Source organism: Camelus dromedarius, chromosome Y (genome assembly GCF_036321535.1).
Source record: "Camelus dromedarius isolate mCamDro1 chromosome Y, mCamDro1.pat, whole genome shotgun sequence".
Taxonomy (NCBI): domain Eukaryota; kingdom Metazoa; phylum Chordata; class Mammalia; order Artiodactyla; family Camelidae; genus Camelus; species Camelus dromedarius.
This window is the reverse complement of record NC_087473.1, coordinates 7,443,556-7,587,734: the sequence shown is the minus strand read 5'-3', so window position 1 is coordinate 7,587,734 and position 144,179 is coordinate 7,443,556.

Here is a 144,179-nt window from a genome sequence, read left to right as displayed (position 1 = left end):
CACCTCACCATTCCAGAACAAGTGTGAGTGTGTGGGGAAGCTAAGTAGCCACCCACAACGCAGTTATGTGATATCACAAGTGTTTCTTGTTAGGGGAATTCCGCTAATTACTTCCCCTGTCCATTGGGAGGCACTCGCTGCTACTTGGTTTCTAGGAAATCTCCATCTTTTCCTGGCAGCCCACCCTGGGAAACAGGTGAAGACACGTTAAAGGATTCTTCTATATCATAGGTCCTGCTGACAGAAGAGAGTAAACCCCACACAGCATTCAGAAACATAGATGATTGTTTAGGGGAGGTGGTGTGTCGCACTTACACAATTACATGGCGTCACAGTTGTTCCTTTTTGGGGAATGTTCGCTGATTACATCCCGAGTCCATTGGGAGACACTCTCTTCTACTTGGGTTTCCACACAAGACCAGCATTTCCCTGGCATCCCGCTAAAGATACACCGTGGGAGGAAAAGCAATGGGCTCTTACATTATCCGAGTCCGTGCTTAAAGAAGAAGGAACCTGCATACACTAAGCATTCTGGAACACACCTGAGGGTGTGTTGGATGTGGGCAGCCGCCATCTATGCAGTAACCCTGTGGCCCAAGTGTTCCTGTTAGAGGGAAATGCGCTAAATCTCTCCAACGTTCATGGGAACGAACTCGCTGCTACTTCCCTCTCCAGCCCAAAACCCTCTTTTCCTTTGCAGCCTGCCCTAACAGCTCAGGAATCACACGTGAATAAATTCTAGTGATCAAATCACTGCTGACAGTAGACAAAATCTCCCAACACACAGCAATCTGCAACTGACATCAGTGTGTCTATTATGTGGGGAGCCATATGCCTGGCAGCATATTTGGTCACAAGTGTTCTATTTTAGGGGTAATTCCACTAAAACCTCCACTGGCCATGTGAAGGCACTCGCTGTTCCCTGGATTTAAGGCACAACCGCCGCTTTTCACTGGTAGACGGTCTGAGGTAACACTCAGGGAAAACACATGAGGGGCCAATTCGAGATCTGAAACCCTACTGATAGAAGATGAAACCTCATCAGACAGCATTCTACAATACGTCTGAGTGTGTGGGTGATGTGGGGAGCCGCCCACCATGGAGCTAACTGATGTCACAGGTGTTCCATATTTCAGAGAATTCTGCTAATTACCTCAAATGTACATATGGTGGAACTCGCTGCAGCTTGGATTTCCAGCAGATCCCGCACAATTCCCTGCGACACCATGCTTGGGAACACACAAGGAAGATACGTGAAAGGCTTCTAGGGGATCCCAGGCCCTTCTGATAGAAGAAGGAACTTCCCCAAACTCAGAAATCTGGAACAACCCTGAGAGGATGCGGAGGTGCGGAGTCGCCTCCACGCAGCTACGTGGGGTCACTCGTCTTTCCTTTTTGGAGGAATTCGGCTAAATAGTTCCCCAGTACTGGAGAGGCACTTGCTGCTAATTGGGTTTCCAGGGCAACCCCTGCATTTCCCAGGCAGTCCACCTTAGGAAACACTCAGGGAACACAAGGGAAGTGATTCTAGGAGATTCCAGTTGTGCTAACAGAAGATTGTACCTACCCAAATTCAGCATTGCAAATCACAGCTGAGTTTGGCGGTTATTTGGGTAGCCGCCATCCACGAATCTACATAGGGACACTGCTGTTCCCTTGTACAGGGACTACCGCTAAATCCCTCCCCTGTTCATGGGAAGGCATTCGCTGATACTTGTATTTCCAGAACAACTCCCACATTTCCTTGCAACCTTCACTAGACACACTCAGTGAACACACGCGAATAGCTTCAAGTATTTCCCAGTCTATGCTGGAAGAAGACCTAATCTCCCTTAACTTAGCATTCCGGAATACGCTTGAGTGTTTAGGTTATGACGTGAGCCGCCCTTCATGCAGCTGCCTGCAGTCCTATGTGTTCCCTGTTAAGGGAAATTCTGCTAAATACCTCCACACTCCATGGGGAGTCACTCTATTCTACTTGGCTTTCCAGCCAAATCACAATCATTCCTTGCAGCCTGTCTTTAGAATCTCGGGGAATAAAACTGAAGGACTTTTGGGGTATCTCAAACCCTGCAGACATAAGACGTTACCAAACCACACTCAGCATTTTGCAAACTCGGCTGACAGTGTGGTGTGGTTGGGAAGACACAGAACAGGCATCTAATTGCGGTCACAGGCTTTCCTTATTTGGGGTAAGTCCTCTAAGTATTTCCACAATCTATGGGCAGACACTCGCTGCTAGTTGGCTTTCCAGCACAACCCCTGCATTTACCTTGACGTCCTCCCAAGAATACAATCTTGGAAGTCTTGCAAAAAGCTTCTAGGATATACCAGGAGCTGCAGAAATAAGACGGCATCTCCAAAAACACAGCATTCTGGGAAACATTTGAGTGAATGGAGGAGGTTTGATGTCAAGCACTCAGCTACCTGGGGTCAAAGTTGCTTCCTGGTAGAGGGAAGTCCTTTAACTTCCTCCCCAGTCTATGTGGTGGCACCCGCTACTTTTTGCAGTTCTATTCGAAGAACTGTCTTTCTTTTGCATCCCTCCAAAGTAAACACTGAGTGCAGGCATGTGAAGTGCTTTTAGGAGACTCCATTCCCTGCTTTCAGAAGACTGCACTTCCCCGAACTAGCATTCCTGATCACGGCTGAATATTGCGCAATATTGGGAAAAGAACTATACGCAGCATTCTGGTTTCACAGGTGTTTCATGTATTCTGGAATTCCGCTTAATACATCCCAGTGCATGGGTAGCACTCGCTGCTACTTATATTTCCAGCAAAAACCCCGCCTTTCCATTGCAGTCCGACAATGACACACTCAGGGATGGCGTGGAAATTGCTACAAATATATCCTGGTCTCTGCTGACAAAAGACGGTACGTCCACAACTCAGAATTCCAGAAAAAGAATGAGTGTGTGTGTGAGGAGTGGAGCCACCCACCACGAAGCTATGTGACAGCACAGGTGTTTCCTGTTAAGGGAATTTCGTCTAATAAATTCCCCTGTCCTTTGGGAGGCACTCGCTTCTACTTGGTTTTTAGGAAATCTCCACCTTTTCATGGCAGCCCACCCTGGGAAACAGGTGAAGACACGTTAAAGGATTCTTCTAGATCATACGTTCTGCTGACAGAAGACAGAAAACCCCACACAGCATTCAGAAACTTGGATGCTTTTTTATGGTAAGTGGTGTGCCGCACTTACACATTTACCTGGCGTCAAATTTGTTCCCATTTTGGGGAAGGTACCCTGATTACATCCCGTGTCCATGCTGAGACACTCTCTGCAACTTGGATTTCCACACAAGACCAGCATTTCCCTGGCATCCCGGTAAAGTTATACCCTGGGAGGAAAAGCAAAGGGCTCTTAGAATATCCGAGGCCCTGCTGACAGAAGAAGGAACCTACATACACTAAGAATTCCTGAACACAGCTGAGGGTGTGGTGGATGTGTGCAGCCACCGTCTACGCAGTTAAACTTTGGCCCAATTGTTCCTGATATAGGGAAATTCGCTAAATCCCTCCAACGTTCATGGAAACGCACTCGATGCTACTTCCCTCTCCAGCCCAAAACCCTCTTTTCCTTGGCAGCCTGCCCTAACAGCTCAGGAATCACACGTGAAGAAATTCTAGCGATCCCAGTCACTGCTGACAAAAGACCGAACCTCCCAACACACAGCAATCTGCAACCGACCTGAGTGTGTCTATTATGTCGGGAGCCATATGCCGGGCAGCAGACTTTGGTCACAAGTGTTCTATTTTAGGGGTAATTCCACTAAAACCTCCACTGCCCATGGGAAGGCACTCACTGTTCCCTGGATTTAAGGCACAACCGCCGCTTTTCACTGGTAGACGGTCTGAGGAAACACTCAGGGAAAACAAATGAAGGGCCATTTCGAGATCTGAAACCCTACTGATAGAAGATGAAACCTCCTCAGACAGCATTCCACAACACGTCTGAGTGTGTGGGTGATGTGGGGAGCCACCCACCATGGAGCTAACTGATGTCACAGGTGTTTCATATTTCAGAGAATTCTGCTAATTACCTCAAATGTACATATGGTGGAACTCGCTGCAGCTTGGATTTCCAGCAGATCCCGCACGTTTCCTTGCGACACCATGCTTGGTAACTCTCAAGGAAGACACGTGAAATGCTTCTAGGGAATCCCAGTCCCTTCTGATAGAAGAACTAACTTCCCCAAACTCAGAAATCTGGAACAACCCTGAGAGGATGGGGATTGGTTGAGCTGCCTCCACGCAGCTACGTGGGGTCACAGGTCTTTCCTTTTAGGGGGAATTCCGCTAATTACCTCCCCTGTCCATGGGGAGGCACTCGCTGCTACTTGGCTTTACAGCACAACTGCACCTTTCCCTGGGAGTCCGCCCTGTGAATCACTCAGGGAAGACATGAGAAGGGCTTCTCTGTGATCCCAGGCACTGCTGAGAGAAGACGGAATCCCCCACACTCAGCATTCTGAAACAGGGCTTTTTGTTTGGGGGAGTTGGGGAGCTGCCCTCACGCAGCTACATGGCATCACAGGTGTTCCCTCTTTGGCATAAGTCTGCTAATTTCCTCTCCAGTCCTTTGGGAATCACGAGCTGCTACTTAGATTTCCAGCAAACACCCATATTTCCCTGGCAGCCCATCGAAGGAAACACTCAAGTAACACACGGGAAGTGCTTCAAGGATATCCCAGGCCCTGCTGAAAGAAGACGGAACCTCCCCAACTCAACATTCCTGAACATGGTTGAGTGTGTTTGGGAGGTGGGGAGCCGCCCTCAATGCACCTACATCAGGTCACATGTGTTCCCTGTTATGGGTACTTCCGCTAATAACCTTCCTTTCCATAGGAATGTACTCCCTTCTACTTTGCTTTCTAGCACAAGCCCCGCCTTTCCCTGGATGCCTAGCCTTAGATAGAATCATGGAATACACCCAAAGTTGTACTAGGAGATCCCAGTCTCTGCTGATTGAAGATGGAACCTCCCGAGACTAGCATTCCAGAACACGGCTGAGATTGTGGGGATGTGTGGAGCCGATCTCAATGCAAATACTTAGTGTCAGAAATTTTCACTGTTAGGGGGAAGTCTGATAACTACCCAGTCCATTGAGTGGCACTCGATGCTAATTGGATTTCCAGGACATCTGACATTCCTTTGCAGCCCATTTTAGAAAGAACTCATGGAAGACATGGGAAGGGCATCTAGGAGATCCCAGGTGCTGCTGAAAACACATGGAACCTCCCCACACTCAGCAATCCGTAACAAGGCTGAGTGTGAGGGGGAGGTTTGCAGCCACCCTCCACGCAGCTACCTGGGCTCACAGGTGTTCCCTCTTAGGGGGAAGTATTTAATTTCTTCCCCTGTCCATGGGGAGGCACTCACTGCTATTTTGTTTTCCAGGCCCACCCCCTTTTTCCCAGGCATCCGGCCCTAGGAAACACTCAGGAAACTCACGGGAAAGGCTTTAGGAGATCCCAGGTGCTGCTGACAGAAGACGGAACCTCCCCAAACTCAGCATAGTAAAACACGGCAGAGTGTGTGGGGGAGGATGGGTGCCACCCTCCACAAATCCAACTGGGGTCAAAGGTGTTTCCTGGTATGGGAAGTCTGCTAATTACCTCCCATGTCCATGGGGAGGCACTCAGTTCTTTTTGTATTTCCAGCATAACCCCGCATTTACTTGGCATCCTCCACTATGAAACAATCGGGGAACACATGAAAGGGCTTCTAGGAGTTCCCAGGCTCTGGTGACAGAAGAAGGAACCTCCCCACACTCAGCATACTGGAACAAGCCTCACTGTGTGGGTGAGGTGAGGAGCCACACTCCATGCAGCTACCTGGGGTCACATTTGTACCTCTTTAGGGGGAAGTCCGCTAATTACCTCCCTTGTCCATGGGAAGCACTCACTGCTACTTGGTTTTTCAGCACGAAGCACAAATTTACCTGGGAGTCGCCCATGGAAACAATCTGGGAAGACACGCAAAAGGCTTCTAGCAGATCCAAAGCACTACTGATGGAAGAAGGAATATCCCCAAACTCAGCATTCTGGATCACAATGGAGAATGTTGGGTAGGTGGGGAGCCACCTCTATGCATTTATCTGGGGTCACATGTGTTCTATTTGGGGGGAAGTCCACTAATTACCTCTCATGTCCATGGGGAGGCACTCGCTGCTACTTGGCTTTCCAGCCCAACCCCCACCTTTCCCTGGTAGCCCGCCTTAGGAAACAATGAGGGAAGTCACGTGATGGGCTTCTAGGAGATCCCAGGTGCTGCTGACAGAAGACAGAACTCCCCACATTCAGCACTGCACAAGATGGCTTATTGTGTGGGTGAGGTGTGGAACAGCCCTCACACACCTACCTGTCGTCACAGGTGTTCCCTTTTTGGGGGAAGTCCGCTAATTACCTCCCCAGTCCATGGGGAATCACACACTGCAGCTTTGCGATCCACACCAACTCCTGCATTTCTCTGGCAGCCCGTCAAAGGAAACACTCAACGAAGACAAATGAATGGCTTCTACGTGTTCCCAGGCTCTGATGACAGAAGACGGAACCTCCATACTCTCAGCAATTATGAATACACCTGAGGGTGTGGGGGATGTGGGGATCCATGCTCCACGCAGCTACATGGGGTCACAGATTTTTCCCTCTTAGGGGAAATTCGGCTAATTAACTCCCCTGTCCAAGGGGAGGTACTCGATGCTACTTGATTTTCCAGCACAAGACACGCATTTCCCTGTCAGAAAGCCCTAAGAAAAACTCAGTGAAGTCCCTAGAAGTGCTTCAATATGAACCCAGGCATTGCTAAGAGATTACAAAACCTCCAGAAAATCAGCATTCGGGTACCTGGCTGAGTGTGTTGTGGAAGGGGAGCTGACCAGCATGAAACTAACAGTGGCCACAGATTTTCCATTTCAGGGGAAAGTCTGATAAATACCACCACGGTCCATGGGGAGACACTTGCTGCTAATTCACTTTCCAGTCATATCCCCACCTTTCCATGGCAGCCTGCCATAAGAAATACTAAGGGAAATCACCCAAAGGGCTTCTAGGAAATCCCAGGCTCTGCGGAATGAAGAGGGAACCTCCGACACTCAGCATTCTGGAACACGGTTGAGTGTGAGGGGTATGTGGGAAGCTGCCCTCCACAAAACTAACTGGTGTCACAGGTGATTCCTGTTAGTTGTTATCCAGAAAATACCTCCCCTGTCCATTGGGAGGCACTCGCTGCTACTTGGTTTCCAGCAAAACCCCATTTCCCTGGAAGCCCGTGCTAGGGAACACTCAAGGAAGATACACTAAGGGCGTCTAGGAGATCCCAGGCGCCACTGACAGAAGATGGAACCTTCCCAAATTCAGCATTCCAAAACACGGCTGAGTGTGTTGGGGAGGTGTGTTGCCAAAATCGACGCAACGGCATGGGATCACAGGTGTTCCTTCTTAAGGGGACTTCCACAAATTAACTTCATTGTCCATAGGGAGGCACTCACTGCTACTTGGATTTCCAGCTCAACCCCCCAATTTGCCTGTCAGCCCGTTTTAGAAAGCACTAGGTAAATTCACTGGAAGGGCATCTAGGAAATCCCAGGTGCTGAGAAAGAAGATGGAACCTTTCTACACTCAGCATTCCGGTACATGGCTGAGTGTGTGGGTGAGGTTGGGAGCAGCCCTCCTCTCAGTTACCTGGGGTACGTGGTTTACTGTTATGGGAAGTCTGCTAATTATCTCCCATTTCCATGGGGAGGCACTCGCTGCTTCTTAGATTTCCAGTGCAACCCAGGGCTTTACCTGACAGCCCACCCTATGAAACACTCAGAGAACACATGAAAGGGCTTCTAGGAGATCCTAGGCTCTGCTGAGAGAAGATGTAACCTCCCAATACTCAGCATTCTGGAACACAGGCTGAGTGTGTGGGGGAGTTGGGGGGCAAAACTCAATGCAGCTATCTGTGGTCACAGGTGTTTCCTGTTACGGGAAACTCAGCTAATTACCTCTCCTGTACATCTGGAGGCACCAACTGCTACTTGCCTTTCTAGCAAACCCCCATCTTTACCTGACAGCCCGCCCTAGTAAGCAGTCATAGAAGACGTGTGAAGGGCTTCTTGGAGTTCCAAGGCGCTGCTGACAGAAGGCAGGACTCCCCACACTCAGTATCCCGAAACACTGCTTAGAGTGTGGGGGAGTTGGGGAGCCGCCTTCAGGTAGCTAACTTGCATCACAGGTGTTCCCCTTTTTTTGGGGAACTCTGCTAATAACCTCCCCGTCCATGGAGAATCACTAGCTGCTACTTGCATTTCTAGAAAACCCCGAATATCCCCAGCAGCCCGCAATAGGAAAAGATCATGGTAGATGCATGAAGGCTTCTAGGAAATCCAAGGTGCTGCTGACAGAAGACAGTACCTCCATACACTCAGCATTCCGGAACACACCTGCAACAGTGGGGGATGTGGGGTGCCGCCTTCCACGCAGCTTCCTGTTGCCACAGGTGTTCCCAGTTAGGGGAAATCCGGTTACCCCCCCGCTCCATGGGGGGGAAATTGCTGCAGGTTCGATTTCCAGCCCAACCCCCGTCTTTCCCTGGCAGCCCGCCCTAGGAAACACACAGGGATCACACTCAAAGGGCTTCTAGGAGATCCCAGGCACTGCTGACAGATTATGAAACCTCCAAACACTCAGCATTCAGGAACACGGCTGAGAGTCTGGGGGAAGTGGGGAGCCAACCTCCTGCAAATACCTGGTGTCACAGATATTCCCTGTTAGGGGGAAATTGGCTAATTACATCCTGTGTCAAACGGGAGGTACTCGATGCGTATTGGATGCCCAGAACAAGCCCCGCATTTACCTGGCAGGCTGCCCTATGAAAATCTCAGTGAAAACCCTATAAGTGTTTCAAGGTTATCCCAGGAGTTGCTGACAGATTACAAATCCTCCACACACTCAGCATCCGGGAGCACAGCTGAGTGTGTTAGGGAATTTGGGAGCCGATCTTCATGCAAATAACACTGGTTGCAGATATCATCGTTTACAGGGAAGTCCGCTAAATACCACCACATTCCATGGGAAGGCACTCGCTGATACTTGGCTTTCCAGTCCAACCCCCACATTTCCCTACCAGCTCGCCCTAGGAAACACTCAGGGAACACACGGGAAGGGCTTCTAGGTGATCCCAGGTTCTGCTGACAAATGACGGTACCTCCCCACACTCAGCATTCCGAAACACAGCTAAGTGTGTTGGGTATGTGAGGGGCCTCCCTCCACTAGTGCTACCTGGGGTCACAGGTGATCCCTGTTAGGGGGAAGTCCGCTAATTACCTCCCCTTTCCATGGGGAGTCACTCGATGCTACTTCATTTTCCAGCATAAGCCCAGATATTCCCTCACATCCTGCCACAAGAAATACTAAGGTAAATCACCCGAAGGGCTTCTAGGAGATCCCAGGTCTGCTTATTGAAGAGAGACCCTAGGAAACTCAGCATTTCAGAACACAGTTGAGTATGTGGGGAATGTGGGGAGCCACCTCCATGAAGCTACCTGGGGCCACAGGTGTTTCCTGATAGGTGTAATCTGCTAAGAACCTTCCCTGTCCACTGGGAGGCAGTTGCTTCTACTTGGCTTTCTAGAAAAACCCCTACATTTCCCTGGCAGCCCATGCTAGGAAACATTCAGGGAAGTTACTCTAAGGGCTTCTAGGAGATCCCAGTCACTACTGAGAGCAGATGGAACCTTCCGAGTTGCAGAATTCCAGAACAAGGCTGAGAGTATCGGGGAGGTGGGGAGCCAAACTCGATGCAAATTAATGGGGTCACGGATTTTCCCTGTTAGGGGGAATTTCATTAATTACCTCCACTGCCCATGGGGAAGCACTCGATTCTATTTGGCTTTCGACAAAATCCCCCACATTTACATGGCAGCCCATATTACAAAGCTCTACAGGAAATCACGGGAATGGCATCTAGGAGATCCCAGGCACTGCTGACAGAAGACGGAACCACCCCACACTCAGAATTCCAGAACACGGCTGAGTGTGTGGGGGAGATTGGGAGCTGCACTCCACTCAGCTACATGGGGTCAAAGTTGTTTCCTGCTATGAGAAATTCAGCTAATTACCTCACCTGTACATTGGGAGGCACTAGCTGCTACTTGGTTTTCAAGCTATATCCCTGCGTTTCACTGGCAGCCCGCCCTATGAAACACACATGGATCACACTTGAAAGGCTTCTAGCAGATCCCAGGCACTGCTGACAGATTACAAAACCTCCAAACACTCAGCATTCAGGAAAACGGCTGAGAGTCTGGGGGAGGTGGGGAGCCGACCTCCTGCAACTGCCTGGTGTCACAGATATTCCCTGTTAGGGGGAAGTCGGCTAATTACCTCCCGTGTCCAATGGGAGGTACTCGATACATATTGGATGTCCAGCACAAGCCCTGCATTTACCTGGCAGGCTGCCCTACGAAAATCTCAGTGAAAACCCTACAAGTGCTTCAAGGTTATCCCAGGAGCTGCTGACAGATTACGAATCCTCCACACACTTAGCATTTGGGAACAGGGCTGAGAGTCTTGGGGCTCTGGGGAGCCGACCTCCTGCAACAACATGGTGTCATTGATTTTCCCTGTTAGGGGGAAGTCCGCTAAGTACCACCACAGATCATGGGAATGCAGTCAATTCTACTTGGCTTTCCAGCCCAAAATCAGCATTTCCCTTCCAGCCCACCCTAGGAAACACTCAGGGAACTCACGGAAAGAGCTTCTAGGGGATCCCAGGCTCTGCTGACAAATAACGGAACTTCCCCACACTCAGCATTCCGAAACACGGCTAAGTGTGTTGGGTATGTGAGGGGCCGCCCTCCACTCGTGCTACCAGGGGTCACTGGTGATCCCTGTTAGGGGGAAGTCCTTTAAATACCTCCCCTGTCCATGAGGAGGCACTCAATGTTTCTTCACTTTCCAGCACAAGCCTTGACATTCTGCGGCATTCTGCCATAAGAAACACTAAGGGAAATCCCCTGAAGGGCTTCTAGGAGATCCCAGGCGCTGCTAATTGAAGAGGGAGCCTCCAACACTCAGCATTCCAGAACAAAGTTGAGTGTGTGTGGGATGTGAGAAGCCGCCTCCACAAAGCTATGTGGGGTCACAGGTATTTCCTGATAGGTGTAATCCGCTAAATACCTCCCCTGTCCATTGGAAGGCACTCATTTTTACTTGGCTTTCCAGCAAAACCCCCACATTTCCCTGGCAGCCCACGCTAGGAAACACTCAGGGAATTTATGCTAAGGGTTTCTAGGAGATACCAGGCGCTACTGAGAGCAGATGGAACCTTCCCAATTGCAGAATTCCAGAATAAGGCTGAGTGTGTCTGGGAGGTGGGGAGCAAAACTCGATGCAACTACATGGGGTCACAGATTTTCCATTAGGTGGAATTCCGCTAATTACCTCCACTGTCCATGGGAAGGCACTCAATTCTACTTCATGTTCCACACAAAACACCACATTTACCTGTCAGCAGATTTTAGAAAGCACTACTGGAAATCATGGAAATTGCGGCTAGGAGATCCCAGGCACTGCTGACTGAAGACGGAACCTCCCACACTTAGCATTCCTGAATACGGCTGAGTGTGTGGTGGAGGTTGGGTGCCACCCTCCACTCAACTACCTGGGGTCAAAAGTGTTTCCTGCTATGGGAAATTCAGCTAATTACCTCCCGTGTACATGGGGAGGCAGTCACTGCTTCTTGAATTTCCAGCCAAATCCCCGCCTTTCACTGGCAGCCAGCCCTAGGAAACACAGAGTGATCACCCTCGAAGGGCTTCTAGGAGATCCCAGGTGCTGCTGACGGAAGACAGAACCTCCCTACACTCAGCATTCTGGAACATGGCTGAGAGTCTTGGGGAGTTGGGGAGCCGACCTCCTGCAACTACATGGTGTCACAGATTATCCCTGTTAGGGGGAAGTCTGCTAAATACCACCACAGTCCATGGGGAGGCACTCATTGCTACTTGGCTTTCCAGACCAACCCCAGCCTTTCCCTTGCATCCCGTCCTAGGAAACACTCAGGGAACACATGGGAAGTGCTTCTAGGAGATCCCAGGTTCAGCTAAGAAATGACAGAACCTCCCCACACTCAGCTTTCTGAAACACAGATAAGTGTGTTGGGTATGTGTGGGGCCATCATACACTTAGGCTACCTGGGGTCACAGGTGATCCCTGTTAGGGGGAAGTCCGCTAATTACCTCTCCTGTCCATGGGGAGTCACTTGATGCTACTTCACTTTCCAGCAAAAGCCCCAATATTCCGTGGAATCCTGCCATAAGATACACTAAGGGAAATCACCCGAAGGGCTTCTAGAAGATCCCAAGCACTGCTGATTGAAAAGAGAACCTAGGACACTCAGCATTCCAGAGCACAGTTGAGTGTGTAGGGGCTGTGGGGAGCCACCTCCATGAAGCTACCTGGGGTCACATGTATTTAATGATAGGTGTAATCCGCTAAATACCTCCCCTGTCCATTGGGAGGCAGTCGCTTCTACTTGGCTTTCCAGAAAAAAACCCACATTTCCCTGGCAGCCCATGCTAGGAAACACTCAGGGAAATTATGCTAAAGGCTTCTAGGAGATCCCAGTCACTTCTGAGAGCAGATGGAACCTTCCCAATTGCAGAATTCCAGAATAAGGCTGAGTGTGTCGGGGAGGTGGGGAGCCAAATTCGATGCAAATAAATGGGGTCACAGATTTTCCCTTTTAGGGGGAATTCCGCTAATTACCTGCACAGTCCATGAGGAGGCACTCGATTCTACTTGGCTTTCCACAAAAACCCCCGCATTTACCTGGCAGCCCATCTTACAAAGCACTACTGGAAATCACGGGAATGGCGTTTATATGATCTCAGGCACTGCTGAGAGAAGACGGAACCTCCATACACTCAGCAATCCGGAACATGCCTGAGGTTCTGGGGGATGTGGGGAGCTGCCCTCCATGCAGATACATTGGGTCACAGGTGTTCCCTCTTAGGGGAAATTTCGCTAAATATCTCCCCTGTCCAAGGGGTGGTACTCGATGATACTTGGTTGAGCAGCACAAGCCCCGCATTTCCCTGGCAGCATCCATGCCGAAACCTCAGTGAAGTCCTTAGAAGTGCTTCAAGGTGATCCTAGGCGCTGCTGACAGAATATGAAACCTCCACACACTCAGCATTAGGGAACACGGCTGAGTGGGTTGGGGAAGTGGGGAGCCAAAATCCACGCAAATAACATTGGTCACAGATATTCCCTGTTAGGGGGAAGTCCACTAAATACCACCACGGTCTATGGGGAGGCACTCACTGCTACTTGGCATTCCATACAAACCCCTGAATTTACCTGACAGCCCATCATAGAAAGCAGTACAGGAAATCACGGGAATGGTTGCTAGGAGATCCCAGGCACTGCTGATAGAAGACGGAACCTCCCAACAGTCAGAAATCCAGAACATGGCTAAGTGTGTGGAGGAGGTTAGGAGCTGCACTCCCCTCAGCTTCATTGGGTCAAAGGGGTTTCCCGCTATGGGAAATTCAACTAATTACCTCACCTGTACATGGGGAGGCACTCCCTGCTACTTGGATTTCCAGCCAAATTCCCACGTATCACTGGCAGCCCGCCCTAGGAAACACAAAGGAATCACACTCGAAGGGCTTCTAGGAGATCCCAGGTGCTGCAGAGAGATTACGAATCCTTCAAACCCTCAGCATTGAGGAACACGTCTGAGAGACGGGGAGGTGGGGAGCCTACCTCCTGTAACTACCTGGAGTCACAGATATTGCCTGTTAGGGGGAAGTCCACTAATTACCTCCCGTGTCCAAGGGGAGGTACTCAATGCTTCTTGGATGTCCAGCACAATCCCCGCATTTACCTGGAAGACTGCCCTACGAAAATCTCAGTGAAAAACCTACAAGTGCTTCAATGTGATCCCTGGAGGTGCTTACAGATTACGAATCTTCCACACACTCAGCATCCGGGAACACGGCTGAGTGTGTTGGGGAATTTGGGAGCCGACTTTCACCCAAATATAACTGGTCACAGATTTTCCCTGTTATGGGTAAGTCCGCTACATACCACCACATTCCATGGGGAGGCACTCGCTGCTACTTGGCTTTCCAGGCCAACCCCCGCATTTCTCTTCCAGTCCGCCCAGGGAAACACTCAGGGAACACACGGGAATGGCTTCTAGGAGATCCCAGTCTCTGCTGACAAATGACTGAACCTCCCCACACTCAGCGTTCCTAAACACGGATAAGTGTGTTTGGTATTTGAGGGGCCGCCCTCAACTCGTGCTACCTGGGGTCACAGGTTATCCCTCTTAGTGGGAATTCCTCTAATTACCTCTCCTGTCCATGGGGAGGCACTAGAGACTTCTTCAAATTCCAGCTAATGCCCCTTCTTACCCTGGCATCCTGCCATAGGAGACACTAAGGGAATTCACCCAAAGGGCTTCTAGGACATTCCAGTCGCTGCTGATTGAAGAGGGAACCTGCAACACTTAGCATTCCAGAAGACAGTTGAGTGTGTGGGGGATGTGGGGAACCGCCTTCATGAAGCTGCTTATTGTCACAAGTGTTCCCTGTTTGGGTGAATTCCGCTTATTAACTCCCCAGCCCATGGGGAATCATGTGCCTCTACGTTGCTTTCCACAACATCCCCCCATTTCTCTACCAGCCTTTCGAAGGAAACACTCCTGGAATACAAATGAATGGCTTCTAGGTGCTCCCAGGCGCTGCTGACAGAAGATGGAACCTACATACACTCAGCATTCTGGAACACGGTTGAGTGTGTGGGGGAAGTTGGGAGCCACCTTCCACTCAGCTACCTGGGATCAAAGGTGTTTCCTGTCATGGTTAATCTGCTTATTACATCCCATGTCCATGAGGAGGCAATCACTGCTTCTTGGATTTCCAGCACAATCCTCACCTTTTCCTGGCAGCCCACCCTAGGAAACACACAGAAGGGAAGTGAACAGCTTGTAAGAGATCCCAGGCCCTACTGACAGAAGACAGAACCTCACCAGACTGAGCATTCATGAACAAGACAGAGTGTGTTGGGGAGGTGCGGAACTGCCCTCCACACGGCTACCTGGGGACATAGGTGATCCCTGGTAGAGGGAATTCCGCTAATTACCTCCCTGTCTAAGTGGAGGCACTCTCTGCTGCTTGGCTTTCCAGCCCAACCCCCATCTTTCCCTGGCATCCTGCCCTAGGAAACACACAAGGAAAATACGAGAATTGCTTCTAGGAGAACCCAGGCACATATTATAGAAGACAACCTCCCAACACTCAGCATTCCAGAACACGACTGAGTGTGTAGGGGAGGTTGGGAGCTCCCTTCCATGCAGCTATCTGGGTTCACAGTTGTTCCACGGCAGGGGGTATTCCGCTAATTGCCTCCCATGTCCATGGGGAGGCACTCAGTGCTCCTTGGCTTTCCAGCCTTTCCTCAGACTTTCCCTGGCAGCTTGCCATAGGAAACACTCAGGGAACTCATGCAAAGTGCTTCTAGGAGTTCCCACACACTGCTGACAGAAGACAGAAGCACCCCACTCACAGCATTCCGGAACATGGCTGAGTGTGTGGGTGAGGTTGGAAGCCATATTCCACACTGTTAACTGGGATCACAGGTGTTCCCTGGTATGGGGAATTCCACTAATTCACTCCCTGTCTGTGGGGAGGCACTATGTACTACTTGGCTTACCAGACAATCCCCCACCTTTCCCTTTCACCCCGCAGTAGGAATACTCAGGGAAGGCACGTGAAGGGATTCTAAGTAATCCCAGGTGCTGCTGACAAAAGACAGAAATTCCCCACACTCAGCATTCTGGAACATGGCTGAGTGTGTTTGGGAGGTAGGGAACACCAATCCAAGCAGCTACCTGGAGTCACAGGTGTTCCCTGGTAGGGGGAATTCCGCTAAATACCTCCCATGTCCATGGGAGGCACTCATTGCTACTTGTTTTCCAGCACATCCTGTGCCTTTCCCTGGCAACCCACACTAGGAAACACTCAGGGAACACACACTAAAGTCTTCTAGTAAATCCCAGGCGCTGCTGTCAGAAGACAGAACCTCTCCAATCTCAGCATTCCTGAACAAGGCTGAGTTTGTGGTGGATGTGTGGAGACGTGTTCCACACAGCAACCTGGAGTCACAGGTTTACCTGGAAGGGGGAAGTCCGCTAATAACCTCCCCTGTTCTTGGGGAGGCAGTCACCGCTACTTGGATTTTTAGCCCAGCCTCTGCATTTCCCTGTAAACGCTCCCTAGGCCACAGAGAGGGAAGGCATGTGAAGGCTTCTAGCAAATCCGAGTCGCTGCTCAAAGAAGACTGAAACACCCCACACTCAGCATTCCAGAACACAGCTGAGCATTTGGGGGAGGGGGTGAGATGCACTCCACTCAGATACCTGGTGTCACAGGTGTTCCCTGGTAGGGGGAAGTCCACTAATATCCTCCCTTGTCCATGGGAGGCACTCGCTGCTTCTTGATTTTCCAGCCCAACCCCAGCATTTCCCTGGCAGCCAGGGCTATGAAACACTCAGTGGATGCAAGTGAATGGCTTCTAGGAGATCCCAGGAGCTGCTGACAGAAGTTGAAACCTCACAATACTCAGCATTCCAGAACATGTCTGAGTATTTGGGGGAGGTATGGACGGACCTCCACGAAAATACCTGGGGTCAAATATTTTCCCTGGTAGGGGGAAGTCCGCTAATTACCTCCCCTGTCCATGGGGAGGCACTCGCTGCTCCTTGGCTTACCAGCGCAATCCCCACCTTTTCCTGGTAGCCTGCCCTAAGAAAGAAGCATGGAAGGGAACCAAACGGCCTATAGGAGATCCCAGGCGGAGCTGACAGAAGACGGAACCTCTACAGACTGAGCATTCGGGAACAAGACTGAGTGTGTTGGGAGGTGTGGAACCACCCTCCACGCAGCTAACTGGGGACACAGGTGTTCCCTGGTAGAGAGAATTCCACTTATTTCCTCCCTGTCTATGTGGAGGCACTCACTGCTACTTGGATTTCTAGCCCAACTCCCGTCTTTCCCTGGCAGTCCGCCCTAGGTAACACTCACGGAGGGTACGCGAATTGCCTCTAGGAGAATCCAGGCGCTGATGACAGAAGACAACCTCTGCACACTCAGCATTCCAGAACACGGCTCAGTGTGTGGGGAAGGTGGTGATCCTACTTCCACGCAGCCTTGTTCACAGTGTTCCCTGGTAGTGCGAAGTCTGCTAATTAACTCCCCTGTCCATGGGGAGACACTCGCTGTGACTTGGCTTTCCAGCACAACAGCCGTTTTCTCCAAGCACGCAGCCCTAGGAAAAACTGAGAGCATTCACGTGAAGTTCTTCTATGTGATCCGAGGCACTGCTGACAGATGACGGAGCCTCCCCACTCTCAGCATTCCAGGACTAGGCTTAGTGTGTGGGGGTGGGGGCGAGCCGCCTTCCACGCAGCTACCTGGGCTCACAGGTTTTCCGTGGTAGGGGGAAATCCGCTAAATACCTCCATTTCCATGGGTGGCATGCACTGCTTCTTGGACTTCCAGCCCAAACCCCACCGTTTCCTGGCAGACAACCCTAGGAAACACTCAGGGAAGGCACGTGAAGGAATTCTAGGAGACTCCAGTTTCTGCTGTCAGAAGACGAACCCTCCCCATACTTAACATTCCAGAAAAGTTCTGAGTGTGTTTGGGTGGAGGGGAGCCGCCCTCAACATACATATATTGGGTCAAAGGTGTTCCCTGGTTGGGGAATTCCACTAATTAACTCCTCTGTCCATGGGGAGGCAGACGCTGGTACTTGGTTTCCAGCCCAACAGCTGCATTTCCCAGGCACCCCGCCCTAAGAATCACTTTGTATGCACCCGAAGGGCTTCTAGGAGACACCAGGCGCTGTTGACAGAAGACAGAACATCCCAACACTCAGCATTGCTGAGCATGGCTGAGTGTGTTAGGGAGGTGGCTAGCTGCCCTCCAAGCAGCTACCTGGGGTCACAAGTTTTCCTGTTAGGGGGAAGTCCTCTAAACACCTCCCCTGTCCAAGAGGAGGCACTCGCTGCTAATTGTCTTTCCAGCCCAAACCCAGCCTTACCCTGTCAGACCGCCATAGTAATCACTCAAGGAATGCACACGAACGGCTTCTAGGAGATCCCAGGTGCTGCTGATATAAGAAGGAAACTTCCCACCCTCAGAATTCCAGAAAGGGTCTGAGTTTGTGTGGGCATTGGGGAGCCGCAGTCAACGAAGTTACCTGGGGTCAAAAGTGCCCTGGTAGGGGGAAGTCTGCTAATTACCTCCCCTATCCATGGGGCAGCACTCCCTGCTACTTGGTTTTCAGCCCAACCCCCACATATCCCTAGCAGCCCGCCATAGGAAACAATAAGGGAAGACATGCTGAGGGTTCTAGGAGATCAGAGAAGCTGCTGAAAGAATACGGAACCCCCCACACTCAGCATTCCTGAACAAGGCTGAGTGTGTGAGGGAGGTGTGGAGCTGCACACCACGCAGTTACTTGGGGTCACAGTTATTCTCTGGTAGCGGTAATTCTGCTAATTACCTCCCCACTCCATGGGGAGGCACTCGATGCTAATTGTATTTCCAGCCCACCCCCAGCCTTTTCCTGGCAGCATACCCAGGGAAAAACTTAGGGAAGGCATCCAAAAGGCTTTTCAGAGATCCCATGTGCTGCTAACAGAAGACGGAACGTCCCCACTCTCAGCATTCCAGAAAAAGGCTGAGTGTGTGAGGGGGTTGTTCAGTCACCCTCCACGCAGGTACCTGGTGTCACAGGTGTTCCCTGGTAGCGGTAAGTCCGCAAATTACTGCTCCAGTCCATAGGGATGAACTCACTGGTACTTGGTTTTCCAGCCTAACCCAAGCCTTTCTTTGGCAGCCCGCCCTAGGAAAAACTCAAGAAAGGCACTTGAATGGCTTATAGGAGATCCCAGTCGCTCCTGTCAGAAGACAGAACCTACCCACACTCAGCATTCCGGAACACGCCTGAGTGTAAGGGGGATTTGGGGAGCCGACCTCCATGCAGCTATCTGGGGACACAGGTGTTTCCTGGTTGGGGGAAATCATGTAATTACCTCCCTGTCCTAGGGGAGGAACTCACTGCTACTTGGTTTTCCAGCCCAACCCCCAATTTCCCTGCAAGCAGTAGAAAATACTCAGGAAGGCACTTGAAGGGCTTCTAGGAGATCCCAGCTGCTGATGACAGAAGATGAAACCTCCCCACACTAAGCATTCCGGAACACAGCTGACTTTGTTGGGGAGGTGGGGAGCCAAACTCCACGCAGCTACCTGGGGTCACCGGTGTAACCTGGTAGGAGGAGTTCCGCTAATTACCTCCCCTGTCAATGGGGAGGCACTGGATGCTAATTGTCTTTCCAGTCCACCACCCGGCATTCCTTGACAGCACGCTCTGGGAAAATCTCAGTGAAGGCACTTGAAAGGCTTCTCAGAGATCCCAGGCACTGCTGACAGAAGACGGAACCTCCCCACACTCAGCATTCTGGTAAATGGCTGAGTGTGGGGGAGGTGAGGAGCCGACCTCCACGCAGCTAACTGGGGTCACAGGTGTTTCCTTTTAGGGGGAATTGTGCTAATTATATTCCCTGTCCATGGGAAGTCACTCACTTCTACTTAGCTTTCCGGCACAACCCCTGGCTTTCCCTTGCAGCCCTCCCAAGGAAACACTCAGGGAAGGCAAGAGAAGATCTTCTAGCTTATCCTAGGCTCTACTGAAAGAAGACGGAACCTCCCTACACTCAGCATTCCAGAATAAGTCTGAGTGTGTGGGGGAGGTGTGGAGCCGACCTCCACGCAGATACCTGGGGTCACAGGTGTTCCCTGGTAGGGGAAGTCTGCTTATTACCTCACCTGTCCTTGGGAAATCACAGGCTGCTACTTGGTTTTCCAGCCCTACCTCCAATTTTCCCTTGCAGCCCGCCATAGTAAACACTCAAGGAAGAGACTCAAAGGACTTCTAGGAAATCCATGGTGCTGCTGACCGATGACGGAACCTCCCCACACTCAGCATTCCGGAACACATCTGAGTTTGTGTTGAAGTTGGGGAGCCGCTCTCCACGCAGATATCTGGGGCCACAGATGTTCCCTGGTAGGGGGAATTCCATCAAATACCTCCCCTAAGATGGGGAGGCACTTGTTGCTACTTGGCTTTCCAGCCCAACCCCCACCTTTTCCTGGAAGCCCACCATAGGAAACACTCAGGGAAGGCACATGAAGGAATTTTATGAGATACCAGGTGCTGCTGATTGAAGACAGTACCTGCCCACACTCAGCATTCTGGAACAAGCCTGAGTGTGTTGTGGGGTTGTGCAGTCACACACCACGTAGCGATCTGGGGTCACAATGTTCCCTTGTATGGGGAAGTCCGCTAATTATACCCTGTCCATGGGGAGGCACTCGCTGCTACTTGGTTTTCCAGGCCAACCCACAACTTTCCCTGGCAGCCCTCACTAATAAACTCTCAGGGAAAACACGCATAGGGTTTCTAGGAGATCCCTGGCTCTGTGGACAGAAGACAAAACCTCAGCACACTCAGAATCCTGGAACATGGCAGAGTGTGTGGCAGATTTGGGGTAAAGACTTCCACATAGCTTCCTGGGGTCACAGGTGTTCCCTGTTAGGGGGAATTCCGCTAATACCTCCCCTGTCAATGGGGAATCAGTCATTGCTACTTGGCTTTCCAGACAATCACACAATTTTCCCTGGCAGCCCACCGTAGGAAACACTCAGGGAAGGCAGGAGAAGGGCTTCTAGGAGATCCAAGTCTCTGGTGACAGAATACAGATCATACCCACACTCAGCATTCCGCAACAAGCCTGATTGTGTGGGGGACATGGGGAGCCACCCTTGACACAGCTACATGGGGACACAGGTGTTCCCTGTTAGGGGGAATTCCACTAAATACATCCCAGTCCATGTGGAGGCACTCACTGGTACTTGGCTTTCCAGCCCAACCCCACATTTCCCTGGCAGCCTGGGCTAGGAAACACGCAGAGAAGACACACAAAAGAATTCTACGAGATCCCAGGCCCTGCTGAAACAAGATGGAACCTCTCAACACTCTGCATTCTGGAACATGGCTGAGTGTGTTTGGGAGGTGGGAAGCCACCCTCCATGCAGCTTTTGGGGATCACAGGTTTCCCTGGTATGGGGAAGTCCACTAAATACCTCCCTATTCCATGGGGAGGCACTCAATTCTATTTGGGATTCCAGCCAAACCCCCCAATTTCCCTGCAAGCCCGCCCTAGGAATCACTCATGGAAGTCACACAAACAGCTTGCAGGAGATCCCAAGGGCTGCTGATATAAGATGGAACCTTCCCACGCTCAGCATTCCAGAAAAGGTCTGAGTGTATGTGGGTGGTGGGGACCTGCACTCAACGTAGCTACCTGGGGTCAAAGGTGTTCCCTAGTAGGGGGAATCCCTGTAATTAACTCCCCTGTCCATGGGGAGGCACACGCTGCTACTTGGCTTTCCATTCCAACACCCAACTTTCTCTGGTTGCCCAACATAGGGAACACTCATGGAAAGAACGCAAAGGGCTGCAAGGAAATCCCAGGCTCTGCTGATAGAAGACGGAAATTCCCACACCCAGCATTCAGGAACAAGGCTGAGTGTGTGGGGGAGTTGCGGAGCTGCCCAACACACAGCTACCTGGGGTCACAGGTGTTCCCTGGTAGGGAGAATTCCGCTAATTACCTCCCATGTCCATGGGGAGACAGTCAATGCTAATTGTCTTTCCAGCCCACCCCCCACCATTTCCTGGCAGCGGGTCCAGGAAAATCTCAGGGAAGGCACCCAAAAGGCTTTTCAGAGATCCCAGGCACTTCTGAAAGAAGACGGAAGCTCCCTACACTCAGCATTCCAGAATAAGACTGAGTGTGTGGGGGAGGTTTGGAGCCACCCTCCACGCAACTACTTGGGGTAACAGCTGTTCCCTGGTAGGGGAAGTCAACTTAGTATCTCCTCTGTCCATGGGGAGTCACTCACTTCTACTTGGTTCTCCAGCCCTACACCCACTTTTCCTTTTCAGGCCGCCCTTGGAAACACTCAAGGAATAGATGTGAAGGACTTCTAGGCAATCCCAGGCACTGCTGACTAAAGACGGAACCTCCCCACACTGAGCATTCCAGAACAGATATGAGTTTGTGTTGGAGGTGGGGTGCCACACTCCCCACATCTATCTGGGGTCACAGGTGTTCCCTGGTAGGGCAAAATCCACTAATTATGTCCACTAATATGTGGAGGCACTCATTGTTACTTGGCTTTCCAGTGCAACCTCTGCTTATCCCTGCCAGCCCACCATAGGAAACACTCAGGGAATGCACATGAAGGGAATATAGGAGATCCCAGGTGCTGCTTATAGAAGACGGTACCTCCCAACACTCAGCATTCCAGAACATGGGTGAGTGTGTTGGGGAGGTTTGTAGCCTACCTTCATGCAGATACCAGGGGTCACATGTTTCCCTGGTAGAGGGAAGTCCTCTAAATACTTCCCTGTCTATGTGGATGCCCTCGCTGCTACTTGGCTATCCAGCCCAACACCAATCTTCCCCTGGCAGCCTACCCAAGGAAACACTCACGAAAGGCATGAGAATATCCTCTAGGAGATCCCAGGCCATGCTGACAGAAGGCATAACATCCCTATACTCAGCATTCTGGAACATGGCTGAGTGTGTTGAGGAGGTTGGTAGCAGCCCTCAACGCAGCTGCCAAGGGTCTCAGGTGTCCCTGATAAGGGGAAGTCCTCAAATACCTTTCATTTACATGGGGATGCACTCGCTTCTACATGGTTTCCAATCCAACCACCCATTTCCCTGCCAGCGCGCCCTAGGAATCAAGCAAAGAAGGCACGCGAAGGGCTTCTAGGAGATCCGAGAAGCTGCTGCTGAAAGAAGATGGAACATCCCCACTCTTAGCATTCCAGAACATTTCTGAGTGTGTGGGGAGGTGACCAGCCACCCTCCAAGCAGCTACCTGGAGTCACAGGTGTTCCCTGGTAGGGGGAAGTCCTCTAAATACCTCCCCTGTCCATGTGGAGTCACTTACTTCTACTTAGATTTCCAGCCAAACCCCCGCCTCTCCCAGGCAGCCCGCCCTAGGAAACAATTTAAGGAAGGCACACGAATGTCTTCTAGGATATCCCAGGTGCTGCTGACAGAAGACAGAACCTCCCCACACTGAGCATTCTGTAGTAGATCTGAGTTTGTGTTGGAGGTGGGGAGCCGCTCTCCATGCAGCTACCTGGGGACACAGGTGTTCACTAGTAGAAGGAAGTCCGCTAATTACCTCCCTATCTATGTGGAGGCACTCACTGCTACTTGGCTTTCCAGCCTAACCCACATCTTTCACTGCCAGCCTGCCATAGTATACACTAAGAGAAGGCACGCAAAGGGCTTCTAGGAGATCTGAGTAGCTGCTGAAAGAAGACGGAACATCCCCACTCTCAGCATTCAGGAACACTGCTGAGAGGGTGAGGGTGGTGGTGAGACACCCTCCACGCAGGTACGTGGAGTCACAGTTGTTCCCTGGTAGGGGGAAGTCCGCTAGTCACCTCCCCTGTCCGTGGGGAGGAACTCGCTTCTACTTAGATTTCCAGATCAACCCCCTCCTCTCCCTGGCAGCCAGCCCTAGGAAACACTCAGGGAAATCACATGAACATCTTTTAGGATATCCCAGCCACTGCTGACAGAAGAGGGGACCTCCCTACACTCAGCATTCTGGAACACGCCTGAGTGTGTGGTGAACTTTTGGTGCCGCCATCGATGCAACTACCTGGGACACAGTTGTTCCCTTTTTGGGGGAAGTCCAGTAATTTCCTTCCAGTACATGGGTAGGCACTTGCTGCTACTTGTACCTCCAGTGCAACCCCCACATTTCTCTGGCAGCACGCCCTAGGAAACACTCAGGTAGGCTCGTGATGTGCTTCTAGGAGATCCAAGGATCTGGTGACAGATTACGCAACCTCCCCCCACTCAGCAATCCCAAACTCATTTGTGTGGGGGGAGGGAGGTGGGGAGCAGCACTCTACGCAGCTACCTGGGGTTGAAGGTGTTCCCTAGTAGTGGGAAGTCCGCTAATTACTGCACCTGTCCATGGGGAGTCACTATATGCTACTGGCTTTCCAGTCCAACACCAGCCTTTACCTGACAGGGCGCCCTGGGAAATACTCAGGGAAGGCACGCGAAAGCCTCCTGGATATCCCAGGCACTGCTGACAGAAAACGGGACCTCCCCACGCTCAGCATTCTGGAAAAGGTCTGAGTGTGTGTGGGCGGTGGGGAGCCGCATTCAACATAGCTACCTGGGGTCAAAAGTGTTCCCTGGTAGGGGGAATTCCGCTAATTAACTACCCTGTCCATGGCGAGGCACACGCTGCTACTTGGTTTTCCAGCCCAACCCCTGCCTTTCCCTGGCAGCACGACCTAGGAAACACTGAGGGAAGATAAGTGAAGGGCTGCAAGATGATTCCAGGCTCTGCTGACAGAAGACGAGATCTCCCCACAATCAGCATTTGGGAATAAGTCTGAGTGTGTGGGGAGCTGCGGAACCTCCCTCCACCCAGCTATATGGGGTCACAGTTATTCCCTGGTAGGAGAAATTACGCTAATTACCTCCACTGTCCATTGGGAGGCACTCACTGCTACTTGATTTTGCAGCCCAAATCCTGCCATTCCCTGGCAGCTGCCATAGGAAACACTCAGGAAAGGCACGCGAAATTCTTTTAGGCAATCTCAGGAGCTGCTTTCAGAAGAAGGAACCTCAGCACTCTCAGCATACCGACCAAGGCTGTGTGTGTGTGGGAGGTGTGTATCCGCCCTGCAGGTCCTACATGTTTTCACAAGTGTTACCTGATACGGAGAAGTTCGCTAATTACCTCCCCTGTCCATGGGGAGGCACTCACTGCTGCTTGGCTTTTCAGCCCAACCGCCAAATTTCCCAAGCAGCCCGCTATAGGAAACACAAAGGGAAGGCACGTGAAGTGCTTGTAGGAGATCCGAGTAGCTGCTGAAAAAAGACGGAACCTCCCTACCCTCAGAATTCTGGAACACTGCTGAGTGTGTGGGGGAGGTGGCAATCCGCCCTCCACGCAACTACCTGGGGTCCCAGGTGTTCCCTGGTAGGGGGAAGCCCGCTAATTACCTCCCCTGTCCATGGGGAGGCATTCGCTTCTACTTAGATTTCCAACCCAACCTCCGCCTCTCCCTGGCAGCCTGCCCTAAGAAACACTCAGGGAAGGCACGTGAACTTCTTCTAAGATATCCCAGGCACTGCAGACAAAAGACAGAACCTCCCTTTCCTCAGCATACTGGAAAACGGCTGAGTGTGTGGCGGAGGTGTGGAGCCGCCCACCACGCAGCTGTTTGGTGTCACAAGTGTTCCCTCATAGGGGGAAGTCCATTAATTACCTCCCCTGTTCATGGGGAGGCACTCGTTTTTACTTAGATTTCCAGCCCAACCCCTGCATCTCCCTGGCAGCCTGCCAAAGGAAACACTCAGGAAATGCAAGGGAAGGTCTTCTAGGTTACCCCAGGCGCTGCTGACAGAAGATGGAACCTCCCAACACTCAGCATTCCATAAGAAATCTGAGTGTGTGGGGTAGGTGGGGAGCCATTCTCCACGCAGCTACCTGGGGTCACAGGTGCTCCCTGTTAGGGGGGATTCTGCTAATGACCTCTCCTTTCCATGTGGATGCACTGGCTGCTACTTGGTTTCCAGCCCACCCCCTGCCTTTCCCAGGGAGACAGCACTAGGAAAAACTCAGTCAAGACACGCAAAGGGCTTCAAGGTGATCCCAGGTGCTGCTGACTGAAGACGGAACCTCCCCACTATCAGCATTCTGGAACACGAATGAGTGTGTGGGGAGGTTGGGAGACACAATCCATGCAGCTAACTGGGGTCACAGTTGTTCCCTGGTAGTGGGAATTCCGCTAATTCTGTCCCCTGTATATGGGGAGGCACTCTTTGCTACTTAGTTCTCCAGCAAAATCCTCACAATTCCCTGGCAGCACACCCTAGGAAACACTCATGAAACACACGCAAATGGCTTCTAGGAGATCCCAGGTGAAGCTGAAAGAAGACAGGACCTCCTCTCTCTCAGCCTTCCAGGACAAGGCTGAGTGGTGTGGGAGCTGGGGAGCCACACTCCACGCAGCTACCTGGGGTCACATCTGTTCCATGGCAGGAGGAAGTCAGCTAAATACCTCCCTTGTCCATGGTGAGACACTCACAGCTTCTTGGCTCTCCAGCCAAACCCCTGCTTTCCCCTTGAATCCCGCCCTTGGAAACACTCAGGAAATGCACGCAAAGTGCTTCTATGACATCCCTGGCTCTGCTGAAAGAAAACAGTACTGCCCCACACTCAGCATTCTGGAACACGGCTGAGTGTGTGTGAGAGGTAGGGTCACCATCCGTGCATCTAACTGGTGTCACTGGTGTTCTGTAGAAGGGGGAACTACACTAAATACATCCACTGTCCATGAATAGGCACTCGCTGCTACTTGGATTTCCAGTCCAACCCCCGCCTTTCCCTGGCAGCCCACCATAGAAAACACTCAGTGATGGCACACAAAAGGCTTCTAGGCGATCCCACGCTCTGCAGAGAGAAGACAGAACCTCCCCACACTCAGCATTCTGGAATAAAGCTGAGTGTATGGGGGAGGTGGGCTGCAACACTCCATGCAGCTACCTGGGGTCACAGGTGTTCCCTGGTAAGGGGAAGTGTGATAAATACCTCCCTTTTCCATTGGAAGTCACTAATTGCTACTTGGCTTTCCAGCCCTACTCACACATTTCCCTGGCCGCCTGCCCTAGAAACACTGAGGGAATACATGTGAAACGCTTCTAGGAAATCTCAGAGCCTGCTGACAGAAGACGGAACCTCCCCACACTCAGCATTCCAGAACACGGCTGAGTGTGTGGGGAAGGTGTGGAGCCACCCTCCACTCAGACACCTGGGGCCACAGGTGTTCCCTAGTAGGTGGAATTTTGCTAATTTCCTCCCCAGTCCATGGGGAAGCACTCACTTTTACTTGGCCTTCCAGTAAAACCCCTCATTTCACAGCAGACTTCCCTAGGAAACATTCATGGAATGCACACGAAGGGCTTGTAGGAGATCCCAGGCGCTGGTGAAAGAAGAAGGAACCTTCCCACGCTCAGCACTCAGGAACATGTCTGAGACTTTTGGGGAGGTGGGGAGCCACACTCCAAGCAGTTAACTGGGGTCACAGGTGTTCCCTGCAGGGGTTATTCCGCTAATTCCCTACAATGTCGATGGGGAGGCACTCACTGCTGCTTGGCTTTCCAGCTAAATCCCCACATTTCCCGGTCAGACTGCCAAAGGAAACTTTCAGGTAACACACGCAAATTGCTTCTAGGAGATCCCAGGTGCTGCTGAGAGGAAACGGATCCTCCCCACACTCAGCATTCTGGAACACAGCTGAGTGTTGTGGGAGGTGACAAGCCACCGTCCACGCAGCTACCTGATGTCACCACTGTTCCCTGGTAGAGAGAATTCCTCTAAATACCTCCCCTGCCCAGGGGGATGCACTCACTGCTACTAGGCTCCCAGCCTAACCACAGCCTTTTCCTAGAAGCCTGCTCTAGACAACACTCTGTGAAGGCATGCAAAGAGCTTCTAGTAGATCTCAGGCACTGCTGACAAGAAGAAAGAACCTCCCCATATTCAGCATACTGGAACATGGCTGAGTGTGTGGGGGAGCTGTGGAGCCACCTTCCACGCAGACATTTGGGGTCACAGGTGTTCCCTGTAGGTGGAATTTCGCTAAATACCTCCCCAGTCCATGGGGTGGCACTCGCTGATACTTGGCTTTCCAGCCCAAACCCCACATTTCACAGGCAGTCTGCCCTAGGAAACACTCATATAACACACGCAAAGGGCTTCTAGGAGAACCCAGGCGTTGCTGAAAGAAAATGGAACATCCCCATATTCAGCATTCTGGAACATGGCTGAGTGTTGGGGGAGGTGATGAGCCACCCTCCAAGCAGCTACCTGATGTCATAGGTGTTCCCTGGTAGGGGGAAGTCCGCTAATTACTTCCCATGCCCATGGGGAGGCACTTGCTTCTTCTTCCTTTACAGCCCATCCCCTGTGTTTCCCTGTCAGACCGCCCAAGGAAACACTCAGGGAACACATGGAAATTATTCTAAGAGTTCCCAGGTGCTGCTGACAGAAGACAGAAACTCCCCACATTCAGCAATCTGGAAAAAGGCTGATGGTGTGTGAGAGTTGGGGAGCCGCCCTCCACGCAGCTAAATGGGGTCACAGGTTTTCCCTTGTAGGTGGAAGTACGCTAATAACCTCCACTGTCCATGAAGAGGCACTCGCTTCTACTTGGCTTTCCAGCCGAACCCCGCATTTCCCTGGTAGACCGCCCTAAGAAACACTCAGTGAAGTCACGCGAAGGGCTTCTAGGTGATCCCAGGCGCTGCTGACAAAAGACGGAACCTCCCCACAGTCAGCATTCCAGAACATGGCTGAGTGCATTTGGGAGATGGGGAGCCGCACTCCACACTGCCTCCTGGGGTCACAGTTTTTCCCTAGTGTGAGGAAGTCCGCTAATTACCTCCCCTGTCCATGGGGAGGCACTCCCTGATCCTTTGCTTTCCAGCACAACCCCCGCTTTTCCCTGGCAGCCCACCCAATGGAACACTCAGGGAACACACGGGAAATTCTTCTGCGAGTTCCCAGGCGCTGCTGACAGAAGACAGAATCTCCCCAAACTCAGCATTCTGGAAAATGCCTGAGGGTGACTGAGAGTTGAGGAGCCACCCTTCATGCAGCTACCTGGTGTCACAGGTATTCCATGTTAGAGGGAAGGACCCTAATCATCTGCACTGTCTATGAAGAGGCACTCTCTATTACTTCATTTTCCATCCCAACCCCCACCTTCCCTGGCAGACCACCCTTGGAAACAAGCAGGGAAGGCACCCAAATAGCTTCTAGGAGATCCAAGGCACTGCTGACATAAGATGGAACCTCCCCACACTCAGAAATCTGACACAAGTCTGAGTGTGTGGGGGTTTTGGGGAGCCAAACCCTCGACACAGCTACCTGTGGTCACAGGTGTTCACAAGTAAGGTGAATTCTGCTAATTACCTCCTCTTTCCATGGTGTGTCTCTTGCTGCTACTGGGCTTTCCTGCACAAAGCCCAACTTTCCCTGGCAGTCTGCAATCGGAAACACTCCAGGAAGACACCCAAAATGCTCCTAGGAGATCAAAAGCACTGCTGACAGAAGATGGAACCTCCCAACACTCAGCATTCTGGAAGACAGCTGAGTGTGTGGGGGAGGTGGTGAGCTACCCTCCACGCAGATAAATCGGGTCACAAGTGTTCCCTGGTAGGAGGAAGTCCGCTAAATAACTCCCTTCTCCATGGGGAAGTTCTCTTTTCTACTTGGATTTCCGGCCCAAACTCTGACTTTCCCTGGAGACTGCCTTAGGAAACACACAAGGAAGACACATGAAGGGCATCTCGGAGATCCCAGGTGCTGCTTACAGAACATGGAACCTCCCCACACACAGCATTCTGGATCAAGGCTGAGTGTATGGTGGAGTTGGGAAGCCAAACTCCACACAGATAACTGGGGTCACCGCTGTTCCCTGCTAGGTGTATTTCTGCTAATTATCTCCCTTGTCCATGGGGAGGCACTTGCTGCTACTTGGATTTCCAAGCTAACCCCCACCTTTCCCCGGCAGCCCGCCCAAGGAAACACTCATGTAACACATGGAAAATGCTTCAATGAGATACCAGGCGATGCTGAAAAAGATAGAACCTTCCCACACTCAGCATTCTGGAAAATAGCTGAATGTGTGTGAGTGGGGAGCCGACTACCACGCAGTTACCTGAGGTCACAGGTGTTCCCTGGCAGGAGGAAGTCCGCTAATTACCTCCCAAATCCATGGAGAGATGCTCTCTGTTACTTTGGTTTCCAGGCCAACCACCGTATTTTCCTTGCAGCCAGCCCTAGGAACACTCAGGGAAGGCAAACGAAGGGCTTCTAGGAGATCTCAGGCACTGCTGAAAGACGGAACCTCCCCACACTCAGCATTCAAGCACAAGGATGAGTGTGTTTGGGAGGCGGGGAGGAGACACCCACTAGCTACCTGGGTTCACAACTGTTCCCTGGTAGGGGGAATTCTGCTAGTTACCTCCCCTGTCCATTGGGAGGCACTTGCTTCTACTGGGCTCCCAGCTCAATCGTAGCCGTTTCCTTGCAGCCTGCCATAGGAAACAATCAGTGAAGGCATTCGAATGGCTTCTAAGAGATCCCAGGCACTGCTGAGAAGACGGACCTCCCCACATTCAGCATTCTGGAACAAGCCTGAGTGTAGTGGGAGGTGGGGAGCCCCACTCCACGCAGCTACCTGGGGTGAGAGGTGTTCCCTTGTAGGGGGAATTCTGCTAACTACCTCCCCTTTCCATGGGTAGGCACTCAATGCTACTTTAACTTCCAGCACAACCCCAAACTTTCCATGGCAGCCCGCACTTGGAGGCACTTAGGGAAGGCATGCAAAGGGCTGGTAGGAGATCCCAAGTGTGGCTGACAGAAGACGGATCCTCCCTACTCTCAGCATTCCTGGAGAAGCCTGAGTGTGTGGGGGAGTGAGCGAGCTGACCTCTACACAGCTACCTAATGTCACAGGTATTCCCAATTAGTGGGAATTCCTCCAGTTACCTCCCCTGTCCAAGGGGAGGCACTCACTGCTACTTGGATTTCCAGCAAAATTCCCACCTTCCCCTGGCAGCCCGCCCTAGGAAACACTCATGGAAAACACGCGAAGGGCTCTTAAGACATCTCAGGAACTGCTGACAAAACACGGAACGTCCGCACACTCAGCATTCCATAACAATAATGAGTAAGTGGGGATGGTGGGGTGACGACTTACACGCAGCTACCAGGGGTCACAGGTGTTCCATGGTTGAGGTAGTTTCTGTAATTACCTCCCCAGTCCATGGGGATGCACTCGCTGCTACTTGGTTCCCCAGCCAAACCACCGCATTTTTCCTGGCAGCCCGCCCTAGGAAACACTAAGGGAATGCAAGCGAATGGTTTCTGGGAGATCCCAGGCACTGCTTACAGAAGAAGGAACCTCCCCACACTCAGCATTCTGGAACAAGGATGAGTGCGTGGGATAGTAGAGGAGCCGAACCCCATGCAGCTACTTGTGTCACAGGTTTTCCCTGGTTGGGGGAATTCCGCTAATTGACTCCCTTCTCCATGAGGAGGCACTCACTGCTACTTGGATTTCCAGCCCAACCCCCAAATTTCCCTGGCAACACTCCCTATTAAATACTCAAGGAAGGCACGCAAAGTACCTCTAGGAGATCCCAGGTGCGGCTGACAGAAGTCGGAACCACCCTACACTCAGCATTCAGAGACAAGTCTGTGTGTTTGGGGGAGGAAGCGATCCACACTCCACACAGCACCTAATGCCACAGGTGTTACCTTGAAGGGGAATTCCGCTAATTACCTCCCCTGTTCATGGGGAGGCACTTGCTGCTACATGGATTTCCAGCACAAGACCCAACTTTCCCTGCCAGCATTCACTAGGAAACACCCGGGAAGGCACGCGAAGGGCTTCTAGGAGATCCCAGGTGCTGCTTACAGAAGATGGAACCTCCCCCAGCAATCCTGAACACGGCTGAGTGTAGGGGGTGTAGGGAGCCAAACTCCATGCTGCTACATGTGGTCACAGGTGTTCCCTTGTAGGGGGAAGTAAGCTAAAAACCTCCACTGTCCATGAAGAGGCACTCGATTCTTCTTCACTTTCCCGCCCAACCCCCGCCTTTCCCTGGCACACCGCCCTATGAAACACTCAGGGAAGTCACCCAAATGGCTTCAAGGAGATCCCAGGTGCGGCTGAGAGAAGACGGAACCTCCCCACACTCAGCATTCCAGAACAAGGCTGAGTGTGTGCGGGAGTTGGGGAGGAGAACACCACACAGCTACCTGGTGTAAACGATGTTCCCTGGTAGGGGGAATTCTGATAATTAATTCCCGTGTCCATGTGAGGCATCGCTGCTACTAGGCTCCCAGACCAACCACCACCTTTTTCTTACAGCCTGCCCTAGGAAACTCTCAGTGAAGGCATGCGAAGGGCATCTACAAAATCCCAGGTGCTGCTGAACAGAAGACAGAACCTCCCCAAGCTCAGCATTCTGGAACATGGCTCAGTGTGTGGGTTCTGTGGTGAGGGATTTTCCATGCAGCTACCTGGGGTCCGATGTGTTTCCTGGTAGGGGGAGTTCAGATAATTACCTCCCCTGTCCATGAGGAGGCAGTCACTTCTTCATGGCTTTCCAGCAAAACCCCCAAAATTTCCTGGCAGCACGCCCTAAGAAACAGGGAAGGCACATGTAGGGCTTCTAGGAGATCCCAGGCTCTGGTGACAGAAGACGGAACCTACCCACACTCAACATTCCAGAACATGGCTGAGTGTGAAGGGGAGTTGTGGTGCCACACTCCACTATGCTACCTGGGGTCACAGTTGTTCCCTAGTACTGGGAAATCCGATAAATACATCTGCTGTCCATGGGGAGTCACTCGCTGGTACTTGGCTTTCCAGCTCAACCCCCGACTTTCCTTGACAGCCCACAAAATGAAACCCTCAGGGAACACATGGGAAATGCTTCTTTGAGATCCCAGGAGCTGCTAACAGAAGACGGATCCTCCTCAAACTCAGCATTCCAGAAAACGGCTGAGTGTGTGTGAGATTTGGGGAGTTGCCCTCTACGAAGCTACTTGGAGTCACAGGTGTTCCCTGGTAGGGTGAAGTACGCTAATTACATCCACTGTCCATGAAAAAGCACTCGTTGCTTCTTCGCTTTCCATCCCAACCCCCATTTTCCCTGGCAGACCAAAATTGGATACACTCAGGGAAGTCACACAAAGGGCTTATAGGCAATCCCAAGTGCTGCTGACCTAAGACGGAACCTCCCCACACTCAGAATTCCGACAATAGCCTGAGTGTGTAGGGGAGTTGGGGAGCCAAACTCCACGCAGCTCCCTGAGGTCACTGGTGTTCCCGAGTAGGGGGAAGTCCACTAATTACCTCCCCTGTCCATGGTGAGGCTCTTGCTGCTACATGACTTTCCTGCAAAAGCCTCATCAGTCCCTGGTAGTCTGCCAATGGAAACACTCATGGAAGACACCCGAAGGGCTTTTGGAGATCCCAGACGCTGCTGACAGAAGACAGAACCTCCCCACACTAAGCATTCCAAAACAAGGATAACTGTGTGGAGGAGGTCGGGAGCTGCCTTACACTCAGCTCTTTAGGGTAATAGGTGTTCCCTGGTAGGGGGAACTCCTCTTATTACCTCACATTTCCATTGGGAAGAACTCGCTGCAACTTGGCTCCCTAGCCCAACCATCACATTTTCCTCTCAGCCCGCCCTGTGAAACACTCAGGGAAGACAAAAAAAGGCTTCTAGGAGATCCCAGGCCCTGTTCACAGAAGACGAAACCTCCCCACAGTAAGCATTCCAAAACAAATCTAAGTGTGTGTGTGAGTTCGGGAGCCGCTTTCAACGCAGATGCTTAGGGTAAAAGGTGTTACCTAGTACGGGAACTCCTCTAATTATCTCCCCTTTCCATGGGGAGGAACTCACTGCTACTTGTCTCCCCAGCAAAACCCCCATCTTTCCCTGGCAGCCCGCCCTAGGAAACATTTAGGGAAAACATGTGAATGGCTTCTACGGCATCTCAGGTGCTGATAACAGAAGACAGAACCTCCAGACACTCAACATTCCAGAAAAAGTCTGAGTGTGTGTGAGAGTTGGGTTGCTGATTACTACGCAGGTAACTGAGGTCACAGGTGTTCCCTGGCAGGACGAAGTCCGCTAAATACCTTCCCACTCCATGGGGAGACACTCGTTGTTACTTTGGTTTCCCGCCCAACCACTGCATTTTCCTAGAAGTCCATCCTAGGAAAAATCATGGAATGCACGTGAAGGGCTTCTAGGAGATACCAGCCGATATGGAAAGAAGATGGAACCTCCCCACACTCAGCTTTCCATCAAAGGCTGAGTGGGTGTGGGAGGCGGGAAGGAGAAACCCATGCAGCTACATGAGTTCACCACTGTTACCTTGGTAGGCATAATTATTCTAATTAACTCCCCGTCCATGGGGAGGCACTCGCTGCTACTTGGCTCCCCAGACGACCCACCAACTTTTTCCTGATAACCCGCCCTAAGAAGCACTGAGGAAACACGTCAAAGGCTTCTAGTAGATCCCAGGCACTGCTGACAGAAAAATGAAACTCCCCACACTCAGCATACCTGAACATGGTTGACTGCGGGAGATGGGGAGGCGAACCCCACCCAGATAACTGGGGTCACCGCTGTTCCCTCGTAGGGGTAATTCCTCTAATTACCTCCCCTGTCCATGGGGAGGCACTTGCTGCTACTAGGCTCCCAGCACAACCACCACATTTTCCTTGCAGCCTGCCATTGGAAACACTCAGTGAAGGCACATGAAGGGATTCTAGGTGATCACAGGTGCTGCTTACAGAAGATGGAACCTCCCGAAACTCAGCATTCCAGAACCAAGTTGAGTGTGTGGGGGATGTGGCGAGCTGAACCCCACGCAGCTACCTAGGGTCACAGATGTTCCCTGCTACAGGGAATTCTGATAATTACATCCTCAATCCATGGTGAGGCACTCGCTGCTATGTGGATTTTCAGCATAAGCCCCACCTTTCCATGGCAACATGCCCTAAGAAACAACCGGGAAGTCACTCAAAGGGCTTATAGGCGATCCCTGGTTCTGCTGACAGAAGACAGAACCTCCCCACACTCATCATTCCAGACAATGGCTGAGTGTGTGCTGGAGGTGTGGAGCCGCCCTCGACACTGCTAACTGGGGTCACAGTTGTTCCGTCGTATGGGGATGTACGATAATTACATCCCCTGTCCATGGGGAGTCACTCGCTGGTACTTGGCTTTCAAGCACAACCCCAGACTTTCCTTGACACCCCGCCAAATGAAAACCTCAGGGAACACACGAGAAATCCTTCTGTAAGATCCCAGGAGTTGCTGACAGAAGACGGATCCTCCCTAAACTCAGCATATCGGAAAATGGCTGAGTGTGTGTGAGATTTGGGGAGCCGCCCTCTATGTAGATACTTTGGTTCACAGGTATTCCATGGTAGGGGGAAGTACTCTAATTACATCCACTGTCCATGAAGAGGCCCTCTCTGCTACTTCACTTTCCATCCCAACCCCCACCTTCCCTGTCAGACAGCCATTGGAAATACTCAGGTAAATCACGCGAAGGGCTTTTAGGCAATCCCAGGCGCTGAGGACCTAAGACGGATCCTCCTCACACACACAATTCTGACACAATCCTGAGTTTGTGGGGGAGTTGGGAAGCCGCAATCCTTGCATCTGCTTGGGGTCACTGGTGTTCCCGAGTAGGGGAAAGTCCACTAATTACCTCCCTTGTCCATGGTGAGGATCTCGCTACTACATGATTTTCCTGCAATAGCCCCAACATTCCCTGCTTTTCTGCCCAAGGAAACACTCATGGAAGACACCCGAAGGGCTTCTTGGTGATCCCAGGCGCTGCTGATAGAAGACGGAACCTCCACATATTCAGCATTCCAAAACAGGGCTAAGTGTGTGGAGGAGGTCTGGAGCAGCCTTACATGTGGCTGTTTAGTGTAACAGGTGTTCCCTGGTAGGGGGAACTCCTCTAATTACCTCCCCTTTTGAATGGGGAGGTAATCGCTGCTACTTGGCTCCCCAGGAAAACCTCCATCTTTCCCTGGCAGCCTGCCCTAGGAAACATTCAGGGAAAACATGCAAAGGACTTCTGAGGCATCTCAGGTGCTGCTGGCGGAAGAAGGAACCTCCCCACAATAGGCATTCAAAAACAAGACTAAGTGTTGGGGGTGGTCGAGAGATGCCTTACACACAGCTGTTTCGGGTAACAGGTGTTCCCTGGTAGGGGGAACTCCTCTAATTACCTCCCCTTTCCATTGGTAGGAACTCACTGCTACTTGGCTCCCCAGCCCAAGCACTGAATTTTCCTCACATCCCGCCCTATGAAACACTCAGGGAAGACAACCAAATGGCTTCTAGGAGATCCCAGGTGCTACTGACAGAAGACAGAACCTCCAAACACTAAGCATTCCAAAACAAAGCTAAGCGTATGTGGGAGTTCGGGAGCCGACTTCCACGTGGCTGCTTATTATAACAGGTGTTCCCTGGTAGGGGGAACTCCTTTAATTACCTCCCCTTTCTATGGTGAAGAATTCCCTGCTACTTGGATCCCCAGCAAAACCGCCGTATTTCCCTGGCAGCCCACCCTTTGAAACATTCAGGGAAAGCAGGCAAAGGGCTTCTAATATATCTCAGGTGCTGCAGACAGAATTCGGAACGTCTCCACTCTCAACATTCCCGCTGATTTTGTGGGGGAGATGTTGTGCGGCCCTACACACTGCTACCAAGTGTCACAGGTGTTCCATGATAGGGGAAATTTCTCTAATTACCTCCCCTTTCCATGGGGATGCACTTGCTGGTAATTGGCACCCCAGCCGAGCCACCACTTTTTACCTGGCAGCCCGCCCAGTGAAAAACTGAGGGAAGACAGGTGAAAGGATTCTAGGAGATCAAAGGTGCTTTTGACAGAAAACGGAACCTCCCCACACTCATCATTCCAGAACATGGCTGAGTGTGTGGGGGAGGAAGGGAGCCACACTCCACGCTGCTAACTTGGTCATAGGTGTTCCATAGTACGGGGAATTCCGATAACTACATCCCCTGTCCATGGGAAGGCAATCACTGGTACTTGGCTTTCCAGCCCAAACCCCGCCTTTCCCTGGAAGCCCGCCCAAGAAAACACTCATGGAACACATGTGAAATGCTTCAATGAGAACACAGACCCTGCTGACAGAAGATGGATTCTCCAGACTCTCAGTATTCCGGAAAAATGCTGAGTGTGTGTGACAGTTGGGATGCTGAATTCAATGCAGGTACTTGAGGTCACAGGTGTTCCCTGGTAGGAGGAAGTCCTCTAATTACCTTCCCTTACCATCGGGAGACATTCGTTGTTACTTTGGCTTCCCACCCAAACACTGCATTTTCCTTCCAGCTTACCCTAGGAACAATCAGGTAATGCACGTGAAGGGATTCTAGGAGATCTCAGGTGATGCTGAAAGAAGATGGAACCTCCCCACACTCAGCTTTCCATCAAAGGCAGAGTGTGTGCAGCGGGCGGGGGGAGAACCCACGCATCTACCAGGGTTCACAGCTGTTCCCTAGGTTGGCGTAATTTCTCTAATTACCTCCTCTGTCCATGGGGAGGCACTCTATTCTACTTGGCTCCCCAGCCGACCCACCACATTTTTCTTGACAACCTGCCCAAGTAAACACTGAGGAAAGTCACACGAAAGGCTTCTAGGAGATCCCAGGTGCTGCTGACAGAAGACTGAACCTCCCCACACTCAGCATTCCTAAACAGGGATGACTTTCTGCGGGAGATGGAGAGGCTACCCCCATGCAGATACCTGGGGTCAAAACTGTTCCCTAGTAGGGGTAATTCTGCTAATTTCCTCCCCTGACCATCGGGAGGCACTCGCTGTTACTAGGCTCCCAGCACAACCACCGCCTTTTCCTTGCAGCCTGCCATTGGAAACACTCAGTGAAGGCACACGAAGTGATTCTAGGAGATCACAGGCCCTGTTTACCGAAGATGGAACCTCCTGAAACTCAGCATTCCAGAACCAAGCTGAGTGTGTTGGGGATGGGGAGAGCTGAACTCCATGCAGCTACCTAGGGTCACAGGTGTTCCCTGCTATGGGAAATTCCGCTAATTACCTCCCCAAACCCTGGGGAGGCACTCGCTGCTATATGGATTTCCAGCATAAGCACCAACTTTCCCTGGCAGCATGCCCTAAGAAACAACCGGGAAGGAACACGAAGGGCTTCCAGGCAATCCCATGTCCTGCTGACAGAGAACGGAACCTCCCCACTTTCAGCATTCCAGAAAATGGCTGAGTGTGTGGGGGAGGTGTGGAGCTGCACTCGACACTGCTACCTGGGGTCACAGTTGTTCCCTAGAACAGGGAAGTATGATAATTACATCCCCTGTCCATGGGGAGTCACTCAGTGATACTTGGCTTTCCAGCCCAACCCCCGCCTTTCCTTGGCAGCCCGCCAAATGAAAGCCTCAGGGAACACACGAGAATTGCTTCTGCGAGATCCCAGGGGCTGCTGACAGTAGAAGGATCCTCCCCAAACTCAGCATTCCGGAAAATGGCTGAGTGTGTGTGAGAGATGGGTAGCCGCACTCTATGTAGCTAATTTGGGTCACAGGTGTTCCATTGTAGGGGGAAGTACGCTAATTACATCCAATGTACATGAAGAGGCCCTCTCTGCTACTTCACTTTCCATCCCAACCCCCGCCTTCCCTGGCAGACCACCATTGGAAATATTCAGGTAACTCACGCAAAGGGCTTTTAGGCAATACCAGGCTCTGCTGACCTAAGATGAAACCTCCCCACTCACAGAATTCCGACACTAGCCTGAGTGAGTTGGGGAGTTGGGGTGCCACACTCCAGGCATCTTCCTGGGGACACTGGTGTTCCCGATTCGGGGAATTCCACTAATTACCTCCCTTGTCCATGGTGAGGCTCTCGCTTATACTTGATTCTCCTGCAAAAGACCCAAATTTCCCTGAGAGTCTGCCCTAGGAAACGCTCAGGGAAGACACACAAAGGGCTTCTAGGATATCCCAGGGGCTGTGGACAGGAGACGGTACCTCCCCACACTAAGCATTCCAAAACTAAGCTAAGTGTGTGTGTGAATTCAGGAGCCACTTTCCACGTGGCTGCTTAGGGTAACAGTTGTTCCTTTGTAGGGGGAACTCCTCTAATTATCTCCCATTTTCATGAGGAGGACTCGCTGCTACTTGTTTCCCCAGCAAACACCCGCCTTTCCCTGGCAGCCTGCCCTAGGAAACATTCAGGGAAAGCACGCGAAGGGCTTCTATGTCATCTCAGGCACTGCTGACAGAAGACGGAACGTCCCCACTCTCAGCATTCCTGCTGATTTTGTGGAGGAGGTGTGGTGCCGCCCTACATGCTACCAGTGGTCACAGGTGTTCCATGTTAGGGGAAGTTTCTCTAATTAACTCCCCTGTCCTTGGGGATGCACTCGCTGGTACTTGTCTCCCCAGCTGAACCACTGCATTTTTCCTGACAGCCCGCCCTAGGAAACACTGAGGGAAGACATGCAAAAGGCTTCAAGTAGATCCCAGGCACTGCTGACCACACTCAGCATTCCTGAACACGGCTGACTGTGGGAGATGGTGAGGTGACCCCCACGCAGCTACCTGGGGTCACGGCTGTTCCCTGGTAGGGGCAATTCCGCTAATTACCTTCCCTGACCATGGGGAGGCACTGGCTGATACTAGGCTCCCAGCCCAAACACCACCTTTTCCTTGTAGCCTGCCCTTGGAAACACTCAGTGAAGGCAATTGAAGGGTTTCTAAGGCATCCCAGGTGCTGCTGACAGAAGACAGAACCTCCAGATGTTCAGAATTCTGGAAAAAGGCTGAGTGTGTGTGAGAATTGGAGTTGGGGTGCCGACTACCACAGAGCTACCTGAGATCACAGCTGTTGCCTGGTAGGAGGATGTCTGCTAATTACCTCATGTCTGCATGGGGAGACACTCGTATTTACTTTGGTTTCCCGCCCAACCACTGCATTTTCCTTGCAGCCCGCCCTAGAAACAATCAGGAAATTTATGAGAAGGGCTTCTAGGAGATCCCAGGCTATGCTGAAAGAAGACAGAACCTCCCCACACTCAGCTTTCCATCAAAGGCTGAGTGTGTGCAGAAGGTGGGGAGGAGAATGTCACGCAGCTACCTGAGGTCACCGCTGTTCCCTTGGTAGGCGTAATTTCTCTAATTACCTCCCCTGTCCATGGGGAGGCACTCGCTGCTACTTGGCTCCCCTGCTGACCCACCACCTTTTTCCTGGCAACCCGCCATAGGAAACACTGAGCAAAATCACGCAAAGGCTACTAGGAGATCCCAGGTTCTGCTGAGAGAATACAGGACCTCCCCACACTCAGCATTCCTGAACACGGCTGGCCTTCTGCCGGAGATGGGGATGCGACCCCCATGCAGATATCTGGGGTCAACACTGTTCCCTGGTAGGGGTATTTCCGCTAAATACCTCCCCTGTCCATGGGGGGGAACTCACTGTTACTAGGCTCCCAGCCCAACCAGCGCCTTTTCCTTGCATCCTGCCCTAGGAAACACTCAGTGAAGGCACATGAATGGCTTCTATGAGATCATAGGTGCTGCTGACAGAAGACATAACCTCCCCAAACTCAGCATTCCGGAACAAAGCTGAGTGTGTGGCGGAGTTGGTGAGCCGACTTCCACGCATATACCTGCGGTCACAGGTGTTCCCTGGTATTAGGAATTCCGCTAATTACCTCCCCTATCCATGGGGAGGCACTCACTGCTACGTGGATTTGCAGAATAAGCCCCAAATTTCCCTGGCCACATGCCCTAGGAAACACCCGGGAAGGCAAGCAAAGTGCTTCTAGGCAATCCCAGGAGCTGCTGATAGAAGATGACAACTCCCCACACTCAGCTTTCCAGAAAACGGCTCAGTGTGTTGGGGAGGTGGGGAGCTGCACTCGACACTGCTACCTGGGGTTACAGTTGTTCCCTAGTACAGGGAAGTCCAATAATTACATCCCCTGTCCATAGGGAGTCACTCGCTTATACTTGGCTTTCCAGCCCAACCCCTACATTTCCTTGGCAGCCCGCCCAATGAAACACTCAGGAAACACACGAGAAATACTTTTGCGTGATCCCAGGAACTGCTGACAGAAGACGGATCCTCCCCAAACTCAGCATTCTGGAAAACGGCTGAGTGTGTGTGAGAGTTGGGGAGCCGCCCTCTATGCAGATAATTGGGGTCACATGTGTTCCATGGTGGGTGAAGTACGCTAAATACATCCACCATCCAAGAAGAGGCATTCTCTGCTACTTCGCTTTCCATCCCAACCCCCACCTTCCCTGGCAGACTGCCATTGGAAATTCTCAGGGAAGTCATGTGATGGGCTTCTAGGGGATCCCAGGAGCTGCTGATCTAAGACGGAACCTCCCCACACTGAATTCTGACAGAAGCTTGAGTATGTCGGAAGTTTGGGAGCCACCATCCGTGCATCTACCTTTCATCACCATTGTTCCCTAGTGGGGAGAATCCCTCTTATTACCTCCCCTGTCCATGGTGAGGCTCTCACTTATACTTGATTCTTCTGCAAAAGCCCCAACTTTCATTGGCAGTCTGCCCTAGGAAACACTCAGGAAAGTCACCCGAAGGGCTTCTAGGAGAACCCATGTGCTGCTGACAGAAGATGGAACCTCCCCACTCTAAACATTCCAAAACAATGCTAAGTGTATGCGGGAGGTCGGGAGCCACTTTCTACGTGGCTGCTTATGGTAACAGGTGCACCCTGGTAGGGGGAACTCCTCTATTTACCTCCCCTTTCCATGGGGAAGACTTGCTGCTACTTGGCTCCCAGCAAAACCCCTGAATTTCCCTGTCAGCCTGCCTTAGGGAACATTCAGGGAAAACACGCAAGTGGTTTCTAATGCATCTCAGGCACTGCTGAAAGAAGACGGAACTTTCCCACTCTCAGCATTCCATAACAATGCTGAGTGAGTGGGGGAGGTGGGGTGACACCCTACACGCAGCTACCAGGTGTCACAGGGGTTGCATGATAGGGGTAATTTCTCTAATTACCTCCCCAGTCCATGAGGAATCAATCGCTGCTTCTTGGTTCCCCAGCCGAACAACTGCATTTTTCCTGGCAGCCCGACATTGAAACACTGAGAGAAGACACGCGAAAGGCTTCTAAGATATCCCAGGTGCTGCTGAAAGATGACGGAACCTCCCCACACTCAGAATCCGGAACACGTCTGACTGCGGGAGGTGGGGAGGCGACCCCCACTCAGCTAAATTGGGTCACCTCTGTTCCCTCGTAGGGGGATTTCTGCTAATTACCTCACTTGTCCATGGAGAGGCACTCTCTGCTACTTGGATTTCCAGCAGACCCCCCTGCCTATCCCTGGCAGCCCGCCCAAGGAAACAATCATGGAACACATGGGAAATGCTTAAACGAGATCCCAGGCACTGCTGACAGAAGACGGAACCTCCCCACACTCAACATTCCTGAAAATGGCTGAGTGTGTGTGAGAGTTGGGGAGCCAAACTCAAAGCAGCTACCTGCGGCCACAGTTGTTCCCTGGTATGAGGAAGTCTGCTAATTACCTCCCCAATCCATGGGAAAACATTCGCTATTACTTTGGTTTCCCTCCTAACCATGGCATTTTCCTTGCACCTCACTGTAGGAACTCTCAGGTAAGTCAGGTGCAGGGCTTCTAGGAGATCCCAGTTGCTACTGAACGAAGACAGAACCTCCCCACACTCAGCTTCCAACACAGGCTGATTGTGTGTGGGAGGAGGGGAGGAGAACCCCACGCAGCTACCTGTGGTCACCGCTGTTCCATTTTGTAGGGGGAATTCTGCAAATTACCTGCCATGTCCATGGGGACTCACTCGCTGCTACTGGGCTCCCAGCCCAACCATAGCGGTTTCCTTGCAGCCTGCCATAGGAAACACTCAGTGAAGACACACGAAGGGCTTATAGGAGATCCCAGGCACTGCTGAAAGAAGATGGTACCTCCCCACACTCAGCATTCTGGAACACACCTGAATGTAGGGGTAGGTGGGTAGCTGCACTCCACGCAGCAACCTGGGGTGAAAGGTGTTCCCTAGTAGGGGGATTTCCTCTAATTACCTCCCCTGTATATGGGGATGCACTGGATTCTACTGGCTTGGCAGCCCAACCCCGCCTTTCCCTGGAATACCGCCCTAAGAAACACTCAGGAAAGCACACAAATTGATTCTAGGAGATCCCATGTGTGGCTGACAGAAGACGGAACTTCCTCACAATCAGTATTCTGGGACAAGACTGAGTGTGTGGGGGAGTTGTCCAGCCGCACTCCACGTAGATACCTGGGGTCACAGGTGTTATCTGGAAAGGGTAATTCCGCTAGTTTCCTCCCCTGTCCATGGGGAGGGACTCGCTGCTATTTCATTTTCAGCCCAACATCTGATTTCCCTGGCATCCCGCCCTGGGAAACACTCAGGGAAGGAATGTGAAGGGCTTCAAGGAGATTCCAGGTGCTGCTGACACAAGACGGAACCTCCCCACACTCAGCATTCTAGAACACAGCTGAATTGTGGGAGAGGTGGGGAGCCACACTCCACGCAGCTATCTGGGGTCACAGGTGTTCCCTGGTAGGGGGAATTCAGCTCCTTACCACACCTGTCCATGGGGAGTCACTCGCATCTACTTGGTTTCCAGCCCAACCCACAGCCTTTCCCTGTCAGCCTGCCCTAGGAAACCTTCAAGTAAGTCATGCGAAAGGCTTCTAGGAGGATCCAATCTCTGCTGACAGAAGACGGAAACTCCCCACACTCAGCATTCCTGAACAAGAATGAATGTGTGTGGGAGGTGGAGAGGAGAGACCCCAACGCAGGTACCTGGGGTCTCCACTGTTCCCTGGTAGGGGAAATTCTGCTAATTACCTCCCCTTTCCATGGGGAGGCACTCGCTGCTACTAGGCTCCCTAGCCCAACCACCACTTTTTCCTTGCAGCTTGCACAAGGAAACAGTGAAGGCACGTGAAAGGCTTCTAAGTGATCCCAGGTGCTGATGAAAGAAGTCAGAGCCTCCACACACTCAGCATTCTGGAACAATGCTTTGTGGTTGGGGATGTGGCGAGCTGCCGTCTGTGCAACTACATGGGGTCACAGGTGTTCCCTGTTACGGGGAATTCTGCTAAATACCTCACCTGTCCATGAGAAAGCACTCACTGCTACTTGGATTTCCAGCACAATCCCCGCCTTTCCCTGGCTTCCCCGAGTAGGAAACACTGACCGAAGACACGTGAAGGGATAATAGGAGATCCCAGGTGCTGCTGACAGAATCCGAAAACTCCCCACCATCAGCATTCTGGCACATGGCTAACTGGTGTTGGAGGTGGCGAGCCTCAATCCAGGCAGCTACGTATGTTCACAGGGTTCCCTAGTAAGGGGAAGTCCACTAATTCCCTCCTCTGTCCATGGGGAGGCACTCGCTGCTACTTGGCTTTCCAGCAATATCCCCGCATTTACCTGCAGCCCGCCCAAGGAAACACTCAGAGAATGCCCGTGAATGGCTTCTAGGAGATAAAAGGTGCTGCTGAGGAAGATGGAACCTCCCCACACTCAACATTCTGGAACACGTCTGAGTGGTGGGGGAGTGGGGAGCTGTTCTCCATGCAGCTACTTGGGGTCATATTTGTTCCCTGGTAGGGGGAAGTCTGCTAATTACCTCCCCTGTCCATGAGTAGGCACTTACTGCTATTTGGTTTTCCAGCAAGCCCGCACCTTTCCCTGGCAGCCCGCCATAGGAAATACACAGAAAAGGCCCTTAAATGGCTCCTAGGAGGTCCCATTTGCCAATGACAGAAGATGAAACCTCCCCAAGCTCAGCATTCCAGGAGAAGACTGAGTGTGTGGGGGAGTTGGTGAACTGTGCTTCACGCAGCTGTCTGGTGTCACAGGTGTTATCTGAAATGGGGAAATCCTCTATTTACCTCCCCTGTCCATAGAGAGGCACTCGCTTCTATATGGATTTCCAGCCAAACATTCACTTTTCCCTGGCATCCCGCCCAAGGAAACACTAAGGGAAGGCACCCGAAAAATTTCTAGGAGATCCCAGGCGCTGTTGACAGAAGAAGGAAACTCCCACACTCAACATTCCAGCACAAGACTGAGTGTGTGGGGAAGTGGAGAGCCATCCTCCATGCAGCTACCTGGGGTCACAGATGTTCCCGGTTAGGGGAATTCCACTAAATACCTCCCCTGTCCATGGGGAAGCTGTCCCTGCTACTTGGCTTTCCTGCCTTACCACTGCTTTTCTCTAGCAGCCCGTCTTAGGAAACACTCAGGAATGGCACACGTAGGTCTTCTAGGGTATCCCTGGTGCTGTTGACTGAAAATGGAACCTCCCCATAATCAGCTTCCAAAATACGAATGAGTGTGATGGGAGGTGGAAAGCCGCCCTCCCCGCAGCTACCTGTGTTCACAGGTGTTCCCTGGTAGGGGGAAGTCCGCTAAATGCCTCCCTTGCCAATGGGGAGTTACTTGCTGCTAATTGGCTTTCCAGCCCAACCCCCTAATTTCCCTGGCAGAACGCGCTAGGAATCACTCAGGGAAGACACATGAAGGGCTTCTAGGAGATCCAAGGTGCTGCTGACAAAAGAGGGAACCTCACCACACTCATCATTCCGGATCACGACTGAGTGTTTGGGGGAGGTGTGGAGCTGCAAATCACGCAGCTATCTATGGTCACTGGTGTTCCCTTGTATGGGGAGTTCCACTAATTCCCTCCCCACTCCATGGGGACGCCCTCACTTCTGCTTGGTTTTTCAGCCAAACCACCGCCTGCCCTGTCAGCCCACCCGAGGAAAAACTCAGGGAAGACACATGAAAGGCTTCTAGGAGATCCCAAGAGCTGCTGAAAGATGACGGAAACTCCCCACACTCAGCTTTCCTTAAAAAGATTGAGTGTGTGCGGTAGGAGGGGAGGTGACCATACGTAGCTAACTGGGGTCACCGCTGTTACATGGTAGGGAAAACCCCACTAATTACCTCCCCTTCCAGGTGAGGCACTCACTGCTCCAAGCCCAACCACCACCTTTTCTTTGCAGCCTGCCTTTGGAAACACTCAGTGAATGCAAGCGAAGGGCTTCTACGAGATCCCAGGTGCTGCTGACTGAGGAAGGAACCTCCCCACACTCAGAATTCCAGAACACATCTGAGTGTGTTGGGGAGGTGTTGAGCCACCATCCACGCATCTACATGGGGTCACAGGTGTTCCCTGCTAGGGGGAAGTCCGCTAATTCACTCCTCTGTCTATGGGGAGGCAATCACTGTTGCTTGGATTTCTAGCAAAATCCGCACATTCCATTGGCAGCCAGCCCTAAGAAACTCTCAGGAAACACACCCAAAGAGCTTTTATGAGATCACAGGTGCTGCTGAGTGAAGACGGATCCTCCCCACACTCAGCATTCTGGCACAAGTCTGAGTTTGTTGAGCATTTGGGGAACCAAAATCCACGCAGCTACCTGTGGTCACAGGTGATAACTGGTAGGGCGAAGTCCGCTAATTACCTCCCCTGTCCATGTGGAGGCACGTGCTACTACTTAGCTATCCAGCCCTTACCCCTACTTTCCCTGGTATCCCGCCTAGGAAACACTAATGAAGGTTACACGAAGGTCTTCTTGGTAATCACATGTGTGGCTGATAAAAGATGATACCTCCCCACACTCAGCATCCCGGAACACGTCTGAGTGAGTGGCGGAGATGGGGAGCCGCATTCCACGCAGCTACCTGGGTTCACAGCTGTTACCTGGTAGGTTGTAATTCCGCGAATTACCTCCCCTGTCCATGAGGAGGGACTCGCTGCTACTTGGATCTCCAACCCAACCTCAGCTTTTTCCTTGCATCTTGCCCTTGGAAACACTCAGTTAAGTCACATGAATGTCTTTTAGGAGATTCAAGGCAATGCTGACAGAAGACGGAACCTCCATAATCTCAGCATTCCAGAATGACGCTGAGTGTGTGAGGGAGGTGGCGAGCCAAAATCCATGCAGCTCCATGGGGTCACAGGTTTTCTCTGGTAAGGGGAATTCCACTAATTACCTCTGCTATCCATGAGAAGGCACTTACTTCTACGTGGCTTTCCAGCATATGCCCCACCTTTCCCTGGCAGCACACCTTAGGAAATATTCCAGGAAGGCACGTGAAGAGATTCTAGGAGATCCCAGGCATTGCTGACAGAAGACGGAACCTCCCCACACTCAGCATTCTGCTACAAGGCTGAGTGTGTCTGGGAAGTGGGGAGCCGAATTTCATGCAGCTTCCTGGCGTCACAGGTGTTCCCTGGTAGGAGGAATTCCTCTAACCACCTCCCCTGCCCATGGGGAGACACACGCTGTAAGTTGGGTTTCAAGATCAACCCCCGTCTTTCCGTAGCTGACAGCGCTAGGGAACAATCAGGGAAGACACGCAAAGGGTTTCTAGTAGATCCCAGGCACTGCTGAGAGATGATGGAACCTCCCCATACTCAGCTTCAAAAACACGAATGAGTGTGTTGGGCAGGTGGAAAGCCAAAATCAGTGGAGCTACCTGGGGTCACAGGTGTTCCCTGGAATTGGGAAGTCTGCTAAATATCTCCCCTATCCATTGGGATGTTCTCACAACTAATTGGCTTTGCAGCCAAACCCCCGAATTTCCCTGGCAGACCACGCTAGGAAACACTCAGTGAAGACACGTGAAGGGCTTCTAGGAGAGCCAAGGCACTGCTGACAAAAGAGGGAACCTCCCCACACTTATCATTCCGGAACATGACTGAGTGATTGGGGGAGGTGTGGAGCCGTATAACACGCAGCTACCAAGAGTCACAGTTGTTCCCTGATAAGGGGAAGTCCGCTAATTTTCTCCTCTCTCCATGGTGAGGCAATCGCTGCTAATTCGCTTTGCAGCAAAATCCCCATATTTCCCTGGAAGACCGCCCTAAGAAACTCTCAGGGAACACACGTGAAGGGCTTCTAGGAGATCCCATATTCTGCTGACCGAAGACGGAACCTCCCCACACTCAGCATTCTGGAACATGGCTGAGTGTATTGGGGAGATGGTGAGCCAACTTCAACGCAGCTACCTGGGTCACAGGTGTTCCCTGCTTTCGGGAATTCCACTAATTTCCTCCCCTGTCCATGGAGAGGCTGTCACTGCTATTGGCTTCCAAGCACAACACCCGACTTTCCCTGGCAACCCGCCATAGGAAACACTCAGGGAAGTCACACAAAATGATTCTATGAAATCCCAGGTGCTGTAGAAGGAAGACAGAACCTCCCCACATTCAGCATTTTGGAAGTCGGCCGTGTGTGAAAGGGAGGTGGCGAGGAGCATTCCTTATAGCTCCCTGGGGACAGAGGTTTTCCATAGTACGGGGAAGTCCTCTAATTACCACTCCTGTCCATGGGGAGGCCCTCACTGCTACCTGGTTTTCTAGACCAACCCTAGCGTTTCCCTGAAATCCCGCCCTAGGAGCACTCAGGGACAGCAGGATATGTGTTCCAGGAGATCCCAGGCGCTGCTGAATGAAGATGTAAGCTCATGACACTCAGCAAACTGGATCATGTCTGAGTGTGTGGGGGAGTTTTTGAGCCACGTTCCACGCAGGTACATGGGGTCACAAGTGTTCCCTTGTATGTGGAATTCTGCTAAATACCTAAACTGTCCATAGGGAGGCACTCACACCTACTTCGTGTTCCAGGATACCCCCAATGTTTCCCTGGCAACCCACCTTAGGAAATCTCACGGAAGGCATGGAAGAGTTTCTAGGGAATACCAGGTGCTACTGACAGATGACTGGACCTCCAAACTCCGCATTCCAGAATATCACTGAGAGTGTGTGGGTGGAGTTGAGCCGAGATACACACAGCTACCTGAGGTCACAGGTGTAGCCTGGTAGGGGGAAGTCCGTTAATTAACTCGCCTGCATTGTGGAAGCACTCACTGCTTCACGGCTTTCCAGCAAATCCCCCAAATTTGCCTTTCAGCCCTCCCTCGGAAAAACTCAGGGATTGCACGTGAAGGGCTTATTGGAGAGCCCAGGTGCTGCTGAAAAAAGACAGAACCTTCCAACACTCAGCTTTCTTGAACATGGCTGAGAGTTTGGGGGAGATGATGAGCCACCATCCATGCAGGTACCTGGGACACAGGTGTTCCCTGGTAAGGGGAATTCTGCTAATTACCTCAGTGTCCATGGGGAGGCACTCAATACTAATTGGCATTCGAGCACAACCCCAGAATTTCCGTGGGGGACCACCTTAGGAAACACTCAGAGAAGGCATGCAAAGGGATTCTAGGAGATCCCAGGTCCTGCTGACAAAAGATAATCTCCAAACGCTCTGCAATTCAGAACACGGCTGTGTGTGTGCAGGTGGTGGGATGCCAAATTCCAAGGCAGGTAAATTTGGTCAAATGTGATCCCTGGTAGAAGGAATTTCACAAATTACCGCCCTGTCAATAGGGAGGCCTTCACTTCTACTTAGATTTCCAGCCCAAACCCCAATTTTCCCTGACAGCCAGCCCTAGAATACACTCTGCAAATTCACGCAAAAGACTCCTAGCAGATCCCAGGCACTGCTGAAATAAGACGGATTCTCCCCTCACTGAGAAATCTGGAAGATGGTTCAGTGAGATTGTGAGGTGGGGTGCCACCCTCCACGTTGCTAAATGGGGTCACAGGTGTTCCTTGTATGAGGAAGACAGCTAATTTCGTCCACAGTCCATGGGGAGGCAAGCACTGCTATTATATTTGCAGCTCAACCACTGCCTATCCCTGATATCCTGCCTTAGTTAACAGTCAAGGAAGGCACGTGAATTGCTACTCGTAGATCCCAGGCTCTGTTAACAGAAGAGGTAAACTCCCCACAATCAGCATTCGGCAACACGGTTGTGAGTGTGGAGGAAGGGACGACATGCCAAACATGAAGATACCTGGGGTAAGAGTTATATCCTGATAGGGGAAATCCTCTAATTTCCTCCATTATACATGGGGAGGCCCTTGCTGCTACTTCGCTTTCCAGCACATCCCCTGAATTTCCCTGGCAGCACGCCATATTGTACACTCAGGGAAGGAACGTGAATGGCATTTGGAGATCCCAGGCTCTGCTGACAGAAGACTTAATTTCCCCAAATTCGGTATTCAAGAACAAGTCTGACAGTGTGGAGTATGTGGGGAGTGGCATTGAACACAGCAACCTGGGGTCACAGGTGTATCCTGGTAGGGGGAATTCCACTAATTACCTCCCCAGTCCATGGGGATGCACTCACTGCTACTTGGATTTCCAGTACAATCCCAGGATTTCCCTGGCAGCCCGCACAAACACACAGGTAAGGCAAGGGAATGCTTTCTAGGAGATAAAAGGCACTACTGACAGAAGATGGAACATACCAACACTCAGAAATCCAGAAGTCTGAGTGTTTAGGTTATTGAGTAGCCACACTCCACGCAGGTAACTGGGGTCACAGGTGTAGCCTGGTAGGGGGAAGTCCGCTAGTTACATACCCAGACCATGGGGATGCACTCGCTGCTACTTGGATTTCTAGCACAATCCCGCATTTCCTTGGCAGCCCGCACTAATAAACACACAGGGAAGGCAAGGGAATGCCTTCTAGAAGATCCCAGTCACTGCTGACTGTAGACGGAACCTCCCCACACTCAGAATTCCAGAAAAAGTCTGAATGTGTTGGGTTTTGAGGAGCCGACCTCCACACAGTTACCTGGGGTCTCAGGTGTTCCCAGGTAGGGGGAATTTCGATAATTACCTCCACTGTCCAAGGGGAGGAACTACTGCTATTTGGCTTTCCAGGACACAACCAAAGATCACTGGTAGTCCGCACAAGTAAACAGTTGCAGAAGGCTCATGAAGAGTTTCTACAAGATTCCAGACACTGCTGACAGAAGACTTAACCTCTCCACACTCAGAAAACTGGAACACGACTGAGATTGTGGTGGAGGTGGTGAGCCGCAATCCACACAGTTACTTGGGGTCACAAGTGTTCCCTGGTAGGGGGAAGTCAGCGAAATATCTCCCTGTCCATAGGGAGACACTCACTGCTACTTGGCTTTCAGCATAACCCCCGCCTTTCCCTGCAGCCAGCCTAGGAAACACAAAGGGAAAGCACGCAAAGGGCTTCTAGGAGATCCCAGGATTTGCTGACATATGACAGAATCTCCCAAACTCAGAATTCTGGATAATGGCTGACAGTGTTTGGGAGTTTGCGAGATGCCCTCCACGCAGCTACACGAGGCCACAGGTGTTCCCTGTTATGGTGAAGACTGCTAAATAACTCCCCTGTCCATGGGAAGGCACTCGCTACTACTTGAATTTCCAGACAAACCCCACATTTCCCTGGCAACCCGCCCTAGAAAACACTCATGGAATGCACGAGAAGGGCTTCAAGGAGATCCTGGGAGCTACTGATAGAATTCAGAACCTCCCCACATTCAGCATTCTGGAACACGACTGAGTGTATGGGGGAGGTGGCGAGCTATCCTCCACGCATATACCTGGGATCACAGGTGTTCCGTGGTAGGGGGAATACCGCTAAATACCCCCACAGTTCATGGGGAGTCACACGCTTCTACTTGGATTTCCAGCAAAACCCCCGAATTTCCCTTGAAGCCCGCCCAAGGAGAAACTCAGGAAAGTAATAAGACTGGCTTCTAGGAGATCCCAGTCTCTGCTGATGGAAGAAGGAACCTCCCCACACTCAGAAATCCATAACAAGTCAGAGTGCTTGGGGGAGAAGGGGAGCAGCATTCCACACAGATCCCTGGGGTCACAAGTGTTCCCTGGTAGCTGGAATTAAACTAATTCCCTCCCCAAAACATGGGGAGGCACTCGCTGCTACTTAGCTTTCCAGGATTACACCCGCCTTTGTCTTTTAGCCCTCATTTTAAAACACTAAGCAAAGACACATTAAGAGATTATAGGAGATTAAGGGCGCTGTTGAAGGAAGACAACCTCCGCACAATTGACATTTATGAACATGGCTGATTCTGTGGGGCAGATTGGGAGCTGTTTTCAACGCAGCTCCCTGGAGTCACAGGTGTTCCCTGGATGGAGGAAGTCCGCTAATTTACTCCCCTGTACTTGGGGAGGCACTCGCTGCTAATTCGCTTTCCAGGAAAACCCCCACATTTTCCTGGTAGCCCACCCTAGGAAATAATCAAGGAATATACGGGAAGGGCTTCTAGACGATCCATGTTGTTGATGACAGAAGATGGAATTTCCCCACACTCAGTATACCATAACACGTCTTAGTGTGTGGGGGAGGTGTGGAGGCACTATCCACGCAGCTACATTGGGTTAAAGGTGTTCCTTTATGCGGGTAATTCCACTAAATTCATCCCCTGTCAAAAGGGAGGCACAGGCTGCTATTTGGATTTCCAGAAAAACGACCAGCTTTCCCTGGTATCCAGCCCTAGTAAACAATCATGGATATAAAGCAAAGTGCTTCTAGGAAATCCAAGGCTATGCTGACAGAAGACAGAACTTCCCAAACTCAACATTCCCGAACAGAGCTGAGTGTGTGGGGGAGGTTGTGGCCGCCATTCTCTCCGCTGCATAGGGTCACAGGTGTTACATTATAGGGGTAAATTCTCTAAATTCCTCCCCTGTCCATGTGGAGGCACACACTGCTAGTTGGATTTCCAGGCTTACACACGCTTTCCCTGGCAGCCCACCCTCTGAAACACTCAGGGTAGAAAGAGTAAGGGCTTATAGGAGATCCCATTTGCTGCTGAAAGAAGACGGAACCTCTGCACACTCAGTATCCCGGAACACTGCTGAGTGTGTGGGGGAGGTGGAGAGACGACCACCACGCAGTTCCCTGGGGTCTTAGGTGTAGCCTGGTAGGGGGAAGTCCGCTAATTATCTCCCCAGTCCATGGGGATGCACTTGATGAAAATTGGATTTCTAGCAAAATCCCAGGAATTCCCTGGCAGCCTGCCCTATTAAACACTCAGGGAAGACAAGGGATTGCCTTCTAGGAGATAACAGGCACTGTTGAAAGAAGATGAAACCTCCCCACACTCAGAATTCCAGAACAAATCTGAGTGTGTTGGGTGTTGAGGAGCTGCACTCCACTCATCAACCTGGGGTCACAGGTGTTCCCAGGTAGGGGGAACTTAGCTAAATTCCTATAGAGTCCATGGGGAGGCTTCACTGCTACTTGGCTTTCCAGGCAACACCCACAGTTCCCAGGCAGGCTGACCTAGTAAAGAATTATGGAAGGCATGCAAAGGGCTTCTAGGAGATTCCAGGCACTGCTTACTGGAGACTTAACCTCTCCACACTCAGCAATCTGGAAAATGGCTGAGTGTGTGCTGGAGGTTGGAAGCCGCCATCCACGCAGTTACCTGGGGTCACAGGTGTTCCCTGGTACGGGGAATTCATCTAAATACCTCCCTGTCCATAGGTAGACAATCACTGCTACTTGGCTTTCCAGGGAATCCCCCATCTTTCCCTGCAGCCAGCACTAGGGAACACAAAGGGAAGGCACGAATAAGGCTTCTAGGAGATCCCAGCGTTTGCTGACATAAGACAGTACCTCCCAAACTTGGATTCCGGATAATGGCTGACAGTGTTTAGTAGGTGGCGAGCCTCCCTGCATGCAGCTACATGAGGTCACACGTGTTCCCTATTATGGGGAAGTCCGCTAAACTCATCCCCTGTCCATGGGAATGCACTCGCTATTACTTGAATTTCCAGCCCAACCCCACATTTCCCTGGAAACCCACCCTAGGAAACACTCATGGAAGGCACGAGAAGGGTTTCAAGGAGATCCCGGAGTTACTGAAAGAAGACAGAACCTCCCGACACTCAGCATTACGGAACATGACTGAGTGTTTGGGGGAGGTAGCGAACCAACCTCCACGCATCTACCTGGGTTCACAGGTGTTCCGTGGTAGGGGAATTCCACTAATGACCTCCCAGTTCATCGGGAGTCACTCATCGCTACTTGAGTTTCCAGAACAACCCCCAAATTTCCCTGGCAGCCCACCGTAGGAAACACTCAGAGAAGGAACGCGAATGGCTTCTAGGAGATCCTAGTGTCTGCCTACCGATGACGGAACCTCCCCGCTCTCAGAATACTGGAACAAGTCATACTGTTTGGGAGAGATGGGGAGCTGCCCTCCCTGCAGCTCCCTGGTGTCACAAGTGTTCCCTGGTAGCTGGATTTCCGTTAATAAACTCCTTAGTCCATCGGGAGGCCCTCACTGCTACTTCGCTTTCCAGGAGTACCACTGCATTTTGATTTTATCCCTCTTCTGAAACACTAAGTAAAGACACTGTAAGGAATTCTAGGAGATTGAAGTTGCTGCTGAGATAAGACAACCTCCGCATACTCGACGTTTAAGAACATGGCTGTGTGTGTGCAGCATGTGGGGAGAAGCTTTCCACACAGCACCTGGTGTCACAGGTGTTCCCTGGACGGGGGAAGTCCGGTAACTTCCTCCCGAATCCAATGGGAGGCTCCCACTGCTCCTTTAATTTGCAGCACAACTTGTGACTTTCCCTGGAAGCCCACCCTATGAAACACTGAGGGGAAGCACGTGAAGGGCTTGTAGGAGATCCCAGGCTTTCCTGACAGAAGACAGAACCTACCCACACTCAGATATCCTAAACAAGTTTGAGTGTGAGGGGCAGGTTGATACCTGTGGGGTCACAGGTATTCCCATGTGTGAGTAAGTCCACTAATTTCCTCCCCTGTCGAAAGTGAGGCACTCGCTTCTTCCTAGATTTCTAGACCAACCCTAGCTTGTCCCTGGCAACCCACCATATTTAGCACTCAGTGATACCACGACAATGTCTTCTATGAGATCCCAGATGCTGCTGACTGAAGAAGTAAACTGCTGACATTCAGCAAACCGGACCATGTCTGTGTGTGTGGGGACTTGTTAAGCCATGTTCCATGCAGGTACATAGGGTCACAGGTGTTTCTTGGTATGTGGAATTCCGCTAAATTCCTCTCCTGCCATAGGGAGGCACTCACACCTACTTCGAGTTCCAGCCCACCCCCAGCATTTCCCTGGCAGCCCGCCATAGGAAATCTCACGGTAGGCAAGAGTAGAGCTTCTAGGACATCCGAGACTCTGCTGACAGATGACGCAACCTCACAGCACTCAGCATTCCAGATTTTGACTGAGAGTGTGTGGGAAGAGTTGAGCCGAGATACACGCAGTTACCTCATGTCAAAGGTGTAGCCTATTATGGGGAATTCTTCTAAATACCTGACCTGCCATGTGCAGGCACTTGCAGCTTCACAGCTTTCCAGGAAAATGCTCGCATTTGTCTTTCAGCCTTTCCTAGGGAAAACTTAAGAAATGCAAATGAAGGGATTATTGGAGATCCCTGGCGCTGCTGAAATAGAGGGAACCTCAAAAAAATCAGCTTTCTTGAGCATGGCTGGGTGTTTGGGGGAGGTGATGAGCCACCCTCCACGCAGGTACCTGGGACACAGGTGTTCCCTGGTAAGGGGAATTCCGCTAATTACCTCAGTGAAAATTGGGAGGCACTCCATACTAATTGGCATTCCCACACACCCCCCAAATTTCCGTGGGAGCAGCCCTAGAGAACACTCAGAGTAGGCACACAAAGGGCTTTTTGAAGATCCCAGGTCCTGCTGACAAAAGATAATCTCCACACGCTCTGCATTTAAGAACATGGCTGAGTGTGTGTGGGAAGTGGGATGCCAACATCCACACAGCTAACTTTGGTCAAAGGTGTTCCCTGGTAGAGAGAATTTCGCTAATTACCTCCCTGTCAATAGGGAAGCCCTCACTTCTACTTAGCTTTCAAGCCCAACCCCCAAATTTTCCAGGCAGCCCGCCCCAGAAAACACTCAGCAAACACACTCAAAAGGCCCCTAGGTGATCCCAGGTGCTGCTGACATAAGATGGATACTCCCCACAATCAGAAATCCGGAAGACGTTTGAGTGTGATTGTGAGCTGGGGTACCACCCTCCACGTAGCTAACTGGGGTCACAGGTGTTTCCTTGTATGAGGAAGACCGCTAATTTCCTCCCCTGTCCATGGGGAGGCACTCCGTGCTATTGGATTTGCAGCTCAACGCCCGCATATCTCTGATATCAAGCCCTAGTTAACAGTCAGGGAAGGCATGCAAAGTGCTTCTAGTAGATCCCAGGCACTGCTGACAGAAGAGGGAACCTCCCCACAATCAGCATTCGGGATGACGGCTGTGAGTATGGAGCAGGGGATGACACAACCTCCACAAAGTTACCTGGTTTTAAATTTATTCCCTGGTAGGGGAAGTCTGCTAATTTCCTCCCATATTAATGGGGAGGCTCTCACTGCTACTTGGCTTTCCAGCACAACCCCTGCATTTCCCTGGCAGCATGCCATAGAGAACACTCCGGGAAGGCACATGAATGTCTCTTCAAGATCCCAGGCTCTGCTGACAGAAGACTTAACCTCCCCAAACTCTGCATTCCAGAACAAGTCTGAGAGTGTGGTGGATGTGGGGAGCCTCATTACACGCAGCAACCTGGTGTTGCAGGTGTTCCCTGGTAGGGGGAATTCCGCTATTTACCTCCCCATTCCATGGGGATGCACTCACTGCTACTTGGTTTTCCAGCAAAATCTCAGAATTTCCCTGGCAGCCCGCCCTAATAAAGACTTAGGGAAGGCAAGGGAATGCCATCTAGGTGATCCCAGTTGCTGCTGACAGAAGACGGTACCTCCCCACATTCAGAATTCTGGAAAACGGCTCAGTGTGAGGGGGATGTGGATTGCCGACCTCCACGCAGCTAACTAGGGTCACAGGTATTCCCTGGTATGAGGAAGTCCGCTAAGTTCCTCCCATGTCCATGGGGAGGTACTCATTGTTAATGGCTTTCCAGCCTTACCCCCTATGCTCCCTGGCAGCCCGTCTTAAGAAACACCAAGGGAATTCATGCAAAATTCTTCTAGGATAAACTAAGTGCTGCAGAAGGCAGCCGGAGTCTCCCCACACCCAGTATTTTGGATGTCGGCTGTGTGTGAAAGGGAGGGGGCTAGGCGCCCTCCTTGTAGCTCCCTGGGGACAGAGTTTTTCCATATTCAGGGGAAGTCCAATAATTACCTCACCTGTCCATGGGGAGGCACTCACTACGACCTGGGTTTCCAGCCACACCACCGCCTTTCCCTGGCTAATCGCCCTAGGAAACACTTAGGGAATTCACGTGAAAGGCTTCTTGGAAATACCAGTTGCTGCTGACAGAAGACCGAAAATCCCCACACTCATAATTCCAAGACACGGCAGAGTGCGTGGGGTAGGTGTATTGCCAACCTTCACGCAGATACTTGGGGTCACAGTTTTTCCCTGATATGAGGAATTCCACTAATTTTCTCCATATTACATGGTGGAGCCTCCGCTGCTATTGACTTTCCAGCACAACCCCCAACTTTCCCTGGCACACCGCCCTAGGAAACTCTCAGGGAATGCACGAGGAGGGCTCCAAGGAGATCCCAGGAGCTGCTGATAGAAGACAGAACCTCCACACACCTAGCATTCTGGAACATGACTGAGTGTTTGGGGGAGTTGGCGAGCCATCCTCCACGCATCTACCCGGGTTCACAAGTGTTCCATGGTAGGGGGAATTCTGCTAATTACCACCGCAGTTCTTGGGGAGTGAATCGCTGCTACTTGGGTTTCCAGCACAACCCCCGAATTTCCCTGACAGCCCAGCATATGAAACACTCAAAAAAGTCACACAAAAGGCTTCTAGGCGATCCCAGAAACTGCAGAAGGAAGACGGAACCTCCCCACACTCAGCATTCCGGAAGTCGTCCATGGGCGATATGAGGGGGCAAGGAGACCTCCTCATTGCTCCCTGGAGACAGAGGTGTTTCTTGGTAGTGGGAAGTCCTCTAATTTCCTCCCCTTTTCATGGGATGGCTCTCACTGCTATTTGCTTTCCAGCCTGACAACCTAATTTTCCTGGTAGGCCGCCCTAGTAAACACTCAGGGAAGTCATGCAAAATACATTTAGGATATCCCAGGTTCTGCAGAAGGAAGATGGAGTCTCTCCACACTCAGCATTCCAAAACCTGGCCGTGTGTGAAAGGGAGTGGGTGAGGTGTTCCCCTTGTAGATCCCTGGGGACAGAAGTTATCCATAGTTGGTGAAGACCACTAATTACCTCCTCATTACATTGGAAGGCACTCGCTGCTACCTGGGTTTCCAGCTACACCCCCAACTTTCCCAGGCAAATCACCCTAAGAAACACTAATTGAAGGAAAGAGAATTTCTTCTAGGTAATCCCAGGCGATGCTGACAAAAAACAGAATATCCACACAATCATAATTCCAAACATGGCTGAGTGTGAGGGGGAAATGAATTGCCACCCTCCATGCAGCTACCTGGGTCAGAGTTATTCCTTGCTATGAAGAAGTTCGCTAAATTCCTCCTATGTCCATGTGGAGGCCGTCACTACTATTGCCTTCCCAGCAAAACTCCTACTTTCCCTGGCAGCCTGATATTGGAAACACTCAAGGAAGTCATGCAAAAGGCTTCTAGGTGATCTCTGGTGCTGCAAAAGGAAGATGGAACCTCCCCACACTCAACATTATGGTAGTCAGCCGGGTGTGAAAGGGAGGGGGCAAGGAGACTACTCGTCGCTCCCTGGGGACAGAGGTGTTCCATGGTAGAGGGAAGTCCACTAATTACCTCCTCTGTCTATGGGGAGGCCCTCAAAGCTACCTGGATTTCTTGACCAACCCTAGTTTACCTGTGGCAGCCCGCCCTAGGAAGCATTCAGGGACAGAACAACAATGTCTTCTTGGAGATCCCAAGCACTGCTGACTGAAGTTATAACCACCTGAAACTCAGCAAATCGGATCATGTCTGAATGTGTGGGGGAGCTATAGAGCTGTGTTCCACACAGGTATATTGGGTCACAGGTGATCCCTGGTATGTGGAATTCTGCAAAATAACTCTCCTCTCCATAGGGAGGCACTCACACCTACTTCGTGTTCCAGCCCAACCCCAGATTTTCCCTGGAAGCCCGCCATAAGATATCTCATGGAAATCACGAGAAGTTTCTAGTAAATCCCTGGTGCTGCTGAAAGATGATGGAACCTCCCAAATATCAGCATTCTGGAATAAATCTGAGATATTGTGGGAGGAGCTGAGTCAATATACACTCAGCTACATGGCATCAAATGTGAAGCCAGGTAGGAGGAAGTCCGCTAATTACCTCCCCATTCCTTGGGGAGGTACTTGCATCTACTTGGTTTCCACCATAATCCCAGATTTTCACTGGCAGCCCACCCTAGTAAACACTCAGGGGAGGCAAGGGAATGCCTTCTAGGAGATCCCAGGCACTGCTAACCGAAGACGGAACCTCACAATACCCAGAATTCCAGAACAAGTCTGAGTGTGTTGGGTGTTGAGGAGCCGCCCTCCACTCAGCAACCTGGGGTCACAGGTGTTCCCATGTAGGGGGAAGTTCACTAAATACTTCCACTTTTCATGGGGAGGCTTAACTGCTACTAGATTTCCAGGCAAACCCCACAGATCTCTGGCAGCCCACCCTAGTGAAGACTTAGGAAAGGTTCAGAAAGGGCTTCTAGGTGATCGCAGTCTTTGCTGATGGAAGACGGAACTTCCCAACACTCAGAATTCCAGAAGTCTGAGTGTTTAGGGTATTGAGTAGCCACACTCCACGCAGCTACCTGGGGTCACAGGTGTAGACTGGTAGGGGGAAATCCGCTAGTTACCTACCCAGACCATGGGGATGCACTCGCTGCTACTTGGTTTTCCAGCACAATCCCAGCATTTCCCTGGCTGCCCACACTAATAAACACACAGGGAAGTCAAGGGAATGCCTTCCAAGGGATCACAGGCACTACTGACAGATGATGGAATTAACCAAATCAGAATTTCAGAAAAAGTCTCTGTGTTTTGGGTTTTGAGGAGCCGCCCTCCACACAGTTACCTGGGGTCTCAGGTGTTCCCAGGTAGGGGGAAGTTCACTACTAACCTCCAATGTCCAAGGGGAGGCCCTATTCCTCTTTGGCTTTCCAAGAAACATCCACAGCTCACTGACAGTCTGCACTAGTAAAGACTTACACAAGGCTCATGAACAGCTTCTGCAAGGTTCCAGGCACTGCTGACAGAAGACTTAACCTCTCCACACTCAGAAATCTGGAACACGGCTGAGTTTGTGGTGGAGGTGGTGAGCCGCACTCCATGCAGTTACTTGGGGTCACAAGTGTTCCCTGGTAGGGGGAAGTTATCTAAATAACTCCCTGTCCATAGGGAGACACTCACTGCTACTTGGCTTTCAGCATATCCCCCACATTTCCATGCAGCCAGCCTAGGAAACACAAAGGGAAAGCACGCAAAGGGCTTCTAGGAGATCCCAGGATTTGCTGACATATGACAGAATCTCCCAAACTCAGAATTCTGCATAATGGCTGACAGTGTTTGGGAGTTGGCGAGACGCCCTCAACGCAGCTACACGAGGTCACAGGTGTTCACTTTTATGGTGAAGTCTGCTAAATTCCTCCCCTTTCCATGGGAAGGCACTCGCTATTACTTGAATTTCCAGCCCAACCCCACATTTCCCTGGCAACCCGCCCTAGAAAACACTCATGGAATGCACGAGAAGGGCTTCAAGGAGATCCTGGGAGCTACTGATAGACTTCAGAACCTCACCACACTCAGCATTCTGGAACACGACTGAGTGTTTGAGGGAGTTGGCGAGCCATCCTCCACGCATTTAACTGGGATCACAGGTGTTCCGTGGTAGGGGGAATACCGCTAATTAACCCCACAGTTCATGGGGAGTCACACGCTTCTACTTGGATTTCCAGCATAACCCCCGAATTTCCATTGAAGCCCGCCCTAGGAGAAACTCAGGAAACTATTATGACTGGTTTCTAGGAGATCCCAGTCTCTGCTGATGGAAGATGGACCCTCCAAACACTCAGAATTCCATAAAAAGTCAGAGTATTAGGGGGAGATGGGGAGCTGCATTCTACACAGATCCCTGGGGTCACAAGTGTTCCCTGGTAGCTGGAATTCCAGTAATTCCCTCCCCAGTACATGGAGAGGCACTCGCTGCTACTTAGCTTTCCAGGATTACCCACGCCTTTGTCTTTTAGCCCTCGTTTAAAACACTAAACAAAGACACTTTAAGGGATTATAGGAAATTGAAGTCGCTGATGAAGGAAGACAACCTCCGCACACTTGACATATATGAACATGGCTGATTGTGTGGGGCAGGTGGGGAGCTGCTTTCAACGCAGCTCCCTGGAGTCACAGGTGTTCCCTGGATGGAGGAAGTCCGCTAATTTACTCCCCTGTACATGGGGAGGCACTCACTGCTAATTCGCTTTCCAGGAAATCCCCCACATTTTCCTGGTAGACCACCCTAGGAAATAATCAAGGAATATTCGGGAAGGGCTTCTAGACGATCCATGTTGTTGTTGACAAAAGATGGAACCTCCTCACACTCAGTATACCATAACAGGTCTTAGTGTGTGGGGGATGTGCGGAGGCAGTATCCACAGAGCTATATTGGGTTAAAGGTGTTCCTTTATACGTGTAATTCCACTAAATTCATCCCCTGTCAAAAGGGAGGCACAGGCTGCTACTTGGATTTCCAGAAAAACGAACAGCTTTCCCTGGCATCCTGCCCTAGTAAACAATCATGGATGTAAAGCAAATTGCTTCTAGGAGATCCAAGTCTCGGCTGACAGAAGACAGAAATTCCCACACTCAACATTCCCGAACAGAGCTGAGTGTGAGGGGTAGGTGGTGGCAGCCCATCTCTCCGCTGCATAGGGTCACAGGTGTTACATAATAGGGGTAAATTCTTTAAATTCCTCCCCTGTCCATGAGGAAGCACACGCTGCTAGTTGGATTTCCAGGCTTACACACGCTTTCACTGGCAGCCCACCCTCTGAAACACTCAGGGTAGAAAGAGTAAGGGCTTATAGGAGATCCCATTTGCTGCTGAAAGAAGACGGAACCTCTGCACACTCAGTATCCCGGAACACTGCTGAGTGTGTGGGGGAGGTGGAGAGACGACCACCACGCAGTTCCCTGGTGTCTTAGGTGTAGCCTGGTAGGGGGAAGTCCGCTAATTATCTCCCCAGTCCATGGGGATGCACTTGATGCAACTTGGATTTCTAGCAAAATCCCAGGAATTCTCTGGCAGACTGCCCTAATAAACGCTCAGGGAAGGCAAGGGATTGTCTTCTAGGGGATCCCAGGCACTGCTGAAAGAAGATGAAACCTCCCCACACTCAGAATTCCAGAACAAATCTGAGTGTGTTGGGTGTTGAGGAGCTGCACTCCACTCATCAACCTGGGGTCACAGGTGTTCCCAGGTAGGGGGAACTTGGCTAAATTCCTATAGTGTCCATGGGGAGGCTTCACTGCTACTTGGCTTTCCAGGCAACACCCACAGTTCCCAGGCAGGCTGACCTAGTAAAGAATTATGGAAGGCATGCAAAGGGCTTCTAGGAGATTCCAGGCACTGCTTACTGGAGACTTAACCTCTCCACACTCAGAAATCTGGAAAATGGCTGAGTGTGTGCTGGAGGTTGGAAGCCGCCATCCACGCAGTTACCTGGGGTCACAGGTGTTCCCTGGTACGGGGAATTCATCTAAATTCCTCCCTGTCCATAGGTAGACAATCACTTCTACTTGGTTTTCCAGCCAATCCCCCATCTTTCCCTGCAGCCAGCACTAGGGAACACAAAGGGGAGGCACGAATAAGGCTTCTAGGAGATCCCAGCGTTTGCTGACATAAGACAGAACCTCCCAAACTTGGATTCCAGATAATGGCTGACAGTGTTTAGTAGGTGGCGAGCCACCCTGCATGCAACTACATGAGGTCACACGTGTTCCCTATTACGGGGAAGTCCGCTAAACACATCCCCTGTCCATGGGAAGGCACTCGCTACTACTTGAATTTCCAGCCCAACCCCACATTTCCCTGGAAACCCACCCTAGGAAACACTCATGGATGGCACGAGAAGGGCTTCAAGGAGATCCCAGTGTTACTGATAGAAGACAGAACCTCCCGACACTCAGCATTACGGAACATGACTGAGTGTTTGGGGGAGGTAGCGAACCAACTTCCACGCATCTACTTGGGTTCACAGGTGTTCCGTGGTAGGGGGAATTCCACTAATTACCTCCCAGTTCACGGGGAGTCACTCATCGCTACTTGAGTTTCCAGAAAAACCCCCAAATTTCCCTGGCAGCCCGCCATAGAAAAAACTCAGGAAAGGCACGCGAATGGCTTCTAGGAGATCCCAGTGTCTGCTGACCGATGACGGAACCTCCCCGCTCTCAGAATACTGGAACAAGTCATAGTGTTTGGGAGAGATGGGGAGCTGCCGTCCATGCAGCTCCCTGGTGTCACAAGTGTTCCCTGGTAGCTGGAATTCCGTTAATTATCTCCTCAGTCCATCGGTAGGCCCTCGCTTCTACTTCGCTTTCCAGGAGTACCACTGCCTTCTGATTTTATCCCGCTTCTTAAACACGAAGTAAAGACACTGTAAAGAATTCTAGGAGATTGAACTTGCTGCTGAGATGAGACAACCTCCGCATACTCGACGTTTAAGAACATGGCTGTGTGTGAGCAGCTTGTGGGGAGAAGATTTCCACACAGCACCTGGAGTCACAGGTATTCCCTGGATCTGTAAAGCCCGGTAAATTCCTCCCCAATCCAATGGCAGGCACCCACTGCTCCTTTAAATTCAGCAAAACCTGTGCCTTTCCCTTTAAGCCCACCCTAAGAAACACTGAGGGAAAGCACGTGAAGGGCTTGTAGGAGATACCAGGCTTTCCTGACAAAAGACGGAACCTACCCACACTCAGAATTCCTGAACAAGTTTGAGTGTGAGGTGCAGGTTGAATCCTGTGTGGTCACAGGTATTCCCTGGTATGAGGAAGTCCACTAATTTCCTCCCCTGTCCAAGGGGAGGTGCTCGCTTCTTCCTAGATTTCTAGACCAACCCTAGCTTGTCCCTGGCAGCCCACCATAGTTAGCACTCAGTGATACCACGACAATGTCTTCTAGGAGATCCCAGTTGCTGCTGAGTGAAGAAGTAAACTGCTGACATTCAGCAAACCGGATCATGTCTGAGTGTGTGGGGACTTGTTAAGCCATGTTCCATGCAGGTACATGGGGTCACAGGTGTTCTCTGGTATGTGGAATTCCGCTAAATAGCTCTCCTGTCCATAGGGAGGCACTCACTCCTACTTCGAGTTCCAGCCAACCCCCAGCATTTCCCTGGCAGCCCGCCAAAGGAAATCTCTCGGTAGGCAAGAGTAGAGCTTCCAGGGCATCCCAGACGCTGCTGACAGATGATGCAAACTCACAACACTCAGCATTCCAGATTTCGACTGAGAGTGTTTGGGAGGAGATGAGCCGAGATACACGCAGTTACCTCAAGTCAAAGGTGTAGCCCGGTAAGGGGAATTCTGCTAACTACCTCACCTGCCATGTGCAGGCACTTGCTGTTTCTCAGCTTTCCAGCAAAATGCTCGCCTTTGTCTTTCAGCCTTCCATAGGGAAAACTTAAGAAATGCAATTGAAGGGATTATTGGAGATCCCTGGCGCTGCAGAATAAGACAGAACCCCCCAACACTCAGCTTTCTTGAGCATGGCTCGGTGTTTGGGGGAGGTGATGAGCAACCATCCATGCTGGTACCTGGGACACAGGTGTTCCCTGGTAAGGGGAATTCCACTAATTACCTCAGTGAACAATGGGAGGCACTCGATAGTAATTGGCATTCCCACACAGCCCCCAAATTTCCGTTTGAGCCCGCCCTAGGAAACACTCAGAGTAGGCACACAACGGACTTTTGGAAGGTCCCAGGTCCTGCTGATGAAAGATAATCTCCACACGCTCTGCATTTAAGAACACGGCTGAGTGTGTGTGGGAAGTGGGATGCCAACATCCACACAGCTAACTGTGGTCAAAGGTGTTCCCTGGTAGAGAGAACTTCGCTAATTACCTCCCTGTCAATAGGGAGGCCCTCACATCTACTTAGCTTTCCAGCCCAACCCCCAAATTTCCCAGGCAGCCCGCCCCAGAAAACACTCAGCAAACACACTCAAAAGGCCCCTAGGAAATCCCAGGTGCTGCTGACATAAGACGGATACTCCCCACAATCAGAAATCCGGAAGATGTTTGAGTGTGATTGTGAGCTGGAGTACCACCCTCCACGTAGCTAACTGGGGTCACACGTGTTCCCTTGTATGAGGAAGACCGTGAATTCCCTCCCCTGTCCATGGGGAGGAACTCCCTGCTATTGGATTTGCAGCTCAACCCCCGCATATTCCTGACATCAAGCCCTAGTTAACAGTCAGGTAAGGCATGCAAAGTGCTTCTAGTAGATCCCAGGCACTGCTGACAGAAGAGGGAACCTCCCCACAATCAGCATTCGGGATGACGGCTGTGAGTATGGAGCAGGGGATGACACAACCTCCACAAAGTTACCTGGTTTAAAAGTTATTCCCTGTTAGGGAAAGTCTGCTAATTTCCTCCCATATTAATGGGGAGGCTCTCACTGCTACTTGGCTTTCCAGCACAACCCCTGCATTTCCCTGGCAGCATGCCATAGAGAACACTCTGGGAAGGCACATGAATGTCTCTTCAAGATCCCAGGCTCTGCTGACAGAAGACTTAACCTCCCCAAACTCTGCATTCCAGAACAAGTCTGAGAGTGTGGTGGATGTGGGGAGCCTCATTACACGCAGCAACCTGGTGTTGCAGGTGTTCCCTGGTAGGGGGAATTCCGCTATTTACCTCCCCATTCCATGGGGATGCACTCACTGCTACTTGGTTTTCCAGCAAAATCTCAGCATTTCCCTGGCAGCCCGCCCTAGTACACTTAGGGAAGGCAAGGGAATGCCATCTAGATGATCCCAGTTGCTGCTGACAGAAGACGGAACCTCCCCACACTCAGAATTCTGGAACACGGCTCAGTGTGAGGGGGATGTGGATTGCCGACCTCCACGCAGCTAACTGGGTCACAGGTATTCCCTGGTATGAGGAAGTCCGCTAAGTTCCTCCCAAGTCCATGGGGAGGTACTCATTGTTGTTGGCATTCCAGCCTTACCCCCTATGCTCCCTGGCAGCCCGTCTTAATAAACACCAAGGGAATTCATGCAAAATTCTTCTAGGATAAACTAGGTGCGGCAGAAGTCAGCCGGAGGCTCACCACACTCAGTATTCTGGATGTCGGCTGTGTGTGAAAGGGAGGAGGCTAGGCGCCCTCCTTGTAGCTCCCTGGGGACAGAGTTTTTCCATATTCAGGGGAAGTCCAATAATTACCTCACCTGTCCATGGGGAGGCACACAATACTATCTGGGTTTCCAGCCACACCAGCCAATTTCCCTGGCTACTCGCTCTAGGAAACACTTACGGAATTCACGTGAATGGCTTCAAGATAATACCAGGTGCTGCTGACAGAAGAAAGAATATCCCCACACTCATAATTCCAAGACACGGCTGAGTGAGAGGGGTAGGTGGATTGCCACAATTCACGCAGATAATTGGGGTCACAGTTTTTCCCTGATATGAGGAAGTCCACTAATTTTCTCCATATTACATGGCGAAGCCTCCGCTGCTATTGACTTTCCAGCACAACCCCCAACTTTCCCTGGCAAACCGCCCTAGTGATCTCTCAGGGAAAGCACGAGGAGGGCTCCAAGGAGATCCCAGGAGCTGCTGATAGAAGACAGAACCTCCACACAGCTAGCATTCTGGAATATGACTGAGTGTTTCGGGGAGGTGGCGAGCCATCCTCCATGCATCTACCCGGGTTCACAAATGTTCCATGGTAGGGGGAATTCTGCTAAATACCACCACAGTTCTTGGTGAGTGAATAGCTTCTACTTGGGTTTCCAGCACAACCCCCGAATTTCCCTGACAGCCCAGCATATGAAACACTCAAAAAAGTCACACAAAAGGCTTCTAGGCGATCCCAGAAACTGCTGAAGTAAGACGGAACCTCCCCACACTCAGCATTCCGGAAGTCGTCCATGGGCGATATGAGGGGGCAAGGAGACCTCCTCATTGTTCCCTGGGGATAGAGGTGTTTCATGGTAGAGGGAAGTCCTCTAATTTTCTCCACTGTTTATGGGATGGCTCTCACTGCTATTTGCTTTCCAGCCTGACAACCTAATTTCCCTGGTAGGCCGCCCTAGGAAACACTCAGGGAAGTCATGCAAAATACATCTAGGATATCCCAGGTTCTGCAGAAGGAAGATGGAGTCTCTCCACACTCAGCATTCCAAAACCTGGCCGTGTGTGAAAGGGAGTGGGCGAGGTGCTTTCCTTGGAGATCACAGGGGACAGAATTATCCATAGTTGGGGAATACCACTAAATACCTACCCATTCTATTGGAAGGCACTCGCTGCTACCTGGGTTTCCAGCCACAACCCCATCTTTCCCAGGCTACTCACCCTAGAAAACTCTAACGGAAGGAAAGTGAATGGCTTTTAGGAAATCCCAGACGCTGCTGACAAAACACAAAATATCCCCACAATCATAATTCCAAACATGGCTGAGTGTGAGGGGGAATTGAATTGCCAACCTCCACGCAGCTACCTGGGGTCACAGTTATTCTTTGGTATGAGGAAGTTCGCTAATTTCCTCCCCTGTCCATGTGGAGGCCGTCACTACTGTTAGATTCCCAGCAAAACCCGTGCTTTCCCTGGCAGCCTGATATAGGAAACACTCAGGGAAGTCATGCAAAAGGCTTCTAGGTGATCTCTGGTGCTGCAAAAGGAAGACGGAACCTCCCCACACTCAGCATTATGGAAGTCAGCCGTTTGTGAAAGGGAGGGGGCAAGGAGACTACTCGTTGCTCCCTGGGGACAGAGGTGTTCCATGGTAGAGGGAAGTCCAATAATTACCTCCTCTGTCTATGGGGAGGCCCTCGCAGCTACCTGGATTCCTTGACCAACCCTAGTTTACCTCTGGCAGCCGGCCCTAGGAAGCATTCAGGGACAGCACAACAATGTCTTCTTGGAGATCCCAGACACTGCTGACTGAAGATGTAACCTCCTGAAACTCAGCAAATCGGATTATGTCTGAATGTGTGGGGGAGCTGTAGAGCTGTGTTCCACACAGGTATATTAGGTCACAGGTGCTCCCTGGAGTGTGGAATTCTGCAAAATAACTCTCCTCTCCATAGGGAGGCACTCACACCTACTTCGTGTTCCAGCCCAACCCCAGAATTTCCCTGGCAGCCCACCATAAGAAATCTCATGTTAATCACGAGAAGTTTCTAGTAAATCCATGGTGCTGCTTAAAGATGATGGATCGTCCCAAATATCAGCATTCTGGAATACATCTGAGATATTGTGGGAGGAGCTGAGTCAATATACACTCAGCTACATGGCATCAAAAGTGAAGCCAGGTAGAAGGAAGTCCGCTAATTACCTCCCCAGTCCATGGGGAAGTACTTGCATCTACTTGGTTTTCCAGCATAATCCCAGATTTTCTCTGGCAGCCCACCCTACTAAACACTCAGGGAAGAAAGGGAATACCTTCTAGGAGATCCCAGGCACTGCTAACAGAAGACGGAACCTCACCATACCCAGAATTCCAGAACAAGTCTGAGTGTGTTGGGTGTTTAGGAGCCGCCCTCCTCTCAGCAACCTGGGGTCACAGGTCTTCCCATGTAGGGGTAATTTCACTAAATACTTCCACTGTTCATGAGGAGGCTTCACTGCTACATGCTTTCCAGGCAACCCCCAAAATTCTCTGGCAGCCCACCATAGTGAATACTTAGGAAAGGCTCAGAAAGGGCTTCTAGGTGATCGCAGTCTCTGTTGACGGAAGACGGAACCTCCCAACACTTAGAACTCCAGTATTCTGAGGGTTTAGGGTATTGAGTAGCCACATTCCACGCAGCTACGTGGGGTTACAGGTTTAGCCTGGTAGGGGGAAGTCCGCTAGTTACTTACCCAGACCATGGGGATGCACTCGCTTCTACTTGGTTTTCCAGAACAATCCCAGCATTTTCGTGGCAGCCCGCACTAATAAACACACAGGGAAGGCAAGGGAATTCCTTCTTTGAGATCCCAGGCTCTACTGACAGAAGATGGAACCTCCCCACACTCAGAATTCCAGAAAAAGTCTGAGTGTGTTGGGTTTTGAGTAGCCGCCCTCCACATATTTACCTGAGGTCTCAGGTGTTCCCAGGTAGAGGGAAGTTCGCTAATTACCTCCACTGTCCAAGTGGAGGCCCTAATGCTATTTGGCTTTCCAAGAAACATCCATAGCTAACTGGCAGTCCACACTAGTAAAGACATACAGAAGGCTAATGAAGAGCTTCTACAAGGTTCCAGGCACTGCTGACAGAAGACATAACCTCTCCACACTCAGAAATCTGGAACACGGCTGAGTTTGTGGTGGAGTTGGTGAGCCGCACTCCACGCAGTTACTTGGGGTCACAAGTGTTCCCTGGTAGGGGGAAGTCTGCTAAATACCTCACTGTCCATAGGGAGACACTCACTGCTACTTGGATTTCAGCATATCCCCCGCCTTTCCCTGCAGCCAGCCTAGGAAACACAAAGGAAAAGCACGCAAATGGCTTCTAGGAGATCCCAGGATTTGCTGACATATGACAGAATCTCCCAAACTCAGAATTCTGGATAATGGCTGACAGTGTTTGGGAGTTGTCGAGACGCCTTCCACGCAGCTACACCTGGTCACAGGTGTTCCCTGTTATGGTGAAGTCTGCTAAATACCTCCCCTGTCCATGGGAAGGCACTCGCTCCTACTTGAATTTGCAGCCCAATCCTACATTTCCCTGGCAACCTGCCCTAGTAAACACTCATGGAATGCACGAGAAGGGCTTCAAGGAGATCCTGGGAGCTACTGATAGAATTCAGAACCTCCCCACACTCAGCATTCTGGAACACGACTGAGTGTTTGATGGAGTTGGCGAGCCATCCTCCACGCATTTACTTGGGATCACAGGTGTTCCGTGGTAGGGAGAATACCGCTAATTACCCCCACTGTTCATGGGGAGTCACAGGCTTCTACTTGGATTTCCAGCAAAACCACCGAATTTCCCTTGAAGCCCGCCCTAGGAGAAACTCAGGAAAGTATTACGACTGGCTTCTAGGAGATCTCAGACTCTGCTGATTGAAGATGGACCCTCCCAACACTCAGAATTCCATAACAAGTCAGAGTGTTTGGGGTAGTTGGGGAGCTGCATTCCACATAGATCCCTGGGGTCACAAGTGTTCCCTGGTAGCTGGAATTCCACTAAATCCCTCCCCAGTCCATGGGGAGGCACTCGCTGCTACTTAGCTTTCCAGGATTACCCACGAATTTTTCTTTTAGCCCTCCTTTTGAAACACTAAACAAAGACACTTTAAGGGATTATAGGAGATTAAATGCGCTGCTGAAGGACGACAACCTCCGCACACTTGACATTTATAAACATGGCTGATTGTGTGGGGCAGGTGGGGTGATGCTTTCAACGCAGCTCCCTGGTGTCACAGGTGTTCCCTGGATGGAGGAAGACCGCTAATTTAATCCCCTGTACATGGGGAGGCACTCGCTGCTAATTCGCTTTCCAGGAAAACCCTCACATTTTGCTGGTAGCCCACCCTAGGAAATAATCAAGGAATATACGGGAAGGGCTTCTAGACGATCCATGTTGTTGTTGACAGAAGATGGAACCTCCTCACACTCAGTATACCATAACACGTCTTAGTGTGAGGGGGAGGTGAGGAGGCACTCTCCACGCAGCTACATTGGGTTAAAGGTGTTCCCTTATACGGGTAATTCCACTAACTTCATCCCCTGTCAAAAGGGAGGCACAGGCTGCTACTTGGATTTCCAGAAAAACGAACAGCTTTCCCTGGCATCCCGCCCTTATAAACAATCATGGATTTAAAGCAAATTGTTCTAGGAAACCCAAGGCTCTGCTGACAGAAGACAGAAATTCCCACTCTCAACATTCTCAAAAAGAGCTGAGTGTGAGGGGGAGGTGGGTGCCGCCCATCTCTCCGCTGCATAGGGTCACAGGTGTTACATAATAGGGGTAATATCTCTAAATTCCTCCCTGTCCATGTGGAGGCACACGCTGTTGTTGGATTTCCAGGCTTACACACGCTTTCCCTGGCAGCCCACCCTCTGAAACACTCAGGGTAGAAAGAGTAAGGGCTTAAAGGAGATCCCATTTGCTGCTGACAGAAGACGGAACCTCTGCACACTCAGTATCCCGGAACACTGCTGAGTGTGTGGGGGAGGTGGAGAGACGACCACCACGCAGTTCCCTGGGGTCTTAGGTGTAGCCTGGTAGGGGGAAGTCCGCTAATTATCTCCCCAGTCCATGGGGATGCACTTGATGCAACTTGGTTTTCTAGCGCAATCCCAGGATTTCCCTGGCAGCCTGCCCTAGTAAACACTCAGGAAAGGCAAGGGATTGCCTTCTAGGAGATACCAGGCACTGCTGAAAGAAGATGAAACCTCCCCACACTCAGAATTCCAGAACAAATCTGAGTGTGTTGGGTGTTGAGGAGCTGCACTCCACTCAGCAACCTGGGGTCAGAGGTGTTCCCAGGTAGGGGGAACTTGGCTAAATTCCTATAGTGTCCATGGGGAGGCTTCACTGTTACTTGGCTTTCCAGGCAGCACCCACAGTTCACTGGCAGGCTGACCTAGTAAAGAATTATGGAAGGCATGCAAAGGGCTTCTAGGAGATTCCAGGCACTGCTTACTGGAGACTTAACCTCTCCACACTCAGAAATCTGGGACATGGCTGAGTGTGTGCTGAAGTTTGGAAGCCGCCATCCACGCAGTTACCTGGGGTCACAGGTGTTCCCTGGTACGGGGAATTCATCTAAATACCTCCCTGTCCATAGGTAGACACTCACTGCTACTTGGCTTTCCCGCCAATCCCCCATCTTTGCCTGTAGCCAGCACTAGGGAACACAAAGGGAAGGCACGAAAAAGGCTTCTAGGAGATCCCAGGTTTTGCTGACATAAGGCAGAACCTCCCTAACTTGGAATTCAGGATAATGGCTGACAGTGTTTAGGAGGTGGCGAGCCACCCTGCATGCAACTACATGAGGTCACACGTGTTCCCTATTACGGGGAAGTCCGCTAAACACATCCCCTGTCCATGGGAAGGCACTAGCTACTACTTGAATTTCCAGCCAAACCCTCATTTCCCTGGCAACCCACCCTAGGAAACACTCATGGAAGTCACGAGAAGGGCTTCAATGAGATCCTGGAGTTACTGAAAAAAGACAGAAACTCCCGACACTCAGCATTACGGAACATGACTTAGTGTTTGGGGAAGTTAGCGAACCAACCTCCACGCATCTACCTGGGTTCACAGGTGTTCCGTGGTAGGGGGAATTCCACTAATGACCTCCCAGTTCATCGGGAGTCACTCATCGCTACTTGAGTTTCCAGAACAACCCTCAAATTTCCCTGGCAGCCCGCCGTAGAAAAAACTCAGGAAAGGCACGTGAATGGCTTCTAGGGGATCCCAGTGTCTGCTGACAGATGACGGAACCTCCCTGCTCTCAGAATTCTGGAACAATTCATAGTGTTTGGGAGAGATGGGGAACTGCCCTCCATGAAGCTCCCTGGTGTCACAAGTGTTCACTGGTAGCTGGAATTCCGTTAATATACTCCTCAGTCCATTTGGAGGCCCTCGCTGCTACTTCGCTTTCCAGGAGTACCACTGCCTTCTGCTTTTATCCCGCTTCTGAAACACAAAGTAAAGACACTGTAAGGAATTCTAGGAGATTGAAGGTGCTGCTGAGAGAAGACAACCTCCGCATACTCGACGTTTAAAAACATGGCTGTGTGTGTGCAGCAGGTGGGGAGAAGCTTTCCACACAGCACCTGGTGTCACAGGTGTTCCCTGGACGGGGGATGTCCGGTAACTTCCTCCCAAATCCAATGGGAGGCTCCCACTGCTCCTTTAATTTGCAGCACAACCTGTGAATTTCCTTGGAAGCCCACCCTATGAAACACTGAGGGGAAGCACGTGAAAGGCTTGTAGGAGATCCCAGGCTTTCCTGACAGAAGACAGAACCTACCCACACTCAGAAATCCTAAACAAATTTGAGTGTGAGGGGCAGATTGATACCTGTGGGGTCACAGGTATTCCCATGTGTGAGTAAGTCCACTAATTTCCTCCCCTGTCGAAAGGGAGGCACTCGCTTCTTCCTAGATTTCTAGACCAACCCTAGCTTGTCCCTGGCAGCCCACCATATTTAGCACTCAGTGATACCAAGACAATGTCTTCTATGAGATCCCAGATGCTGCTGACCGAAGAAGTAAACTGCTGACATTCAGCAAACCGGATCATGTCTGAGTGTGTGGGGACATTTTAAGCCAAGTTCCATGCAGGTACATGGGGTCACAGGTGTTCCTTGGTACGTGGAATTACGCTAAATTCCTCTCCTGCCATAGGGAGGCACTCACACCTACTTCGAGTTCCAGCCTACCCCCAGCATTTCCCTGGCAGCCCGCCATAGGAAATCTCAAGGTAGGCAAAAGTAGAGCTTCTAGGAAATCCGAGACTCTGCTGACAGATGACGCAACCTCACAACACTCAGCATTCCAGATTTTGACTGAGAGTGTGTGGGAGGAGATGAGCCGAGATACACGCAGTTACCTCTTGTCAAAGGTGTAGCCTAGTAAGGGGAATTCTTCTAAATACCTGACCTGCCATGTTCAGGCACTTGCAGCTTCACAGCTTTCCAGCAAAATGCTCGCATTTGTCTTTCAGCCTTCCCTAGGGAAAACTTAAGAAATGCAAATGAAGGGATTATTGGAGATCCCTGGCGCTGCTGAAATAGAGGGAAGCTCAAAAAAATCAGCTTTCTTGAGCATGGCTGGGTGTTTGGGGGAGGTGATGAGCCACCCTCCACGCAGGTACCTGGGACACAGGTGTTCCCTGGTAAGGGGAATTCCGCTAATTACCTCAGTGAAAATTGGGAGGCACTCGATACTAATTGGCATTCCCACACACCCCGCAAATTTCCGTGGGAGCCGCCGTAGGGAACACTCAGAGTAGGCACACAAAGGACTTTTAGAAGATCCCAGGTCCTGCTGACAAAAGATAATCTCCACACGCTCTGCATTTAAGAACACGGCTGAGTGTGTGTGGGAGGTGGGATGCCAACATCCACACAGCTAACTGTGGTCAAAGGTGTTCCCTGGTAGAGAGAATTTCGCTAATTAACTCCCTGTCAATAGGGAGGTCCTCACTTCTACTTAGCTTTCCAGCCCAACCCCCAAATTTCCCAGGCAGCCCGCCCCAGGAAACACTCAGCAAACACACTCAAAAGGCCCCTAGGAGATCCCAGGTGCTGCTGACATAAGACGGATACTCCCAACAATCAGAAATCCGGAAGACGTTTGAGTGTGATTGTGAGCTGGGGTACCACCCTCCACGTAGCTAACTGGGGTCACAGGTGTTCCCTTGTATGAGGAAGACCGCTAATTTTCTCCCCTGTCCATGGGGAGGCACTCCCTACTATTGGATTTGCAGCTCAACCCCCGCATATCCCTGACATCAAGCCCTAATTAACAGTCAGGGAAGGCATGCAAAGTGCTTCTAGTAGATCCCAGGCACTGCTGACAGAAGAGGGAACCTCCCCACAATCAGCATTCGGGATGACGGCTGTGAGTATGGAGCAGGGGATGACACAACCTCCACAAAGTTACCTGGTTTAAAAGTTATTCCCTGTTAGTGGAAGTCTGCTAATTTCCTCCCATATTAATGGGGAGGCTCTCACTGCTACTTGGCTTTCCAGCACAACCCCTGCATTTCCCTGGCAGCATGCCATAGAGAACACTCCGGGAAGGCACATGAATGTCTCTTCAAGATCCCAGGCTCTGCTGACAGAAGACTTAACCTCCCCAAACTCTGCATTCCAGAACAAGTCTGAGAGTGTGGTGGATGTGGGGAGCTTCATTAGACGCAGCAACCTGGTGTTGCAGGTGTTCCCTGGTAGGGGGAATTCCGCTATTTACCTCCCCATTCCATGGGGATGCACTCACTGCTACTTGGCTTTCCAGCAAAATCTCAGCATTTCCCTGGCAGCCCGTCCTAATAAAGACTTAGGGAAGGCAAGGGAATGCCTTCTAGGTGATCCCAGTTGCTGCTGACAGAAGACGGTACCTCCCCACATTCAGAATTCTGGAACACGGCTCAGTGTGAGGGGGATGTGGATTGCCAACCTCCACGCAGCTAACTGGGGTCACAGGTATTCGCTGGTATGTGGAAGTCCGCTAAGTTCCTCCCATGTCCATGGGGAGGTACTCATTGTTATTGGCTTTCCAGCTTTTCCCCCTATGCTCCCTGGCAGCCCGTCTTTAGAAACACCAAGGGAATTCATGCAAAATTCTTCTAGGATAAACTAGGTGCTGCAGAAGGCAGCCGGAGTCTCCCCACACCCAGTATTCTGGATGTCGGCTGTGTGTGAAACGGAGGGGGCTAGGCGCCCTCCTTGTAGCTCCCTGGGGACAGAGTTTTTCCATATTCAGGGGAAGTCCAATAATTACCTCACCTGTCCATGGGGAGGCACTCACTACTACCTGGGTTTCCAGCCACACCACCGCCTTTCCCTGGCTAATCGCCATAGGAAACACTTAGGGAATTCACGTGAAAGGCTTCTAGGAAATACCAGTTGCTGCTGACAGAAGACCAAAAATCCCCACACTCATAATTCCAAGACACGTCTGAGTGCGTGGGGTAGGTGTATTGCCAACCTTCAGGCAGATACTTGGGGTCACAGTTTTTCCCTGATATGAGGAAGTCCACTAATTTTCTCCATATTACATGGTGAAGCCTCCGCTGCTATTGACTTTCCAGCACAACCCCCAACTTTCCCTGGCACACTGCCCTAGGAAACTCTCAGGGAATGCACGAGGAGGGCTCCATGGAGATCCCAGGAGCTGCTGATAGAAGACAGAACCTCCACACACCTACCATTCTGGAACATGACTGAATGTTTGGGGGAGCTGGCGAGCCATCCTCCACGCATCTACCCGGGTTCACAAGTGTTACATGGTAGGGGGAATTCTGCTAATTACCACCGCAGTTCTTGGGGAGTGAATCGCTGCTACTTGGGTTTCCAGCACAACCCCCGAATTTCCCTGACAGCCCAGCATATGAAACACTCAAAAACGTCACACAAAATGCTTCTAGGCGATCCCAGAAACTGCAGAAGGAAGTCGGAACCTCCCCACACTCAGCATTCCGGAAGTCGTCCATGGGCGATATGAGGGGGCAAGGAGACCTCCTCATTGCTCCCTGGGGACAGAGGTGTTTCATGGTAGTGGGAAGTCCTCTAATTTCCTCCCCTGTTCATGGAATAGCTCTCACTTCTATTTGCTTTCCAGCCTGACAACCTAATTTCCCTGGTAGGCCGCCCTTGGAAACACTCAGGGAAGTCATGCAAAATACATCTAGGATATCCCAGGTTCTGCAGAAGGAAGATGGAGTCTCTCCACACTCAGCATTCCAAAACCTGGCCGTGTGTGAAAGGGAGTGGGCGAGGCGCTCTCCGTGTAGTTCCAAGGGGACAGAATTTATCCATAGTTGGGGAATTCCACTAATTACCTCCCCTTTCCATTGGAAGGCACTAGTTGCTGCCTGGGTTTCCAGCCACACCCCCAACTTTCCCAGGCTACTCACCCTAGAATACTCTAACAGAAGGAAAGTAAATGGCTTTTAGGAAATCCCAGACGCTGCTGACAAAACACAAAATATCCCCACAATCATAATTCCAAACATGGCTGAGTGTGAGGGGGAATTGGATTGCCAACCTCCACGCAGCTACCTGGGGTCACAGTTATTCTTTGTATGAGGAAGTTCTCTAATTTCCTCCCCTGTCCATGTGGAGGCCGTCACTACAGTTAGATTCCCAGCAAAACCCCTGCTTTCCCTGGCAGCCTGATATAGGAAACACTCAGGGAATTCATGCAAAATGCTTCTAGGTGATCTCTGGCGCTGCAAAAGGAAGACGGAACCTCCCCACACTCAGCATTATGGAAGTCAGCCGTGTGTGAAAGGGAGGGGGCAAGGAGACTACTCGTTGCTCCCTGGGGACAGAGGTGTTCCATGGTAGAGGGAAGTCCAATAATTACCTCCTCTGTCTATGGGGAGGCCCTCGCAGCTACCTGGATTCCTTGACCAACCCTAGTTTACCTGTGGCAGCCGGCCCTAGGAAGCATTCAGGGACAGCACAACAATGTCTTCTTGGAGATCCCAGACACTGCTGACTGAAGATGTAACCTCCTGAAACTCAGCAAATCGGATTATGTCTGAATGTGTGGGGGAGCTGTAGAGCTGTGTTCCACACTGGTATATTATGTCACAGGTGCTCCCAGGTATGTGGAATTCTGCAAAATATCTCTCCTCTCCATAGGGAGGCACTCACACCTACTTCGTGTTCCAGCCCAACCCCAGAATTTCCCTGGCAGCCCACCATAAGAAATCTCATGGAAATCACGAGAAGTTTCTAGTAAATCGTTGGTGCTGCTGAAATATGATGGAACCTCCCAAATATCAGCATTCTGGAATACATCTGAGATATTGTGGGAGGAGCCGAGTCAATATTAACTCAGCTACATAGCATCAAAATTGAAGCAAGGTAGGAGGAAGTCCGCTAATTACCTCCCCAGTCCATGTGGAGTTACTTGCATCTACTTGGATTTCCAGCATAATCCCACATTTTCTCTGGCACCCCACCTTACTAAACACTCAGGGAATGCAAGGGAATGCCTTCTAGGTGATTCCAGGCACTGCTAAAAGAAGACGGAACCTCACCATACCCAGAATTCCAGAACAAGTCTGAGTGTGTTGGGTGTTGAGGAGCCGCTCTCTTCTCAGGAACCTGGGGTCACAGGTGTTCCCATGTAGGGGAAGTTCACTAAATACTTCCACTGTTCATGGGGAGGCTTCACTGCTACTTGCTTTCCGGGCAACCCCCACAGTCCTCAGGCAGCCAACCCTAGTGAAGAATTAGGAAAGGCTCAGAAAGGGCTTCTATGTGAACGCAGTCTCTGCTGAAGGAAGACGGAACCTCCCAACACTCAGAATTCCAGAAGTCTGACTGTTTATGGTATTGAGTAGCCACCCTCCACGCAGTTACCTTGGGTCACAGGTGTAGCCTGGTAGGGGGAAGTCCGCTACTTACTTACCCAGACCATGGGGATGCTCTCGCTGCTACTTGGTTTCCAGAAAAATCCAAGCTTTTCCCTGGCAGCCCGCAATAATAAACAGACAGGGAAGGCAAGGGAATGCCTTCTTTGAGATCCCAGGCACTACTGACAGAAGATGGAACCTTCCCACCCTCAGAATTCCAGAAAAAGTCTGAGTGTGTTGGGTTTTGAGGAGCCGCCCTCCCCACATTTACCTGGGTTCTCAGGTGTTCCCAGGTAGAAGGATGTTCGCTACTAACCTCCAATGTCCAAGGGAAGGCCCTACTGCTATTTGTCTTTCCAAGAAACATCCAGAGCTCACTGGCAGTCCGCACTAGTAAAGACTTACAGAAGGCTCATGAAGAGCTTCTACAAGGTTCCAGGCACTGCTGACAGAAGACTTAACCTCTCCACACTCAGAAATCTGGAACACGACTGAGATTTTGGTTGAGCTGGTGAGCCGCACTCCACGCAGTTACTTGGGGTCACAAGTGTTCCCTGGTAGGGGGAAGTCTGCTAAATACCTCCCTGTCCATAGGGAGACACTCACTGCTACCTGGCTTTCAGCACATCCCCCGCCTTTCCCTGCAGCCAGCGTAGGAAACACAAAGGGAAAGCACGCAAATGGCTTCTAGGAGATCCCAGGATTTGTTGACATATGACAGAATCTCCCAAACTCAGAATTCTGGATATTGGCTGACAGTGTTTGGAAGTTGTCGAGACGCCCTCCACGCAGCTACATCTGGTCACAAGTGTTCCCTGTTTTGGTGAAGTCTGCTAAAAACCTCCCCTGTCCATGGGAAGGCACTCGCTACTACTTGAATTTCCAGCCCAACCCCACATTTCCCTGGCAACCCGCCCTAGTAAACACTCATGGAATGCACGAGAAGGGCTTCAAGGAGATCTTGGGAGCTACTGATAGAATTCATAACTTCCCCACACTCAGCATTCTGGAACACGACTGAGTGTTTGGGGGAGTTGGCGAGCCATCATCCACGCATTTACCTGGGATCACAGGTGTTCCGTGGTAGGGGAAATACCGTTAATTATCCCCACATTTCATGGGGAGTCACACGCTTCTACTTGGATTTCCAGCAAAACCCCCGAATTTCCCTTGAAGCCCGCCCTAGGAGAAACTCAGGAAAGTAATACGACTGGCTTCTAGGAGATCCCAGTCTCTGCTGATGGAAAATGTAACCTCCCCACACTCAGAATTCCATAACAAGTCAGAGTGTTTGGGGGAGAAGTGGAGCTGCATTCCACACAGATCCCTGGGGTCACAAGTGTTCCCTGGTAGCTGGAATTCCACTAAATCCCTCCCCAGTCCATGGGGAGGCACTCGGTGCTACTTAGCTTTCCAGGATTACCCCCGCCTTTTTCTTTTAGCCCTCCTTTTAAAACACTAAGGAAAGACAAATTAAGGGATTATAGGAGATTAAAGGCACTGCTGAATGAAGACAACCTCCGCACACTTGACATTTATGAACATGGCTGATTGTGCTGGGCAGGTGGGGAGCTGCTTTCAACGCAGCTCCCTGGAGTCACAGGTGTTCCCTGAATGGAGGAAGTCCGCTAATTTACTCCCCTGTACATGGGGAGACACTCGCTGCTAATTCGCTTTCCAGGAAAACCCCCACATTTTGCTGGTAGCCCACCCTAAGAAATAATAAAGGAATATACGGGAAGGGTTTCTAGACGATCCATGTTGCTGTTGACAGAAGATGGAACCTCCCCACACTCAGTATACCATAACACGTCTTAGTGTGTGGGGGAGGTGGGGAGGCACTATCCACGCAGATACATTGGGTTAAAGGTGTTCCCTTATATGGGTAATTCCACTAACTTCATCCCCTGTCAAAAGGGAGGCACAGGCTGCTTCTTGGATTTCCAGAAAAACGACCAGCTTTCCCTGGCATCCCGCCCTAGTAAACAATCATGGATGTAAAGCAAAGTGCTTCTAAGAAATCCAAGGCTCTGCTGACAGAAGACAGAACTTCCCAAACTCAACATTCCCGAACAGAGCTGAATGTGAGGGGGAGGTGGTGGCTGCCCATCTCTCCGCTGCATAGGGTCATAGGTGTTACATAATAGGGGTAAATTCTCTAAATTCCTCCCTGTCCATTTGGAGGCACACACTGCTAGTTGGATTTCCAGGCTTACACACGCTTTCCCTGGCAGCCCACCCTCTGAAACACTCAGGGTAGTAAGAGTAAGGGCTTATAGGAGATCCCATTTGCTGCTGACAGAAGACGGAACCTCTGCACACTCAGTATCCCGGAACACTGCTGAGTGTGGGGGGGAGGTGGAGAGACGACCACCACGCAGTTCCCTGGGGTCTTAGGTGTAGCCTGGTAGGGGGAAGTCCGCTAATTATCTCCCCAGTCCATGGGGATTCACTTGATGCAACTTCGATTTCTAGCACAATCCCAGGATTTCCCTGGCATCCTGCCATAGTAAACACTCAGGGAAGTCAAGGGATTGCCTTCTAGGAGATCCCAGGCACTGCTAAAATAAGATGAAGCCTCCCCACACTCAGAATTCCAGAACAAGTCTAAGTGTGTTGGGTGTTGAGGAGCCACCCTCCTCTCAGCAACCTGGGGTCACAGGTGTTCCCATGTAGGGGGAAGTTCACTAAATACTTCCACTGTTCATCGGGAGGCTTCACTTCTTCTTGCTTTCCAGGCAACCCCCACAGTTTTCAGGCAGCCAACCCTAGTGAAGACTTAGGAAAGGCTCAGAAAGGGCTTCTATGTGAACGCAGACTCTGCTGACGGAAGACGGAACCTCCCAACACTCAGAATTCCAGAAGTCTGACTGTTTAGGGTATTGAGTAGCCACCCTCCACGCAGCTACCTGGGGTCACAGGTGTAGCCTGGTAGGGGGAATTCCGCTAGTTACTTACCCAGACCATGGGGATGCACTCGCTGCTACTTGGTTTTCCAGAAAAATCCCAGCTTTTCCCTGGCAGCCCGCAATAATAAACAGACAGGGAAGGCAAGGTAATGCCTTCTTTGAGATCCCAGTCACTACTGACAGAAGATGGAACCTCCCCACCCTCAGAATTCCAGAAAAAGTCTGAGTGTGTTGGGTTTTGAGGAGCCGCCCTCCCCACATTTACCTGGGTTCTCAGGTGATCCCTGGTAGAGGGAAGTTCGCTAATTAACTCCACTGTCAAATGGAAGGCCCTACTGCTATTTGTCTTTCCAAGAAACATCCAGAGCTCACTGGCAGTCCGCACTAGTAAAGACTTACAGAAGGCTCATGAAGAGCTTCTACAAGGTTCCAGGCACTGCTGACCGAAGACTTAACCTCTCCACACTCAGAAATCTGGAACACGACTGAGTTTGTGGTGGAGGTGGTGAGCCACACTCCACGTAGTTACTTGGGGTCACAAGTGTTCCCTGGTAGGGGGAAGTCTGCTAAATACCTCCCTGTCCATAGGGAGACACTCACTGCTACCTGGCTTTCAGCATATCCCCCGCCTTTCCCTGCAGCCAGCGTAGGAAACACAAAGGGAAAGCACGCAAAGGGCTTCTAGGAGATCCCAGGATTTGTTGACATATGACAGAATCTCCCAAACACAGAATTCTGGATATTGGCTGACAGTGTTTGGGAGTTGTCGAAACGCCCTCCACGCAGCTACATGAGGTCACAAGTGTTCCCTGTTTTGGTGAAGTCTGCTAAATACCTCCCTTGTCCATGGGAAGGCACTCGCTACTACTTCAATTTCCAGCCCAACCCCACATTACCCTGGCAACCCGCCCTAGTAAACACTCATGGAATGCACGAGAAGGGCTTCAAGGAGATCTTGGGAGCTACTGATTGAATTCAGAACCTCCCCACACTCAGCATTCTGGAACACGACTGAGTGTTTGAGGGAGTTGGCGAGTCATCCTCCACGCATTTACCTGGGATCACAGGTGTTCCGTGGTAGGGGGAATACCGCTAATTACCCCCATATTTCATGGGAAGTCACACGCTTCTACTTGGATTTCCAGCAAAACCCCCGAATTTCCCTTGAAGCCCGCCCTAGGAGAAACTCAGGAAAGTACTACGACTGGCTTCTAGGAGATCCCAGTCTCTGCTGATGGAAAATGTAACCTCCCCACACTCAGAATTCCATAACAAGTCAGAGTGTTTGGGGGAGATGTGGAGCTGCATTCCACACAGATCCCTGGGGTCACAAGTGTTCCCTGGTATCTGGAATTCCACTAATTCCCTCCCCAGTCCATGGGGAGGCACTCGGTGCTACTTAGATTTCCAGGATTATCCCCGCCTTTTTCTTTTAGCCCTCCTTTTAAAACACTAAGGAAAGACAAATTAAGGGATTATAGGAGATTAAAGGCACTGCTGAATGAAGACAACCTCCGCACACTTGACATTTATGAACATGGCTGATTGTGTTGGGCAGGTGGGGAGCTGCTTTCAACGCAGCTCCCTGGAGTCACAGGTGTTCCCTGAATGGAGGAAGTCCGCTAATTTACTCCCCTGTTCATGGGGAGACACTCGCTGCTAATTCGCTTTCCAGGAAAACCCCCACATTTTGCTGGTAGCCCATCCAAGAAATAATCAAGGAATATACGGGAAGGGTTTCTAGACGATCCATGTTGTTGTTGATAGAAGATGGAACCTCCCCACACTCAGTATACCATAACACGTCTTAGTGTGTGGGGGAGGTGGGGAGGCACTATCCACGCAGATACATTGGGTTAAAGGTGTTCTCTTATACGGGTAATTCCACTAACTTCATCCCCTGTCAAAAGGGAGGCACAGGCTGCTACTTGGATTTCCAGAAAAACGACCAGCTTTCCCTGGCATCCCGCCCTAGTAAACAATCATGGATGTAAAGCAAATTGCTTCTAGGAAATCCAAGGCTCTGCTGACAGAAGACAGAACTTCCCACACTCAACATTCCCGAACAGAGCTGAGTGTGAAGGGGAGGTGGTGGCCGCCCTTCTCTCCGCTGCATAGTGTCACAGGTGTTACATAATAGGGGTAAATTCTCTAAATTCCTCCCCTGTCCATGTGGAGGCACACACTGCTAGTTGGATTTCCAGACTTACAGACGCTTTCCCTGGCTGCCCACCCTCTGAAACACTCAGGGTAGAAAGAGTAAGGGCTTATAGGAGATCCCATTTGCTGCTGACAGAAGACGGAACCTCTGCACACTCAGTATCCCGGAACACTGCTGAGTGTGTGGGGGATGTGGAGAGACGACCTCCACGCAGTTCCCTGGGGTCTTAAGTGTAGCCTGGTAGGGGGAATTCCGCTAATTATCTCCCCAGTCCATGGGGATTCACTTGATGCAACTTGGATTTCTAGCACAATCCCAGGATTTCCCTGGCATCCTGCCAAATAAACACTCAGGGAAGGCAAGGGATTGCCTTCTAGGAGATCCCAGGCACTGCTAAAAGGAGATGAAACCTCCCCACACTCAGAATTCCAGAACAAATCTGAGTGTGTTGGGTGTTGAGGAGCTGCACTCCACTCATCAACCTGGGGTCACAGGTGTTCCCAGGTAGAGGGAACTTGGCTAAATTCCTATAGTTTCCATGGGGAGGCTTCACTGCTACTTGGGTTTCCAGGCAACACCCACAATTCCCTGGCATGCTGACCTAGTATAGAATTATGGAAGGTATGCAAATGGCTTCTAGGTGATTCCAGGCACTGCTTACTGGAGACTTAACCTCTCCACACTCAGAAATCTGGAACATGGCTGAGTGTGTGCTGGAAGTTGGAAGCCGCCATCCACGCAGTTACCTGGGGTCACAGGTGTTCCCTGGTACGGGGAATTCATCTAAATACCTCCCTGTCCATAGGTAGACACTCACTGCTACTTGGTTTTCCAGCCAATCCCCCATCTTTGGCTGTAGCCAGCACTAGGGAACACAAAGGGAAGGCACGAAAAAGGCTTCTAGGAGATCCCAGGGTTTGCTTACATAAGGCAGAACCTCCCAAACTTGGAATTCCGGATAATGGCTGACAGTGTTTAGGAGGTGGCGAGCCACCCTGCATGCAGCTACATGAGGTCACACGTGTTCCCTATTACGGGGAAGTCCGCTAAACACCTCCCCACTCCATGGGAAGGCACTCGCTACTACTTGAATTTCCAGCCGAAACCCACATTTCCCTGGCAACCTACCCTAGTAAACACTCCTGGAGGTCACGAGAAGGGCTTCAAGGAGATCCCGGAGTTACTGAAAGAATACAGAACCTCCCGACACTCAGCATTACGGAACATGACTGAGTGTTTGGGGGAGGTAGCGAACCAACCTTAACACATCTACCTGGGTTCACATGTGTTCTGTGGTAGGGGGAATTCCACTAATTACCTCCCAGTTCACGGGGAGTCACTCATCGCTACTTGAGTTTCCAGAAAAACCCCCAAATTTCCCTGGCAGCCCGCCGTAGAAAAAACTCAGGGAAGGCACGCGAATGACTTCTAGGAGATCCCAGTGTCTGCTGACCGATGACGGAACCTCCCCGCTCTCAGAATTCTGGAACAAGTCATTGTGTTTGGGAGAGATGGGGAACTGCCCTCCATGAAGCTCCGTGGTGTCACAAGTGTTCCCTGTTAACTGGAATTCCGTTAATTAACTCCTCAGTCCATCGGGAGGCCCTCGCTGCTACTTCGCTTTCCAGGAGTACCACTACCTTCTGCTTTTATCCCGCTTCTGAAACACTAAGTAAAGACACTGTAAGATATTCTAGGAGATTGATTGTGCTGCTGAGAGAAGACAACCTCCGCATACTCGACGTTTAAGAACATGGCTGTGTGTGTGCAGCAGGTGGGGAGAAGCTTTCCACAGAGCACCTGGTGTCACAGGTGCTCCCTGGACAGGGGAAGTCCGGTAACTTCCTCCCCAATCCAATGGGTGGCTCCCACTGCTCCTTTAATTTGCAGCACAACCTGTGACTTTCCCTGGAAGCCCACCCTATGAAACACTGAGGGAAATCACGTGAAAGGCTTGTAGGAGATCCCAGGCTTTCCTGACAGAAGACAGAACCTACCCACACTCAGAAATCCTAAACAAGTTTGAGTGTGAGGGGCAGTTTTATACCTGTGTGGTCACTGGTATTCCCTGGTATGAGTAAGTCCACTAATTTCCTCCCCTGTCGAAAGGGAGGCACTCGCTTCTTCCTAGATTTCTAGACCAACCCTAGCTTGTCCCAGGCAGCCCACCATAGTTAGCACTCAGTGATACCACGACAATGTCTTCTATGAGATCCCAGTTGCTGCTGACTGAAGAGGTAAACTGCTGACATTCAGCAAACCGGATCATGTCTGAGTGTGTGGGGACTTGTTAAGCCATGTTCCATGCAGGTACATGGGGTCACAGGTGTTCCCTGTTATGTGGAATTCCGCTAAATACCTCTCCTGTCCATAGGGAGGCACTCACACTTACTTCGAGTTCCAGCCCACCCCCAGCATTTCCCTGGCAGCCCGCCATAGGAAATCTCACGGTAGGCAAGAGTAGAGCTTCTAGGACATCCGAGACTCTGCTGACAGATAATGCAACCTCACAACACTCAGCATTCCAGATTTTGACTGAGAGTGTGTGGGAGGAGATGAGCCGAGATACACGCAATTACCTCATGTCAAAGGTGTAGCCTAGTAAGGGGAATTCTGCTAACTACCGCACCTGCCATGTGCAGGCACTTGCTGTTTCTCAGCTTTCCAGCAAAATGCTCGCATTTGTCTTTCAGCCTTCCCTAGGGAAAACTTAAGAAATGCAAATGAAGGGATTATTGGAGATCCCTGGCGCTGCTGAAATAGAGGGAACCTCAAAAAAATCAGCTTTCTTGAGCATGGCTGTGTGTTTGGGGGAGGTGATGAGCCACCCTCCACGCAGGTACCTGGGACACAGGTGTTCCCTGGTAAGGGGAATTCCGCTAATTACCTCAGTGTACATTGGGAGGCACTCGATACTAATTTGCATTCCCACACACCCCCCAAGTTTCCGTGGGAGCCACCCTAGGAAACACTCAAAGTAGGCACACAAAGGACTTTTAGAAGATCCCAGGTCCTGCTGACAAAAGATAATCTCCACACGCTCTGCATTTAAGAACACGGCTGAGTGTGTTCGGGAGGTGGAATGCCAACATCCACACAGCTAACTGTGGTCAAAGGTGTTCCCTGGAAGAGGGAATTTCGCTAATTACCTCCCTGTCAATAGGGAGGCCCTTGCTGCTACTTAGCTTTCCAACTCAACCCCCAAATTTCCCTGGCAGCCCCCCCTATTAAACACTCAATGTACACACTCAAATTCTCCTAGAAGATCCCAGGTCCTGCTGACATAAGATGGATACTCCCCACACTCAAAAATCTGGAAGATGTTTGAGTGAGCTTGTGAGGTGGGGTGCCGCCCTCCACACAGCTAACTGGGTTCACAGGTGTTCCCTTGTATGAGGAGACCGTTAATATCCTTCCCTGTGCATCGGGAGGCACTCGCTGCTATTTGAATTGCAGCTCAACCCCCGCTTATCCCTGACATCCCGCTTTAGTTAAAAGTCAGGGAAGGCATGCAAATTGCTTCTCATAGATACCAGGCACTGCTGACAGAAGTTTGAACCTCCCCACAATCAGCATTCGGGAACATGGCTGTGAGCATGGAGGAGGGGATGATGCTCCCTCCACGAAGATAACTGGGGTAATAGTTATTCCCTCGTATGGGAATTCCGCTAATTTCCTCCTGTATACATGGGGAAGCCCTCGCTGCTTCTTGGCTTTCCAGCACAACCCGTGCATTTGCCTGGCAGCATGCCATAGGGAACAATCTGGGAATGCACGTGAATGGCTTTTGGAGATCCCAGGCTCTGCTGACAGAAGACTTAACCTCCCCAAACTCTGCATTCTGGAACAAATCTGAGAGTGCGTTGGATGTGCCAAGCCACATTCCACGCAGCAACCTGGGGTCACAGGTGTAGCCTGGTTGGGGGAATTCCGCTAATTACTTCCCCAGTCCATGGGGATGCACTCTCTGCTACTTGGTTTTCCAGCACAATCCGAATATTTCCCTGGCAGACCGCCCTAGTAAACACTCAGGGAAGGAAAGGGAATGCCATGTAGGAGATCCCAGGCGCTGCGGAGAGAAGACGGAACCTCCCCACACTCAGAATTCCAGAACAAGTCCTAGTGTTTGGGGTGTTGCAGAGCCACCCTCCACGCAGCTACCTGAGGTCACACGTGTTTCAATATAGCGGGAAATTCGCTAATTACTTCCTTTCTCCATGGGGATGCTTCACTGCTACTTGGCTTTCTAGGCAACACCCATAGTTCCCTTACAGGCCGCCATAGTTAAGACTTAAGGAAGGCACGTGAAGGGCTTCTAGGAGATTCCAGGTTGGTGCTGACCGAAGACTTAACCTCTCCACATTCATCAATCTGGAACATGGCTTAGTGTGTGGTGGATTTGGTGAGCTGCCCTCCAACGCAGTTACCTGTGGTTACAGGTGTTCCCTGGTAGGGGGAAGTCTGCTAAATTCCTCCCTGTCCATAGGGAGGCACTCACTGCTACTTGGCTTTCCATCACATCCCCCACCTTTCCCTGCAGCCAGCCCTAGGAAACACAAGGGGAAGGCACACAAATGGCTTCTAGGAAATCCCAGGATTTGCTGACATAAGACAGAACCTCCCAAACTCAGAATTCTGGATAACAGCTGAGTGTGTTTGGGAGATGTTAAGGCACCCTTCACGCAGCTACATGAGGTCACAGGTGTTCCCTATTATGGGGAAGTCCGCTAAATACCTCCCCTGTCCATGGGAAGGCACTCACTACTACTTGGATTTCCAGCACAATCCCTGCCTTTCCCTGGCATCCCGCCCTAGGAAACATTCACAGAAGGCACAAGAAGGGCTTCCAGGAGATCCCGGGATCTACAGATAGAAGACAGAACCTCCCCACACTCAGCATTCTGGAACACGACTGAGTGATTTGGGGAGGTGGTGAGCCATCCTCCATGCATCTACCTGGGTTCACATGTGTTCTGTGGTAACTGGAATTCCGCTAATTACATCCTCAATCCATGGAGAGGCACACGCTGTTAGTTGGCTTTCCAGGAAAACTCCCGCCTTTCCCTTTTAGTCCCCCTTCTGAAACACTAAGTGAATACACAGTAAGGGATTCTACGAGATTCAAGGCACTGCTGATAGAAGACAACCTCCGCACACTAGACATTTAAGAACATGGCTGAGTGTGTCGGGTAGGTGGGTAGCCACTTTCCACGTGCTTACCTGCGGTCACAGGTGTTCCCTGGACGGGGGAATTCCGCTAATTTCCTCCCCTGTCCATGGGGAGGCACTCGCTGCTACTTCACTTTCCAGCAAAACCCGCGCCTTTCCCTGGAAGCCCGCTATAGGAAACACTGAGGGAAGGCACTCGAAGGGCTTTTAGGAGATCCCAGGCTTTGTTGACAGAAGACAGAATCTCCCCAAACTCAGCATTCCGGATCACGACTGAGTGTGTTGGGGAGGTGTTGAGACGCCCTCCATGCAGCTACATGGGGTCACGTGTTCCCTGGTAGGAGGAAGTCCGCTAATTACCTCTCCCGTAGATGGGGAGCCACTCGTTCCTACTTGGATTTCCAGCCACACCCCCACCTTTCCCTGGCAACTTGTCCTAGGAACCACTAAGGGAAATCATGCGAATGGCTTCTAGGAATTCCCAGGCTGACAGAAGACAGAAAATCCCCACACCCATAATTTCAAAACATGACTGAGTGTGCGGGGTAGGTGGATTGCAGTCCTCCACGCAGTTACATTGGGTCACAGGTATTCCCTTATATGATGAATTCTGCTAATTTCCTCCCCTGTCCATGGGGATGCCCTCGCTGCTACCTGGTTTTCTAGCCCAATCCTAGATTTTCCCTGGCCTCCTGCCCTAGGAAGCACTCAGGTACAGCACGCCAATGTCTTCTAGGAGTTCCCAGGCACTGCTGACTGAAGACGTAATCTCCCGACACTTAGCATTCTGGAACATGTCTGAGTGTGAGGGGGAGATGTTGAGTCGCCTTCCATGCAGCTAATTGGTGTCTCAGGTGTTCCCTTTTAAGTGGAATTTCGCTAAATACCTACCCTGCCCATAGGGAAGCATTCACTGCTTCTTGGTGTTCCAGCCCACCCCCAGCCTTTCCCTGGCAGCCTGCCCTAGGAAACATTCACAGAAGTCATGAGAATTGCTTCTAGGAGATCCCAGGTGCTACTGACAGATGAGGGAACCTCCCAACTCTCAGCATTCTCGAATACGCCAAGAGTGTGGGGAAGGAATTGAGCCACGCTCCACTCAGTTACCTGGTGTCTCAAGTGTACCCTGGTAGCTGTAGGCCCACTAATTACCTCCCCATGCCATGGGTAGGCACTCGCTACTACTTGGTTTCCAGCCCAACCTCCACCTTTCCCTTTCAGCCCCCACAGAGAAACATTCAGTTAAGTCACGCAAAGGGCTTCTAGGAGATACCAGGCACTGCTTACATAAGAAGGAATCTCCCCTCACTCAGCACTCTGTAACAGGACTGAGTGTGTTGGGGATGGGAGGAGCCCCCCTCCACGCAGCTACTTCAAATCACAAGTTTTCACACATATAAGGAAGGCCGCTAATTTCCTCCCCTGTCCATTGGGATGCACTGGCTGCTACTTGGTTTCCAGCACAACCCCCACATTTCCCTGGCAGCCCACCCTTGTTAACAGTCAGGGAAGTCATGCGAAGGGCTTCTAGGAGATCGCAGGTGCTGCTGACAGAATACGGAACCTACTCACACTCAGCATTCGGTTACACGGCTGAGAGTGTCAGGGAGGGGGTGAGGTACCCTCCAAGAAGATACCTGGGTTCAAAACTGTTCCCTGGCATAGGAAGGCCACTAATATCCTCCCCTCTCCAAGGGGAGGCACTCGCTGATAGTTGGATTTCCATCCCAAACCCCGCCTTTTCCTGTTCAGCGTGCATAGAAATCACTCAGGGAAAGCACGTGTATGGCTTCTAGGGGAACCATGTGCTGCTGACAGAAGACGTAACCTCCCGACATTCAGCAAAGCAGAACACGTCTGAGTGTGTGGGGTTGTTGAGCCGCATTCCACGCAGGTATATGGGGTCACAGGTGTTCCGTGGAAGGTGGAATTCTGCTAAAAACCTCCCTGTCCATAGGGAGGAACTAGCTGCTATTTCATGTTCCAGCCCACCCCCAGGCTTTCCCTGGCAGCCCACCATAGGAAACACTCACAGAAAGTATGAGAAGAGATTCTAGGAGATCCCAGGCGCTGCTGACAGATGACGGAACCTCCTAACACTCAGCATTGTGAAATACAGCTGAGAGTGTGTGGGAGGAAGTGAGCTGCGGTACACGCAGCTACCTGGGGTCACAGGTGTAGCCTGGTAGGAGGAAGTCCGCTAAATTGCTCCCCTGTCCATGGGGATGAACACTCTGCTACTTGGATTTCCAGCGCAACCCTCGCCTTTCCCTGGCAGCCCACCCTAGGAAACAGTCAGGGAACACACGTGAAGGGTTTCTAGGTGATCCCAGGCACTGCAGAAAGAAGACAGAACCTCCCCACACTCATCATTCCAGAACAAATATAAGTGTGTGGTGGTGGGAATCCACAATCCACGCAGCTAGCTGGGGTCACAGGTGTTCCCTGGAAGGGCCAATTTTGCAAATTACCTCCCTTGTACATTGGTAGGCCCTCGCTGCTACTTCGATTTTCAGCCCAACCACTGATTTACCTGGCAGCCAGCCCTGGGAAAACTCACTGAAGGCATAGGAAGGGCTTCCAGGTGATCCCAGACGCTGCTAACAGAAGAATTAACATCCCTACACTCAGTATTCTGGAACAATCTGAGTGTGTGGGGGAGGTGGCAAGCTGCCCTCCACACAGCTACATGGGGTCACAGGTAGTGACCTTCCCTGAGTGTTTCCTAGGGCGAATTGCCAGGGAAATGCTGGGGTTAGGCTGGAAGTCCAATTAGCAGTGAGTGTCTCCCCAATCACTAGGGAGGTAATTAGCACAATTTCCCCTGCCAGGGAACACCTGTGATCCCAGGTATCTACATGGTGGGCAGCTTCCCACCTCCACCATGACTCAGCCTTCTTCCGGAATGCTGAGAGTGGGGAGGTTCCGTCTTCTCGCAGTTGCACCTGGGATCACCTATAAGAACTTCACATGTGTTCGCTCAGTATTTCCTAGGGTGGGCTACCAGAGAAAGCTTGGGTTTGGCCTGGAAATCCAAGTAGTAGCGAGGGCCTCTCCATGGAGAGTGGAGGTAATTAGCGGATTTCTCCGTAAGAGGGAACACCTGTGACCCCAGTTAGCTGCATGGAGGGCTGCTAGCCACTTCCCCCACACACTGAAACTAGTGCCAGAATACTGAGTGTAGGGGGGTTCCTTTTTCTGTCAGCAGCACCTGGGATCACCTAGAAGCCTTCGTGTGCCTTCTCTGAGTGTAGGGAAAGTCGGGGGTTGGGCTGGAAACCCAAGTAGCAGCAACTGCTTCCCCATGGAGCGGGGAGGTAATTAGCTGAAATCCCCCTACCAAGGAACACCTGTGCCCTAGGTATCTGCGTGGAGCTCGTCTCCCAAATTCCCCCACACATTCAGCCCTGTTCCAAAATACGGAGAGTTGGGAGGTTCTATCTTCTGTCAACAGCGCTTGGGATCTCCTTGAAGCCTTTCGCGTGTCTTCTCTGAGTGTTTCCTAGTGCGGGTTACCAGGGAAATGCGGGGGTTGGACTGGAAGCCACGTAGTAGCGAGTGCCTCCCCAAGGTTCGGGGAGGCAATTAGCGGACTTACCCCTACCAGGGAACACCTGTGACACAATGTAACTGCATGGCGGGTGGCTACCACCTCCCTCACACACTCAGCCATATTCCTGAATGCTCAGTGTGGGGAGGTTACGTCATCTGTCATCAGGGACTGAGATCTTCAAGAAGCCCTTCACGTGTGTTCCCTAAGTGTTTCCTAGGGCAGGCTTCCAGAGAAATGTGGGGATTTTGCTGGAAAAGTAAGTAGCAGTGAGTGACTCCCGAAGGACAGGGGAGGGAATTAGTGGAATTCCCCCTATCAGGGTTCACCTGTGACCCCAGGCAGCAGCTTGGTGGGTGGTTCCTCACCTCCAGCATACACTCAGTCATGTTCAGGAATCCTGAGATTGGGAAACTTCTGTCATCTGTCAGCAGCACCTGGAATCTCCGAGAAGCCTTTTGCGTGCTATCATTTAGTGTTTTTTAAGGGGTGCTGCCAGGGAAAGGAGGGGGTTGTGCTGGAAATAAAAGTAGCCGTGAGTGCCTCTCCATGGAAAGGGGAGGTAATTAATGGAGTTCCCCAAAACAGGGAACACCAGTGACCCCAGGTATCTGAGAGGAGGGCTGATCCACAATACCACACACACTCAGACATTTTCCAGAATGCTGACTGTGGGGAGGTTCTGTCTTCTGTCAGCAGCACCTGGGATCCCTTAGAAGCCATTTGCTTACCGTCCCTAAGTGTTTTTCATCGGGCAGTCTGCCAGGGAAAAGTGGGGTTTTGGATGTAATGCCAAGTAGCAGCGAATGCCTCCCCATAGACATGGGAGATAATTAGCGAACTTCCCCCTACCAGGAAACACCTGTGACCCCAGGTAGCTGCGTGGAGGGCAGCAAACCACCTCCCACACCACTCAGCCTTGTGCTGGAATGTTCAGTATGGGGAGGTTCCGTCTTCTATTAGCAGAGCCTGGGACTTCCGAGAAGCCATTCATGTGCCTTCCGCAATGGTTTCCTATGGCGAGCTGCCAGGGAAACGCAAGGGTTGGGCTGGAAGTCCAGGTAGTAGCAAGCGCCTACCCATGGACAGGTAAGGTAATTAGAGGACATCCCCCTACCAGAGAACACCTGTAGGTCCCTTGTAGCTGTGTGGAGGGTGGCTCCCCAAATCCCCACACACACTCAAACGTTTTCTGGAATGCTGAGTGTGGGGAGGTTCCGTCTTTTGTCAGCAGCGATGGGGACCTCCAAGTAGCCATTCACGTGAGTTCACAGAGTGATTCCTAGGGCAGGATGCCAGGGAAAGGTTGTGGATAGGCTGTAAAGACAAGTAGTAGCTAGTATATCCCCATGTACAGGGGAGGTATTTACCGGCATTCCGCCTACGAGGGAACACCTATGACCCCAGGTAGCTGCGTGTTGGAGTGTTCCCTTCCTCCCCAACACAATCAGTCGTGTTCAGGAATAGTGAGTGGGGATGTTCCATCTTACCTCAGCAGAATCTGGGATCTCCTGGAAGCCATTCGCGTGCATTCCCTTAGTGTTTCCTAGGGTGGAGTGTCAGGGAAATTTGGGGTTTGCACTGGAAACCGAGTATAAATGAGTGTCTCCCTATGGACAAGGGAGGTAATTAAAGGATTACCTCTACCAGGGAACATCTGTGACCCTACATTGCTGAGTGGATGGCGGCACCCCACCTCCCCGACACACTCAGACTTGTTCAGGAATGCTGAGTGCGGGGAGGTTCGTCTTTTATCAGCAGAGCTTAGTATCTCCTAGAAACCATTTGTGTGCTTTCCCTGAGTGTTTCCTAGGGCGTGCTGCCAGGGAAAGCTGGGGTTTGGCTGGAATTCCAAATAGAAACGTTTGCCTCCCCATGCAAACGGGAGGAAATTAATGGATTTCCCCTTACATGAGAACAGCTTTTACCCAAGTTAACAGCATGGAGGGTGACTCCCCACTCTTCCAAACACACCCAGAATTGTTCCTGAATGCTTAGTTTGGGAAGATTCCATATTCTATCAACAACGCCTGGGATCACCTAGAAGCCCTTTTCGTGCCTTCCATGAGGTTTCCTAGAGCGGGCTGCCAGGGAAATGAGGGCGCTGGGCCTGAAGTCCAGTAGCAGCAAGTTCTTCCCCATGGACAAGGGAGGTAATTAGTGGAATTCCCCCTACTAGGGAACACTTGTAACCACATGTATCTGCGTGGAGGGCAGCTCCACACTTCCCCCACACACTCACGTGTATTCTGGAATACTGAGTGTGTGGAGGTTCCGTATTCCGTCAGGAGAGCATGGGATCTCATAGAAGCCCTTAGCTTGCCTTCACTGAGTTTTTCCTAGGGCGGTCTCCGACTGAAATTCTGGGATGTTTTGGAAAGCCAAGTAGCCCGAGATCACCGCATGGACATGGAAGGTAATCAGTGGGTCACCACCTACAGGGAACACATATGACCCCAGGTATCTGTTTGGAGGATGGCTCACCATTCTTCCCCCACACTCTTAGCTTTATTCTGGAATTCGGAAGTAGGTAGGTTCCTTCTTCTATCAGCAGCCCTTGGGATCTCTTGAAGCACTTCACATGACTTATCTGAGAGTTTCCTAGGGTGGGCTGCCAGGGAAACGTCGGGGGAGGGCTGAAATTCAAGTAGACACGAGTGCCTCCCTCAAGACAGGGAGGTAATTAGCAGAATACCCTCTACGAGGAAACAACATTCTCCCTAGGTAGCTTCATGGAGGGCGGCTCAGCACCTAACCAACACACTCAGCCGTTTTCCGGAATGCTGAGTGTGGGGTGGTTCCGTCTTTTTTCAGCAGGACCTGGGATCTCAGATAAGCCCTTCAGGTGCATTCCCTGAGTGTTCCCAAGGGCGGGCTGCAAAGTGAATGCTGGGGTTGGGCTGAAAACCAGGTAGCAGCGAAGGCCACCCTATGGATAGGGGAGGTAATTAGTGGAATTCTCCCTACCAGGGAACACCTCTGTCCCCAGTGAGCTAAGTGAAAGGCACCTTGTACACTCCTCCACACACTCAGCCTTGTTCCAGAATGCTGACTATGGGGAGGTTCCATCTTCTGTCAGCAGCAACTGGGATCTCCTTGAAGCCCTTTGCATAATTTCACTGAGTGTCTCTTAGTTACGACTGCCAGGGAAAGGCCGGCGGTTGTGCTGGAAAACCAAGTTGCAGTAAGTGCCTCCCCATGGAAATGGGAGGTATTTAGCTGACTTCCCCCTTCCAGGGAACACCTGTGACACCAGGTAGCTGCATGGAGGGTGGCTCACCAGCTCCCCCACACACTCAGTCATGTTCCGGAATGCTGAGTGTGGGGAGCTTCCTTCTTATGTCAGCAGCACCTGGGATCTCCTAGAAGCCATTTGAGTGCCTTCCATTAGTGTTCCCTAGGGAGGGGTGCCAGGGAATTGCGGGGTTTTGTCTGGAAACCAAGTAAAAGTGAGTGCCTCCCCATGGACAGGGGAGGTAATGAGTGGTCTTCCCCCTACCAGGGAACACCTGTGACCCAACATAGGTCACACAACCTACACCACACACTCAGTCTTTTTCCAGAATGCTGAGTGTGGGGAGGTTCTGTCTTCTCTCAGCAGTGCCTGGGATCTCCTAGAATCCCTTCAGTTTGTTCTCTGAGTGTTTCCTACAGCATGCTGCCAGGGAAAGGCAGGTTATTTGCTGGAAAGCCAAGGAGCTGCATATGACTCCCCAATGACAGGGGAGTTATTTAGCTGAATTCCCCCTAACATGGAACAAGTTTTACCCCATATAGTTGTGAGGAGGGCGACTTTCCACAGCCCACACACATGCAGTCATGTTCCCGAATGCTGAGGGTGTGGAGTTTCTGTCTTTTGTCAGCAGCGCCTGGGATATCCGAGGAGGCATTCACGTGCTTTCCCTGAGTGTTACCTAGGGCAGTCTTCCAGGGAATGACTGGGTTTGTGCTGTAAATCCAAGTAGCAACGAGTTCTTCTCCATGGACAGGGAGGTATTTAGGGGAATTACACCAACAAGTGAAAAACTGTGACCGCATATAGCTGCGCTTTGGGCAGCTCCCCACCTCCCCCAAACACTCACACGTTTTCTCTAATGCTGAGTTTGGGGAGGTTCTGTCTTCCTTCAGCAGTGCTTGGGATATCCTCGTAGCCATTTGCATGCCTTCCCTGAGTGTTTCCTAGGGCGGGCTGCCAGGGAAATGATGGGATTGTGCTGGAAAACCAGGTAGCAGTGATTGCCTCCCCATGGACAGGGGAGGTAATTAGCGGACTTCTTCCTATAAGGGAACACGTCTGTCCCCAGTGAGCTATGAGGAGTGAGCCTCACACACTCCCCCACACACTCAGACTTGTTCTGGAATGTTGAGTGTGGGGCGTTTCCCTCTTCTGTCAGCAGCACCTGGGATCGACTTGAAGCATTTTGCATATTTTCAATGAGTGTTTCTTAGTTCTGGCTGCCAGGGAAAGGTGGGGGTTGTGCTGGAAAACCAAGTAGCAGCGAGTGCCTCCCCATGTAAACCGGAGTTATTCAGCGGACTTCCCCCTACAAGGGAACGCCTGTGACACCAGGTAGCTGTGTGGAGGGCGGCTCCTCAACTCCCCAACACACTCAGACTTGTTCTTGAATGCTGAGTGTAGGGAAGTTCTGTCTACTGTCAGCATTGCCAGGATCTCCTAGAAGCCCTTCGCGTGACTTCCCTGAGTGCTTCCTAGGGAGGGATGCCAGGTAAAGTTGGGGGTTGGGCTGGAAAGCCAAGTAGCCGCGTGTGCCTCATGAACAGGGTAGTATATTAGCTGAATTCCCCCTTAAAGGGAACAATTGTTACCCAAGGTAGCTGCGAGGATGGTGGCTCTCTACCGCCCATACACACACACACGTGTTCCCAAATGCTGAGGGTGGGGAGATTCTGTCTTTGGTCCACAGGAACTGAGATCTCCGAGAAGCACTTCTCCTGTCTTACCTGAGTGTTTCTTAGGTCTTGCTACAGGTAAAGGCGAGGGATGGGCCTGAAACCAAGTAGCATCGATTGTCTCCTCATGGATAGGGAGGTTTTTAGCAGACTTCCCCTTACCAGAGAACGTTTGTGTCCTGAGGTAGCTGCATGGATGGCGGCTCCCTACTTCCTCCACACACTCAGGAGTGTTCCAGAATGTTGAGTTTGGGGAGGTTCTGTCTTCTTTCAGAAGCACCTGGGATCTCCTAGAAGCACTTTGTGTGAATTCTGTGGCTGTTCCCTAAGGCAGGCAGGCAGGGAAAGGCAGGGGGGTGGTCTGGAAACTCAAGTAGCAGCGAGTTCCTCCCCATAGACAGGAAGGCAATTAGCGGACTTCACTCTATCAGATAACACCTGTATCCCCAGTTATCTTCATGGATGGTGATTCAGCATCTTCCCAACACACTGAAATGTGTTCTGGAATGCTGAGTGTGGGGTGGTTCTGTCTTCTATCAGCAGAGCCTGGGATCTCTGATAATCCCTTCATGTGCATTCCCTGAGTGTTTACTTGGGCGGGCTTCCAGGGAAATGCTGGGGTTGGGATGGAAATACAGGTAGCAAAGAGGGCCTCCCTATGGACAGGGGAGATAATTAACGGACTTCTCCCTACCAGGGAACACATATGTCCCCAGGGAACTACGTGGAATGCGTCTCGCCCAATCCCCCACAAACTTAGACTTGTTCAGGATTGCTGAGTGTGGGGATGTTCTGCCTTTTTCCAGCAGCACCTGGGATCACCTAGAAGCCATTAGCGTACATTTCCTGAGTGTTTCCTAGGTCGGGCTTCCAGGAATAGGCGGGGGTTGGGCTGGATAACCAAGTAGCAGTGAGTGACTCCCCATGCATATGGGAGGTAATTAGCAGACTTCCCCCTAAGGGGAACTCCTGTGACCACATTTAGCTGTGTGGATGGCGGCAGCACTCCTCCCCCACACACTCAGACTTGTTCCAGAATGCTGAGTTTTGGGAGGTTCTGTCTTCTGACAGCAGTGCCTGGGTTCTCCTAGAAGTTCTACGCATGACTTCTGTGATTGTTTCTCATTGTGGGATGCCAGGGAATGGCAGAGGTTGGGTAGAAAGCAAGTAGCAGCAAGTGCCACCCTATGGGCTGTGGAGGTACTTTGCAGACTTCCCCCTACCAGGCAATACCTATGTCCCCTGTGAGCTACATGGAGTGTGCCTTGCCAAGTCAACCACACACTCACGCTTCTTCCAGAGTGCTGAGTGTACGGAGGTTCCGTCTTCTCTCAGCAGCACCTGGGATCTCCTAGAAACCATTCCCGTACTTTCCCCGAGTGTTTCTAGGGTGGTCTGCCAGGGAAATGCTGTGGTTGGGCTGGAAAACCAAGTAGCAGCAAGTGGCTCACCATGGAAAGGGAGGTAATTAGCGGTATTCCCATTACCAGAAAACACCTGTGTCTCCACGGAGCTATGTGTAGTATGCCTCGCCAAATTCCCCACACACTCGGCAGAGTTCCAGAATGTTGAGTGTGGGGAGATTCTGTCTTCTGTCAGCAGCGCCTGGGTTCCCCTAGAAGGCATTCGCGGTCCTTCCCAGAGTGTTTTCTAGGGTGGTCTGCCAGGGAAACGTAGGGAACAGCTGGAAAGCCACGTAGCAGTGAGATCCTCCCCATGGACGCGGGAGTTAATTAGCGGACTTCCCCCAAACAGGGAACATCTGTAACCAGATAACTGCTTGGAGGGCAGCTCCCAAACACCCCACACACTCAGCCTTGTTCGGGAATGCTGAGTGTGGGGAGGTTCCGTCTTCTATCAGCAGAGCTTGGGATCACCTAGAAACAATTCATGGGCCTTCCCTGATTATTTCATAGGGAAGGCTGCCAGGGAAAACTGGGGGTTGGTCTGGAATACCAAGTAGAAAAGTCTGCATCCCCATGGACATGGGAGGCAATTAGCAGAATTCCTGTTAGGTGGGAACACCTGTGGCACAAGGTATCTGCCTGAAGGTTGACTCCCCCACTCCCACACACACTCAGATGTGTTTCTGAATGCTGAGTGTGAGGAGGTTCCATCTTCTATCAGCAGAGCCTGGGACCTCCGAGAAGCCCTTCGCGTACCTTCTGTGAAGGTTTCCTAGGAGGAGATTCCAGGGAAAGGTGGGGGTTGGGCTGGAAGTCCATGTAGCAGCAAGTACCCCCCAATGGACAGGTAAGGTAATTAGAGCCCCCTACCAGGGAACACCTGTAAAACCCATATAGCTGCATAGAGGGTGGCACCCCACCTCCCCAACACACTCAAACGTTTTTCAGAAAGCTAAATGTGGAGAGGTTCCATCTTGTGTCAGCAGCACCTGGGATCTCTTAGAAGCCATTCCCGTACATTCCCTGAGTGTTTCTTAGGGCGGGCTGCCAGGAAAATGCTGTGGCTTGGATGGAAAACCAAGTAGCAGTGAGTGCCTCCCCAAGGACAGGGGAGGTAATTACCAGACTTCCCCCTACAAGGAAACACCTTTGTACCTAGGGAGCTTTGTGGATTTTGCATCGCCCCCTCCCCTACACACTCGGCTGTGTTCCGGAATGCTGAGTGTGGTGAGGTTCCGTCTTCTGTCAGCAGCGCCTGGGATCCCCGAAAAGCCCTTCACTTCCCTTCTGTGATTGTTTCCTAGGACAGGCTTACAGGGAAAACTGGGGGTTGAGTTGGAAACCTGTTAAGAGCAAGTTCCTCCCCATGGACAGGAGAGGTAATTAGTGGAATTAACCAACAAGGGAACACCTGTGACACCAGGTAGCTGCGTGGAGGGCATCTCCCCACCTCCCCAACACACTCAGCAATGTTGCAGTTTGCTTAGATTGGGGAGGTTCCTTCTCCTGTCAGTAGCGCCTGGGATAACCAAGATGCCCTTACTGTGTCTTCGCAGAGTGTTTCACAGAGCTGGCTGCCAGGGAAAAGCTGGGATTGGGCTGCAAACCCAAGTAGCAGCGAGTGCATCCCCATGGACATGGGAGGTAATTAGCGTACTTCTCCCTACCAGGGAACACCTGTGACCCCAGGTAACTAAGTGTTGTGTGGCACCCCACCTCCCCCACACACTCAGCCATATTCAGGAATGCTGAGTGTGGGGTAGTTCAGTCTTCTGTCAGCAGTGCCTGAGATCTCCTAGGAGCCCTTTGCGTGTATTGCCGGAGTGTTTCCTATGGCGGGTTTCCAGGGAAATGTCAGGGTTAGGCTTGAAGACCAATTAGCAGTGAGTGTCTCCCCATTATTATTAACCAGGGAAGAAATTAGCATAATTGCCCCTACCAGGGAACACCTGTGGTCCCAGGTATCTACATGGTGGGTGGCTTCCCACCTCAACCACCACTCAGGAATTCTTCAGGAATTCTGAGGGTGTGGAGGTTCCGTCTTCTCTCAGTTGAGCCTGGGATCACCTATAAGAACTTCACGTGTGTTCCCTCAGTGTTTCCTAGGGAGGGCTACCAGAGAAAGGCTGGGTTTGGCCTGGAAAGCCAAGTAGTAGCAAGTGCCTCCCCAAGGATAGTGGAGGTAATTAGTGGAATTCTCCGTATCAGGGAACACCTGTGACCCCAGTTAGCTGCATGGAGGGCTGCTTGCCACTTCCCCCACACACTGAACCTTGTGAGGGAATACTGAGTGTGGGGAGGTTCCATCTTCTGTCAGCAGCACCTGGGAACACCTAGAAGCCTTCACGTCCTTCCATGAGTGTTTCCTAGGGCTGGCTGACAGGGAAAGATGGGGGTTGGGCTGGAAACCCAAGTAGCAGTGTGTGTTTCCCATGGAATCGGGAGGAAATTAGCAGAAATCCGCCTACCATGGAACACCTGTGCCCTAGGTATCTGCATGGAGAACGTCTCCCAAATTCCCCCACACACTCAGCCCTGTTCCAGAATGTGGAGATTTAGGAGGTTCCATCATCTGTCAGCAGCACGTGGGATCTCCTAGAACCCTTTTGTGTGTCTTCTCTGAGTGTTTCCTAGGGCGGGTTGTCAGGGAAAGGCGGGGGTTGGGCTGGAAACCACGTAGTAACGAGTGCCTCCCCAAGGTCCAGGGAGGTAATTAGCGGACTTCCCCCTACCAAGGAACACCTGTAACCCAATGTAGCTGCGTGGAGGGCGGATACCATCTCCCACACCCACTCAGGCGTGTTCCAGAATGCTGAGTTTGGGGAGGTTCCGTCTTCTTTCAGAAGGGCCTGGGATCTCCTAGAAGCACTTTGCATGAATTCTGTGGCTGTTTCCTAAGGCAGGCAGCCAGGGAAAGGCGGGGGATGGTTGGAAATTCAAGTAGCAGCGAGTACCACCCCATAGACGCGGAGGTAATTAGCGGACTTCACTCTGTCAGGTAACACCTGTGTCCCCAGGTATCTTCGTGGAGGGTGGTTCAGCATCTTCCCCAAACACTCAGTCGTGTTCTGGAATGCTGAGTGTGGGGTGGTTCTGTCTTCTGTCAGCAGAGCCTGGGATCTCTTATATCCCCTTCACGTGCATTCCCTCAGTGTTTACTAGGGTGGGCTACCAGGGAAATGCTGGGGTGGGCTGGAAAACAAGGTAGCAAAGAGGGCCTACCTATGGACGGGGGAGGTAATTAGTGGAATTCTCCCAACCAGGGAACGCATATGTCCCCAGGGAACTACGTGGTATGCACTTCACCCAATCCCCCACACACTTAGACTTCTTCTGGATTGCTGAGTGTGGGGATGTTCCGCTTTTTTTCAGCGGCACTTGGGATCAAATAGAAGCCATTAGAGTATATTCTCTGAGTGTTTCCTATGTCGGGCTTCCAGGGATAGGCGGGGGTTGGGCTGGAAAACCAAGTAGCAGTGAGTGCCTCCCCATGGACATGGGAGGTAATTAGCAGACTTCCCCCTAAGGGGAACTCCTGTGACCACATGTAGCTGTGTGGATGGCAGTTCAACTCCTCCCCCACACACTCAGACTTGTTCCAGAATGCTGAGTTTTGGGAGGTTCTGTCTTCTGAACCCAGTGCCCGGGTTCTCCTACAAGCTCTACGCATGCGTTCTGTGATTGTTTCTCAGTGCGGGATGTCAGGGAATGGCGGAGGTTGGACAGAAGCAAGTAACAGCAAGTGCCTCCCCATGGACTGTGGAGGTATTTTGTGGAATTCCCCCTACCAGGGAACACCTATGTCCCCTGTGAGCTACGTGGAGGGCGCCTCGCCCAGTCATCCACACACTCAGGCTTCTTCCAGAATTCTGAGTGTGTGGAGATTCCGTCTTCTGTCAGCAGCGCCTGAGATCTCCTAGAAGCCATTCCCGTGCTTTCCCTGAGTGTCTCTAGGGCGGGCTACCAGGGAAATGCTGGGGGTGGGATGGAAAACCAAGTAGCAGCAAGTGGTTCCCTATGGAAAGTGAGGTAATTAGCAGTATTTCCCCTACCAGGAAACACCTGTTTCCCCATGGAGCTACGTGGAGTGCGCCTCGGCAAATGCCCCACTCACTTGGCCGTGTTCCAGAATGTTGAGTGTGGGGAGGTTCTGTCTTCTGTCAGCAGTGCTTGGGTTCCCCTAGAACGCATTCCTGATCCTTCTCAGAGTGTTTCCTTGGGCGGTCCCCCAGGGGAAGTCAGGGAACGACTGGAAAGCCACGTAGCAGCGAGATCCTCCCCATGGACAGGGGAGGTAATTAGCATATTCTCCCTACCAGGGAACACCTGTGACCCCAGGTAACTAAGTGCTGTGTGGCACCCCACCTACCCCACACACTCAGCCATATTCAGGAATGCTGAGTGTGGGGAAATTCTGTCTTCTGTCAGCAGTGCCCGAGATCTCCTAGGAGCCCTTTGTGTGCATTACCTGAGTGTTTCCTATGGCAGGCTTCCAGGGAAATGCGGTGGTTTGGCTGGAAATCCAATTAGCACGAGTGTATCCCCATCTACATGGGAGGTAATTAGCAGGCTTCTCCCTATCAGGGAACACCTGTGACACAAGTTAACTGCGTGGAGTGCAAATCCTCACCTACCCACCCACTCATCCATGTTCTGGAATGCTGAGTTTGGGAGGTTCTGTCTTCTGTCAACAGTGCCTGGGATCTCCTAGAAGCCCTTTGTGTGCCTTACCTGAGTGTTGCCTAGGGCGGGCTGCCAGGTAAATGTGGGGGATGCCTGGAAAGCCAAGTAGCAGCGAGTTTCTCTTCACAGACAGGGGAGGTAATTAGCGGACTTCCCCCTACTAGGGAAACCTGAGATACCTATTGGCGGCATGTAGTGCAGATCGCCACTTCCACAACACTAAGCCCTGTGCCAGATTGCTGAGTGTGGGGACGATTCATATTCTATTAGCAGTGTCTGAGATCTCCTAAAAGCCCTTTGTGTGCCTTCCCTGAGTGTTACCTATGGCGAGTTTCCAGGGAAATGTGGGGGTTAGGCTTGCAGTCCAGTTAGCAGTGAGTGTCTCCACATTCACTAGGAAAGTAATTAGCAGAATTGCCCCTACCAGGGAACACCTGTGATCCCAGGTATCTACACGGTGGCCGGCTTCCCACCTCCACCACCACTCAGCGTTCTTTGGGAATGCTGAGAGTGTGGAGGTTCCGTCTTCTCTCAGTTGAGCCTGGGATCACCCATGAGAATTTCACGTGTGTTCACTCAGTGTTTCCTAGGGCGGGCTACCAGAGAAAGGCTGGGTGTGGCATGGAAAGCCATGTAGTAGTGAGTGCCTCCCCATGGAGTGGAGAGGTAACTAGTGGAAATCTGCCTACCACGGAACACCTGTGCCCTAGGTATCTGCATGGAGCATGTCTCCCTATATTCACCACACACTCAGTGTTGTTCTGGAGTGCCGAGATTTGGGAGGTTCCATCTTCTGTCAACAGCACCTGGGATTTCCTTGAAGCCTTTCACGTGTCTTCTCTGACTGTTTCCTAGGGCGGGTTGCCAGGGAAATATGGGGAATGGGCTGGAAACCATGAAATAGTGACTGCCTCCCCAAGGTACGGGGAGGTAATTAGCGGAATTCCCCTTACCAGGGAACACCTGTGACCCAATATAGCTGCGTGGAGGGCGGATACCACCTCCTACACACACTCAGCCATGTTACAGATTGCTTAGTGTGGGGAGGTTACATCATCTGTCATCAGGGTCTGAGATCTTCCAGAAGCCATTTGCGTGTGTTCTATGAGTGTTTCCTAGGGCTGGCTCCCAGGGAAATGTGGGGATTTTGCTGGAAAATGAAGTAGCAGCAAGTGACTCCCATTGGATGGGGGAGGGACTTAGCGGCATTCCCCCTATGAGGGTTCACCTGTGACCCCAGGCAGAGCGTGGTTGGCAGTCCCTCAACTCCAGCCTACACTCAGTCATGTTTGGGAATGCTGAGAGTGGGGAAGATCTGTCATTTGTCTGCAGCAGCTGGGATCCATGAGAAGCATTTTCATGCCACCATTTAGTGTTTATTAAGGGGGGCTGCCAGGGAAATGCGGGGTTTGTGCTGGAAACTAAGTAGAAGCGAGTGCCTCCCCATGGACAGGGGAGGTAATTAAAGGATTACTCCTACCAGGGAACACCTGTGACCCCACGTAGCTGCATGGATGGCGGCAACCAATCTCCCCCACACACTCAGACTTGTTCCTGAATGCTGAGTGTGGAGAGGGTTCGTCTTTTATCAGCAGAGCTAGAAACAATTTGCGTGCTTTCCCTGAGTGTTTCCTAGGGTGTGTTGCCAGGGAAAGCTGGGGGTTGGGCTGGAATTCCAAGTAGAAATGTTTGCCTCCCCATGCACAGGGGAGGAAATTAACGGATTCCCCCTTACATGGGAACACCTTTGACCCAAGCTAACTGCATAGAGGGTGACTCCCCCACTTCCAAACACACTCAGAATTGTTCCTGAATGCTTAGTTTGGGAAGGTTCCGTATTCTATCAGCAGCGCCTGGGATCGCCTAGGAGCCCTTTGCGTGCCTTATGTGAGGTGTCCTAGAGCGGGCTGCCAGGGAGAGGCAGGGGTTGGGCCTGAAGTCCAGCAGCAGCAAGTTCTTCCCCATGGACAGGGGAGGTAATTAGCAGAATTACCCGACCAGTGAACACCTGTTACTCCGTGTTGCTGCGTGGATAACGTGTCCAAAACACCTGCACACATTCAGTCGTGTTCCAGAATGATGAGTTTTGGGAGGTTCCGTCTCCTGTCAGAAGCGCCTGGGATCTCCTTTAAGCCCTTCTCGTGCCTTCTTTCAATGTTTACTTGGGTGGGATGCCAGGGAATGGCGGGGTTTGGGCTGGAAAGCCAAATAGCTGCGAGTGCCTCCCCATGGACAGTGGAGGTAAATATCGGAATTCCCCTTAACAGGGAACACCTGTGACCCCAATTAACTGTGTGGAGGGCAGCTTGCCACCTCCCCAACACACTCAGCCATGTGCCGGAATGCCGAGTGTGGGGAGGTTCCGTCTTCTTACAGCACCACCTGGGATCTTGCAGAAGCCATATGCGGGCCTTCCCTAAGTGTTTCATAGGGCGGGCTGCCAGGGAAAAGAGGGGGTTGGGCTGTAAATCCAAGAAGCAGCGAGTGCTTCCCCAAGGACTGGGGAGGTAATTAGCGAAAATCCCTCTACCAGGGAATACCTCTGCTATCAAGTAGCCGCATGGACGTCTGCTGACCACCTCCCCCAGTACTCATCCTTGTTCCAGAATGATGAGAATGGGGACGTTCTGTCTTCTCTCTGGTGCACCTGTGATATCCTAGAAGCCCTTTGCATGTCTTACATAAAGGTTTCAAAGTGCGGGCTGTCAGGGGAAGGCAGGGGTTTTGCTGGAAATCCATTTACACCCGAGTGTCTCCCCATGGACTAGGGAGGTAATTAACAGACTTACCTGTACCAGGGAACACCTGTGACCCCAGGTAGATGCGTGGATTGGGGCTCCTCGCCTCCGCCACCACTCAGCCGAGTTCTGGAATGCTGAATGTTGGGAGGTTCCGACTTCAGTCATTTGTGTCTGGGATCTCCTAGAAGCACTTTGCATGCTTTCCCTGAGTGTTTCCTAGGGCTGGTTGACAGGGAAATATGTGGAAATTTGTGGAAAGCCAAGTAGTAATGAGTGCCTCCCCATGGTCAGTAGAGGGAATTAACAGACAATCCCCAACAAGGGAAGACCTATGACCCCAGGTAGCTGCGTGGACTGCGGCTCCCCAAATTCCCCACACACTCATTCGTGCTCCATAATGCTGAGTGTGGGGAGGTTCCGTCTTTGGTCAGCTGCACCTGGGATCTCCTAGAAGCCCTTTGGTGGTTTCCCTGAGAGATTTCCAGGGAATGCTGCCAAAGAAAGGCTTGTGTTGGGCTGGAAATCCATGTATCTGCAAGTTCCTTCACATGAACAGGAGAGGTATTTAGCGGAATTCCCCCTACCTGGGAACACTTTTGACCCCATGTATTTGTGTGGAGGGTGCCTTGCCACCTCCCCCACACTCTCAGTCATGTTCTCAAATGCTGAGTTTCGGGAGCTTTCTTTTTCAGTAACCAATGCAAGGGATCTCATAGAAGCCGTTTGCGTGCCTTCCCTGAGTGTTTCCTAGGGTGGTCTGCCAGGGAAATTTGGGGGTTCTCCGTAAAACCAATTAGCAACGAGTGCCTCCCCATGGATAGGGAAGGTAATTAGCATACTTCCCCCTACAAGGGAAACCTGTGACCCCAGGTAGCTGCATGGAAGGCAGCTTGCCACCTCCCCCACCCACTCAGACGTGTGCCAGAATGCTGTGCTTCAGGAGGTCCTGACTTCTGTCAGCAGTGCCTGGTGTCTCCTAGGAACCATTCTAGTGCATTACCTGAGTGTTCCTTAGGGCGGACTGCCAGGTAAATGTGGGGGATGGCTGGAAAGCCAAGTAGCATTGAGTGTCTCTTCTTGGACAAGGGAGGTAATTAGCGGACTTCCCCCTACTAGGGAAAACCTGAGATACCAATTAGCTGCGTGGAGTGTGGATCGCCACTTCCCCAACCCTAAGCCCTGTGCCGGCATGCTGAGTGTGGTGACGACTCATATTCTATTAGCTGTGCCTTGGATCTCCTAGAAGCCATTTGTGTTCCTTCCCTGAATGTTACCTATGGCGAGGTTCCAGGAAAATGTGTGGGTTTGTCTTGAAGTCCAATTAGCACTGAGTGTCTCCCCATTCACTAGGGAGGTAATTAGCAGAATTGCCCCTACCTGGGAACACCTCTGTTCCCAGGTATCTACATGGTGGGCAGCTTCCCACCTCCACCACCACTCAGCCTTGTTCTGGAAAGCTGAGAGTGGGGAGGTTCCGTCTTCTCTCAATTGAGACTGGGATCACCTATAAGAACTTCACGTGTGTTCTCTCAGTGTTTCCTAGGGCGGGCTACCAGAGAAAGAATGGGATTGGCCTAGAAAGCCACGTAGTAGCAAGTGCCTCCCCATGGACAGTGGAGGTAATTAGCGGATTTCTCCATAACAGGGAACACCTGTGACCCCAGTTAGCTGCTTGGAGGGCTGCTCACTCTTCCCCAACACACTGATCCTTGTGCCGGAATACTGAGTGTCGGGAGTTTCCATCTTCTCTCAGCAGCGTCTGGGATCACCTAGAAGCCTTCGCATCCTTCCCTGAGTGTTTCCTAGGGCTGGCTGATAGGGAAAGAAGGGGGTTGGTCTGGAAACCCAAGTAGCAGTGAGTGGTTCCCCATAGAGCGGGGAGATAATTACCAGAAACCTGCCTACCAGGGAACACCTGTGCCCTAGGTAACAGTGTGGAGTGCATCTCCCAAATTCCCCCACACACTCAGCCCTGTTCCAGAATGTGGAGAGTTGGGAGGTTCCATCTTCTGTCAGCCTTGCCTGGGATCTCCTAGAAGCCTTTCTCGTGTCTTCTCTGAGTGTTTCCTAGTGCGGGTTGCCAGGGAAAGGTGGGGGTTGGGCTGGAAACCACGTAGTAGTGAGGGCCTCCCCATGAAAACAGGAGGTATTTTGCAGACTTCCCCCTACCAGGGAACACCTTTAGACCCCATTAACTGCGTGGAGGGTGGCTCTCCACCTCCCCACACACTCACGTGTTTTCCGCAATGCTAAATGTGGAGAGGTTCCATCTTCCATCAGCAGAGCCTGGGATCTCCTTGAAGACCTTCGCTTGCATTCCCTGAATTTTTTTAGGGCAGCCTGCCAGGGAAACGCTGTGGCTTGGCTGGAAAACCAAGTAGCAGTGAGAGCCTCCCCAGAAACCGGAGAGGTAATTACCGGACGTCCCTCTTCCAGGAAACACCTGTGTGCCTAGGGAGCTTCGTGGAAGTCGCCTCGCCCCTACACTACACACTAGGTCGTGTTCTGGAATGCTGAGTGTGGTGAGGTTCCGTTTTCTGTCATCAGCACCTGGTATCTCCGAGAAGCCCTTCCCTTGCCTTCCGTGATTGTCTCCTAGGATGGGCTTATAGGGAAAGGCGGGAGTTGAGCTGGAAAACCTATTAAGAGTGAGTGCCTCCCCATGGACAGGGGAGGTAATTAGCGGAACTCCAGAATAGGGAACACCTGTTACACCAGGTAGCTGCATTGAGGGGGTCTCCCCATCTCCCCAACACACACAGCAATGTTCCGGTATGCTTAGATTGGGGAGGTTCCTTCTGTCAGTAGCGCCTGGGATCTCCCCGATGCCCTTACTGTGTCTTTGCAGAGTGTTTCACAGAGCTGGCTGCCAGGGAACAGCTGGGATTCGGCCTCAAACCCAAGTAGCAGCGAGTGCCTCCCCATGTACAGGGGACGTAATTAACTTACTTCTCCCTACCAAGGATTACCTGTGACCTCAGGTAGATTCCTGGAGGGCGGCTCACCACTCCCCCACACAATGAGCTGTATTCCGGAATGCTGAGTGCAGCGAGGTTCCGACATCTCTCATCAGCGCCTGGGATCTCCTAGAAGGCTTTTGCGTGCTTTCCCTGAGTGTTTCCATGGGCAGGGAGACAAGGAATGGTAGCAGTTGGGCTGTAAATCCAAGTAGCAGAGAGTGCCATCTCATGGAAAGGGGAGGTAATTAGCGGAATTCCCCCTACAATGGAACACCTGTGAGCTCATTTATCTGCGTGGAGTGCTGCTCCCCAACTCCCCCACACACCCAAACGTGTTCCAGAATGCTCAGTGTGGGGAAGTTCTGTCTTCTGTCAGCAGGGCCTGGGATCTAATAGAAGCCCTAGGCTTGATTCCCCTCAGTGATTCGCAGTGCTGGCTGCCAAGGAGAAGCTGATGTTGGGCAGAAACCAAGTAGCAGTGAGTGCCTCCCAATGGAATGGGGAGGTAATTAGCAGAATGCCATCTACCAGGGAACACCTGTGACTCCCTGTTTCAACGTGCAGCGTGGCTCTCCACATTCACCACACACTCAGTATTGTTCCGGAATGCTGAGTGTGGGGAGGTTTCCTCTTCTGTCAGCAGCTCCTGGGTTCTCCTAGAAGCCCTTCACCTGTGTTCCCTGAGTGTTTCTTAGTGTGGGCTCCCAGGGAAAGGAGAGGGTTGGGCTGTAAAGCCACATAGCAAAGTGCATCCCCATGGAGATGGGAGGTATTTAGAGCAATTCCGCCTAACAGGGAACACCTGTGACCCCAGGTAGCTGCGTGGAGATTGGCTTATCACCTCCCATACACACTAAGCATTGTTCCAGATTTCTGAATGTGGGGAGGTGAAGTCTTCTGTCTTCAGCACCTGGAATCTCCTAGAAGCCCTTCACATGTCTTCTGTGAAAGTTTTGTAGGGTGGGCTGCCAGGGGAAGGCGGGGTTTGCCAAGATAGCCAAGTTGCAGCGAGTCCATCCCCATGGACAGGAGAAAATTAGTGAAATTCCCCTAACAGGGAACACCTGTGACACCAGGTATAATCTTTTAGGGTGCCCCACCCCATCCCTCATGCTCCCACCCGTTTACCCAAATGCTGAGTGTGGGGAAGACCCGTCTTCTGTCAGCAGAGCCTGGGATCACATAGAAGCCATTCGAGTGTGTTCCCTGAGTGTTAACTAAGACGGTCTGCCAGGGGAAAGCGTGGGTTGGGCTGGAAATCCAATAGCAGCGAGTGCCTACCCATGGACAGGGGAGGAAATTAGCGCACTTCCTCAAACCAGGGAACAACTTTGACCCCAGTTATCTGTGTGGAGGGCAGCAACGCATTTCCCCATCACACTCAGCCATGTTCCAGAATTCTGAATGTGGCGAGGTTCCATATTCTGTGAGCAGTGCCTGGGATCTCCTAGATGCCCTTTGTGTGCCTTCCCTGAGTTTTTCCTAGGACGGGTTGCCAAGGAATGGCAGGGGTTAGGCTTGAAATCCAAGCAGCAATGAGTGCCTCCCCAAGGACAGGGGAGGTAATTCGTGGACTTCCTACTACTAGGGAACACCTGACACAATGTAGCTGAGTGGAGGGCAGCTTGCCACTTCCCCAACACACACTGCCATGATTCAGAAGGCTGAGTGTGGGAATGTTCTGTCTTCAGTCAGCAATGCCTGGGATCTCCTAGAAGCCCTTTGCGTGCCTTCCCTGAGTGTTTACTAGGGCGGGCTGCAAGGGAAACGCAGGGGTGGGCTGGAAAGCCAAGTAGCACCGAGTGCCTCCTTATAGACAGGGAGGTAATTAGCGGAGTTTCCCCTAGCAGGGTACACATGTGACCACAGATAGCTGCATGGAGGGCGGCTCACCAACTCCCCCACACTCTCAGCCTTGTTCTGGATTGTTGAGTGTGGGGAGGTTAAGTCTTCTTTCAGCAAAGCCTGGAATCTCCTAGAAGCCCTTTGAGTGCCTTCCATGAGTGTTTCCTAGGGCAGGCAGCGAGGGAAAGATGGGGGTTGCTTGGAAAGCCAAGTAGCAGCGAGTGCCTCAGCATAGACAGCGGAGGTAATTAGCGGAATTCCCCCTACCAGGGAACACCTGTCACACAAGTTAGCTGCGTGAAAAGTGGCTCCCCACCTGCCCCCCACACACATCCATGTTCTTAAATGTTGATTGTTTGGAGGTTGTCTTCTCTCAGCAGTGCCATGGATGTCCTAGTATCCCTTACTGTTTCTTCGCTGAGGGTTCACATGGCCGGCAGCAAGCAAACAGCGGGGGTTAATCTGGAAAAACAAGTAGCAGTGAGTGCCTCCCAATGGACAGGGGAGGTAATTAGCGGACTTCCCCCTATCAGGGAACACCTGTGACCCCAGGTATCTGCGTGGAGGGCAGATCGTCCCATCACGCACACACACTCAGCCTTGTTCCTGTATGCTGATTGTGGGGAGGTTCCTTCTTGTGTTAGCAGTGACTGAGATCTCCGATAAGCCTTTCTCGTGCATTCACTCAGTGTTTCATATGGCAGGCTGACAGGGAAAGGTGGGGGTTGGGCGGGGAATCCAAGTAGCATCGAGTGAATCCCCATTGACAGGGGAGGTAATTATCAGAATTCCCCCTAACAGGGAACACATGTGAGCTCATGTAGCTGCAGGGAGTTGGGCTCCCCACATCCCCAAAACTCACAGTCGTGTTCCAGAATGCTGAGTGTGGGGAGATTATGACTTCATCAGCAGTACCTGGGATCTAATTGAATCCTTTGTGTGCCTTCCCTCAGTGTCCTAGGGTGGGCTGCCAGGGAAAAGTGGGGTTTGACCTGGAGCCCAAGTAGCAGCGAGTTCTTCCCCATGGAATGGGGAGGTAATTAGCAGAATTACCCCTACCAGGGAATTTCTGTGACATGAGGTAGCTGCGAGGATGGTGGCTCCATGACTCCCCCACACACAGTCATGTTCTGGAATGCTGAGTGTGGGGATATTCCGTCTTTGGCCAGCAGCGCCTGGGATCACCTAGAAGCCCTTCATGTGCTTTCACTGAGTTTTCCTAGGGCAGGCTGCCAGGGAAAGTCGGGGGCAGGGCTGGAAATCCTAGTAGGAGCGAGTGCCTCCCCATGGAATGGGGAGGAAATTTGCTGACATCACCCTTATTGGGAAGACCAGTGACCCCAGGTAACTGCATGGAAGGTGGCTCCACAACTCTCCAACACACTCAGTCGTGTTCTGGAATGCTGATTGTGGAGGTTCCTTCTTCTGTAAGCAGCTCCTGGGAACCCGTTTAAATGCTTCATCTGCCTTCCCTGAGTGATTCCTTTGGCGGGATGCCAGGGAAATGCTGGTATTTGGCTGTAAATCCAATTAGCATCAAGTGCCTCCCCTTGGATAGGGGAGGTAATTAGCGGAATTCCCCCTACCAGGGAACAACTGTGACCCCAGGTAGCTGTGTGGAGTGCGGCATGCCACATCCCCCAAAATCTAAGCAGTGATCCAGAATTCTGAGTGTGGGGAGGTTCCAGCTTCTGTCAGCAGAAACTGGGATCTCCTAGAAGCCCTACACATGACTTCCATGAGGGTTTTGCAGTGTGGGCTTCCAGGGAAATGTGGAGACTGGGCAGAAACCAAGTAGCAACAACTGCCTCCCCATGGACAGGGGAGGTATTAAGTGGATTTCCCCCTACCAGGGAACACCTCACAAAGGGCTTCTTGGAGATCCCAGGCACTGCTAATAGAAGATTAATCGTCCCCACACTCAGCATTCTGGCACAGGGCTTAGTGTTGGGGAAGTGGCGATCCACACTCCATGCAGCTAATTGATATCTCAGGTGTTCCCTAGTAGGGGGAAGTCCGCTAAGTACTTCCCCTGTCCATGAAGAGACACTCGCTGCTACTTGGCTTTCCAGGCATCCCCCACATTTACCTGGAAGCCCGCCCTAGGAAACACTCAGGTAAGGCACACGAAGGGCTTCTAGGAGATCCCAGGCACTGCTGACAGAAGACAGAACCTCCCTAAAGTCAGCATTCTGGAACATGGCTGAGTGGATGGGGGAGGTGAAGATTCGCACTCCACTCAGTTAACTTGTGTCACAGGTGTTCCCTGATAGGGAGAAGCCCGCTAATTTCCTCCCATGTCCATAGGGATGCACTTGAGCTAATTGGATTTCCATGCAAACCCCCGCTTTTCCCTGGAAGCATGCCATAGGAAACATTCAGGTAATATATGCAAAGGGCTCCTAGGAGATCTCAGGCACTGCTGACAAAAGATGGAACTACCCAACACTCAGCATTCCTGAATATGGCTGAGTGTATGGGGGAGGTGGGGTGCCACACAGCACTTAGTTACCTGGGGTCACAGGTGTTCCCTTGTAGGAGGAATTCACTAAATATCTCCCCTGTCCATTGGGAGGCACTCGCTGCTACTTGGATTTCCATCCCAACACCTGACATTCCCTGTCAACCCGCCATAGGAATCACTCAGGGGATGCATGCAAAGGGCTTCATGGAAATCCCAGGCGCTGATGACAGAAGACGGAACCTCCCTACACTCAGCATTCTGGAACATGTCTGAGTGTGTCGGGGAGGTGAAGAGCCACCATCCACACAGCTACATTGGGTCACAGTTGTTCCCAGCTAGGGGAAATCCACTAATTACCTCCCAGGACCATGGGTAGGCACTCGAAGCTATGTGGCTTTCCAGCCCAACCCCCACGTTTTCCTAGCAACCCGCCCTGGAAACACTCAGGTAAGACACACAAAGGGCTTCTAAGACATCAAAGGCACTGCTGTCAGAAGACGGAACCTCCCCACACTCAGCATTCCAGAACAAATCTGAGTGTGTGTGGGAGATTGGGAGCAACACTCCATGCAGATACCTGGGGTCACAGGTGTTCCCTGGTAGGGGAAATTCGTTAATCACCTCCACTGTCCAAGTGGTGGCACTTGGTGCTACTTGGTTTCAAGAAAAATCACATGCTTTCCCCGGGAGCAGGGCTAGGAAACACTCAGGGAAAGCAAGAGAAGGTCTTCTCGGAGATCCCAGGTCTTACTAAGAGAAGATGGAACTTCCCCACACTCAGAGTTCCATAATACGGTTGTGTGTGTGAGGGAGACGACCATCCACCCTCCAAGCAGCTACCTGAGGTCACAAGTGTTCCCTTTTAAGGAATGTCCGCTAATTACCTCCACTGTCCTTGGGAAGGCACTGGCTGCTAATTGGCTTTCAAGCTCAAACCACGCCTTTCTCTGGCAACACACCCAAGGAAACACTGAGGGAACACTCATGAAGGGTTTATAGGAGATCCCAGGTGCTACTGAGAGACAACGTAACCTCCCCACTAGCAGAATTCCGGAATATGTCTGAGTGGTGAGGGAGGAAGTGAGCAGCCATCCAGGCAGCTACCTGGGGTCACAGATGCTCCCTGGTAGGTGGAATTCCGCTAATTACCTCCCTAGTCCATGGGGAGACACTCGCTGCTACTTGGATTTGAGCTTAACCCCCACATTTCCCTGGCAACTCACCCTAGGAAACACAAAAAAGGCACACAAAGGGCTTTTAAGACATTGCAGGCACTGCTGTCAAAAGCTCAACATTCTGGATCACGACTGAGTGGGTGGGCAAGATTAGGAGCCATGATCCATGCAGATACATGGGGTCACATTTGTTCCCTGAGGGGGAATTTCTCTAGATACCTCCCCTGTCCATGGGGAGGCACTTGCTGCTCTTGGTTTTCCAGCCCAATCCCAGCATTTTCCTGGCAGCCCACCCTAGGAAACACTCAGGGAAGGGACGTGAATGGCTTCTAGGAGATCCCAGGAGCTGCTTATAGAAGATGGAACCTCCCCACACTTAGTATTCCAGAACACGTCTGAGTGTGTGGGGGAGGTGTTGTGCAGCCCTCCACTCAGCTACCTGTTGTCACAGGTGTTCCCTGGTAGGAGGAATTCCTCAAATTACCACCCCAGTCCATTGGGAGGCACTCACTGCTACTTAGTTTCTGCCCAACTCCTGCCTTTCCCGGGCATCCCACACCAAGAAACACTCAAGGAAGGCACACGTAGGGGTTCTAGGAGATCCCAGGCGCTGCTGACAGAAGATGGAACGTCCTCACATTCAGAAATCTAGAAAATCTCTGAGTGTGTTTGGGAAGTTGGGATCAGCCCTGCACGCAGCTACCTAGCATCAAAGGTGTTCCCTGTTAGGGGGAATTCCTCTATTTATCTCCCCTGCCCAATGGGAGGCACTCGCTACTACTTGGTTTTCCAGCTTATCCAGCCCATTTCCCTGGCAACCCGCACTAGGAAACACTCAGGGAAGGAACGCAAATGGCTTCTAGGAGATCCCAGATGCTGCACACAGAAGAAGGACCCAACCCACACTCAGCATCCCGGAACACGTCTCACTGTGTTAGGGAGGAAGTGAACACCCCTCCATGAAGCTACCTGGGGTCACAGGTGTTCCCTGTTAGGCAGAATTGCACTAAATACCTCCCCGTCCATGGGTATGCACTCACTGCTACTTGGCTTTACAGCAAAACACCCTCCTTTCTCTGGCAGCCCACACTAAGAAACACTCAGGGAGCACACGCAAAGGACTTCTAAGAGAACCCAGGAGCTGCTGACAGAAGAGGGAACCTCCCCACACTCAGCATTCCAGAACAAAACTCAGTGTGTGGTGAATACGGGGAGCCACACTACATGTTGAAACAGGGAGTCAAAGGTGTTCTCTGGTAGGTGGCATTCTGTCAATTACCTCCCCAATCCATTGGGAGGCATTCACTGCTACTTGCTTTCTGCCCAACGTCAGCCTTTCCCTGGCAGCCAGCACTAAGGAACAGTGAGGGTAGTCATGCCAAGGGCTTCTACATGATCCCAGGCCCTTCTGACAGAAGACAGAAATTCCCCTCACTGAGCATTCTGGAACATGGTTGGGTGTGTTGTTGAGGTGGGGAGCTGCACTCCATGCAGTTAATGAGCTCACAGGTGTTTCCTGATAGGGGGAAGTCCGCTAATTACCTCCCTTGTCCATGGGGAGGCACTTGCTGCTACTTTGTTTTCCAGCCCAATCTCAGCATTTCCCTGGGAGCCTGCCCTAGGAAACAGTCAAGGAAGGCAAGTGAATGGCTTCTAGGAGATCACAGGTGCTGCTTGTAGATGACGGAACCTCCCCACACTCAGTATTCTGGAACACGATTGAGTGTGTGAGGGAGTTGGCGAGCCGCCCTCCACGCAGCTACCTGGTGTCACAGGTGTTAACTGGTACGGGGAATTCCAGAAATTACCGCCCAAGTCCTTGGGGAATCACTCACTGCTACAAGGTTTCTGCCCACCCCCACTTTCCCTGGCATGCCGTACTGAGAAACAGTCAAGGAAGGCATGCATAGGGCTTCTAGGAGATCCCAGGTGGTGCTGACAGAAGACGAAATCTCCCCACACTCAGCATTCCAGAAAAAGACTAAGTGTTTGGTGTAGTTGTGGTGCTGCCCCCATGCAGCTACTTGGGGTCACAGGTGTTCCCTGGTAGAGAGAACTCCGCTAAGTTCCTCCCCTGTTCATGGGGATGCACTCGTTGCTACTTGTCTTTACAGCCCATCCAGCACCTTTCCCTGGCAGCCCGCCATAGGAATCACTCAGTGAATACACGCAAAGGGCTACTTGGAGATCCCCATCACTGCTGACAAAAGATGGAACCTCCCCACACTCAGCTATCTGGAACAAGGCTGAGTGTGTGGTGGATATAGTGAGCCGCACTCCACGCAGCAACCTGGGATCACAGGTTTCCTGGAAGGGGGAATTCAGCTAATTCCCTCCCCCATCCATGGGGAGACACTCGCTGCTAATCAATTTCCTGCCCAACCACAGCTTTTGCCTGGTAGCCAGCCCTAGGGAACACAAAGTAAAGGCAAGTGAACAGCTTCTAGGAGATCCCATGCTCTGCTGACAGAAGACAGAACCTCCCCGCAATCAGCATTCCAGGAAACTGCTGAGTGTGTGAGGGAGTTGGCAAGCATCCCTCCACCCAGCTACCTTGGGTCACAGGTGTTCCTTGGTAGGGGGAATTCCGCTGATCACTGACCCAGTCTATGCGGAGTCACTAGTTGCTACTTGTATTTCCAGCCCAACCCCCGCATTTCTGTGGCTGCCCGCCTTATGAAAAACTCTGGGAAGTCAGGCGTATGGCTTCTGAGAGGTCCCAGGAGCTGCTTATACAAAACTGAACTTACCAGCAATCAGCATTCCAGAACACAACTGGTGTGTGGTAGAGGTGCCGAGCCGCCCTCCACGCGGCTACATGGGGTCACAGGTTTTCCCTGGTAAGTGGAAGTCCACTAATTACAACCAGAGTCTATGGGGAGGCACTCGCTGCTACTTGGATTTCCAGCCAAAACACAGCATTTCCCTGGCAACCCGCTGTAGGAAATTCACAGAGAAGGCACGCAATGGGCTTATACGGCATCCCAGGCTCTGCTGACAGAAGACGGGTCTTCCCCACACTCAGCATTTGGGTAAACGGGTGAGAGCATGAGGGATGGGGTGGGGCACCCTAAAAGATTATACCTGGTGTCACAGGTGTTCCCTGTTAGGGGAATTTCACTAATTTTCTCCTGTCCATGGGGATGGACTCGCTGCAACTTGGCTATCTTGGCAAACCCCGCCTTCCCCTGGCAGCCCACCCTACAAAATTTTCACAGAAGACATGTGAAGGGCTTCTAGGAGATTCCAGGTGCTGAAGACAGAAGACTTCACCTCCCCACATTCAGAAATCTGGAACAATGCTTAGTGTGTATGGGAGGTGATAAGCCAATCTCCACGCAGCTACCTGGGGTCACAGGTGTTCCCTGTTAGGCGGAATTGCTCTAAATACCTCCCATCTCCATGGGGATGCACTTTGCTATGTGGCTTTACAGCCCAACCCTCTCCTTTCCCTGGGAGCCCACACTAAGAAACACTCAGGGAACACAGGTGAAGGGCTTCTAGGAGAACCCAGGAGCTGCTGACAGAAGAGGAAACCTCCCCACACTCAGCATTCCGGAACAATACTGAGTGTGTGGTGAATGTGGAGAGCCACGCTGCACGTTGAAACAGGGAGTCACAGGTGTTCCCTGGTAGATGGCATTCTGCTAATTACCTCCCCATTCCATTGGGAGGCACTCACTGCTACTTGGTTTCTGCCCAACATCAGCTTCTCCTTGGCAGCCAGCACTGCGAATCACTGAGGGGAATCAAGCCTAGGGCTTCTATTAGATCCCAGGCCCTGCTGACAGAAGACAGAACTTCCCCACACTGAGCATTCTGGAACACGTTTGGGTGTGTGGGGGAGTTGGGGAGCAGCACTCCACGCAGATAAATGAGCTCACAGGTGTTCCATTGTAGGGGGAATTCCGCTAATTACCTCCCCTTTCCATGAGATGGCACTCTCTGCTACTTGGATTTACAGCCCAACTGCTACCATTCCTTGTCTCCCTGCCCATGGAAACACTCAGGGAAAGCACGCAAAAGCCTTCTAGGAGATCCCAGGCGCTGATGAGAGATGTCGGAACCTCGCTGCACTCAGCATTCCGGAATACAGCTCATTGTGTGGGGGAGTGGTGAGCCGCCCTCCAGGAATCTACCTGAGGTCACAGGTAATCCTTGGTAGGGAGAAGTAAGTTAATTACGTCCCCTGTACATGGGGAGGCACTCGCTGCTACTTGGGTTTGAGGCCGAATCCCAGCTGTTCCCTGGCAGCCAGCTCTGTGAAACACTCTGCAAAGACACAGTAAGGGCATCGGGGAGATCCCAGGCGCTACTGACAGAAGGAACCTCCCCAATCTAAGCATACCGGAACATTGCTGTGTGTGTTGGGGAGATGGGGAGACCCCCTCAATGCAGCTACCTGGTGTAACAGGTGTTCCCTATTCTGGAGTTCCGCTAATTACCTCCCCTGTCCATGGGGAGGCACTCACTCTTAATAGGTTTTCCAGCTCAACTCCCGCCTTTCCCTATAAGCCCATCCTAGGAGACAATCACGGAAGGCAAGGGAAGGGCTTCTCGGAGATACCAGGTGCTGATGACAGAAAACGGAACCTCACCACACTCAGCATTCCAGAACACGACCTAGTGTGTAGTGTAGGGGCGAGGCGACTTCCACGAAGCTCCCTAGGCACACAGGTGTTTCCTGGAAGAGGGACGTCCGGTAATTACCTCTCCGGTTTCTGGGGAGGCTCTCACTGCTACTTGGTTTTCCAGCCAAGCCACAGCGTTTCCCTGGCAGGCTGCCCTAAAAAAATTCAGGGAATGCAAGCGAAGGTCTTCAAGGAGATCCCAGGCTCTGCTGATGGAAGATGGAACCTCTCCACATTTAGCATTGCGGAAAACACGTGAGTGTGTGGGGAGGTGGAGAGCCACCCTCCACGCAGTTAATGGGGTCTAAAGGTGTTCCCTGGTAGGGGGAAGTCTGCAAAATACCTCCTGTTTTCATGGGGAGGCCCTCACTACTACGTGGTTTCCAGCCCAACCTCCACCTTTCCCTGGCAACCCGCACTAGGAAACACTCAGAGAAGACACGAGAAAGGCTTCTAGGAGATCCCAGGCAAGGCTGACAGAAGATGGAACCTCCCAACTCTCCACATTCTGGAACAGGGCTGAGTGTGTGGGGGAATTTGGGAGATGCACTCCACACTGTTACCTAGGGCACAGGTGTTCCCTGGTAGGCAGGTTTCTGGTAATTATCTCCCCGCTCTATGGGGAACCACTCACTGCTACTTGGGTTTCCAGACCAACCCCCTTCTTTCCCTATCAGCCAGCCCTAGGAAACACTCAGGGAAGGATGCGAAGGCTTCTAGGTGATCCCAGACGCTGCTGAGAGAAGATGGAAACTCCCGACACTCAGTATTCCGGCACAAGGATCAGTGTGTTGGGGAAGAGTGAGCAGCCCTCCAAGCAGCTAACTGGGGTCACAGGTGTTCCCTGTTATGGAGAAATCCGCTAATTACCTCCACTGTCCATGGGGAGGCACTTGCTACTACGTGGCTTTCTAGGCCAATCCCATTCTTTCTCTGGTAGCCCGCCCTAGGAAACACTGAGAGAACACACGTGAAGTTCTTATAGGTGATCCCAGTCTCAACTGAGAGAAGACGGAACCTCCCCACTCTCAGCTTTCCAGAACAAGGCTGAGTGGTGGTGGAGGTGGGAAGCTGCCCACCATGTAGATACCTGGGAACAGAGGTGTTCCCAGGTAGGGGCAATTCTGCTAATTACCTCCCTAGTGAATGGGGAGACACTCAGTGCTAATTGGACTTCAAGACAAACCCACACATTTTCCTGGAACCTCGCCATAGGTAACATTCAGGGAAGGAACACAAATGGCTTCTAGGAGATCCAAGGCACAGCTAATAGAATATGAGTCGTCACCACACTCAGCATGCCGGCACAGGGCTTAGGGTTGGGGAAGTGGCGATCCACACTCCACGCAGCTAATTGGTATCTCAGGTTTTCCCTAGTAGGGGGAAGTCCGCTAATTACCTCCCTTGTCCAAGAAGAGACACTCAATGCTACTTGGCTTTCCAGCCATCCCCCACATTTACCTGGCAGTCCGCCCTAAGGAACACTCAGGTAATGCACTAGAATGGTTCCTAGGAGACACCAGGCACTGCTGACAGAAGTCAGGACCTCCTGAAGCACAGCATTCTGGCACACGTCTGAGTGGGTGGGGGAGGTGGCAAGCTGCCTTCCATGCAGCTACCTGGGGTCACAGGTTTCCCTTGTAGGGGGAAGTATGCTAATTACCTTCCCTATCCATGGGGAGGCACTCGTTGCTAATTGGTTTTACGGAGAACCCCCAAATTTCCCTGGCAGACCACCCTAGGAAACACTCAGGGAAGGCACGCAAACGGCTTCTATGAGATCCCTTGCATTGGTTACTGAAAAAGAAAGCTCCCGAAACTCAGCATTTGAGAACATGACTGAGAGTGTGGGGGAGGTGGCAAGGCACCCTCCACACAAATACATGGGGTCAAAAGTGTTCCCAGGTAGGGGGAATTCCGCTAAATACCTCTCCTGTTCATGTGAAGGAACTTGCAGATACATGGATTTCCAGCCCAACACAAGCCTTTCTTTGGCAGCATTCCCTGGAAATCTCTCAGGGAAACCACCAAAGGGCTTCTAGGAGATCCCAGGTGCAGCTGACCAAAGACGGAACCTCCCCACACTCAGCATTATGGAGCACGAATGAGTGTGTGGGGAATTTGGGGAGCCGCAGTCCACGCAGCTACCTGGGGTCATAGGTCTTCCCTTGTTGGGGATTGTCTGTTAATTCCCTCTACTGACCATGGGGAGGCACTCATTACTACTTGGCTTTCCACAAATTTCCACATATTTCCCTGTCAACCAGCCCTAGGAAACACTCAGGGAAAGCATGCAAAGTGCTTCTAGGAGATCCCAGACACAAATGACTGAAGTCGGAACCTCCCAACATTCAGCATTCCAGAACTCGGCTGAGTGGTGGCGGAGGCGAGGAGCCCCAATCCACGCATCTACCTGGGGTCACAGGTGTTCCCTGGTACAGGTAAGTCTGTTAATTACCTCCCTAGTCCATGGGGAGACACTCGGGTGTAAATGGATTTCCAGCAAAACCCCTGCCTTCCCCTGACAGCCCGCACTTTGAAACCTTTATGTAAGACATGCAAAGGGCTTCTAGGATATCACAGGTGCACCAGAGAGAAGACAGAACGTCCCCATTCTCATCATTCCGGAACAAGGATGAGTACTGGGGGAGGTGGTCAGCAGACGTCCATGCGGCTACTTGATAGCAGAGGTATTCCCTGGTAGAGGGATTTTCGCTAATTACCTCCCCAGTCCTTGGGGAAGCACTCGCTGCTTCTTGGATTTACAGCCCAACCCCCTCTTTTCCCTGGCAGCCCGCCCTATGAAACACTTAGGGAAGGCCCGCATATGGCTTCTGCAAGATCCCAGGTGGTGCTGTAAGAAGACGGAACCTCCCCACACTCGGCATTCCGGCACATGGCTGAGTGTGTTGGGGAGGTGGCAAGCTGCCCTCCACACAGTTAATTGGGGTCACAGGTGTTCCCTGTTAAGGGGAATTCCGATATTTACCTCCACTGTCCATGGGGAGGCACTCGCAGCTATTTGGCTTTCCAGCCCAAACCCCGCCATTCCCTGGCATCCCACCCAAGTAAACATTGAAAGAAGGCACGAGAAGGGCTTAAAGGAGATCCCAGGCGCTTCTGACAGGAGACGGAACCTCCCAAAACTCATCATTCCGGAACACGACTGAATGTGTGCAGGTGTTTTGGACACGTTATCCACGCAGCAACACGGAGTAACAGGTGTTCACTGGTCGGGTAATTCTGCTAATTACCTCCCCTGTCCATGGGGAAGAACTTGCTGCTGCTGGACTTCAGGCCCAACCCCTGCCTCTCCCTGGCAGCCCGCTCTAGGACACCTCACATAAGGCACGCAAAGGGCTCCTAGGCGATCCCAGGCGCTGCTGATAGAATACGGAACCTTCCCAAACTAAGCATTCAGGAACAATTCTGAGTGTGTTTGGAAGTGGGGGAGTCACCCTCTATGCAGTTAGCTTGGGTCAAAGGTGTTCCCATGTAAGGGGGAATCCGTTAATTTCCTCCCCTGTGCATGGGGAGGCAAACATTTCTACTTGGAATTCCAGCCCAACCCCCAGCTTTCCCTGGCAACACACCCTAGGAAACACTCAGGGAAAGCACGCAAATTGTTTCTAGCTCTGCTGATAAAAGACGAACCCTCTCCACACTCAGCATTCAGGAACAAGTCTGAGTGTGTGGGGGAGATTGGTTGCCGCCATCCATGCAGCTACGTGGGGTCACAGGTGTTCCCTGGTAGGAGTAATCCTTTAATTACCTCCCCTGTCCATGGGGAGGCACTCGCTTCTACTTAGTTTCCAGCACAAACCCCGCATTTCCCTGGCAGCCCCCCTTAATAAACACTAAATGGTGGCATGAAAATGCTTCTCATGGATCCCAGCTGCTGCAGACAAATGACAGATCTTCCCCACTCTCAGCATTCCCAAACATGACTGAGTGTAGGCTGGAGTTGAGGGACTGCCAACCACGCTCTGCCTGGGGTCACAGGTGAACCCTCATAGGGGGAATGCCGCTAAGTCCCTCCCCCATCCAATGGGAGTCACTTGCTGCTACTTCATTTTCCAGCAAAATCCCCACATTTCCCTGGGAGCCAGCCCTAGGAAACACTCATAGAACACACGCAAATGGCTTCTGGAAGATCTCAGACCCTGATGACAGATGATGTAACCTCCCCACACTAAGCAATCTGTAACATGGCTGAGTGTGTGTAGGAGGTGGTATCCGCCCTCCACGCAGCTATATTGGGTCACAGGTGTTCCCTGGTAAGGGGAATTCCGCTAATTACCTCCCCGTACCTTGGGGAGGCAGTCACTATTTCATGGTTTCCAGCCCATTCCCCATATTTCCCTGGCAACCCGCCCTAGGAAACAGTCAGAGAAGACACGTGAAAGGCTTCAAGGAAATCCCAGGTGCTGTTGACAGAAGATGGAACCTCCCAAATCTCGGCACTCCAGAACAACACTGAGTGTGTGGTGAATATAGGGAGACATGCTCCATGCAGATACCTAGGGCACAGGTGTTCCGTGGTAGGCAGATTTCCACTAGTTACCTCTCCACTCCATGGGGAGGCACTCACTACTACATGGCTTTCCATGCCACACCCAGCCTTTCTCTGGTAGCCCGCCCTAGGAAACACTGAGTGAACACACGTGAAATTCTCATGGGTGATCCCAGGCTCAACTGAGAGAAGACGGAACCTCCACACTCTCAGCATTCCCAAAGAACGCTGAGTGGTGGTGGAGGTGGGAAGCCGGCCACCGTGTAGATACCTGGGATCACAGGTGTTCCCTGGTAGGGGCAATTCTGCTAATTACTTTCCTAGTGAATGTGGAGACACTCACTGCTAACTGGACTGCAAGCCTAACCCCCACATTTCCCTGGAAACTCGCCATAGGTAACACTCAGGGAAGGCACACAAAGGGCTTTTAGGAGATCTCAGACACTGCTAATAGAATATGAATCGTCCCCACACTCAGCAATCTGGCACAGGGCTTAGTGTTGTGGAAGTGGCGATCTGCACTACATGCCGCCAATAGGTATCTCAGGTTTCCCTAGTAGGGGGAAGTCCGCTAATTACCTCCCCTGTCTGTGAAGAGAAACTCGCTGCTACTTGGCTTTCCAGGCATCCCCCACATTTACCTGGCAGCCCGCCCTAGGCAACACTCAGGTAAGGCACACAAAGGGCTTCTAGGAGATCCCAGGCACTGTTGACAGAAGACAGAACCTCCCAAACTCAGCATTCCAGAACATGGATGAGTGGGTGGGTAGGTGAGGATTTGCACTCCACGCAGTTAACTTGTGTCACAGGTGTTCCCTGATAGGGAGAAGCCTGCTAATTACCTCCCATGTAGATGGGGATACACTCGTGCTAATTGGATTTCCAGCCAAACCACCGCATTTCCCTGGAAGCCTGCCATAGGAAACACTCAGGTAATGCACACAAAGGGCTCCTAGGAGATCTCGGGCACTGCTGACAGAAGACAGAATTTCCCCACACTCAGCATTCCTGAATATGGCTGAGTGTGTGGGGTAGGTGGGGTGCCACACAGCACTTAGTTACCTGGGGTCACAGGTGTTCCCTGGTAGGGAGAATATGCTAATTACCTCCCCTGTCCATGGGGAGGATCTCGCTGCTACGTGGCTTTCCAGTCGTTCCCTGACTTCCCCTGGGGGACCGCCCAAGGAAACACTCTGAGAAGGATCAGGAATGCGTTCTAGGGGAACCCAAGCACTGCTGACAGAAGACAGAACCTCCCCACACTCAACATTCTGGAACACGGCCAAGTGAGTGGGGCATTTGCCGAGGCGCACTCCACGTAGCTCCATGGGGAAACAGGTGTTTCCTGGTAGGGGAAATACTGCTAATTACCTCACTTTCCATAGGGAACCACTTGCTGCTACTTGGTTTTCCATCCCACCCCCAGCATTTCCCTGGTAGCCCGCCCTAGAGACACTCAGGGAAAGCACGGGAATGGCTTCTAGGAGATCTCAGGCGCTGCTGACAGAAGACGGAATCTCCACACACTCAGAATTCTGGAAGAAGCCTGAGTGTGTGGATGACTGGGCGAGGCGCCCTCCACGTAGCTCACAGGGGACATAGGTGTTCCCTGGTAGGGGGAATTCCACAAAATACCTCCACAGTCCATGGGGAGGCACTTGCTGTTACTTGCTTCTGTCCAACCTCCGCCATTCCCTGACATCCCGCACTGAGAAACAATCACAGAACGCATGCGTAGAGCTTGTAGGAGAACCCGGGCACTGGGTTCAGAAGACAGAACCTCCCAAAACTCAGCATTCTGGAACAAGTCTGAGTGTGTGGGGGAGGAGTTGAACTGCCATCCACACAGCTACATGTGGTCACAGGAGTTCCCCTTAGGGGGAAGTCTGCTAATTACCTCCCATGTCCATGGGGAGGCACTCACTGCTACTTGGTTTTCCAGCCCAACCCCCGCCTATCCCTGGAAGCCCGACATAGGAAACACTCAGAGAATATACTCTAATGGCTTCTATTTGATCCCAAGTGCCGCTGAAAAAAAGCGGAACATCCCCACACTCAGCAATCCAGAAGAAGTCTAAGTGTGTGGGGGATTGGGTGAAGTGCATACCACGTAGTTCCCTGGGGACATATGCGTTCCCTGGTTGGGAGAATTCCACTAATTACCTCCCCCGTCCATAGGTAGGCCCTCTTTGCTACCTTGTTTTCCAGCCCACCCCAGCATTTCCCTGGTAGCCCACCCTAGTAAACACTGAGGGAATGCACGTGAAGGGGATATAAGAGATCCCAGGCTCTGCTGACAGAAGACAGAACCACCCCACACTCAGCATTCCAGAACACGACTGAGTGTTTGGGGAAGATGCTGAACCACCCTCCACGAAGATACCTGGGGACACAGGTGTTACCTGACAGAGTGAAGTCCGCTAATTACCTCCGCGTCTATGGGGTGGTACTCGCTGCTACTTGAATTTCCAACCATCCCCCGCCTTTCCCTGGCTGCCTGCCTTAGGAAACAGCCACAGAATTCATGCAAAGTGCTTCTAGGAGATCCCAGGCCCTTCTGAAAGAAGACGGAACCTCCCCAAACTCAGCATTCTGGAACACGCCTGAGTGGGTGTGGGAGATGGTATCCGCCCTCCACGCAGCTACATTGGGTTACAGGTGTTCCTTGGTAGGGGGAAGTCCGCTAATTACCTCCCTGGACCTTGGGGAGGCACTCGTTACTACGTGGTTTCCAGCCCAACCCCCGCCTTTCCCTGACAACCCGCCCTAGGAAACACTCAGAGAAGACACACAAAAGGGTTCTAGGAGATCCCACGTGCTGCTGACAGATGATGGAACCTCCTAAATCTCCACATTCTGGAACAGGGCTGAGTGTGTGGGGGAATTTGGGAGACGTTCTCCATGCAGATACCTAGGGCACAGGTGTTCCATGGTAGGCGGATTTCTGCTAATTTCCTCCCGATTCCATGGGAAACACACACTGCTACTTGGGTTTCCAGCCCAACCCCCATCTTTCCCTGTCAGCCAGCCCTAGGAAACACTCATGGAAGGACGTGAAGGCTTCTAGGTGTTCCCAGGTGCTGCTGACAGAAGATGGAACCTCCCCACACTCAGTATTCCCTCACAAGGTTCAGTGTGTGGGGGAAGTGGCAAGCAGCCCTCCATGCAGCTAACTGGGGTCACAGGTGTTCCCTGATACGGAGAATTCCACTAATTACCTCCACTATCCTTGGGGAGGCACTTGCTACTACTTGGCTTTCCAGGCCAAACCCAGCCTTTCTCTGGTAGCCCTCCCTAGGAAACACTGAGGGAACACACGTGAAGTTCTTATAGGTGATCCCAGGCTCAACTGAGAGAAGACGGAACCTCCACACCCTCAGAATTCCTGAAGAATTCCTGAGTGGTGGTTGAGGTGGGAAGCCACCCACCATGTAGATACCTGGGACCACAGGTGTTCCCTGGTAGGGGCAATTATGCTAATTTCTTCCCTGGTTAATAATAATGGGGAGACACTCACTGCTAATTGGTCTTCAAGCCTAACCCTGACATTTCCCTGGAAACCCGCCATAGGAAACACTCCGGCAATACACGCAAAGGGCTCCTAGGAGATCTCAGGCACTGCTGACAGAAGACTGAACTACCCCACACTCAGCATTCCTGAATATGGCTGAGTGTGTGGGGGAGGTGGGGTGCCACACAACACTTAGTTACCTGGGGTCACAGGTGTTCCCTGGTAGGGAGAAGTACGCTAATTACCTCCCATGTCCATGGGGATGCACTCGCTGCTACTTGGGTTTGCAGCCCAATCCCAGCTTTTCCCTGGCAGCCAGCTCTGTGAAACACTCTGCGAAGACACAGTAAGGGCATCTTGGTTATCCCAGGCGCTACTGACAGGAGAAGGAACCTCCCCAATCTAAGCAAACTGCAACATTGCTGAGTGTGTTGGGGAGGTGGGGAGATGCCCTCCACGCAGCTACCTGGTGTCACAGGTGTTCCCTTGTTGGTTAATTCCACTAATTACCTCTCCTGTCCATGGGGAGGAACTTGCTCTTAACAGGTTTCCAACTCAACCCCCAGTTTTCCCTGTAAGCCTGTCCTAGGAAACAATCACAGAAGGGAAGTGAAGGGCTTTTCGGGGATCCCAGGCGCTGCTGACAGAAGACGGAACCTCACCACACTCAGCATTCCGGAACACAGCCGAGTGTGTAGGGGAGGGGGCGATGCAAAATCCACAAAGCTCCCTAGGTACAAAGGTGTTTCCTTGTAGGGGGAAGTCTGGTAATTACCTCCCCTGTCCTTGGGGAGGCACTCACTGCTACTTGGTTTTCCATCCAAGCCACAGCATTTTCCTGGCAGCCCGCCCTAAGAAACACTCAGGGAATGTACGGGAATGGCTTCTAAGAGATCCCAGGTGCTGCTGACACAAGATGGAACCTCTCCACATTTAGCTTTCTGAAAAACGTTTGAGTGTGTTGGGGAGGTGGGGTGCCACCCTCTATGCAGCTATATGGGTTTTACAGGTGTTCCCTGGTAGGGGGCTCTAATTACCTTACCTGTCCATTGGGGGGTACTTGCTGCTACATGGACTTCCAGCCCAACCCCCACCTTTCCCTGGAATCTCCTCCTAGGAAACCTTCACAGAAGGTACGCGAAGGGCTTCTCGGAGGTCCCAGGCTCTGCTGATAGAAGATGGAACCTCCTCACACTCAGCATTCAGAAACACATCTGAGTGTGTGTGGGAGTGGGGGAGTCAACCTTCAGGCAGATACCTTGTGCCACAGGTGTTCCCACCTAACAGGAATTCTGCTAATTGCCTCCCATGTCCATGGGGATGCAGACTTTTCTACTTGGTATTCCAGACCAACCCCCAGTTTTCCCTGGCAGCCTTCCCTATGAAATAATCAGGGAAGGCCCATGAATTGTTTCTAGGTGATCCCAAGCTCTGCTGATAGAAGACGGAACCTCCCCACACTCAGCATTCCCGAACAAGGCTGAGTGTGTGGGGTGTTTGGGAGCTGCCCTCCAAGCAGTTATCTGGTTACAGATGTTCCCTGTTTGGGGGAAGTCCGCTAATTAACTCCCGCGTCCATGGGGAGGATCTCACTGCTACGTGGCTTTCCAGCTGTTCCCTACGTTTCCCTGGCAGACCACCCTAGAAAACACTCTGGGAAGGACTGCGAATGCCTTCTAGGGGAACCCAGGCGCTGCTGACAGAAGACAGAATCTCCCCACACTCAACATTCTGGAACTCTGCCGAGTGTGTGGGGAATTTGGCGAGGCATACTACACATAGCTCCGTGGAGACACAGGTGTTTTCTGGTAATGGGAATACCGCTAATTACCTCCCTTTCCATGGTGAGCCACTTGCTGCTACTTGGTTTTCCAGCCCAACCACAGCATTTCCCTGGCAGACCACCCTAGAAACACTCGGGGAAAGTACGGGAATGGTTTCTAGGAGATCCCAGGTGCTGCTGAGAGAAGACGGAACCTCCGTACACTCAGCACTCTGGAAGAAGCGTGAGTGTGTGGTTGACTTGGCAAGGCACACTCCATGTAGCTCACAGGGGACATAGGTATTGCCTGGTAGGGGGAAGTCTGCAAAGTACCTCCACAGCCCATAGGGTGGCACTTGCTGCTACTTGCTTTCTACCCAACCTCTGCCATTCCCTGGCATCCCACAATGAGAAACAATCACAGAAGTCATGCGTAGAACTTCTAGGAGAACCCAGGCACTGCTGTCAGAAGACAGAACCTCCCAAAACTCAGCATTCTGGAACAAGTCTGAGTGTGTGGGGGAGGAGTGCTGCCGCCATCCACACAGCTAAATGTGGTCACAGGAGTTCCCCTTAGGGGGAAGTCTGCTAATTACCTCCCATATGCATGGGGAGTCACTCACTGCTACTTGGTTATCCAGCCCAACCCCCGCCTATTCCTGGAAGCCCGACCTAGGAAACACTCAGGAAATGTACGCTAATGGCTTCTAGGTGATCCCAGGTGCTGCTGGAAAAAGGCAGAACATCCCCACACTCAGCAATCCTGAACAAGTCTAAGTTTGTGGGGGATTGGGCGAGACGCATTCCACGTAGTTCCCTGGGGACATATGTGTTCCCTGGTAGGGAGAAGTCCGTTAATTATCTCCCCTGTCCATAGGGAGGCCCTCTTTGCTACCTGTATTTCCATCCCAACCCCAGCATTTCCCTGGAAGCCCGCCCAAGTAAACACTCAGGGAATGCACATGAAGGGATTATCAGAGATCCCAGGCTCTGCTGATAGAAGACAGAACCACCCCACACTCAGCATTCCAGAACACATTTCAGTGTGTTGGGAAGATGCTGAATCACCATCCATGAAGATAACTGGGGATACAGGTGTTATCTGATAGAGTGAAGTCCGCTAATTGCCTTCCTGTCTATGGGGAGGAACTCGCTGCTACTTGAGTTTCCAGACCACCCCCCTGCCTTTCCCTGCCTGCCTGCCTTAGGGAACAGCCACAGAATTCACACAAAGTGCTTCTAGGAGATCCCAGGTGCTTCTGAAAGAAGACAGAACCTCCCCAAACTCAACATTCTGGAACACTCCTGAGTGTGTGGAGGAAGTAGGGAGCCGCCATCCATGCAGCTACCTCAGGACACAAACGTTCTCTGGTAAGGGGAAGTCTGCTAAAAACCTCCCTATCCATGAGGAGACAATCGATGCTACTTGGTTTCAGGCCCATCCCTCGCCTTTACCTGTAGCAAGACCTAAGAAACACTCAGGTAAGACAGGAGAAGTGCTTCTCGGAGATCTCAGTTCCTGTGGACCAAAGACAGAATCTCCCCACCCTCAGCATTTGGGAACACGTGTGTGTGTGTATGGGCGGTAGAGAGCCACCATCCTCGCAGCTACCTTGGGTAACAATTGTTCCCTTTAAGGGGGAATTCGGCTAGTATACTACCCTGTTCATGAGGCACACGCGGCTACTTGGCTTTCCAGCCCAACCCCCAACTTTACCTGGCATCCCTCCCTAGGAAGCACTCAGGGAAGTCACGCGAAGGGCTTCTAGGAGATCCTGGCAATGCTGACAGTAGACAGAACTTCCCTACACTCAGCATTCAAGAACAAGTCTGAGTGTGTTGGGGAGTTGAGGAGCCGCCCTCCACACAGCTACCTGGTGTCACAGGCGTTCCCTTGTAGGGGGAAGTCCGCTGAATAACTCCGGTTTACATGGGGAGGCACTCGCTGCTACTTGGTTTTCCAGCACAACCCCCACCTTTCCCTGGCAGCCAGAACTAAGAAACACTCATTGAAAATATGCAAAATGCTTCAAGTCGATCCCAGGTGCTGCTGACAGAAGAGGGAAACGCCCCACACTCAACATTCCAGAACAAGTCTGAGTGTGTGGGGGAGTGTGTGAGGCTCACTCCTCATAGCTCACTGGGGACAGACGTGTTCCCTTATAGGAAGAAGTCCGCTAATTACCTCCCCTGTCCATGGGGAGGCAATCACTGCTACCTGGTTTTCCAGCACAATCCCATCATTTCCCTGGCAGCCCGCCCTAGGAAACACTCAGGGAAGGCATGCAAATGGCTACGAGGATATCCCAAGCACTGCTGAAGGAAGACAGAACCTCCCCAAACTCAGCATTAGAGAAAACGTGTGAGTGTTTGGGGGAGGTGGGGAGCTGCCCAAAGCGCAGCTATATGCGGTCACAGTTTTTCACTTGTTGGTGTAATTCCCCTAAATACCTCCCTGTCCATGGAGAAGAACTCGTTGCTACTTGGATTTACAGCACAAACCCAGTCATTCCCTGGAAGACTGCCCTAGGTAACACTCAGGGAAAGCACGTGAATGCCTCCTCGGATATCCCAGGCGCTGCTGACAAAAGACAGAAACTCCACACCCTCAGCATTCGGGAACATGACTGCATGTGTGTGGGCTGTGGAAAGTCGCCCTCCTCACAACTATATGGGGTAAAACTTGTTCCATGTTAGGGGGAATTCAGCTAAATAACTCCCCTGTCATTGGGGAGTCATATGCAGCTCCTTGGCTTTCCAGCAAATAACCTGCCTTTCCCTGGCAGCATGCTGTAGGAAACACTCAGAGAACAAACTGAAGGGATTCTAGGAGATCCCAGGCGCTGCTGAGAGAAGACAGAACCTCCCCACACTCAGCATTCTGGAAAAAGACTGAGTGTGTGGTGTAGGTTGTGTGACCTATGTTGGGTCACAGGTGTTCCCTGGTAGGGGGAAGACCACTCATTACCTCCCCTGTCCATGGGGAGGCACTCACTTTTACTTGGTTTCCAGACAAAACCCCGCAATTCCCTGGCACCCCTCCCTAGGGAACACTAATGGAAGGCACTCAAATGGCTTCTAGGAGATCCCAGGTGCTGCTGACATAAGAAGGAAGCTCCCCACACTCAGCATTCCGGAACATGACTGAGTGTGTGGGGGAGCTGGTGAGCCACCCTCCATGCAGCTACCTGGTGTCACAGGTGTTCCCTGGAAGGGGGAAGTCAGCTAAATACCTCCCATTTCCATGGGGAGGCACTTACTGCAACTTGGTTTTCCAGCACAACCGCCGGCCTTTCCCTGGCAGTCGTAACTAAGAGACACTCAGTGAAATTATGCAAAGGGCTTCAAGGAGATCCCAGTTGCTGCTGACAGAAGATGGAACCTCCCCATAGTCAGCATTCTGGAACAAGGCTGAGTGTGTGGAGGAGTGTACAAGGTGCCTTTCACTTAGCTCACTGGGGACAGAGGTGTTCCCTGGTAGGGAGAATTCCACTAATTACCTCCCCTATCCATAGGGTGGCCTTCGCTGCTACCTGGTTTTCAGCCCAACCCCAGCATTCACTTTGCAGCCCGCCCTTGGGAACACTCAGGGAATGCACCTGAAGGGCTTATCTGAGATCCCAGGTCCTGCTGAAAAAAGACGGAACCACCCCACACTCAGCATTCCGGAAAACGGCTGAGTGTGTTGGTTAGGTGCTGAGCCGCCCTCCATGAAGCTACCTAGGGAGAATGTTGTTTCCTCGTAGAGGGTATTCTGCTAATTACCTCCCTGTCTTGAGGGAGGCACTCGTGTCTACTTGAATTTCAGCCCTCCCCCGACGTTTCCCTGGCAGCCCACCCTAGGAAACTCTCAGATAAGTCATGTGAAGTGCTTCAAGAGATCCCAAGGGCTGCTGATAGAAGAAGGAACCTACCTACTTCCGAATTCCAGAATAAAGCTAAGAGTGTGGGGGAAGAATGGTGAGCCATCCTCCAAACAGATACCTGGGGTCATATGTGTTCCCTGTAGGTGGTGACCCACTGATTACCTTCCATGTCCATGCGGTGATCTCGGGCTACTTGGCTTTCCAAAACATCCCAGAATTTCAGTCGGAGACCGCCCTAGGAAAAACTCAGTGAAGGCAAGCTAAGGGCTTCTATGAGATCCCATGCTCTCCTGACGGAATACGGAACCTCCACACACTCAGTATTCCAGAATACACGTGAGTGTGTGGGGGAAGTGTGGAGCTGCCCTCCACGCAGATACATGTGGTTACAAGTGTTCCCTAGTAGGGGGAATTCCACTAATTACCTCCCTTGTCCATGGGGAAGAACTTGCTGCTACTGGACTTCAGGCCCAGCGCCCTCATTTCCCTGGCAGCCCGCTCTAGGAAACCTCATGGAAGGCACGAAAAGGGCTTCTAGGTGATCCCAGGCGTTGTTGATAGAATATGGAATCTTCCCAAACTAAGCATTCAGGAACAATTCTGGGTGTGTTTGGAAGAGTGGGGAGTCACCCTCCATGCTGTTAACTTGGGTAAAAGCTGTTCTCATGTAAGGGGAAATCCATTAATTTCCTCCCGTTTGCATGGGGAGGCAAACGTTTCTATTTGGAATTCCAGCCAAACCCCAGCTTTCCCTGGCAGCACGCCCTAGGAAACACTCAGGGAAAGCACACAAATTGTTTCTAGGAGATACCAAGCTCTGCTGATAAAAGACGAACCTCCCCGCACTCAGCATTCCTGAACAAGTCTGAGTGTGTGGGGGAGGTGGGGTGCCGCCATCCACTCAGCAATGTAGGGTCACAGATGTTCCCTGGTAGAGGTAATCCTTTAATTACCTCCCTTGTCCATAGGGAGACACTCATTTATACTCGGTTTCCAGTGCAAACCCCAAATTTCCCTGACACTCCACCCTAGGAAACACTAAGGGAATGCACGCGAATGGCTTCCAGGAGATCCCAGATTCTGCTGAGGTAAGATGGAACATCCCCACTCACTATTCCTGAACACGACTGATTGTGTTGGGGAGGAAGGGAACACTCCAACACGCAGCTACCTGGGGTCATAGGTGTTCCCTCGTAGGCGGAATGCCGGTAAATACCTCCCCTGTACATGGGGATATACTAGCTACTACTTGTCTTTACAGCCTATCCACAACCTTTCCCTGGCATCCTGCCCTAGGAATCACTCTGTGAACTCACGTGAATGGCTACTTGGAGATCCCCATCGCTGCTGACAAAAGACGGAACCTCCCCACACTCAGCATTCCAGAAAACGTTTGAGTGTGTGTGGGGATTTGGGGAGCCACCCTCCACACAGCTACAAGGGGCCTACAGGTGTTCCCTGGTAGGGGGAATTTCTCTAGTTACCACCCCAGTCTATGGAGAGGCACTCGCTGATACTTGGATTTCCAGCACAACCCCTTCATTTCCTTGGAAGGCCGCCCTGGTAATCACACAAGGGAAGAACACAAAGGGTTCAAGGTGATTTCAGATGCAGCTGACACAAGGTGGAACCTCCCCACAATCAGCAATCCGGTACAAGACAGAGTGTGTGGGGGACATGTGCAGCCACACTCCACGCAGCTAAACTAGTTCATTGATGTTCCCTGATAAGGGAAAATTGCAAATTACCACCCATGTCCCTGGATGCACTCTCTGCTACTTGGCTTTCCAGACAAACCCCCAACTTTCCCTGGCTTCCCGACCAAGGAAACACTCAGGGAAGGCACTCGAAAGGCTTCTAGGAGTTCCCAGGCACTGCTGACAGAAGACTCAAACTCCCCACACTCAGCACTCCAGAACATGGCTGAGTATGTGAGGGAGGTGTCAAGCCACCCTCCACGCAGCTACCTGGTGTCACAGGGTTCCCTGTTAGGGGAAGTCTGCTAATAACTTCCCCTGTCCTAGGGCATGCCCTCGCTTCTCATTGTCTTTCCAGCCCTATCCCCAGCTATCCCTGGCATCCTGCCCTAGGAAACACACAGGTAATGCACTAGAATGGCTTCTAGGACATCCCAGACACTGCTGACAGAAGTCAGAACATCCCAAAGCTCAGCATTCTGGCACACGGCTGAGTTTGTGGGGGTGGTGGCAAGCCTCATTCCACCCAGCTACCTTGGGTCACAGGTTTCCCTTGTAGGGGGAAGTCTGCTAATTACCTTCCCTGTCCATGGGGAGGCACTCATTGCTAATTGGCTTTACAGAGAACCCCCCCAAATTACCCTGGCAGCCCGCCCTAGGAAACACTCAGGGAAGGCACGCGAATGGCTTCTATGAGATCTCTTGCACTGGTTACTGAAGACAGAACCTCCCAACACTCAGCATTTGGGAACATGACTGAGTGTGTGGGGGAGGTGGCGAGGTGCCCTCCACGCAAATACATGGGGTCAAAAGTGTTCCCAGGTAGGGGGAATTCCGCTAAATACCTCTCCTGTTCATGTGGAGGCACTTGCAGATACATGGATTTCCAGCCCAACACATGACTTTCCTTGGCAACATGCCCTGGAAATCTCTCAGGGAAACCACCAAAGGGCTTCTAGGAGATCCCAGGTGCAGCTGACCAAAGACGGAGCCTCCCCACACTCAGCATTATGGAACACAATTGAGTGTGTGTGGGATTTCGGGAGCCGCAGTGCCCGCAGCTACCAGGATCATAGGTCTTCCCTTATAGGGTTTTTCTGCTAATTCCCTCCCCTGTCCATGGGGAGGCGCTCATTGCTACATGGCTTTCCACAAATTTCCACATATTTCCCTGTCAACCAGCCTCAGGAAACACTCAGGGAAAGCATGCAAAGTGCCTAGGAAATTCCAGGCACTGATGACTGAAGTCAGAACCTCCCAACACTCAGCATTCCAGAATTCGGCTGAGTGTTGGCTGAGGTGGGGAGCCCCAATCCACGCATCTACCTGGGGTCACAGGTGTTCCCTGGTAGCAGAAATTCCTCTTATTACCACCCATTTCTTTGGGGAAGCACTCTCTGCTACTTGGCTTTCCAGCCCAACCCCCACATTTCCCTTGCATTACTCCCTAGGAAACACTCACGGAAGGCACTCGAATGGCTTCTAGGAGATCCCAGGCTCTGATGAGAGAAGTCGGAACCTAGCCGCACTCAGCATTCCGGAATACGTCTCATTGTGTTTGGGAGTGGCGAGCTGCCCTCCACGCATCTACATGGGGTCACAGGTATTCCCGTGTAGGGAGAAGCACACTAATTACGTCCCCTGTCCATGGGGAGGCACTCGCTGCTACTTCGGTTTGCAGCCAAATCCCAGCTGTTCCCTGGCAGCCAGCTCTGTGAAACACTCTGCAAAGACACAGTAAGGGCATCTTTGGAGATCCCAGGCGCTACTGACAGGAGAAGGAAACTCCCTAATCTAAGCATACCAGAACATTGCTGAGAGTGTTGGGGATGTGGGGAGTCGCCTTCCACGCAGCTACCTGGTGTCACAGGTGTTCCCTGTTAGGGGCAATTCCGCTAATTACCTCCCCTGTCCTTGGGGAAGCACTAGATGCTAATTGTTTTTCCAGCAACTTCCCACTTTTTCCTGGCAACACGCCCAGGGAAAACCTCAGGGAAGGCACCTGAAAGGCTTCTCGGAAATCCCAGTCACTGCTGACAGAAGATGGAACCTCCCAAAACTCAGCATTCCAGAACTCGGCTGAGTGTGTGTGGGAGGTGTGGAGCCAACATCCACTCAGCTACCTGGGGTCACAGGTGTTCCCTGTGAGGGGGAAGTCCGCTAATTACCTCCCATGTCCATGGGGAGGTACTCGCTCCTACTTAGATTTCCAGCCCAATCCCCACCTTTCCCTAGCAGCCTGCCCTAGGAAACCCTCAGGGAATGCACGCAAAGGTCTTCTATGTTATCCCAGATGCTGCTGACAGAAGACAGTACCTCCCTACACTCAGCATTCTGGAACAAGGCTGAGTGTGTGGGGGAGATGTGGAGCTGCCATCCACGCAGCTACCTGGGGTCACCGGTGTTCCCTGGTAGGGGAAGTCCGCTTATTACCTCCCCAGTACATGGGGAGTCACTCGCTGATACTTGGTTTTCCAGCCCTACCCAAACTTTTCCCTTGCAGCTCACCCTAGGAATCAATCATGGAAGAGACACAAAGGACTTCCTGGAGATCCCAGGATTTGCATAGAGAAGATGGAACCTCCCCACACTCAGCATTCCAGAACACATCTGAGTTTGTTTTGGAGGTGGGGAGCCATTCTCCATGCAGCTATCTGGGATCACAGGTGTTCCATGGTAGGGGGAGTTGCAGTATTTACCTCCCCTTCCATGGGGAGGCACTCATTGCTACTTGGTTTCCAGCCACCAACAACTTTCCCTGGAAGCCCACCCAAGGAAACACTCAGGGAAGGCACACGAAGGGATACTAGGAGATCACAGGTGCTGCTGATTGAAGACAGAACCTCCTCACACTCAGCATTCCTGAACAAGGCTGAGTGTGTGGTGGTGTTGGGCAGTCGCCCGACACACAGCTATATGGGGTCACAGGTGTTCTCTGGTGGTGGGACCTCCGCTAACTTCAACTCGTGTCCATGGGGAGGCACTCGATGCTACTTGGATTTCCAACCCAAAACCCGCCTTTCCCTGGCAGCCCACTCTAGGAAACACTCAGGGAAGGCAAGCGAAGGGCTTCAGGAGATCCCAGGCACTGCTGACATAAGATGAAATCTCCCCACACTTAGCATTCCGGAAAAGGTCTGAGTGTGTGTGGGCAGTGGGGAGCCGCCCTCAACGTATGTACCTGTGGTCAAAAGTGTTCCCTATGAAGGGGAATTCCTCTAATTAACTCCCCTCACCATGTGGAGGCACACACTTCTACTTGGCTTTCCAGGACATCCCGTGTCTTTCCCTGGCAGCTGACCTAGGAAACACTCAGGGAAGTCATGCCAAGGGCTGCTAGGAGATCCCAGTCTCTGCTGATAGAAGATGGAACATCCCCACACTCAACATTGTGGAACAAGACTGAGTGTGTGGGGAGTTTTGGAGCCAGCCTACATCAAGCTACGTGGAGTCACAGTTGTTCCCTAGTATGGGGAATTCCGGTAATTACCTTCCCTTTCCATGGGGAGGCACTCGATGCTACTTGGTTTTTCAGCCCAACCCCCACATTTCACTAGAAGTCCGCCATAGGAAACACTAAGGGAAGGCACGAGAAGGGCTTCTAGGAGATCCGAGTAGCTGCTGAAACTAGATGGAACATCCCCACTCTCAGCATTGCAGAACACTGCTGAGTGTGTTGGGGAGGTGGCGTGCCACCCTCCACGCAGCTAACTAGGGTCACAGGTTTTCCCTTGTAGGGGGAATCCCGCTAATTACCTCACCTGTCCATGGGGAGGCACTCTCATCTACTTAGCTTTCCAGCCAAACCCCCACATCTCCCTGGCAGCATGCCGAAGGAAACACTCAGGGAAGGCACACAAAAGTCTTCTAGGATATCACAGGTGCTGCTGATAGAAGACGGAATCTCCCTACACTCAGCATCCCAGAACACAGCTGAGAGAGTGGGGAATGTGTGGAGCAGCCCATCATGCAGCTACTTGGGTTCACAGGTGTTCCGTGGTTGGGCGAATTCTGCTAATTACCCCCCATCTCCATAGGGAGGCACTCAATGCTAATTGACTTTCCAGCCCACCCCCAGTCTTTTCCTGGCAGCACACCCCAGGAAAAACTCAGGGAAGTCACCCGAAAGGCATCTCGGAGATTCCAGCCGCTGATGATGGAATACAGAACCTCCACACACTCAGAATTCTGGAACAAGTCTGAGTGTGTCGGGGTGTTGGGCAGTCAACCCCATGCAACTACATAGGTTCACAGGTGTTCCATGGTAGTGGGAATTCCGCTAAGAACCTCCCCTTTCCATGGGGATGAACTCGCTGCTACTTGGTTTTCCAGCACAACCCCAGCCTTTCTGTGGCAACCCGCCCTAGGAAACACTCAGGAGAGGCATGCAAAGGGCTTCTATAAGATCCCAGTCACTCCTGACAGAAGACAGAACTTACCCACATTCAGCATTCCGGAACAAGCCTGAGGGTGTGGGGACGTGGGTAGCCAACCTCCACGCAGCTATATGGGGACACAGGTGTTCCCTTTTTGGGGCAAGTATGCTAATTACCTCCCTGTCCATGGGGAGGCACTCGCTGCTACTTGTACTTCCATTCCAACCCCCGCATTTTCCTGGCAGCTCAGCCTAGGAAACACTCAGTGAAGGTAGGTGAAGGGCTTATATGTGACCCTAGGCTCTGGTGACAGAAGATGGAACCTCCCCAAATTCAGCATTATTGAACACATTTGAGTGTGTGGGGGAGGTGGGGATCCACACTCCACGCAGCTACCTGGGGTCACAGGTGTTCCCTGGTAGGGGGAAGTACGCTATTTACTGCACCTGTCCATGGGGAGGTATTCGATGCTACTTGGTTTCCATACAAACACCCGCTTTTCCCTGGCAGCCTGCCCAAGGAAACACTCAGGGAAGGCACGAGAAGGTCTTCTAGGAGATCCAAGACACTGTGACATAAGATGGAACCTCTCCGCACTCAGAATTCTGGAACACTTCTGAGTGTGTTGGGGAGGTGGGGGGCCACACTCCACACAGTTACTTGGGGTCACCAGTGTTCAGTGGCTGCAGGAATTCCGCTAATAAGATCCCCTGTCCATGGGGAGGCACTCGCTGCTACTTAGCTTTCCAGCTCAACCACCACAATTCCCTGGCAGCCCTCCCTATGAAACACTCAGGGAAGGCACGTGAACGGCTTCTAGGAGATCCCAGGATCTGATGAAAGAAGACGGATCCTCCCCACACTCAGCATTCCAGAACATGTCTGGGTGTGTTTGGGAGGCGGCCAGGCAGCCTCCACGCAGCTACCTCGGGTAACATGTGTTTTATGCTAGGAGGAAACCCGGAAATTATACTCTGTCCATGGGGAGGCACTCGCTGTTACATGGTTTTCCAGCCCAACCCCCACCTTTCCCTGGTAGCCCTTACTAAAAAACACTCAGGGAAGTCACGTGTAAGGCTTCTAGGGGATCCCAGGCAATGCTGACAGAAGACAAATTCTCCCCACACTCAGAATTCTGGAACACTGCTGAGTGTGTGGGTGTGGTGGGATACGGCCTTCCACATAGCTTCCTGGGGTCACAGGTGTTCCCTGTTTGAGGGAAGTCTGCTAAATACCTCCCCTGCACATTCAGAGGCACTCACTGCAATTTGGGTTTCCAGCCCAACCCACAAATTACCCTGGCAGCCCGCCCTATGAAACACTAAGTGAAGGCACATGAAGGGCTTATTGGTGATCCAAGGATCATGTGTCAGAAGACGGTACCTCCCCAATCTCAGCATTCCCAAACACATTTGAGAGTGTGGGGAGGTGGGGAGCCGCATTCCATGCAGTTACATGGGGTCACAGGTGTTCCCTGGTAGGGGGAATTCCGCTAATTACTGCCCTGTCCATGGGGAGGCACTCACTGCTACTTGTACCTCCAGCCCAATCCCCAAATTTTCCTGGAAGCCCGCCCTAGTAAACACTCAGTTAGGCACACGATGTTCTTCTAGGAGATCCTAGGTGCTGCCAACAGTAGACGGAACCTACCCACACCCAGCATACCAGAACATGGCTGAGTATGTTGCGGATATGGGGAGCCACACTCCACACACTTACCTGGGGTCACCAGTGTTCCTTGGTAGGAGGAATTCCACTAATTATACCATGTCCATGGGGAGGCGATTGCTGCTACATAGATTGCCAGCCCAACACCGGCATTGCCCTGGAATCCGTCACTAAGAAACACTCAGGGAGGACACACTTCAGACTTCTAGGTGATCCCAGGTGCTGCCGACAGAAGATGAAACATCCCCACACACAGCATTCTGGAACACATCTGAGTGTGTGGGGGAGGAGGGATACTGCCTTCCACATACCTAATTGGGGTCACAGGTGTTCCCTTATAGGGGGAATTCTGCTAAATATCTCCCCTGTCTATGAGTAGGCACTAGCTGCTATTTAGCTTTCCAGCCCAACCCCCGCCTTTCCCTGGTAGCCCACGCAAGGTAACACTATCGGAAGGTGCACAAATTGCTTCTAGGTGATCCTAGACATAGCTGACAGAAGACGGGACCCCGCCAAACTCAGTATTCCTGAACACGCCTGAGTATGTGTGGGAGGTTTTGAGTAGCCTTCCACTCAGCTAACTGGGGTCACAGGTGTTCCCTTGTAGGGGAATTCCGCTAATTACCTCCCCTGTCCGTGTGGAGGCACTCGCTGTTACGTGGCTTTCCATCATAACCACAGCCTTTCCCTGCAGCCTGCACTAGAAAACACTCAGCGAAGACACCAAAATGGCTCCTAGAATATCCCAGGCGCTGCTGACAGAATACTTAGCCTCCCCACACTCAGAAATGTGGAACACTCCTGAGTGTGTTGGAGAGGCACGAAGCCACCCTCCATGCAGCTATCTCTGGTCAGATGTGTTACCCAGTAGGGAGAATTCTGCTAATTACCTTCCTTGTGCATGGGGAGGCACTCACTGCTACTTGGATTTCCAGCCAAACCCCTGCATTTCCCTGTCAGCCCGCCCAGGTAAACACTCAGGGAAGTCATGGAAAGGGATTCTAGGAGATCCTAGGCACTGCTGACAGAAGACGGAACATCCCCTCACTCAGCATTCCAGAACACGCCTGAGTGTGTGGGGGAGAGGCGAGGTGCATTACACACAGGTGCCTGGGAACACAGGGGTTACCTGATATGGGGAACTCATCTGAATACCTACCCTGTCCATGGGAGGCACTCACTGCTACTTGGTTTTCCAGCCTAACACCCACTTTTCCCTATCAGCCTGCCCTAGGATACACTCAGTGAAGGGATGCGAAGGGCTTCTAGTAGATCCCTGGCGTTGCTGACAGAAGATGGAACCTCCCCACACTCAGAATTCCAGAACAAGTCTGAGTGTGTGGGGGAGGTGGGGAGCCAACTTCCATGCAGCTACTTGGGGTCACACGTGTTCCCTGCTAGGGAGAAATCCTCTAATTACCTCCCCTGCCCATGTGGAAGCACTCGTGGCTAATTGGCTTTCCAGCCCATTCCCCGCCTTTCCCTAACAGCTTACACTAGGGAACACTCAGGGAAGGCAGGTGAAGAACTTCTAGAAGATCCCAGGCCCTGCTGACAGAAGAAGGAACCTCCACAAACTCAGCATTCTGGAACATGGATGAGTGTGTGGGGGAGGTGGAGAGCTGCACTCCACGCAGAGACCTAGGGTCATAGGTGTTCCCTGTTGGGGGAATTCCACTAATTACCTCCCCTGTCCATATGGAGGCATTCACAGCTACTTGGTTTTCCAATGAAACCCCACTTTTCCCTGGCTTCCTGCCCTAGGAATTTCACAGGGAAGGCCCATGAGGGGCTTCTAGGAGATCCAAAGCTCTGTTGATAGAAGAGGAAACCTTCCCACCCTCAGCATTCCGGAACACGTCTGAGTGTGTGGAGGTGGTGGGGAACCACACTTTACTCAGGTAGCTGAGGTTACAGGTGTTCCCTGATAGGGGGATATCCGTTAATTACCTCCCTTGTCCATGGGGAGACACTTGCTTCTACTTGAATTTCAGGCCCAAATCCTGCCTTTCCCTGTTGGCCCGTCATAGGAAACACTCATGGAAGGCACATGAAGGGCTTCTCTGAGGTCACAGGCACTGCGGAAAAAGATGGCACCTAACCACAGTAAGCATTCCAGAACATGCCTGAGTGTGTGGGGGTCAAAGGGAGCTGCGTTCTATGCAGCTACCTTGGGACACAGGTGTTCCATGGTTGGGAGAATTCCACTAATTACCTCCCTTTGAATAGGGAGGCACTCAGTGCTACTTGGACTTCCAGCCCAACCCCCACCTTACCCTGGCAGCCTGCCCTAGGAAACACTATGGGAAGCCACCTGAAGGGCTTCTTGGAGATCCCAGGCACTGCTGACAGAAGATGGAACCTCCCCACACTCAGAATTCTGGAACATGGCTGAGTGTGTGTGGGAGTTGGGGTCCCGCCCTCCACGCAGCTACTTGGGGTCACAGGTGTTCCCAGGTAGGTGGAGGTCCGCTAAATTCATCCCCTGTCCATGGGGAGGCATTCATTGCTACTTGGTTTTCCAGCCCAACCCCCACCTTTCCCTGGCAGCCCGCCGTAGGAAACACTCAGAGAAAGCATGTGAATGGTTTCTTGGAGATCCCAGGGACTGCTGAAAGAAGACAGAACCTCTCAACACTCAGCATTCTGGAACACCACAGAGTGTGTGGAGGACGTGGGGAGCCACACACCACGAAGCTACCTGGGGTCACAGTGTTCCCTGGTATGGGGAAACTGCTAATTACATCCCTTGCCATTGGGAGGCACCTGATGCTATTTGGCTTTCCAGTCCAACCCCTGAATTTCCCTGGCAGTGTGCCCTAGGAAACACTCAAGGAAGGCACGTGAAGGACTTCTAGGAAATCCCAGGGACTTCTGAAAGAAGACTAAACCTCCCCACACTCAGCATTCTGGAACAAGGCTGAGTGTGTGGGAGAGATAGGGAGCCACACTCCACGCAGCTACATGGGGTCACAGGTGTTCCCTGGTAGGGGGAAGTCCACTAATTATACCCTCTCCATGGGGAGGCATTTGCTGCTCTTTGGCTTTCCAGCCCAACTCCCAAATTTCCCTGGCAGCCCACCCTAGGAAACACTCAGGGAACTCACACAAAGGGCTTCTAGGAGATCCAAAGAACTGGTGAAAGAAGATGGAACCTCCCCACACTCAGCAATCTGGAGCATGGCTGAGTGTGTGGGGGAGTGGGAGAGGCAACTCCAGGAAGCCTCCTGGGTTCACAGGTATTCCCTGGTAGTGGGAAGTCCGCTCATTACCTCCCCTGTCCATGTAGAGGAATTTGCAGCTACTTGGCTTTCCAGTGCAACCCACAACTTTCTCTGGCAGCTAGTCCTAGGAAATACTCAGGGAATGCTCACGAATGTCTTTTGGGATATCCAAAACTCTGCTGATAGAAGATGAAACCTCCCCACACTTAGCATTCTGGAACACAGCTGACTGTGTGGGGGACTTGTGGAGCCGCATTCCATGCAGCTACCTGGGGACACAGGTTTTCCATGCTTTGGGGAATTCCTCCAATTACCTCCCTGTGAAAAAGGAGGCACTCACTGCTACTTAGAATTCCAGCACAACCCTCATATTTACCTGGCAGCCCGCCTTAGAAAACACTCAGGAAATTATATGAAGGTCATCTGGAGATCCCAGTCTCTGCTGATAGCAGACGGAAACTCCCCACACTCAGCATTCTGGATCATGGCTGAGTGTGTTGGGGAGGTGGGGAGCCACTGTCCACACAGCTACCTGGGGATACAGGTGTTCCCTGGTAGGGGGAATTCCGTTAAATACCTCCCCCCTCCATGGGGAGGCACTCAATGCTACTTGGATTTCCAGCAAAACCCCCACCTTTCCCTGGAAGCCTGTCTTAGGAAACAATCAGGGAAGACACACAAATGATTTCTAGGAGATCCCAGGATCTGCTGAAAGAAGACCAAACCTCCCCACAGTCAGCATTCTGGAACAAGTCTGAGTGAGTTGGGGATTTGGAGAGCAGCACCCCATGCAGCTACCTGTGGTCACAGGTGTTCCCTCATACGGGGAATTCTGATAATTTTACCCAGTCCATGGGGAGGTACTCGCAGCTACTTGGCTTTCCAGCCCAACCACCACGATTCCCTGGAAGCCAGCACTAAGAAACACTCAGAGAAGGCATGTGTAGGGCTTCTAGAAGATCCCAGGTGCTGCTGACAGTAGACGGAACCTCCCCACACTCAGAATTGCAGAACCCGGCAGAGTGTGTGGGGGAGGTGGGGTGCCGCCCCCAC